This window comes from Maylandia zebra, linkage group LG8 (assembly GCF_041146795.1).
Source record: "Maylandia zebra isolate NMK-2024a linkage group LG8, Mzebra_GT3a, whole genome shotgun sequence".
NCBI lineage: Eukaryota > Metazoa > Chordata > Actinopteri > Cichliformes > Cichlidae > Maylandia > Maylandia zebra.
Window position 1 is genome coordinate 10,747,111 of NC_135174.1, and position 114,775 is coordinate 10,861,885.

At 40.9% G+C, this 114,775-nt stretch overlaps 6 protein-coding genes across 15 annotated transcripts; 3 read left to right on the forward strand and 3 right to left on the reverse strand.

Moving 5' to 3' along the window:
- Positions 1–6,914: 6,914 nt before the first annotated feature.
- Positions 6,915–9,074, forward strand: pgp (phosphoglycolate phosphatase). Its single transcript, XM_023153388.3, has 2 exons — positions 6,915–7,742; positions 8,041–9,074. The coding sequence occupies exons 1-2, from the start codon at positions 7,148–7,150 to the stop codon at positions 8,364–8,366; spliced, it is 921 nt and encodes a 306-aa protein (XP_023009156.1). The 5' UTR covers positions 6,915–7,147; the 3' UTR covers positions 8,367–9,074.
- Positions 9,075–10,164: 1,090 nt separating this feature from the next.
- bricd5 (BRICHOS domain containing 5) lies at positions 10,165–14,766 on the forward strand. Of its 4 annotated transcripts, none has more exons than XM_076887300.1 (6): positions 10,165–10,311; positions 10,436–11,056; positions 11,258–11,395; positions 11,473–11,622; positions 11,715–11,822; positions 14,269–14,766. In XM_076887300.1, the coding sequence occupies exons 2-6, from the start codon at positions 11,003–11,005 to the stop codon at positions 14,617–14,619; spliced, it is 801 nt and encodes a 266-aa protein (XP_076743415.1). In that variant the 5' UTR covers positions 10,165–10,311; positions 10,436–11,002; the 3' UTR covers positions 14,620–14,766. The 4 variants fall into 4 exon arrangements, with proteins under 4 accessions (XP_076743415.1, XP_076743416.1, XP_076743414.1 ...); XM_076887301.1 differs by having other exon boundaries at positions 10,172–10,604; positions 10,955–11,056; XM_004562303.4 differs by adding an exon at positions 12,999–13,149 and having other exon boundaries at positions 10,181–11,056; positions 14,269–14,508.
- Positions 14,752–18,280, reverse strand: mlst8 (MTOR associated protein, LST8 homolog (S. cerevisiae)). Of its 3 annotated transcripts, none has more exons than XM_012922157.4 (9): positions 18,162–18,280; positions 17,836–17,983; positions 16,837–16,888; positions 16,584–16,746; positions 16,429–16,504; positions 16,173–16,325; positions 15,932–16,056; positions 15,684–15,847; positions 14,752–15,354 (listed from the first exon to the last, which is right to left on the reverse strand). In XM_012922157.4, the coding sequence occupies exons 1-9, from the start codon at positions 18,272–18,274 to the stop codon at positions 15,236–15,238; spliced, it is 1,113 nt and encodes a 370-aa protein (XP_012777611.2). In that variant the 5' UTR covers positions 18,275–18,280; the 3' UTR covers positions 14,752–15,235. The 3 variants fall into 3 exon arrangements, with proteins under 3 accessions (XP_012777611.2, XP_004562358.1, XP_004562359.1); XM_004562301.5 differs by having other exon boundaries at positions 18,079–18,273; XM_004562302.3 differs by lacking the exon at positions 18,162–18,280 and having other exon boundaries at positions 17,836–18,072.
- A 1,217-nt stretch (positions 18,281–19,497) lies between these two features.
- Positions 19,498–39,274, forward strand: LOC101473639 (voltage-dependent T-type calcium channel subunit alpha-1I-like). Of its 5 annotated transcripts, none has more exons than XM_076887302.1 (33): positions 19,498–19,597; positions 21,154–21,308; positions 21,501–21,604; positions 22,607–22,743; positions 22,919–23,007; positions 24,502–24,661; positions 25,525–25,810; positions 26,013–26,105; positions 26,304–26,461; positions 26,730–26,772; positions 26,863–26,988; positions 27,221–27,369; positions 27,697–27,882; positions 28,474–28,591; positions 29,026–29,181; positions 29,295–29,369; positions 29,491–29,607; positions 29,717–29,802; positions 30,741–30,864; positions 31,292–31,360; positions 31,511–31,695; positions 31,841–31,967; positions 32,235–32,360; positions 32,838–32,927; positions 33,780–33,945; positions 34,082–34,230; positions 34,341–34,450; positions 34,541–34,674; positions 34,789–34,847; positions 34,989–35,067; positions 35,326–35,447; positions 35,600–35,758; positions 38,822–39,274. In XM_076887302.1, the coding sequence occupies exons 2-33, from the start codon at positions 21,173–21,175 to the stop codon at positions 38,927–38,929; spliced, it is 4,026 nt and encodes a 1,341-aa protein (XP_076743417.1). In that variant the 5' UTR covers positions 19,498–19,597; positions 21,154–21,172; the 3' UTR covers positions 38,930–39,274. The 5 variants fall into 5 exon arrangements, with proteins under 5 accessions (XP_076743417.1, XP_076743418.1, XP_076743419.1 ...); XM_076887303.1 differs by having other exon boundaries at positions 34,413–34,450; XM_076887304.1 differs by lacking the exon at positions 29,026–29,181.
- Positions 39,275–43,190: 3,916 nt separating this feature from the next.
- Positions 43,191–51,007, reverse strand: meiob (meiosis specific with OB-fold). The gene is made up of 14 exons (XM_004562308.3): positions 50,899–51,007; positions 50,504–50,583; positions 50,283–50,340; positions 49,984–50,115; positions 49,749–49,821; positions 49,397–49,592; positions 47,110–47,210; positions 46,824–46,876; positions 46,539–46,634; positions 46,253–46,345; positions 44,497–44,641; positions 44,218–44,404; positions 43,918–44,004; positions 43,191–43,837 (listed from the first exon to the last, which is right to left on the reverse strand). The coding sequence occupies exons 1-14, from the start codon at positions 50,990–50,992 to the stop codon at positions 43,721–43,723; spliced, it is 1,512 nt and encodes a 503-aa protein (XP_004562365.3). The 5' UTR covers positions 50,993–51,007; the 3' UTR covers positions 43,191–43,720.
- Positions 51,008–77,428: 26,421 nt separating this feature from the next.
- Positions 77,429–101,036, reverse strand: si:dkey-121b10.7 (heparan sulfate glucosamine 3-O-sulfotransferase 6). The gene is made up of 2 exons (XM_004562309.5): positions 100,211–101,036; positions 77,429–79,035 (listed from the first exon to the last, which is right to left on the reverse strand). Exons 1-2 carry the CDS (start codon positions 100,681–100,683, stop codon positions 78,393–78,395), a joined length of 1,116 nt encoding a protein of 371 aa, XP_004562366.1. The 5' UTR covers positions 100,684–101,036; the 3' UTR covers positions 77,429–78,392.
- Positions 101,037–114,775: the final 13,739 nt, after the last annotated feature.

Genomic DNA, 114,775 nt, shown 5'->3' on the forward strand with positions numbered 1-114,775 from the left:
TAAGTTATGTTTGGTTAACCTTAGTTTTTATGTTATACCTGCACACATTTTTCTGGTAACATGAACATGACTTTGTTTGTACATTTTCAGCCTACACTGAACATGTGTGTTTGTCTTCTATTCAAAATCAAACATTTTAGTAGCAACTACTGTATTAAAATATGGCAGAGGTTTTACTCTGATTACACAAACTTTATGTAGGAGTAGGTTATTTGTAAATTTGACCTCTGACCTCACAGAGATACAGGATGATAGGATATGTGATATCAGAATCCACATATATTGGTATATAATCTCCTAAATGTTGCCAATGGCAGTAAGGAACATAGCTCTAAATAACATTATCATCTTTTTGACCCTCACTATCCGGTTGTTCAGTCTGACGTCACTAGCCGTGTCTGGACCTAAACTCCGCTGCAGGTCCATATATCAAACGATCACTATGGCATTACTGAGAGTTGAAAAACTGTCTGTAATGGGGACCAGGGGTTCCATTACCTGGTTGGTATTGTTAATAATAAATTGTTGGATTGGGGATTTAAAATGGGGTAATAAAGAAAACACATTAGTTCTTATGGAGTCTTTTATTAGGTTATTTGACATACAATTAAATTGACAGCTTGTAACAGAAAAGAGACAGTGGGACTGGCCATTAGTGATGGGACGTTCTGTATCGAGGCTTCGGAGCGTGTGTCGAGTAATGGAGGGGGCGTTTCCGCGAAGCGCGTATCGAGGCTTGCTTCATTTATGGGAGGAGCTGAAAATGATGACGTCCGAAGCCTCACTGCCCGGCTGTACCACGTGACTGGTTCATGAAGTGGTTCGAACTTTGCCGCGAGATATGACAGCGATATAAACCCCTCAGACTTCATTCAAAAATGTGGGTGTTTGATGGAGAGTTGCGGTTAGTGAGAGTTTGGAGACAGTTTGGAGGTTTATGAGAGAAAGTCAGGAGAGAATGGAGCCAGCTAAGAAGAGGAGGATGTCCTCCCCTGTGTGGGAACATTTTGATCTTATTCCTCCCAACAAGGTATGTGAATTTCTACAGAAGATGTATTTTCATAATACTGATGGTGCAATACAATTTATGTTGAGCTGTCTTGACTTTTGTACAAGGTGAAGTGTTTGCTATGTGCCAGGGAGCTGGGATATAACAACAACATCCATGCTTAGGCACTACAGAGCTTTGCATGAGAATAAGGGGAACACCGATTGAGGAGCAAGACCAGGTGAGCCATCAAATGCAATGATAATATAGCATGCAGTAATGTTACTAAATGATATAACAATATTATACAACTGTTATAAGTTACGTGTGTGATATTTATATTTGTGCTTTATCTTTATTGTCTTTCCTCAGGAGAACAATCTCAAATAGATGAAGACCTGGTCAGCATGGTGATTGAGGACTCCCAGCCATTTAGCATTGTGGAGGACAAAGGATTCAAAAGATTTGTTAAATCATTAAATCCTAGCTATGTTCTCCCCACTAAAAAGGTCATAAAAGCAGTGAAAATGTAGTTTTTATAGAATAAAATGTGAACGGGCAGGACTGAGGCTCAAAGCCTCAGTGTGTAGCTGTCCATACCTCAACGTTACAAAAGCACAACTACTGTCCACACCCCAACCACACCTCACCTCACAGTAAATGATCATTTCCATTTCAAGCATTTCCAAATAATCATTTCCCATACTGCCACTATAAATATACACAGTATACTGCCATCACTACAATATACATGTTTTACACACTCCTTTTGTTGTTGACATTTACAGGCTGTGTGCAAAATGCCACTCTCTTCAAATTCATGCCAGCTATTATTTTTACGTCCAGTAGGTGTCCTACTAGAGCAAATGAAGCTTCATGAAGCTTCGCGTTGGGGTGAACCAATTGGATGAAAAGCTTCAGTGCTTCATGGGGCTTCATCTGCCCATCACTACTGGCCATCCTACCTGTGTCGGAGAAGAGCCAAAGTTTAGTGATGGGACGTTCTGTATCGAGGCTTCGGAGCGTGTGTCGAGTAATGGAGGGGGCGTTTCCGCGAAGCGCGTATCGAGGCTTGCTTCATTTATGGGAGGAGCTGAAAATGATGACGTCCGAAGCCTCGCTACCCGGCTGTACCACGTGACTGGTTCATGAAGCGGTTCGAACTTTGCCGCGAGATATGACAGCGATATAAACCCCTCAGACTTCATTCAAAATGTGGGTGTTTGATGGAGAGTTGCGGTTAGAGAGAGTTTGGAGACAGTTTGGAGGTTTATGAGAGTGAGGAGAGAAAGTCAGGAGAGAATGGAGCCAGCTAAGAAGAGGAGGATGTCCTCCCCTGTGTGGGAACATTTTGATCTTATTCCTCCCAACAAGGTATGTAAATTTCTACAGAAGATGTATTTTCATGATACTGATGGTGCAATACAATTTATGTTAAGCTGTCTTGACTTTTGTACAAGGTGAAGTGTTTGCTATGTGCCAGGGAGCTGGGATATAACAACTACACCTCATCCATGCTTAGGCACTGCAGAGCTTTGCATGAGAATAAGAGGAACACCGATTGTGGAGCAAGACCAGGTGAGCCATCAAATGCAATGATAATATAGCATGCAGTAATGTTACTAAATGATATAACAATATTATACAACTGTTATAAGTTACGTATGTGACATTTATATTTGTGCTTTATTATTGTCTTTCCTCAGGAGAACAATCTCAAATAGATGAAGACCTGGTCAGCATGGTGATTGAGGACTCCCAGCCATTTAGCATTGTGGAGGACAAAGGATTCAAAAGATTTGTTAAATCATTAAATCCCAGCTATGTTCTCCCCACTAAAAAGGTCATAAAATCAGTGAAAATTTAGTTTTTACAGAATAAAATGTGAACAGGCAGGACTGAGGCTCAAAGCCTCAGTGTGTAGCTGTCCATACCTCAACGTTACAAAAGCACAACTACTGTCCACACCCCAACCACACCTCACCTCACAGTAAATGATCATTTCCATTTCAAGCATTTCCAAATAATCATTTTCCATACTGCCACTATAAATATACACAGTATACTGCCATCACTACAATATACATGTTTTACACACTCCTTTTGTTGTTGACATTTACAGGCTGTGTGCAAAATGCCACACTCTTCAAATTCATGCCAGCTATTATTTTTACGTCCAGTAGGTGTCCTGCTAGAGCAAATGAAGCTTCATGAAGCTTCGCGTTGGGGTGAACCAATTGGATGAAAAGCTTCAGTGCTTCATGGGGCTTCATCTGCCCATCACTACCAAAGTTAGAGCTGCTTGCAGTTAATCATTTATCAATAACCTAAACATATGTGAAATGAGAACTTGTAAAGGTACTCACTAGTGATGTGACGTTCTGTATCGAGGCTTCGGAGCGTGTGTCGAGTAATGGAGGGGGCGTTTCCGCGAAGCGCGTATCGAGGCTTGCTTCATTTATGGGAGGAGCTGAAAATGATGACGTCCGAAGCCTCGCTGCCCGGCTGTACCACGTGACTGGTTCATGAAGCGGTTCGAACTTTGCCGCAAATAATCATTTTCCATACTGCCAGCATAAATATACACAGTATACTGCCATCACTACACTATAGGTGTTTTACACACTCCTTTTGTTGTTGACATTTACAGGCTGTGTGCAAAATGCCACACTCTTCAAATTCATGCCAGCTATTATTTTTACGTCCAGTAGGTGTCCTGCTAGAGCAAATGAAGCTTCATGAAGCTTCGCGTTGGGGTGAACCAATTGGATGAAAAGCTTCAGTGCTTCATGGGGCTTCATCTGCCCATCACTAGTACTCACCTGTCCTGGTTGCTTCTTGCAGGATGTGGAGCAAAAGAGTAAAAGCGGCTCAATCACCTGTTTAAGAGCTCTTGGAACAGACCAGTGTGCCGGGTTAGGGAGTGTGGTTAAAGAGGGTTTTAATTTAGATAGAAATGGGTGAAGCTTATGTTATTGGTTTGTTTATAGTATGTGTTGGAAATATGTATATGTTTGTGATGTGCTTTAATGTTATTGTACGTGTGTTTGTGTGGAGGGTTATGTGTTCATTTTGATTAGTTAACCCCCATACTTGGGCTATTCCAGATGCTCACCTGAAAAGGTAGAGTATAAAAGGAAGCCATTTTGTTTAGTTGTAGTCAGTGTTTGTGCTGTTATCATGCGCCTTCTTTAATAAAGTGCCAATCCATCGATGTCTTTTACTCCAGTCTCGCGTCATGTTATTGGACAGAACCTATGACCGCCGGCCAAAACTTACACTGTCTAAAGTCTTTCATCTTTAATAAAATGATCAGCGTTCTGCTCTACCAGGTGTAACAATTGAGTTTGGCATCCAGGCATCCATGAAAACCGAATTTATGACATTTAACGGAGTTAGAAGTTAGCAGGGAGTTAGCTCGCTAGCTTCTATCTAAATACAATATAGCATGTCCTGACTGCGGGGTTTTGGAAACAAATTAAAATGTACAGCTCTGTTATCACTTCCAGCATAAATGAAGACAGAAAACTAAACAGCAGTGACGTTTGTAGGGTTACTGAAGTTGGGCTAGCTGGTATATAATGATGTGTTACGTGACCGCTAGCGACACAGCTATGTTAGCATAATATAAACAAGCTACCTTTTTTTCCACTCGATAAAAGTTAACGTGAGTGTTCTCGGTGGTCATGAACAAATGTAATCGCATGGCAGGATGCTGTAAAAACCAAACTTCAGCCAGGAGAACAACTGAGATAATCCATCCACAATACGGGGTTAGTCATTCATATACTGCTGCATGGGCTGGGCTGTAGTTACATCCTAAGGTTTTAAAAACTGAGCTTAAATAAATGATTAGCGGTAATAAAAGCCGAGGGAGGTCAACAGTGATCACTGACTGTTTTAGGAGCTTTTTGAGATCAAATAGAAGAAAATACATAACATTAAACATGTTAACAACACAAAAGCCATATTAAACGCAGACTACTTTAGACCCGGAAGTAGGATTTGTCGCGTCATCACTGAACAACCGGATAGTCTGTATGACAAGTCAGAACAAAAGGTCGGAGGTCAAATGTGGCATCAAATCCTAATGCGGTACATTCTTATGTTGACAATATACACCACACTTGTAAGAAAGTTATAAGTTAAATTATAAGGCTTTTTATAAGGTCTTTCTCTATGAAAGCAGTTAAGATCATTATGCAAATACATAGCCTCAGTATATTGGGGTCTGGAATAAAACTAGAATGAATTAAAAATGTGTAATTAATTATTTAAAAATAGAAATACAGAGCATTTTAAACTAAGTCAATGTATATTTTAATTACTTATTTATATATCTAGTGAACTATTTCCTGACATATTCAGTTATTTTGCTACTCATCAGCAGCAGTGCTGTGCATCTTGCAAATTTCGTTATCGAGTAAATTAAGAGCAGTATTGCAGATACCGATACTTTTAACCTATAAAGGGAGCTTATGTAGGGGAGAGCAGTGTGTTATTATTTATGAGCTGAATCATCGTACATTTGCCAAGTTTGGAACACATTTTCATGAACACCAACACAACAATGTTGTAAGTTTAACAACCCACAGTAATATACTAGTTAACACAGTTTTCTTGTGTATTGATACTGTGGATTTTTAGAGACCTGAAATGTAAATGTGCTGTCTTTAAAGGAGTTTGGGTCAGCTTCTGTTGTGTAAGTTTGTTATAGGCTATAAAGACTTGGAATGAAAATATTTTTTAATAAAAAACAAGATTCAATTAAATTATCAACAAAAATTGAATGGACTCTTTGGTGGCTGAAACTCACCGCGCGTGATCACTTGTAATGTAAAGACAGACATGTGACCATTCTGTATCTGCAGGTGAATCAGTGAAGCTACATAAACATTTACATTAGCATAGCTTTCCAGCCATCATGGAAAACCCGGTAAGAACACAGTGGGGGGGGGGGGGGGGGGGGTCGCTTGACATTCTAACTTTAAACCGAGGATTTTAAAAGTGTTTGGTGTAGGTTAAAGCAGTGCACCAGTAGGCTACATGTTTGACATCCACCACACAACTTTCACTGAATCACAACAACTGTGGATCGTCATTGATCGTCAGCATCCAGTGTTTTGATTTTTTTTCTTAAACTTTATTAAACCACGATACAAAGTAACATAGCAATTAAAAAAAATCAGAAGGTGGGTTAGAAAACAAATGTGTTTGCTGATTAAGTTATTCACACCATCATAAAGCGCCTGTTCTTCTCATTAAAAAAGAAAAAGAAAAAATATTTTATTACTTTAATTTTATCAAAGCGGAAGTTTGACCGGTGTTGTGCCAAAAAGTGATTGTCTGCCAAAAACTGATTTCCAATGTTTCTGTGTATTTTTTATGTGTAATATCTTTACGTATGTTCGTAAATAGACTTCGGTGAACAGGGTTTACAAAGGGGTTATATAGAGAATTAAAACAATATCTGTTTTTCAAGTATCTTTACAACTCTCTGCTATTGTACTTACATTATAACCAATCCGGTCCTTTATCCCCACTTAAAATATTTTTACAGAAATATTGTAATATTTGCTGCCATTTCTGCTGTCCTCTTGGCCAACTTACTCTTACAAAAGACATTTTTAATGTTAATGAGATTTTTTTTAACTGGATAAATAAAGGTTATATAAAAGTCACTGCCAAAAACTGATTGCGGCTTCTACCTTGTTACACGAATGTTGTTTGTGGCTCAAGATGACTTTATGTCATCCATGAGGGATGCATTTGACATATGTTTCACATATTATAGCCCAACAAGTTACTTATAGCAGTTTAAATACGAGCAATCACTTTTTGGCAAATACTGGAAATCAGTTTTTGGCAGACAATCACTTTTTGGCACAACACCGGACTTCTTAGTGTGTGGCTCCTGTCACTTTAAGCCGGTGCGGAAGTAGTCGTTGCATTGATGCAACACTCGGCGGTCAGAACGTCAGCCTGCTTCTCCGGAGCTCCTCACACAGCACACCAAAACCGGTTGTTTTGACCGGTTATTAACGGTTAACATTTACAACTCGCCTCTTTGACTCCTGACATAGCGCTACTACTTTACTTGAGTAAGTAAGCTTCCCGTTTTTACATTTCTTCACGCTCCGTTCACCGCAGTCTTCCCCGATGTCTGTGTCAAAATGCACCCGGCTGAGTGGAGCTCTGGTGAAGCAGCTACTGGACTCTGTGGACAGCATCCTGTTCGACTGCGACGGCGTCATCTGGCGGGGGGACCAGGCCATTCCCGGAGCGCCTCAAGTCATAAACCTTCTCAAGGAAAAGGGCAAGAGGGTGTTTTTCGTCACTAACAACAGCACCAAGTCCAGGAAAATGTACGCCGATAAAATGACCGCACTCGGCTTCGACGTGACGGAAGATGAAGTGTTCGGGACCGCGTACTGCTGCGCTATGTACCTGAAAACGGTCTGCGAGCTGGAGGGCAAAGTGTACCTGATAGGAAGCAACGCGATGAGGCAGGAGCTGGAGGCGGTGGGGATCCAGCAGACCGGGGTGGGACCCGACCACATCTGCGGAAAGCCGATTGACTGGGCCAACGTGACCTTGGACCCCGAGGTGAAGGCGGTGGTGGTCGGTTTCGATGAGCATTTCAGTTACATGAAATTGAACCGAGCCATGCAGTATCTGACCCAGCAGGGCTGTCTGTTTGTGGGGACCAACAGGGACACCAGGCTGCCCCTGGAAGGAGGCAAGGCCGTCGCAGGTAAACAGTTACTCTGCACTTTGTTCCATTTAACGCATTTTTAAAACCTTTTATTTGCTTTTATTTAGGCCAGATAATCCACAGAACTGTTTTCAGGGTGATGTCAGCACAAGGGATTTATTGTTCAGCCGTGTTTAACCCTAAACAGATGTTAGAACACCTGAATAGAGGCTTTTAAGTGTATTGGCAACAATTTATTTTCAATTTTTGACTTTCCTGTCAATCTGAACAGACCTGTTCTGTTGGATTAAAGAGTAAACTGTCACCTCACCTACTGACTGTCACTCTTAACCCTCAGGTACCGGCTGTCTGCTTCAGGCCGTTGAGACGGCAGCCCAGCGTGAGGCCCGGACTGTTGGGAAGCCCAACCACTTCATGTTCGACTGTGTGGCCTCCCAGTTTGGTGTGAAAGCCGACCGTTGCCTGATGGTCGGCGACCGTCTGGACACTGACATCTTGCTGGGCTCCAACTGCGGCCTGAAGACCCTTCTAACCCTCACGGGGGTCAGCACTGTGGCAGATGCCGAAGCCCATCAGAAAAGTGGCTGCCCAGAGAGGCAGGGGATGGTGCCGGATTACTATGTGGAGAGCATCGCGGACCTCCTTCCAGCTTTGCAGGGATGAGACTGAGAAACCTGCACAACACTCAGGATCCAGTGTTTTTTGTTTTGTTTTTTTCTTTTAAAAAGGGAATTTTTTTGTTTTGTGTTGTTTTCTGCTGCTTCAGTACTGTAACAGCACTTACCTGCTTGGACAGGAGACTAAAGCTATATATATCTATATTTTATTTTATCTGCTAAACCTAATTTTAATATGTTTTAAGTGATTATTAACAGCGTGAGAACAATAATCCTCAGTATTTTTTTCAATGTATTTAAGCGTTAAGTTACGCTGCAAAAATGAGTGTGTTCCTTTTCTTTTTTTAAAAAGAAGATGTCAGTGAACTATAAAGGCCCTCACCAGATATGCAATGTAACCTCTTGAGCAACTACAAGTCAAACTTTGGAAGAGAGGTGAGCACACATGAAGTGTCAACAGTTTAGTAATAAGGTTTACATCATTGTTCCAACGGACAAAAGCAGACTGAAAGGCGCTGAACTTGAGCTTTGTTTGTTCTGTATTCTAAGACCTCAACACAATGTTCCGATATCTGCATTTAGATTCAAGGGATTGTGCAAGAGTAATATTTGGATCCGTCATGTTATTTATTACTTCATAAAACAATCACATTAACATTTTAAAAAAATGTCTGACTTTCCTTAAGGGTAAGTATCATATACAAAAAACACATGTTAAACTCAAAAATAAACTATTTTTACATGATCTACCATACCCTCTGCCTGGTTCATGTTTCTTGTTTTTCAACACATTCACTGATTTCCTGATTATTACTTTTAAAGTTGTTGAAACTTCTTATTTTTGGGTGGTTTTAATTTTCATATAGAAGATACTACAGCAAAATTCATCAGCTTGATAGACTATTGACCAGGACATGTCCTTCAGTGTTCATAGTAAACACGAATTGTTTTCATGCATTTGCACAACATCTCTAAAATGCATGCACAGGGACTAGAAAGAGAGCATATTTCTCCTATCACTGGCTTGAATAATCAGGCCTTATCTTTTGTTGAAGACTTCATAGTACTGTATCACCCCAGTAGAGCACTTCACTCAGACTGGTAGCCTACTTGTGGCTATTTAGAGATAGAATAGGAGGCAGAGCCTCCAACTTCCCGTTTGGGCTCGTGAGATAGACACCCACTCTGCTTTTAAGATTAGACTTAAAACCTTTTTTGATAAAGCTTATAGTTGGGGCTGGATAAGGTGACCCTGAACCCTCCTTTAATTATGCTGCAGTGGTCTAGGCTGCTGGGGGCTCCCATGATGCACTGAGTGTTTCTTTTTCACTCAATGTGTTTATAAATCACTCTTTATTTCACCATTAGTTATTATTAATCTCTGGCTCTCTTTTGCAGTGTGTCAAACTCACAGTGTGTCAACAAAGAACACGTTTTACATGCTGTTTTTAATCTAGGCCTGAACATCAAGTCCATTTATTCTGGCCACTTGTGTGTTCTTTTTTTATTCACTTACGATTTGAATCCTGTTACTGGTTAACATATAAATACAGAAAAATATTTTTTATCATCTTTCTGCACATAGGTTTTCTGTTGTTTTTAACACTGATAATGCCTTTCCCCTTCCCTGGACAGCCATGTAAATTCAATTGTGCATTCTTTTAATGATCACTGTTTTAAATAAGGTAGCTCCTTTTAAAACCAGAAATGCCCCCTCTGCTAAATCCTTACCCTGGATGAGTAACAGTATTAATAATTGATAGCATTCAACAGTGGAACATTTGGACCAGGCAGACGGTGCGGTAGATGCCTTGATTATTATAATTTACTGCCTTGGCTGACAGCTGGTGTCATTAGTCACAATCTCTGTTCAGTGAGGATTGTGCACAGCTGATATAGATAGACTCCTTTACTCCTGAACCTAACTCCTGTGGATGCTGTTCATACCTTTGAAAAGAAACTCAAGAACCACCTGTGATGGCATGCCTTTAGTTAGTTGTATCTGTTTGTAGCATTTTAGTTGTTGTATCTTATTCTGTAAATCACTTTGTGACCTTGCTTCCTGTAAAGCTCTATATAAACAAACCTTACATACTTACTTCCTCGTTGCTTTAGGTTTAGAGCTTCTCTCAAAGTCCTCAGTCACCTTGAGCTGTCATCGGCTGGATGCAGCACCAGCGGCAGCATATCACCCCTCACCTGACGAGAGAGGCTTCCCAGCCCGTGCCTGCCTTACCTCTTTGTCCATTGTTTGGACTGTTGGGGAGAAGCCAGTTCCTCTCGTGTAAGTGTATGTTGGAGCAAGGGGGAAAAGGAGTGGGGGGACAGGGGCAATAAAGAGATGGATCATGTTAAAGAGGCGTATTAAGCCACATTAGAGAAGACATAAAAAAAAAAAATGAAGGTAATTTCTGGAAGGCAAAACTTGGAAATTGAGTTTGGCGAGGTTAGGAAGTTTTGGGTGAAGCGTGACTTTTTTTCCCCGGTTTTTGGGGGGAGGGAATCTGTGAGACCTGAGGAGGGGATGAGGGGAGGGGGAGGTGTGAGGTTTGTGAGGACAAAGAAAAGAGAAGCCGCTCAGGTGTGCCGAGTCTCAGTCCAGTGCTGGTCATGACCACCGCTCCATGCCGGTAGCTACGAGAAGGGAGCAGACCGAGTGAGGAGCCGCCAAGGGACACAGCGATGGTGAGGTGCTGGAAGCGTTCAGAAAACTGCCTGGAGGAAGAAGAGTGCACGGTAAGCGCGTTACAGACAAGATGGAAGATTTGAAATAGCTGGGGTATGTTGGTTACTTACAGACCCCACTTTTGTTGTATTACAAGTTTACAAGTTTATTGCTGGGTGGGTTCCTGTTCTGCCACAGCCTGGGATTTAAATACCCCAAATAACCATCCAATAGGTTTTTTTAAAGCCTGTTGCTGGTTCATGTGTTCTCAGGATGGGGGCCCTGAGGAGTCCCCTTTGTTCCACTTCCCGCACAAGGCATTCTGGGTCAGCCTCTCAGCCTGCCTGCTCCTGGCCATCCTCGCCCTGGGTTTGACGGGGCACTTCGGGAGGTCTCAGCCTCACACTCAGGTATGACACACACCTTCCCTTATCATGCCCTGGTTTACATTTTCCAACTTCTGATTTACAAATCTCTGTTTTTTCAGCCTTTGCAGACTGTGAGGTTCACTGTTTCAGATCAGACTGGCGCGCTTATCAACCAGTCAGCAGTTGTTGACCAGCAGAATGACTTGGTGACCTTCTCTGTGACCTCGTCGCTGAATCAGACGTCCACTGTGCTCTTTGATATAAAACATGTATGTCCAGATGACTTGAATTACTCTGAATAATTAGAAAAAAGGGGGAACATCTGCGAGTTATGATGGGTAAATGTGTTTCTGTGTTTCAGAGTCTGATCTGCTACAAGCCCGTCAGCCAGGAGAGCTGCTTCCTGAGAAAGATGGAGCAGTCAGACTACAAGAATGTGAACTCCGTCCTCCACGAGTCGGCACGCAAGGTAGCGGGCAGGGGATATGTTACATAATATGGTCTTCCCCACTGCATTACTGCATTACGAGAGACATCAAAGTGCACCAGGCATATTAAGAAAAAGTTGCCCTTTTAGCTCTGCCAGGTGTTTCTAAGGTAGCAGCCGCACTAATGTGTGAACTGGCATTTCAGTGCACTGCACCACTGAGCCAGGACTTGGTGGTTTTGCATGACTTTGTTGGGTACGCCGCACAAAGAGAGAGGTGAAGTGTACAGCGCCTTGAAGAGCCTCATAGTCTGTCTCTGTTACTCCGATGGCTGAATTCCTCAGCACATCTGATCCCTTCAGCCCCCTCGGCGTGCCCGAGGATATTCTTACAGGAGGTTACGGCAGCGAGCCCGAGCCCTGGCCTGGGCACAATGGCCGCTCTGTGTGAGGGCTTTTCAACTTTTAAGGCGCTTCTTTTTGGATTAAAATACAGGTTGATGCATTAAAGGGCCAGCGTGTATCTGCTTGTTGACAAATGCCTGGATCTTGAACACTGACATCCAGTCTTTAAAAAGTTTTCATCTGTGTCATTATCTGATTCTTAATTATGAATTGACAATATGATCAGGTGAATGGTGCTGGCCCTGGCTGAATGGAGACCTTGAGATGAGTTGTGGGACCTTGGAGGTAAACTGAGAGGGACTTCTTATCATCTTTTTACACAATACCCAAGTTCCTCGTCTCAGAAGCTGCTTTTCTGTGATCCTGTCTCATGGTGTCACATATCTCATACAGGCTCTGTGTATTCAAACGTAGCTGCTGTAGCCATTTAATCTATGACATTGGGGCTAGCAGACGTGGCTTGTTTGTGCTGAGGCACAATGGTCTTATTGGTTCTTTTTAACAGAAAAGGAAAACTGGTTGCTGTGTGAGCTACTCGAGCACAACAGGACTTTAAGCGGTTTGTTATCAGAGCCAATCAGAGTTGTAAGAGGCGCAATTACGCACAGTGTTTGGGGTGAATGCGAGCACAAATTCAAAGTTGGCCTCATCAGTGCAGATATCAGGCTAATAGGAGCTCAAGTTTCCATCTTTTTTTCTCGCTTTTTCTCCTTTATGAGTTTAATATGATTCCTCACAGTAATTAAAATACTTTCCGCTGAAAATAAGAACTCTTTGTTGTGGATATTGATACTGCGGTGCTGTCCTCGGCAGAGCCAGTTCCAGCTGTCTGGGAATGAGACCCAGAGGCAGATGGAGTTCCTGGGAGTCCTGGCAGCCAGTCAGGTGAATGTGTCCTCGCTGGAGGAGCCTCTCCAGGCCCTGTGTCAGGACAGGTCGGTCCACTGGACCAGGAGGACCGAGGGTGAGGGGGCTGCTTTGGCTCAAACGTCAAATGTTGAGTTAAAAAAGGTTTACAATTATTCTGATAAGGTTTAGAAAACAAAGTTAAACTAGTGAAAAAACAAAGCTGATATATTTTGAATTTTACCTGTTGTCAACAAATCCTCATGTTTTCACTGTGTGACATCTTTTTGCATTATTAGAGGTGGGATATCAATAGTATCAGTATCAATACATCCAAATATCAATAGTATCGATACCAGCTTTAGTATCGGTACTGGATTGATACTTTGTTTCTATCCTATCCTCTATCCTCTCAGTATGTAGCTCACTGAATTGTGGTGAGAAAAGTATTTTTTGGGGATATGAAAGAATATACCTCAAACATGCACCATGAAAAATGTCTGAACCGGTTTGTGTTGACTGTCACACACAGCAACAACAGAAGGTGACCTAAAGTGCTTTAGGAACAGGTACATTTCAAAATACATGACCACGCTCTGGATTTTTGATGAAATGTGTCTTTATTTGGAACAAATAAAAACTGGTTTCACAAGCGCTTCAGATTCGGCTTAAAAAGCAATTTCTGATGCTGTTTGACAAAGCTGCACCAAAGAGCACCGCGGCGTCTTCTACTCTGATGATGATCCCCTTAAATATTCAGAAAACAGTGGAATTTTCTATAACCACCCCAGAACTGTTCCCTACTAGTTTCATAGACTCATTTATGAATCGATTCTTTTTTCCAGACACCTGAGTCACAAATTGGGAGAACAGAACAGAAATTATGCTGAAGTTTTCACACAAGGGCTCATTTGTCAGGGTCACCGGAGCCTGCGCGCAGAGAGGTTTTTCAATTAGCCCTGCGGCCGCTCCTCAACGCTGCAGCGTGTCAGGCTGAAACCTGATTCGTGGCCTAATGTGACCTTTCCACGGGGTGAAAGTCTTTTTATGTACTTTACTGTGTGCTCCCTCAACAGCATGTACGTGAGCCCATTCTGAACACCAAACTAAATCTGGCTGCTTTTAAACCATGAATGATTCATGCAAATGACTGCATTTCTAAATGATTTGTTTTCAAGTGACACTTGAATCTAAATTTGTATTTTTTAATGAGTCACATGACCTCTCATTTTCTCAGGCCCAGGCAAACAGAGGTTGGTCTACTTCTGCATCGACATCTGCTTCCCCAGCAACATCTGCGTGTCCGTGTGCTTCTACTACCTTCCAGAGTGACTCTGCATTCTCTCTCGATCCTCCCGGCAAAAGATCAGGGAAACAAAGTTGTCCTTTTTTTTTTTTTTTGGCTCCCTCTTCAAGAACAAAAGCAAGCTTTGACTGTTTCCTTTGTGCCATACAGCCACCAGTAAACCATTTTCTTCCTTCCGAGAAAGAATTGAGCTGGAGACGGGCTGTCACAGTTATCGCCAAATCCCCATCATCACTCTCTTCATGTATAATACCCTCTCTGGTGGCACGCTTCAGAGATTAAAGAAGAAAGAACCCCCGCTCCCCCTTTTGTGTTGTAAATGCCTCTAACTGTATGTCCTGTAACGGACTGCTGTGTGTAACCGTTCCTGTTACAACGTGACTGTTTTGTTCTGAGAATAAAAGACACAACCTGTTGGGTATAAAGACATTTCTGTACACCATTTATTCAGCAGTCCTCCTCCACATGACGAAGAACAGAACAGCTATTCAAATAAATCATACATAGCACATGTAAGAGATTAAACAAGTCTGCTGCACACACAAAGCACCTGCGATTAATGTGGTCTTTTTTACAATAAATACAGCGCTCTGTAAAAACAGAGTTTTGCAATTTGAATAAAAAAAAAAACAAACTATTATGTCTGCCTCGTCATTGACAGATTTCTTTCTGTACGTCTGTGGAAACAAAATAGGTCCATTAAAACAGATTTTAGCTTTACAGATTTTTATTTTGGCTGTGTCGCTCGGCATATGTGCCAGAGATGGCCACTGTGCCCGCTTCCCCGAGTCGATTGTTGTACTGGCGCTGACATACGCGACATGAGTGGCATCCTCATAAGAGTCTTTAGTTCCTGTCTGTCAACCTATTATCTCTTCCTTCTGCTTCCTCCTCCTTCTCAGCCGAGCACGCTGTCATTAAAGGCCAGACACACCACGGCCTTCTGGTGGCCGCTGTATTCCCTTTTGATCTCACCAGTTTCCACGCACCACAGGCGAGCCAGGTTGTCTGAGGAGGCTGTGGAGTGAGTGAAAAAGTAGAATTAAAACAAAGCAATGTCTAGCCTTACATGAAAGTGTCTAAAAGTTAAAAAAAAAAATCATAATCTGAGAACAAACTTACAGCCATGTTTAAACCATTTTAAACCCCTTTTACATAATTCCAGATGTAATGGCAGGGCAGGGGTTAGTATGACAAATGAGGACAAAATCAGAAATGAGACGTCCTTTTTATCTTAAAAACAGCCACATTTCAAATCTGCAGCCCTCAGATAGACTGCAATGTTTTACTTTAACAACTCTTATTCAGTTTAGAGATCTGGTGTTGCTGTGTGCTGCTGTATGGACCTGTAACAATATACTGCGAGTCTCCGGAGAAGGCGCAGTCCCACATCCAGCCTCTGGATGTTTCTCCCGGATTATTGCTCTTGATGCTGAGCTCCGTCATCAGTGAGAAATTGGACGTCCTCCAGATCTTACACGTCTGGTCTGCCGAGCAGGTGGCCAGCAGCCTGGAAGCGACGACGAATGCAAAATGTCAAGTCGTATTTTCGGTGGGGAAATGAGGGGTAAATGGGAGAAAAAGGTTCACTCACGTGGAATCGGGGCTGAACTTGCAGCGGAGGGAATAGCGTTTGTGTGCAGGGATCTTGGTCTTGGGAATGAGCTGAGTCACTTCATCCCCGATGCCTCCAGCGAGGTTCCACACATAACAGTTTCCCTGTAAAAGACAGCCGGGGGACGGACGGACAAGGTTTTCATTAATATAACATGCTATAAAAGAGTGAATGTATTATCCTGCGCCACATGTTCTGCAGATTCTTTTAGGCAACTGACCGAGCTGTTGACTGCTGCCATGTAACTCGCATCTGGGTCAATGTGAACTGAATTGATTGAGACCTCCGGCTCTGGAATCAGCTGCTCATTATGGTCTGTCTTCAGATCCCAGATATGGATCACTCCACTCTGGTCTCCAACTATCAACTCTGCCTAAAAAAACATAATGAAATCTTCGGCATTAAGTGCAAATGGGCCAGATAGTAACCAAGAGTACAGCCTCACCTGATTCATCTGTGTGTACTGAGTGTCTCACCTGGTTAGGATGCAAGCACACGCAGTTGATTGGAGCGTTTACTTGGAAGATCCTCTGACACTGCAGATTTCTTGACCTACAAGGCAGGGCAGGGATCAGAGTTTAGTTTGCTGATCATTAAATAAACAAAGACCAGTGAGCTTGTCCTTCAGTACCTCAGATCCCATATGCGAGCCATGCAGTCCTCTCCTCCTGTGTACATCCAGCGTCCATCTTCGTGGAAGCCCACAGATGTGATGTTCTTGCTAACTCCATCGTAATTGATGACCGGGTTGGGGTTGTTGGAGTTCAAGTCGTACATGCGGATATGCTGATAACCTTGAAAGCACAATGCAAACATTACTATGAAGCAAAGTAACATTAAGGTGAGAAATGAGAAAAAGGATTGTGGGGAAAATTGTAACCAACCTGCAGCTGCAATCATACTTCTGTCAGGTGTGACCTCGAGGGAATTTACTTGCTGAGAGTAAATGTTAAGGAAGTGGACAATGTAGGTTGCTGCAATAATATTTTACAGCTCATCAAATTTAAAGGTCAGGGTACTACTGTCAGGTGAACAGATGACATCAGAACGGAGTCTCTGTGGACTATGATGTTCACAGACAAGGTTGTGATCTGTAGTTAAATAAGTGGAAGAGTGTCTGGAGAGAGGAAGAATGAAAGTCAGCAGAAGCAAAACAGAATACATGTGTGAATGAGAGAGAGACAGCCATAACAGTGAAGGTAGCTGAGTTTAGATACCTGAAGTCAACCAACTAAAGTAAAAGACAGTCCACAAGAGATGACAAAGAGTGAGCAGGCAGGCTGGAGAATGTGGGAATGAGTGTCAGAAGGTGGCAAGAGTGAAAGTGAAGGTTTATAAGATGGTAGTAAGACCTGCTATGATGTGTGGTTTAGTGATGGTGACACTGACAAAAAGACATGAGACAGAGCTGGATGTGGCAGAAATGAAGATTTCAAGATTCATTCGGAGTAAAGACAGCGGTTTGGAGACAGGTTAGAGGCAAGGCTGAAATGGTTTGGACATATGCAGAAGAGAGATAGTGTAAAGGAGACCTGTGTAGTGTGAATATGGAGCTGCCAGGCAGGAGGAAAACAAGAAGACCACAGAAGAGATTCTTGGACATGCAGAGGGTTGGTGTGACAAAACAGGAGGCCAGGGACAATGTGAGATGAAGGCAATTAACCCACTGTGGCAAACCCTAAAGGGTTTATAGAAGATCTATAAACACAGAACTAAAACAAAAGCACTTTTTGCGTTCACGTGGATTTTTGTGAGAAGCTATAGATAACATCTGATTAACTTTGAACTTAAAACCTGAGATTTATAAATGGTCATAACCTATAATTATTCAAATATGACAGTACACATTCTGCGTAAGCCTCCATATATCAGGGTAAGGATACTGAGTCCTGGTGCTGGACCGTCCTGGTGCAGATCCCGCTGTGGGCCTGCCAGAAGCGGACAGTGTGGTCGTATCCAGCCGTGGCCAGAATGACCGGGTCGCTACCCACCGTCCCCTGATTCACATTCATGACGAACTCCTGGCGGATACTGCAGGGAAATTCAATTTGCAACAATTAAAGTAAAATACAAAACACAGCTAAAGCACAAAAAACGGTTAAACTGTTAACGTATCATAAGCTAACCTTAGCAAAAGAGGCTAGCCAAACTTATAAGCTGTGCAATAAACAATAAACGCTTCTAGTATGAAACCATTAGATCCCTTAACTGTAACAACACAGCAATAAAATTAAAAGGACAAATTTCTTTAGTTCCCTTTGTTGTTGTTAGTGTTGAAGTCAACCAAGAAGTACGTCTCTTTAACTCGTCCCTTAGAAACATAATAGTGTTTCAAGAGTTCCGGTTTAATCACTAGATCAGTATTGCCCTCTGCTGGTGTGTCCACGAGGAATAGACATGCTGCAATTAAATACAATGATTTTCAAAGAAGTGTACACCAATAATTCATAATATTAATTATGACTAAGCGGATCTCATTATGTAATGTTGCAACATCTTTTAATTTCAGCTTTATCAGCATCGTCTGGAAAGTTGCTTGTGTCAATATGGTGACATCTCAGTCCTAATACTCGGTACTAAACTAAAAGAAAGTAAATAATAGAAAGTTGAAAAATGCCATTGAGTCAATAGGATTTAAGATGATCGCTTCTATCACTGTGTTATTCTAAGTACTACTAAACTTTTCGTACATTTCAAATGGCAAGGGTTGAATAGAAACATAGCTGGATGTATAGAAACGTGCCAATATGGATACACGATTGTTGCTTAACTAGTAAGGGTTTTTTTCGGTTTATAAAAAATTACACTCCAACCTCGTGACATCATCCTCTGTATGTCCAACCAGTTTCTAGAACCGCTCAGAAAACCCTCACAAATACTGTACTCTGTACCACAATCAACAATAGCTGTAACAGGTATTAACTACACATCTAGTATCAACTTGACAGTTATGAAAGACTCATTATTAACAATGTAAAAACCAAAATGAAACAAAAACTATTGCAAAATGATATAAAACTAAAGACATTATAAATCAAAAATCGTCATGGTATATTGTCATATGATCTACCGTCTGGAATGCATTGATGTACAAAATATAAAATTATTAAGATTGAATTAAGATTGATCATTATCTAAAAATAAAAAAACAAACAACAACATAAAAACTCAGGTAATTAAAAAAAATAAACATGAGGCACAATCAACATGCTTACTATTTGTTTTTGTCCTAGTTTAGTATTTATTCCTAATTTTTGCGTCAATTTTTGGTGTTTCTTTGGGGCAGATCTGGTTAGAAAAGTGTTGCCAGTTAAGCAACATTTTGTACAAAAAGTTTAGGTGCTGTAAACTTAAGCTTCAGTCTCCACCTTTTCAGCCAGTACTTTAATGATTAAAATATTAGCTTCAACACACCCGCTATCAATAGTTTCTTGGGCACACATTAAAATATTATAAGATACATTCTAAGAATAAAAAAACTTAAAGGGATGAAATTACTGTTTAATAAAACAGTTCTTGCTCTTCATTGTCATCATCCGGTTTCAGAATGGTTGCTGTTGGTTACAGCTTCACGTCAGAGTTTGGCTCATTTACCTTTGATTGGCCGAAGTGAAGGTGAAGAGGAGAATTCACAATCAGAAACCTGTGAGTCTGTTTGGGGGGAAAATGTAACTTAAGTGTTTTTGAAAATGTAAAAATGAACATTTTCAGAGTTAAGTGTAATAAAGTAGTTTTAAATTTGTTTAAAATAAATTGTAGTACCATAATTAGGGTACAGAAATGTCCCCAAAGCATTGTTGGATTTTCTGTTGATTGATTGATTAATTGATTGATTGAGCTAAATTAGGAAAGGGTTTTCCAAGTTTTACTATTGTATGTTTACTGCTGAACCTGAGGGTAACATGTTTGCAAACTGTTAAATGTTTGTCTCCAGTGCCTATAGTTATTATTTAAAAGAGGCTAGTTAGTTAGCTAGCTAATGCCATACGCAACTCTTTTATCCAAAACCAGTTAGCTAATCCAACCAAATTTGGATAAGTAGAAAACAAATTGAGAGTTTATGATTGTGTGTCGCCTATTCATGTCTATGACAGTGTCATACTAACAGCCCCATCATGTAGCCTCCAATGACTGTAGCTTTAGGCTAATGCGAAGTCACTAAAATGTTAGCATGTCGTCTAAATAAGGTACACTTAAGGTTAATGTGTTGAGTCACTGCTCTTCCGGACATACAACTTAAAACAGTCAAAAGTTGTCAATTCATTTCAGTGAGAACTACAATCATTTTTTTTTTTTTTTTACATTTATTTGACAGCTTTCCTAACTCATTGGTTCTGACATGTTGCTAACACTCAGCTATCATTACCCAGGTTGATACTTTACACTTATTTTACATTTCACAGTAACTGGTACAGGTGTCATGCCAAACATTAATCCTATGATTTTATGTGCGCGCGATTATTAGTTTTATTATTATTTGTCTAATATTTTTATTATATTTCCAATTATTAATATAATTAATTAATTCTCCATCTAACACACTGTAAGCACTGTAATAGATTTTTACTGATTAACGTGTTTTGAAAGGATCCTTGCAAATGGCTGTGCGCTATTTCATCTACTCTGTATTCTACATTATAATCAATACAGATCCTTTTGGCCACTGGATTTCTGCTGCATTTTTTTATAACTTTCTTCAAAGAGATTTCAAGACATTTTTAATGTCAATGGAAGTTTTTACCTGGATGATATATAAAAGTCACTTTGACAGAAACTGATTGCAGATATGTCTGAGAGCAACAGTTTCTGAAATACTCAGACCAGCTCCTCTGGGGTCAACAATTAGCCACATTCAAAATCACTTAAATCCCCTTTGTTCTCTATTATGATAATCAGTTTAAATTTCCACTGTTATTCTTGACCATGCTTGCATTAATAAATCCACTGAGTTGCTGCCATGTGATTGTCTGATTAAGTATTTGACTTAAGGAGCAGTTGAACAGGTGTAATGAAATGTATCCAAACATTTAACAGAAATCCATATAAAGCCAACTCTATTAGTGTGGGACTACTTAACCTTTTTATGCAAGAGAACACCTCGCCATGCTCTTCATACTCTGAAAAATTATGCAGGAAGTTGTTTCTCCAAATAGATCTGTATATCATGGTTTTCTTTACCCCTTTTTCCTGACCTCTCTCAGATGCGGTTCTGGTTTCATTATGCATGAAATCCATGAGAGATGTAGAGGCGTCGTTGTAGAGGAGCAGCTTCCCTTCCCAGAGGTGGCGCCTGTGTGCTTCAGACTAAAGCAGACGAGTAGACCCCGCAAATGGTTCCTCAAAATAGTCTCTGGCCCATATCCTTTCTGTACTGAATGAAGTAAGAATGTCATTAACTCAATTTCAAACCTTTTTATTTATTTTTATGGTTTTTTTTCTCTTGTATACCACTCAATATGTCCACGTAAAATACTTTTAGTATGAAAGCTTCATCTGTTGTTGATGAATTTTTTTGAATGTGTTTAGACCTTAACCTCTTCTTCTTCTACATGGTTGGATTATTTGTCCATACTGGTGGTCCTGCTCAGCTGCGTGAATGACGGCATGTACCAGCCTTGTGTAGAGGTGGAAGAGGAGAGCTTCACCCGAGAGGTTGTTATAATGAGCTGAGCGTCAGAAGAAGAGACTAGCAGACTAGAAGTGTTTACTAGAGACCTGCTTATGTTTTAGTCCAATGCTTATCACTGTGCAGAAGAAATTATGCATCTTCATCTTCATCATCTTTGGTTGGCTGTTCTAGTTCTGTAGAAAAAAATGTAAATTTTGGGAATCATGAATATTTTGCTAATATTACTACGGCTGAACTTCAAATCATAGCAATTTAGATGAAGATGGCACAACAGGTCCAACAGAAAGTATACAAATGTACAACACATGAACTGTCCCTTTAAAGACTAATGATAAGCTGTAGTTTATAACACACTTCGTAAACTCTCTCATTTGTTAGTACCATAATGTGCTTGCGTAATCTTGATTCTTGGCTTCATGATGTCCCCGCTGAAAAATCCTGAAGTGCTTTGTCAAGGACAGGTTTTAAGTTTAAAATGTGAGTTTTTGTACCATATATGATACTAACAGTGCTAGTCCTACACTTAATATTTCAATTCTGCAGCTGCTTTTTAAATGTTCTTCTTTAAAAACTGACAGGATTACTGACATCATTTAAAAGATTTGTTGGTTTGTCTTATTTGTGGCCAAAAACAGATTTAACACAGAAAGAGAGAATTTTGAATGACATACATGTATTTCATTTCCACATATTTCTGTTGAATGACTTTAATTAAAATGGTTATCTCTTTTTTCTTAACCTGACATAAGTCAGCATTAACTGCGTCAGAACAGTCACTTAACAATATGTCATCTTAAAGTGGAGGTAACTTATTGTAATAAGTCAAATTAAACAGTAAAATCTTGTAGGAATGGATCAGAGCCCATAGCCTGACCCCAAGACCCCCTTAAAAGCTCAGATGCAGCATCTGGATATAGTATGTTATATCTGTGCTACTGCCGTTGTTACCAGTGATTGTATGTTAACAGTATGCCTTGTATGTTTTGATATTTGATATGACGTTGTTTTTCGTTCTCTGTATACAGATTTTGGGTTCTCTCGTCTTTCTTTACTTCATCATGGAAATGCTCATTAAGACAATAGCCCTGGGATTCATCGGCCATAAAGGAAGCTACCTGAGCAGCCACTGGAACAAGTTTGATCTTTTCATCATCTTTGCAGAGTTAATATCCATGTGTCTATATCTATGTGTCTCTAGAATTTAGTTTCAGTTTAAAAACTTTTGCAGGGCAACTCCAAAAAGATGCAGTTTTACATTATTGGAAGGCACACTTATTTTTATGAATGAAAGAAAGTAAAGCTCTTCTTCTCGTTTGTGTCTGTAACTGCCCCCTCAGGCTAATGGATTATACGTTTAGATTCTTTAATCTCCACGTAGAAGCATCTCATGCCATCAAGCCAGTGAGACTAATCAGCCGAGTACCAAGTAAGTCGATATTTACAGAGTTTGGATAGAACAGAGGCCTGATGATTGTCATTATTTAGATTAGTATGGTTATTTTGAATGTACACTACATTGTTTAGACTGGAGGGCTAAACAAGGAGAGTTTTAAAAGGCAGGCGAGCATGTAGCATGGTCATCCAAGTTTGTGAATTTGATAACTCAAGTACAAAGTGATGTATGAGTTTCAGTACATCACCTATGATATCATAGATGTATTTACTAAAAATCTTGGACTAGTTCAAATCTCAGTGACCTTGACCTCAAGCTCAAGTTCTCTGAAAATCTTGTGATTGCGATAATTCGAGAATAAGGTGACGTAGGATTTTGTAATTGAATCCATAGGTGTGTCTACTGGGAGGTTGAGGGGTAGCAGTGTTTTTTCTTTGTTAAAATCAGATTTAGTTTAAAATGTTGAAGCACTCCAGTTAAACGACAGTAACAAAGATTTTTGCTCCACAGGTTGTTTATTTGTAACTGAATACTGTGAATAAAGGTATTTGCTAATTTATATGTGATTATAAAGGGGAAAATTTAACATTTCATCACTGCATTGTAACCGTTGTAACAAATCTCCCTGAAGTATACAACGTCAATAAAGTATCTTTTAAATATTTAAGATTTCACAGTAAGTAATGTAAGTAATTAAATTCTGAGACGTTTTTCGTGGAATCTTTTCAAAACAATAAGAAAACAATGTAATAAGAAATTAGTGAAATTTCTCACTTTCGGATTTATTTCTTCAGGATGTTTGGTTGATTTTCTGTCCCTCTCCAGTAAAATGAAATAACCATATGTCACGAAGTGGGATGGACTCAAGCGCATACTTCACAAAAAACACAGCACACCAGCAAGCCCGCACACCAAGGGTTCCAGGGAAACGGAATTCCTGTTTACAGACAACAAGTGATAAATCCAAAGGGTCAGTGATACGAAAAGGCAACAAGAGACTAGTACTTCGGAGCTTACTACCGAGGTTACTCAATAGTCCAGCGACGACATGTTTCCAGCCACTGCCTTAAGTAGTGGATGAGTTCAGGCGATGAGCCACAGGTGTGTGATTAACTTCAGGTGCGAGGGCCAGGGGCGGGAGCCCGCAATGAGCTCCGCCCCGGCGAGACACGGCAAGCGTGAGAGAGGTAGATGTAAACAAGAAACATATGTAGCCAACCTGAGTCAGCCGGGCAGACACGGGGACCATGACACCATAAGACCACAGAGAGCAAACTTACAATTTCAGGAGGGGATCAAATAATTATTTCCCCCAGTGTATGGATTCGTTGTTTGGTCATCGTCGAGCATATGGAATGCAGTAATTGAGTTTCTGTTAAGCTTTTTACTATGATCTATATAATTACACAGTACCTGCTGGATCCAAGGAGAAGGGTTTTAGTCCAGAATTACAAAACAAATTAAAGTTTTCAGAGAAAGTCGAACTATTATTCACGTAAGCTACCATTTTCTTGCTCATTTGTGTAGGTATGCGGATATTGGTGACAATACTCCTTGAAACGGCCCCCATGCTTGGTAATGTTCTCATCCTCTACGCGTTTGTCATCCACATCTTCGGAGTCATTGGAGTTCAGATGTGGGCGGGGAAGTTGCGCAACCGCTGCTTCCTGGGCGACGACATCCTGACGTATGTAAACTGCTTCATCTGCTCTTCTAAGACTTTCATGTTTTTTCTTTTCTCTCTGGGCAGCACAAGCTTCTAACAAACTTTAACCAATTATTTAATCCAACTCTCTGCCTATAGCAAATAATGTCTGTAAGTATTAAATTTATCAAATGCCTTCCATCCATTTTCTACTGCCTATTGGGGGCAGGGTCGTGGGTGCAACAACCTAAGCATAAAACCCAAACCTCCCACACCCCAGCTTATCCAGTGGAACACCATCTGACAGATGTAATCTCTCCAGTTTGTCTTGGGTCTATCCTGGGACCTCCTTCCGGTGGGGACTGCTTGGATCACCTCACCCAGGAGGCATTCCAGTCAGATGCCTGAACCATCTCATCTGGCTGCTTTCGATGTGGAGGACTAATGGCTCTACTAGTGAACTCCTCAATCTATCTTTAAGGAAGAAGCCACCCTTTGGAGAAGTCCCATACACTCAAAGTACCCCCACAGGATACTCAAAAGGACGCCGTCAAATGCCTCATTTAAAAACTGTGTTCTTTATTTAATGTGGTCATTTCTGTCTAATAGTAAGTGTAACAAATATGCAAAAAATGAACAAATCGGGAAGGGGCATACATTTTCATGGCATTGCAAAAACCCTACAATATTAGACAGAAAACCTCAACATCTGACATGAGCAAGTACCAGATGACTGTGGGACAGAAAAAAAAACATTCTTACAGAAAGAAACATCTGGCAGAGCCAGGCTCAGGGAGGGGTTGCCATATACAGCAGCTTCTCATACATACAACACTGAAATGATTGACTATATTTAAATGATTGTTTTACATAATATGTGCACATTGTTATCTGTTTCTATCTAGAATTTATAACGTGTCTCTGAGTCCATACTTTGTGCCCATCTTTGGTGGACGGTCCTCGTTCATCTGTTCACCTGACGAAAAGGGTGGAGGACGCTTTTGCCGTGATGTGCCGCCCTACCAGGAGCATGGCAAAATCTGCACACTGGCTGCAGACGAGCCGATCCAAGCCGGCCAATGTGTAAACTGGAACATGTACTACAATGTATGCCGTGCTGGGGACCACAACCCTGACTTGGGAGTTATTAACTTTGATAACATCGGCTATGCCTGGATAACCATTTTCCAGGTAAGAAATTGTTGATATGCACAGAAAAACATCTGGATTATGTCGACCTCTGTATGGCAATTCATTCAAAGATTCAAAATTCATAAAACAAATGCATTTTCTTTGGCATATAGTGCAGTTTATCTGTTCATCTGCCTGCTGTTTTGCCATCTGTAATGTAGAGGGATAGTATTTATGTCTCTCTGTGTCTCCCTGCTCCCAGGTTGTGACACTTGAAGGATGGACCAATATCATGTATTATGTTATGGACTCTTATTCCTTCTGGAGTTTTGTGTTTTTCATACTTGTCACTATTGTAAGTACCCACACCTGTTAAATCATTTTTATTATGTATTCAATAACAAGTATTGACGTGCCCTTCTGGAAACCAAAACTACTAAATCAGAGGATGCTGAACTTTTTGTTTCTTATGTGTAGATTTCAACAACCCTTCATAGTTGGTTGTGCAATTTCCCCAGAAACTCTATAGCTAATTCTTCATCTCCTCAACTAGATTGGCTCCTTTATCATAATGAATGTGTGTGCAGTCATCATTGCAACCCAGTTCTCAGAGAACTTCGCAAGAGTCACAACAGAGCAGCATGCTGGTCCTCTGTCTTTTAAAACTCTCTTCAGGAAGTTTGTTTCCTTCCTGAAGATGATGACCACCAGGTAAGAAAAGTACTGTGGCTTTAAAATCTAGACTTTGTTGTGTTTGAGGTCAGATTTGTAGTTTACAGGGTGCTAAAGTATGTAAGACTGTGTCAGGAATGTAGTTTTAAAAGTATTAGTCATGTCAGCTAGGTAAAAAAACAAAAACAAAGTTGAGCTTTCTTTACAAATGGAAGTAAAAAGAAGAAATATTTAAGAATAAGAATACAGAAAGTACTAGAAGAACATAGGCCACAGCTTAGGTCAGTGTGTGTTTACATCATAACAGGGTGCAGCCCGTCAAGAGCTCAACACATGTCAAACCCACACTGGTAAGACCAGTTTGCAACTGGGTGCAGTAACATCAGTCATAATAGCGTTAGCTGTTTGTGATTCGCCTAACCAACTGTCTCATCTTCCAGCATCAGGTCTGGATCCCTTTCAAGGAAAAGTTTAACATTCTCATCAACACTAAATTCTTTAATCGAATCATCATTATTGCTATTTTCATCACTATTGTTACCATGGCGATGGAGCACTACAACCAGGTGAGACATGTCTGCGATTATTTATCACATAAATTTGATCTCAGTGATATAAGAAGCTTGCGCTGTTAGATTAAGAGTAAGAAGAGATAAGAGGCGTCATTAAAAAAATCCATATTTACTTTTGCATCTAATGATGACTCTTCCCTTACGTTCATGCATTTAAATGATTCTTATTTCTCTTGTCTGTGTGTGATTCTGTTTTCTTATTTATTTCCATTTTCTCCTCCTGCAGCCTCAGGAGTTGACGCGAGTATTAATTGTCAGTAACATAATTATTACCATTATATTTGTGGTGGAGATGATAATAAAGCTGATCGCCCTCTCGTGGATGTACTTTGCGGACCTTGACAACATCTTCGACTTTGTGGTTGTTCTCACCAGGTATAAACCTTTATCCTTTGACTTTGAAACTTTGCTTATTGTTTTATTGTGTCACATTCGCAAACATTTCTTTGTTTCCTTAGGGGTTTCTCAAGTTTAAATAAATGTAACTTTATTCTCGCTCTTCTTACTTTTGTCATTTTTATTTTTCTTATAAATATTTCTGAAGCCACATCCTAGTGTTTGTATCATGTTAGATGTATTTCCAACAGGTCAGACTAATGATATCAGTATAATAAAGCATCATCTCAGCATACGGTTATTAGTCATTGTGGACAAAGTGATCTGACAGAGCTGCACGTTAATGTGTTTGTTTGTGGTTTTCAGTTTATGGGAATTAGGCTCCAAAGCTGATGGCAAGCTGTCAGTTGTGCGAGCATTTTATGTGCTGCGCTTCGTGAGGGTGTTTCACTTCCTCCCGTACCTGAAGAGGCAACTGCTGGTCCTGAAGAGGACGATTAGAGAGGCATCCACTCTGTGCTGGTTAATGCTGTTTGTCATTTTCATTTTTAGGTATGTATCCACACACCAAGAGTCTCGGTGTACACATTTGTGAGCTCTAAGATGTTATATTCATAGACTGTATATAAACGATAGACGTTGTTTACTGGGCTGAAAAGTAAAGCCAATACCAAAGTTCCTTTAAATTACATTCTGCCTAACAGCCACCAGGGGGCGACTCCTCTAGCGTCAAGGTTTTTTGGACGTTTATGGGTCTGTGAGTGAGCCTACTCGCATCAGTAAATAATCTCCTGATATAGACATTATTTAAAATTCTTAATACATTGTGGTGCTAATTTGATAAATTATGAAAAGTAATGATGGAGAAAAATGATTTTAAAGCATTGATACTTTGCGCCTGCCAAGTGATTTACATATGAGCATGCAGTGTCCTTCACTCCACAGTCAGAGCTACTAGTTACAATTTAAAAAAACTTGATGAATAAATAAATATATTTAAGAATTTGCACAAGTTGAGGCTTCAAAATGACTGTTTGCTTCTTTAAATACAGTTCCTGATTTAGTTGTTATATTTTCTGTCACCCTTCAGATGCCATATTTACATACATGTGATTCTCACTGCAGCTTGCTGTTTGTTTGCAGCATTGTGGGCATGCACCTCTTTGGATGCAAATTCCACTTCAGGTCAATATATAATGAAACCGCTGATGATCGAAAAAACTTTGACAGCCTGCTGTGGTCCATGGTCACTGTGTTCCAGGTGAGGTTTTGACTTTGGGATGTGTGTTGTTTCATTGTCATGTGCACTCAATGGGCGCTTTATTAGGAACATGTGTCACCATCAATAGAAACCTCCGGGATGTGGGGGATCATAAAGTGTCCAGTGAGTGTATGGCCGGAGTCTTTATGCATGGAAAATGATGTGCTATGTGTTAATAGATAATCTTTTATTATACTACATATTATCAAAGAACTTCTAAATATTCAAGAACATGGAAAACACAATGAAAATGAGGCTGTAGTGTAGGATGTGGGGGAATGTCATCAATGTCATTGATGTACAGCTGACAAATCTGCAGCCCCTCTGGCCATGTGATGCTCTCATGTCAATTTGGACCAAAATCTCCAAGCTGTGTTTCCAGCACCTTGTTGAATCTGTGCCACAAAGAATGAAAGTTTTGTTAATCTATCTAGATTCTGACTCAGGACGACTGGAACGTGGTGCTTTATAATGCCGTGGCTGCCACCTCCCCGTGGGCAGCTATCTACTTTATTGCCATCATTGTGTTTGGAAAAAATGTTCTTCTTAATGTACTGGTGGGCATAGGGGTTGACAGCTTCCAGGCCAGGGTAAGAACTGTTTCAGTTTTCTTGAGTTTAATGTTAAGTTACGATAACATTAAAGGTGTGTGTGTGCACACACACCGCTGCCGATCTCTGTTTCCTGATGTACCTTCTGACAGCCCAGTGAAAACATTCATCAAGACTCCTCTCGCTGTCCCAGCTTGGCATGTGAGGCCGAAAGCTCCCTTGAGGAGGTACTGAGAAGGCTTTTAATTGACTTTGCTATTTGCTGATTTATAAATCCAGCAACTGGCTGAAGGTGCCTTTGTTCAAACATTCACACTGCCACTCACACCTTTGCTCATGTTATTCCAGGGCCCCAGAACAATCACAGGAGAATATTCTGTTCCTGCCACTGAGCCCAGCAGATCCAGTGGGAGTGCCTCAGCCTCTGAGATTCCCTCCACACAGACAAAAAACAACAGTTTCACTGTAAGTATAAAAATGATTGTTTTTAAGGTCTAGGTTGGCTTTTTTTCAGTATTTTATTTATGCTTTGGATAAAGAGGAGTGACCGATGTGTGACCGTTGACTCCTGCAGAGATTTTTGAATAGGATTCAGAAAGTGCTGCTGTGGTGCCAACAGCATAAAGACTGGTCATTGTACATGCTGTCCCCACAGAGCAGGTAAGTGATTCACACACAACAAGGGACACACACTTCATACTTAGTTTCATGAGATTTTTTTACTCTGTACTTTATTACGTTTGACTGGACAGAGCTCCACTGACTTTTACGTTTTTACTAGCTGAGATTTCCTTAACACTGAAGCTCATTCAGGTCCACTAAACTAGTTAATAGTTACTCAGAACTTAGAAAGACTTTTCCTGTGCGGCTCCACAAATCTGTAATTTACTTGGATACAAATCAACAGTCATTTAAATTGTATTTAATCCGCCTTCGCTCCTGTCCTATCTGTTGCTGGCATTAACGCTCTGGAGTCACCGAACACGGCAGCACTTTCAGATCATTCACACGTTAGCAGCAAGACGCTGAGTCTTTGTTTCAACTGGTGTTTGAACAAGTTTTAATCCTAACAGTGCAGCTATGTGGATGTTAATGGCACTTTGATGCAAATAAGTCCTACACCATGAAAATAGATTGACGCTAATAAGATAACCATGCTTACAGTATGATGAAAGTGGCCTCAGAGGGCTAACAGCAGCATGTTTAGCTGGATAGACAAAGTCCTAATGACGGTACCTGAATAGTGTATTTACTGTCCATGTCCTGTTTGTTATGAACTGCACAGGTTCTCCCTGATTTCCTTGACCTTGTAAGACAAATCAATATTTTATAGAAAGTAAAGGTAAAAGTATAAAATTCTACACTTCTGAGGACCAACTGGATTCAAACATATACATATTTTACCTGTATATTCGATGAAAGGTGAATTTGTGCATACACATACCTAAATTTAAAATTAGTTATCTAAAATATTCAAATGGTTTTACAGAACAGTGAGAGGAATCCTCGGGACATTTCAAGCCTCATGTTTTTCTGACCTTAATTGTGTTTGTTTCGTTCTTAAACGACTGTAATTACAGTGTCGGTGTTTGTTTTAGGTTGCGTAGATTTTGCCAGCGTTTGATGTCTCACAAGGTGTTTGACCATGTGATTCTCTTCTTCATTCTGCTGAACTGTGTCACCATTGCTATGGAGAGGCCCAGTATAAACCCTAAAAGCATGGTGAGACCCACATCTGGAGCAGTTACAGATATACTCAGTCAGAGAAGCACAAATATATAGACACATTTCAGATGTGGCATCTGTGTGGAGTTACATGCTGCCAAGCTGGGTGATGAACACTTCAAGCCTCTGTGCAGTCCTGTAAAAAAAACGTAAAAAGATTTAGCCTGTAGAGTCTGAGGTCTTTGAGTCTCGCACGGTCTGACTTTGGGGCGAACTTGCTCCTGAGAAGATTGTGGCATTGTGTTAACACTCACTCGAACTCCCCAGACCAGCAAACGGACAGTACTTTTGCTTCTATAGAGGTTTTCACACTTGCACGTAATGTGTGAAACTTCTTTAGTATACCTAATGAAGTGTCAAGTGAGCGTATGTTTCTAAAAGAAAACACATGTAGGTTACAAGTGAATGTCGCTCTGCTCTAAAGGAACGCTTGATCCTGAATGCATCCTGTTCTGTTTTTACTGCCGTCTTCCTGATCGAGATGGTTATTAAGGTAAACACCAGATTTGCTTTTATTTATTTTTTCAAAATAATGTTCTTCAGTTTTGATCAAACATTTTCAACCTCAGATTGTGAGTACTTTCAGCTTTGGGAATCAGGGATGTTTTGAATTTATACTGTTGATTTATTGCTTTAACACAAGGTTATAGCTCTTGGCTTGGTGATCGGGAAGGGCAGCTACTGCCGGTCATTCTGGAATCTCATGGACGGCTTTTTGGTGATTCTGTCCTCAACCAACTTTATTATCACTTTGGTCACTTCTGACAAAAAGAACATGCTCAGCATCCTCAAAGTTTTTCGGCTGCTAAGAACACTTCGCACGCTGAGGTACCGTGTGTACACACACGCTGTGTAAATAGATGTTTGTTGTCATATGCAGCACCTCATTTGAGATTTGTCTTACTTTTCTCTGTATATGTCTGTGTGTAGATGTGCTGGCGTTAATACATACATGTATGTTTGTGTGTCCCAGGATGATCAAGCAAACCCCAAAACTGAAGCTGGCTGTCAAAGCTCTTATTGCCTCTGCTAAACCAATTGGGAACATTGTCCTGATTTGCTGTGTCCTCTTCTTTTTCTTTGGGATCCTTGGGGTTCAGGTTAGCCCCCACCCCCTCCCAAACACACCACACACACACACACACACACACACACACACACACACACACACACACACACACACACACACACACACACACACACACAGACTTTTTGAACAAAATTACAGCATGACTGCTTGTTAGCTTTTAGCCAAAAATTCACAGTTAACACCCAAGAGTGTGTACTCCTTTTGGCATCAACAGTGTAATAACCTGACATCACAATAAACCCTCTGCCTCTGTCTTTATTTCACACTCACGCTGCAGCTGTTCAAAGGAAAGTTCTTCTACTGTGAGGGTGAAAACACTTCAAACATCACCAATAAGGCCGAATGTCTCTCTGCTAATTATACGTGGGTTCGGAAGGAGTACAACTTTGACAACTTTCCTCAGGTACGGACTAGTTCCACATTGTTGTTAAGTACAAGTATAGAAACGATCAACAGCTCCATATTTAACACAACTTGTCCATCATGTCCACATTCCCCCCTCTACACATGTCCAAATCATCTCGGCCTTCCATCTCTACCTTTGTCTCTAAATCAAGTTTCATATTTAAGTCAACCTTCCCCTTCCCCCTCTCGTCCTACTTTGTCTTCGGCTAACAGTAGCATGGTTTCCACTGGATCTGTTGCCCAACAGCACTGTAGCCATTGTTAACAGTTAACCCTCCCCTTTTATCTGAGGTTGAGATAGGTACAATAGGTACAGCCTCTCTGTGGCTGAGTTTAAAACATTTCATCTCAGAAGTAGAATTCAAACTCAGACCTCCAGAGACTGTGACTTGTTAATATTAATGTTCTATTAATATTGGCACCCGGAAAATAAATGTATGTCAACTTAACAGCTGTTTCTGTGTTTCTTATTCAGGCTCTGATAGCCTTGTTTGTGATGTACTCTAAGGACGGCTGGATGAACATCATGTATGATGGACTGGATGCTGTGGGAGTAGATCAACAGGTAGTTTTGCTACCAGTACTTTAATGTATGTTTTGCATTGTTGCTAACACACATTATGAAGTAAAAGGATTGTGATTATATGGGATGATGTAACTAAGTTCATGGTTTGAATTTACTTTTTTTGTTTTTCAAGCAAGTTTCATGGGTTTGCTAACTGAGTTCTTAGGATCCAGGAAATAAATGAAGGTCTGAAGGACATAATAAAAAACCCATCAACAAATTCATGTAGAAGAAGTAAGGGTGCCCTTAGTTTTTCACATACTATTTTTACATTTTTGTTTAGTTTTTGTAAATTAATAGTAACACAGACTAATGCTTGATGTGCTGTTGTTCATCTGAGGATATATTTATGCCATTTTAAGACCTGGTGGTGTCATGATCTATGAAAATTTGAAAATTTGACATCCACCAAGGTCTTCAAGGTCACCTCAATAATTTAAAGGTCAAAACACTGTAACTTAGAAACTACAGTTCCTAAGACTGTGGTGTTTGTTGTCAACATATAGAAAGTACCATACAAAAAATTAAAATATCATGTCACATGACCTCTGCAATATTTGTATTGCAATATTTTCACTGCACTCCAAACTTTTTTGCAATACATTTAAAAATAACAAAGAAAACAATGAATATATACAAAATACAACACTATTACTGTTACTATTACAAGTAAATACCTCCCACAGAGTGAGGTGCCCTGACAGAGGTTTGCTCTCTGAGCGCTTCTTTATATGTTTCCAGTCCTTCACACACTCTAATGTCCAGTATAATGTCACTATAGAACGATTATTAAAGTCCGATTATTTAGTTCTTAAATTTCTCACAGACTTTCCTCTTGTGTTTCTTTTTCAGCCTGTGAAGAACTATAACGAATGGATGCTCATTTATTTCATCTCCTTCATGGTAATGAGTTTTTTCCTCCTCGACATGTATATCGGCGTCATGGTGGAGACCTTCCACGTGTGCCGGCAGCAGCAAAAACAATCGCTGCAGAGAGGAGGAAACTCACGGGATAAAAGTAAAGTTGATGAAAATAAAGCATCGTTGGGCAAGATACTGAACTCTGAGACTTCCTCTCGATGCACCTATCAGAGTGTAGATGTTGGTGGATGTTTAAATACCTGTAACCTTACATGTGTGCATGTCTCTTCCAGGTAGAGAGGAGAATTATTTCAGGCACTACTCCCTCGTGCGTCGCCGTATCTATGACCTGAGTACCAGCAGATTCCTCGAGTTATTCATGACAGTAGTCGTCTTCATTAATGTCGTGTTGATGGCTTCGGAACACTATAATCAGCCTTTGGTAATGCAAATCCACACACACACACACACACACACACACACACACACACACACACACAATCCTTTCAAAAAATGCACATGTATCTATGATAGAAATGTGTGTGTGTTCAGTATGTAGATCAGATGATAGAGTACTCCTTCTATGTGTTCACTGTCCTCCTGGTCCTGGAAATCATGCTAAAGGTTGTGGCGTTTGGCGTACTGAGGTTCATAAAAAACAGGTAACACAATTATGCCCAAGAATTTAACTTACGTGGTTTGTTGGGTTTTGTAAAGGCCTGATTGACTGCATGATGTGTGTTTGTCTTTAGTTGGAATATGCTGGACATTGCTATAGTCTTGGTTTCCTTCATCGTTATCATTTTCACCAAGATGAATATGGAACACCGTCTTCCCATTAATCCCAGCATCCTGAGCGTCACTAGAGTGCTCAGACTAGCACAAGGTACACACACACAAACACACACTTGACAATATGAGATCTTTTTTATTACTAAGGCATTTGTGTGTTCTACACATCTACAAACACTTTGAAGACAACACTTGTTTCCCTTTTCAGTGCTGAAGGCCAAGAAGATCAGAGTTCTGCTGAGAACCATTACTAAGACACTGTCACAGGTAAACACCCAGAATAAACTCACTAAGACCAGCTGATTTTACTTTCCATGCTTAGAAGTCTTTAAAACAAACCAAAAGTAGGATATATAAATATATACATTCAAATCTTCAAAGAGGATTTCACAGGCATTTTGGTTCCAGGTTGGAAACCTCTGTCTGCTCTTTATGTTCTTCTTTTTCATCTACGCTGCACTGGGAGTGGAGCTCTTTGGCAACCTCGGTCAGTCAAACTACTATCATAACAGTCACACACACACATAAATGTATTGTGCATGATGCAAAGGAACCTGATAGATGATTTATTTTATTTGCACTGCATCTACGTTGTTAAGTAGAAAAACAAGGAAGGGAGATATTTGCGTAACTTGTACAGCAGTTTGGTCAACTGAGGTTGTTAGAAATGTGCTAAACTGAATTATTGCATTTATCAAGGAGGCAGTGCAGAAAAATCACTGTGTGTGTGTGTGTGTGTTGTCAGAATGCACCCCAGACTATCCATGTGAAGGCATAAATCAGTACGCTAACTTTAAGAACTTCGGGATGGCGCTGCTCACACTGTACAAAGTGTGCACAGGGGACAACTGGAGTGGCATTTTGAAGGTACGCTTGTACTCATTCACCCATGCACACAAACTCTGCACATGTTGTCTTTTAAACAGTGAAGTCCAAAACCTGTAAGTAAGGAATAATCAACACTTGAATCTCCAGTCAGGGTTTTGTGGTTCATTTATACCTGCTCTGTGTGTCTAAAGGACACATTACGCCCATGCCGTCCCAATGATAAAGCCTGTCCCAGCTACCTGTGGTGGGCCTCGCCAATCTGCTTCGCCACCTTTGTGGTCTTGGTTCATTTTGTTCTGGCAAACCTGGTGGTGGCAGCTGTCGTGCAAGCATTGGAGGAAAGCAAAGAGGTAGTGTTGCTACATGTGAACAGACTTAGAGAGCCCACAATCATGCAGGTATTCACCAATAAGAAGATCTGGTTTTGAAACCAGGATCACGCTGATAACCAGTTGTTCTCTTTTAAAGCTCACTCACAGTAACACCAACTCCTCCATATAAGCTGGAACAGTGGGCATAAGCTGCTCAGCAGGTTCTTGATAAGAGGACATCAATTTCCTGTTATATAGATCCTATTCCTGCCCCATCATCCTTTGCTGTGAACCAGTTAATAGACAACCTGGTTGGTGCATTTGGTATCTGTCAGCTTTGATGGCAAATCACCACTCAAACACTAGGTCACTTTATGTGCTAGAGCGGTAACTACATACACAATGCCTCACCAGAGCTTTTGTGATTGTCCCCCCCAGAGGTTTGAAGGAGAAGTGCGAGTTGAAATTTGTTTTTAGGAAAGAACACACCTTCCATCTGTAATCTAACAGTACAGGCTAAACTTTAGCTGTTGTCAAGCTAGTATATATATGGCCAAAGGTTTATGCATATTCATGAATGTAGGCATGAATGTCATAATAATTTGAGGATTTTATTGATTTCTTTGAACAGTTTATTGATATAGAGTACAATTATTCTAATGCCTTGAAAAACAAGACTTTGTTCCTTGGGTTTGCAATTATTGTACACCTAAGTCACGCCTTAAATAGAATAGCCATCAATAAGCTCGTGCTAAAATTATTGCTGGACATTTGCTGAAGGTAATTCTTGGCAGAATTGATAGAATCAATTTAAACTGTTTGGTTTGTTGGCACAGACCCAGATTTCAAGCATAAATCACAAATTTTCAACATGTTGTGGCCGGAGGCTTTGGGAAGGCCATCCTAGAAGCTTAATGGGCCATTTCTAAGCAGTGTCATCCAGAGTCGTCAGTTTAAACAATTATGCAAACATACAATTTAATATAATTATTTGGATATGTCACCATTTTGGCAACTGTCACCCTCAGATGAGGGAAAATTGGTTAGTGGGTAGTCATTACAGGAAGTGGCTTTTGAATGGCAAGCCATCTAGGCCATAAACATTTACAAATCATTTAAGAAACAATGGAAAAATCAACATTTATTAAGTCAGGACACTGTAAAAGTTGGTGAAAACTCCACGCTAGTAAGTGGAGTTTTGAACCTCTTCTTCTGAGTCATTGAATGCCGCTTTGTACATCACACTCAACGTTTATGAGCACTGGAAAAAGTGTGCTTTTTCCAGTGCTCAGTGACAGCAGTGATGGTGCTTTCTTAAATTATGCAGGGCCCTACCCATTGTTTTCTCATCCACTTAAGTTAAACTTTGATCACCTGGAAAAGAAGAAGTGCAGACTACACCAATTCATCATGGAATTTAAATTAACCCTCCTGCCATCCTTTAAAAAACTCACACCCATCACCCTAGGGACCATTCTCAGCCACGCCATAAAAAGACCATATATCCATATTTTATTCCACTTTAAATTAGCCAACCTTGTAAAACTACTTCTCCCTGAAATATTCATGTAAAGTTTTAATTATATTTTCGTTGTTTTAACCCTTCAAATCCCAGTGTTATTACATGAGCGCCCTGTGTTATAAGCCCCAAAAACCAAAAAACGAAACTAAATATTTCCACAAAAAACCAGTTGAAGTAATATGTGATTGTCATTATAAGTAGGCCTTTAGATGGACCAAAGATTGGCACCAACATACATTTTGACCTGCCATTATTTTTTTTGCATTTTTTTTGCAATTTAAAAATTAAAACTTCAAGGCCCTGAGTCTTCATTGACATCCAAGAAAAGAAGAAAAAATAAAATCATATGATGATAATTTGGGGTTGAAAAATAGCGTTTATAATGGAAGTCAATGGGCAGAAAATGGTCCCCAGGGTGATGGGTGTGGGGATTTCTGCTGCTCAGCCATTTTAGGCTGATTTAAGGAATTCACACTGGAATATTAACATTGACAGGTAAAAACTATCCTGTGGCAAGTTTGGGTATATTCCACTGAACACAGTGGAAATGGCAGCCATTTAACACATAGCAGTGGCACAAAAAGGTCCCAAGAAGGCAGGAAGGTTAAGTGGATGAGAAAACCATGGGTAGGGCCCTGCATAATTTAAGAAAACGCTGTCAGAGCTGTCACTGAGCGCTGGAAAAAGCATGCTCAGTGCTCCAAAAATGCCATTTTCCCCACCACTCAGAAGGAGGCGTTCAAAAAGCCACTCGCTGGCATAAAATATGGTGTTCTGGCGGGGTTTTCCCCAACTTACAGCATCCTGACTTATTAAACTTTTTAAATCATTTCTTAACCAGATGGGTTGTAAAAGTGTTGATTTATGGCCTTTTGAAACCTGAAAACACTGACAGCTGTTAAGCATGGTGGTGGTACCATCATGCTCCGGTGCTATATTACTACCAGTGGTTTCGGTACATAAAAAGTAGGTGGAATAATCAAAAAGGGTGACTACCTCAAAAGTCTTCAACTTCACCTCAAGTCAACTGCCAGACAACTGAATTTTGGACACAGGTGTTTAACAGGATGATGATCGTAAACATCAGAAACTATGTTTGAAATAGATAAGGCAGGCTAAGATTAAGCTTCTAGAATGGCCTCAACCCAATAGAACACTTTTGGGATGAATTAGAGCGGAGACTGCGAGCAAGGCCATCACAAATAAAGATTCCCATGAACACACTTCTAAACCTGGTGGAAAGCATTCTCAGAAGAGAAGAAGCTGTTGTAGCTGCAAATGGCAATATAGTGCATGAATGTCTCAGAGCATAGCCTCTATTTTTCAAATATAATAAATCATTACAACACAGGAATCTCTGACGTTAATTATATAGTTCATTTTAAAAAGGTATTTAGTGGCGAACGTGTATAGTATCCTATAATATCGGAAAAATGCTAATAAAATACCTTGAAAACTGTTTTGTTGACCATGGATTATCCAGTATTAATTCTGCCACATAATAATAATCTAAACAAATCTTGGATTTCTCACGCTTAAAATGAAATAAAATCTTACACAACAATATTTAAATATTTCAGAAAAGGCCTAAGACTGAATCCTCAGACATCATGCAGCAACCCCAGGAGTCTCCAGGCGAACCCGTCATATCCAGCTCAGCTGGTACCACCGAAGGAGTCCACTTGTAAATCACTTCATACCTTAGACTTGTTTTTGTTTATACTTCTCTGTTACTGTGACATTTTCTGATATCCTGTAAATGTTAAAATTTTTATGCCTATGTACTTTTATCTTACTGTAAACATTTTTAACGAAATTCACTTAAATGTTAACAGTTCCTTTGTTAATAGTTGTTTATATAAACTATAGGTAAACACTATATATAGATAAATACTACAGACATACACACGTTGTTTACAATTAGTAGTATTATAGTAACTGCATTACAGGTGTGTTTAAACACCAAGATCCATGATCTTATGCACTCTTTTAAATGATCAAACCTTTAAAATGTAAAGGAATAAACTTCTTATAAAAAGTAGCCGAACTGTCTTTATTCCAAAATTATTTCGAAATGAATTAAGATTTTTATAGATTTATCACCACACAAACACACACTCATGGTTTACGGTATAAGTGCTTTCACTGATAATTAAGCAGTGTCTACATCATGGCTCATTCTAATTTAAACGAGGTGTGAAAATGAGTTGAAATTATAAAACACATTGATGACTAATATCACTGAGACAACAAACTGATCCAATCAATAAAAGTCACTTTTGGACGTTGACGGACTAGTTACACAATATGGGATCAACAAGAAAAGATTTTTAGAATATCAACAAATTAAATCCATAGTAAAAAAGAAATTTAAACCGGGTCAAGTTGAACTACAAACACCACCAAGTGTGGTTCAATTTCTTACTCTTAAACCCCCCAAATTACTATCCAAAATATACAGAATGCTTTCTAAAACAGATGAATCAATATCACTTCCTATTGCAAAATGGGAAGCGGATTTATCAGTTAACTTAGACCTAAACTTCTGGTCTCAGATTTGCTTAAAAACCTTTCATCTAATTAGAAATCCCAGTCTTCAATTAATTCAATACAAAATATTACATAGAGTGCACTATACAGGTCATCGGATGTTCAAGATGGGCTTTACGTCTACCAACAACTGCTCACACTGCCAAACCAATTCACCGGACAATTATATCCACGCTCTTTGGTTCTGTCCACCAGTTCAGAAGTTTTGGCGCGAGATATGTGAAGACTTATCGAAGTGTCTGAAATGTAACATTCCAACTTCCCCCTTAGTGTGTTTGTTGGGCAGCTTAGATAATGTCACTTCAGAAAAGAATATCGCCCATATGGTTTTCACTGCCCTATGCATAGCCAAGAAAACTGTCCTCATGAACTGGAAAAATAAAAATAATCTTAATTCTAACCAATATAGAAATTATCTATTAGATTACATTAGTCTTGATACAGCCTCTGCCACCACATCAGATCAATTGCTCTGGGCTCCTTTGATCAGCTCCATCACCTAGTGGGGGTGGGGGGTCATAGTTTGGTCCCGCCTTCACTGTTGTGATTGGTGTGGGGGTAGGGACAGGCTTAGGGCGTCGGGGGGTTCCCCGGAGGCATCTTCCTTGGGGGGCTCAACCCGGGGTAGCGGTCATGTCCGGTTAGGGGCTCTGTTGGCTCTCAGGTGACTGTTTCCTCGCGGCTGCGTGCAGCGGGGCTAGGGGAGGGTCTGTGCTGACGGACGTGGGTTACTGACCTGGTAGCCTGGCTGCCCCTGGGTGGGTCCGGGATGGGCGTGAGGTTCTGGGGGCGCTCCGTCTCTGGGCTGGGACCCGGACCGGGCCTCGGGGGCTTGGGTCCTGGTTGGTGTGTTGCCGGGGTTGTGGGCGGGTGGGTGCATGGGGGCCCAGCCCTGGAGCAGGGTGCCGCCGGTGCGTCGAGCCACCTGGGGGGCTCTTCAACTGGTGGGGGAGATTGTCACATCTTGCAGGAGCTTTCCTCTCCTCAGGAGCTCCCTCTGCAGGAGGGGGAGATACAGGAGAGGTGGAGGAAGATCTCAGCCTGGGTGTTTATTGTCTTATGTAGTCTGGAAGATGAGTGGATGGTGGGGTGGGTGCAGTTTTCTCTGTGGTGGGGTTGGGTGGACTGTCCCGGGCTCTGTGGGGCCGGGCGGCGCTGCTGCACTGGGCCCGGTCTGGATGGGCCTGGGCCCCCTTTCCCTGGCGGGTCGCGGAGTATGGGGGTGCCTACTGGGGTCAGCGGGGGAGCTGGCCCCAGGGAGGGGTCACTTGCCCCTCCCTTCCTTCCCTCCCCATCTCCAGCTGCCTCCCTCTTCCCGCTCCACCACAACCACCCACACATGCAGGGCCTTGGAGTAGGGGTATGTCACCAGGGTGCAGAGGAGGCTACCCCCCCCCTCTGTCCCCTTCTGGCTGCCTCTGCCTCAATTTTATCCCACAACTTAGACATTCACATTACTCACACTCTCATTACACATACATATAGGATCTTGGGGGTGGGCACGATACACGGAGTCCAAAGTACCATCAGGGTGTACACCCCACCCCTGGCATCGTTGCCCACCTCTCAATTTTAAATACACGTAGACATTGAGGGCCAGCAGGCGGGACCATGCGCTTACCTGCTGCTCTCTGGCAGGTAGCTCCATGCCCTCCTGGGTTTTAAATGCACCTTAGAACACACATGCATCAACATTACAATGAGCGGGTGGAGGGAGGTTTGGAGTCTTCTCTCACCCCCATTCTCTGCGACCTGCTGGAGCAGGGGGGCTAGGAGGAGGAGTTGGCCGTCCGACTGCGGTCTGGAGTGTGGAGCCTTCCTGCTGCTGCGGAGTCGGGGCGGTCTGCCTCCCCCCACCGCAGGGAAAAGGGAAACACCACCTGGGTCTGGGTGCAGTTCCCCCCTCCAGGGGCGGGGGCACCTAGACCTGGTTTGTAGAGTACGCTTGGGGAGTGTGATCGTGTGTACAACGTCTCTTTATGTCTGTCTCCACGTTGGTTGAGTGTGGAGTAAGTGTATATGAGAGCATGAGGGTGGGAATGGATGTTTGTATCTGTGTGTGCCTGTATGTCTGTGTCTATATGTCAGGTTGGGTGTCAGGCGCCACCTCTCTGGGCACATCTCAGGCCCTCCAAGGTTTGGAGGCCTATCTCCCCCTACCACCACTTCCCCTGCCAGTGGCGGACCCCCTCAGACATCGGTGCGTTGGTGGTTCTTTGTGTCCGGGGATGGGCGTCCAGGTACACACCGGCTCACTCCTTGGCGGCCGCTTATCGGGGCCTGGAGCCTGGGGCTCGCTCGGGCCACTTCGGAGGTGGGGTGCCCCCGGCCTCTCGGCTTGGGGCTCGGTCACTCAGGCGCAGCTGGCTGCCGGCGGAGCTCACGGGCGCGTCACTGCAACTCCCCCTGGCTTCTGCTCCGCGGCTGCTGAGTGAGCCCTCATCTGGGACTCTCCTCAGCTCTTTCCGGGACAGTGGCGCAGCTGCCCCTCTGTTGGTCTTCCTTGGTCTCTTGTGTTCTGGGGGCCTCTGGATGTCTGGAGTTTTGATCTCCTCCACACCTGCTTCACGCCCTGGAGGACGGGGCTGTGGCCCCCCCACACCCTCTAGCAGATTATTACATGAAGGAACCTTTTAAAAAACAAAAAACAAGCGCGTCCATGCTCACAGGTGTACACACGGGTGATCACACCCACAAACTACACCCTTTTTGGCTCCTACCTCAAAGCACACTGTTCTGTTGATCTTATGTGCTGCACAATAATGTTTAATATTTAGTATTTACTGTCATATTCCCATATATCATTGTGATGTTGTTTATTCTATTACTCTTGTTCTCTTCTGCTTGCTTTCTTTTTTCTTTCTCAGCAGGTGACCCAGGTGATTGATATATGCATTTTTTTTTTCTCTGCCCGTTCTGTTGGTTTTTGTCTTTTGCCCTTCTCCCCCGTCCCTCTTCTCAGCTGTTTCTCTTTCCTTCTTTCTTTCTCCCCTTCTTTCCCCCAGTCAAGTCTGTCCCGTATTCAGTAAGTGAAAATAAAATAAACAATAAAAGGTGAATCAAATGGACCATTACGGCAAGGCTGGGATGGTCAGTTTGGTAAAGTAAATCCGTTGGGCATCTTTCTTTGCCTTTAGACAACAATTCTGATGGCAAAAGAGCCAAACGGGACAGGCCAAAAAAAAAAAAAAAAAAAAAGTCACTTTTGGATCACTGGAGAGTTGGGTACAGATTATTGGTAATAGAACAGTACTGCCCTCTGCTGGTGTGCAGAAGTATGGCAATATTTCTTCTGCATGTTCATGCACCAAGTTTGGGTTTGATTGATTCCTTGTTTTGCAGTTTTTTAGAAAACTTGACAAATGAAGGCTAAAAAAAAGAAAACAAAAGACCAGAAAATCCATTATATTTTTATGACTCTTGGTCTGAAGAACAGAAAAACCTTTTCATCAACTAATGCATAAAATTCAGAGATTAAATGGTGTCAACTTGACTTAATTTTTTAAACAGAGCAGTACCTTATCTTTAAAAATGCCTCAAAAGTATGTATCACACACTTCTAGGGGCTCCAATGACTGAAGAACATGAAGAACACAGCTTATTGTCTAACTTGTGCATATTTGGAGATGTTTTGAACCCAGACTGCTCGTTAGCTTTCATATAATGGAACATAAAAGTTGCAGTGTAAAACATAACACATTAACATGGAGCTGATGAAGTTTAACAGCTTTAAAGTCAAACAACTTAGCAGCATGTTTATAAATAAATACTTTTACATAAATACATTAAATAATCTGGAGTCCTAATAAATAATTGGTAATAATTAAAACTCAAAGTGCACATGCATGAAAGCCTCTTGTTAACATGTGAGTCCAAAGACCAAACAGCAGGTGAGGCAGGAAGCTGAAACTTGTGAGTGAGGGTGCTGATCACAGGCGCTGCTGCAGCAGGGCAGACATGTGCTGCTTCACCTCTCCTGGATCTGCCAGCGAGCAGTCCAGGACCATGCCCCTGATTCCACTCTTCATCTTAGGAGAAGGAATGATCTACAGCACATGAGATTTTTTTCAACACTTTGTTTTTACAGCTAATAGCTTTTGCAGCTTGGTATCAAAAGCTAAGGTACCTTCACATATATTTTGCATCTCTCCAAAAGAAATTTCCACTTCATTGCAGTCCTCTCACCATCAGTCAAACTGATGAACTCCTCTGTCTGAATCAGATCAAACAGAAAAGGTGATGTGGCAAAGCTATCAACCACCGCCATTCATTTACTGGATTGTGGAGGTTCATCTGAGCAATAGCTACAAAATAAAGAATATTTACAGAATTTTGTAACTGACATCTGAGCCATACAGCACAGGTGTAGGAGCACAAGGTTTAGAACTGAGACTGGAGAATCGTCTTTCTATGAACTGATACTTACTGTGCATCCCAGAGCCTTTTCTGCCACTGGGCTCCTGAGGCTGCAGGCGTGCAGAGTGCCGGTGTGGTCTGTGAAGTCCACCAGGAGATCAAAGCCTGTAGTGGCTGAAACAATCTGACCCTTTCCTGGACATAACTGGTTGGTGCAGCTGTTCAAGTCCTCAGTCACCAGGAATTTGCATTTCGAGCTGAAGCAAAGACAAAGCAATAAGCTGCTCTTTGTTCTTGTTCAAGGAAGTGGCTGTCATGGTTATAGTTAGTAAACAATGTGTGAATTTACCACCGTGTCTTGATGACTTTTGAAGCAGACGAGTCGAGGTCGAGCTTGGAGATGAAACTATATGTGATGCCAAATAAAGCCTCGGGATTCTCTCGGGCCTTCTGCATCAGCTGGCTCACTGTGTAAACGTCTGTGATGGACTCTACTGCAGACCAAAACAGCAGCACTTGTACTTAAAGGGCACTTTCTTAGGTACACCTGCTCAAAAGCTCATTAGCACACATCAGCAAATCACATGGCAGCAGCCTAATGCATTTAAGCATGTAGACATGATCAAGACGAAAGAGTGCCAAAGCACTTTAAGCACAAGATTGTTAGTTAATCATTTACAAATGAATATTGTCTGTATGGACTGCAATTTCCTCCCAAAACAGTGCACATGTAAAACTGTGGTGTTAAGCGATGCGGTTGAAAATTTGAGTGCGCCTAGCTTCAGTGCAACCATGGCAAAAAGTTAGTCTAGAGCCCTGCCATGGATGTGATGCCGGAAAATCTGCAGTAACTGTGTGATGTTGTCATTTCGATATGGACCAAAATCTCTGAGCAACGTTTCCAGCAACAATTACGGTGGTTTTGAAGGAAAATGGGGTTCAACCAAATTACTAGCAAGGTATACTTAATAAACTGTCACAGTCTGCAGTCTTTATACAAAGAAAATCCTGATGTGTTTCCACTGCAAAATAAAGGAGGCAGGATACTGATATACTAAATAATAATAATGGATTGGATTTATATAGCGCTTTTCAAGGCACCCAAAGCGCTTTACAATGCCACTATTCATTCACTCTCACATTCACACACTGGTGGAGGCAAGCTACGGTTGTAGCCACAGCTGCCCTGGGGCAGACTGACAGAAGTGAGGCTGCCATATCGTGCCATCGGCCCCTCTGGCCAACACCAGTAGGCAGTAGGGTAAAGTGTCTTGCCCAAGGACACAACGACCAGGACAGAGAGCCCAGGGATCGAACCGGCGACCTTCCGGTTACAGATGCGATTCCCAACCCCCTGAGCCACGGTCGCCCCATTAAAGAAAGAAATTCCTCCTCAGCAATTTAATCGGTGGGAAAACATGTTTTTGGACTGGTAAGTCATATTTTCTATGTTGTTTAACACATCTAGATGTAACTACCAGGGAATTAAAGCTAAAACTTTTGATCTCACACTCGCATGTCTCAGTGAACGGCAAAATCAAAAATGTATTGGCATCATAGTCTAAATACCTCCTCTGGAAACACTCTTAAAGCCTGAAAATCTTTACACCAGAAGGTCTCTATGTGGACTGAGAAAAAAAATAAAATAAATGAACTATTGGTTTTCATTTTCAAGAAGAAAAACAGCAGCTAGAAAAACAGCAGCTAGTGTAACTGTGTGGCTTGGTAATGTGCTTTTAATGAGGAGCTGAACTGACTGTGCTACCACTGGTCAGTGATGGAGGTCTAAGCCACAAGTTAGCCGTACTCGTCTGTCGGATCCTGTTAGTTTTGCTCTTTTTAGGGGATTTACCAAAAGTGGGGAAAATGACTTTATGATTTGATAATAGCATCTTGCATTCACCTTTTAAACTTTCCTATATGCCCTCTGTAACTGAAAATATAATTATTTTATATAATATAATCTTTTGCTTAAAGATCCAAGACAAAAGCAGGGGAAATAACAGCTTCTGATGCCTCAAATTCAAAGAGTCTTTTACATTTAGATGGGCAGACTGACTTATATGAATATGGGGAAGTCATGGCAGGAACTCATTATAACTTACCAGGGACATCCTCTGGCATGTCATCTTGATCCAGAGCTCCAGACTCTGACACTTCTTTAGCATAACTGAACAGCAGGCTGGCCTCTCGGGTGTCTGAAAACAAATTATGATTGACTCTAGCATGTTTCTCTCCCTGCACAGCAGGAAGGAAAGCTCCATTTCTTTCACTGTCTACCATGACTGATTGGTTGTCCAAAACCAGCATTTCAGTCTTGTTTTAATCAGTTACACCATTTAAATCTCTATCAAAGCCTGTGTTTTTTTAAGTGCCGCTGTGATCTCTTACCAGGATTGACAGTGATAATGCTTTTCGAGTTAACAGTTGCCACCATGCCGCTGCGAAAGCTGTCAAAGCTGATCTTCGCGTCGGCTATGAAGAGCACTTGGAATGAAGAAAAACAGTTGAAACAACAGAAAACCATCTTAAACGCAAACACGCGGTTGGATCTCAGGTAACCACCGCTGTGTTTGTCTTCAGCGCAGTATGCTAATGGGACATGACGAGCAGGAATAACAGTTAAATAAAGATTCATTTCTGCGGCGGAGAAAGAGCAGCAGCCCTCAAACCTACCCGTCTCCCTGGGTATCAGAGGTTGCATGAGCTGAATGGCTTCTCTGTCCCAGCTGTGAGTGAGACAGAGGTCAGGGAGTCACACAGGGGAGAGCACAGTCAAAAATCAAACACACATGTAGTTCAGAGGGGCAATCTAAGACGTTGTATCGCTAATGTAAATTTGTGGTCGCTTAAGGAGACACAGCGGTGATACAAAAGGCAGTAAAGATGGAATATGGCACAAAAGCAACAGAAGTAATAAATCTACGTTCATTTTCCAAATTAATAAATGCCTTTGACACACCAGACGAGGGGGAAGGATAAGACGGAGTCATCAAAGAGCCTCACTTCCAGCCTCTGCCCTCTGCGTCCGTCTGAAGTGGTGAACTGCTTTGTGTCTCCGATCTGAAAATGCAAACACGGTCGCTTGAAGTTCCTATCACACTATCTCCCTTTCATGTGACACTGAGATCAGGTCTGGCCCGTGTGTGAACTTTGGGGCCATTATGGTGAGCTGGTATGTTCCAAAACCAACAACCATTCACCATGAAACCACACGCACACAAACACAGACACAGTGTAGGCTAATTGACAATTTATAAGATGTAAATGAAAACTCAACTTATTTGATCGCTCACTCATCACACTCATACACATCAGGGTTCCCACCACAGCGTCTCTCTGACAGGTTATGTGGCTTTTCCGTGACTGACTTTAATAATCCAACATCGAGCCACTTTTTAACAACCCTCCCTCTCTTTTCTTGTTAAAGTTGTTTTTCAGCTCAGGAAACTTTTAACAGACTATTTTCCACCATAGTTCAGTTTATGGTAGAGGAAAAAACAAAACCAAACAAACACCATCTAATCAATGTGGGAGCAAAGTTGGAAAATACATATTTTACTAACTGAAAACCACCTCTTAAAATATGAATACATTTAATATACTCAAGTTTATATGATTGCAATCTGTTACTTGACAAAGAATCTACTAAGCACGTAAACATGCTATAAATGTTTCTACTGAGCGTTTTTTACTTTATTGCATTGTCTTTGGAAATCTAAATTTTTGAGCACACTGGGTCAAACCAGGTCAATAAGAATTTGGTTGATTATCGTTTATTTATTTCTTCTTTAGTGTCAAACTAAGTTTACACAACCTGTGATGCTACAGAACAAATAAACACAGGCTTTCAGTTCAATGTGAAAATCCTAGATGATTTTCAGAGAAGTTAACCATCTGACCTTAATCTGGAGGTTGACGTCACTGAGATTTGAGATCATATGAGATTTTTAGTAGATGCACCTATGGCATGCATTTCAAAATCCTGTGTTACCTGGTTCTCGAGTTATCACATTCACAACTTTGGGTGTCTAACAGGTGGCCTTTTACAGCTGAGGGGCAAAAACTATGTTTAGCAGATGAACAGTATCTGAGAATCTAGGAAACAATCCAGAAAAGACCTGACAGAGTATCTGAGAAACGCTTGATCCATCTACAGTTCACTGAAGCCTCATCAGAAATGGTCTCAGTGCAAGTGTCGCTGTCAAGAAACAATTCTTAAGGAAGGTAAACATGGAGAAAAGGCTGAGGTATGAAAATTACACAAGAACTGGACTAAAAGCCCAACAGGTCTTCTGGAGTGACAAAGACGAATTTGAAATGTCTGGTTCAAATCATCATCAGTAACACTATCAGTCACAGACTGGCCTCTCCAGAGACCCCACCTCAACATTATTAAAGCAGTGTGCGATCATCTTGATGAACAATGGAACAATTGGCAGCCAGTTTTGAAAGTCCTTCCAGAAGCCTGGAGAACTGTTCCTGACTACAGAAAGAAGGAAAGCTGCCTAAGAGAGTTCAGTGTTAAAGACTGACGATGAGCAGTGGCACAAAACTTTTGCACGCTAATATAGAAAGAGAGAACGTTTTCTTTCCCACTTAAAGAGTCTTTAAAATGCCATTATGGAAAACTGGGAATGCTTTTGGAAAGGTCATTGCCTATTTGATTGCTGAGAATTTGAATATAGAATAAAAACTACTGTAATAATTAAACTGTAAATATATAGCTGCCAGGATTTAGCCACAAAACAAAATCCAGAAAAATGAGTTCAATAATCAACATTTTATGCCACATTCTGGCCACATTTTTTTAAAAAATAATCATCTTACAGAGACATTGACAGCAGTTTTTTAATCTTTAAATAGTGCAAGCTAAGCTACTGAGAGTAAATTTTCATTTGACATCAGAGTGAAGTTAATCTTGATACATGTCATTTTTCAAGAACTCAAATATTTATTTCCCTAGTTAGTGTAATGTTCATTGCCTTTACTGCACATTGCAGCAGTGTTCTCAGATTTGTCCATGCATGTATAGAAAAGCATTCTGGGAAAAACAGGAAAAAACACACTAACCTCAGTAAAAGCAGGTGAGGTGGGGTCATGAAAATTTCAGCACAATAAATATGTAAATAAAAAGTCTTTGTGATTAACAGCTTTCAGCACTCTACACAAAACCTTAAGTGTATAAAAGGGAACTTTTCTCAAACTCCTGTGTAACACTGAGCGACTGAAGCCTTAAAGTGTCCTACCGATTTTACAGCAGCAAGTATATTTATCACCGAACCATCCAGCTTTTGCCCGTTGGCCACTATGTCTCCCAGAGAGTAGAAATCTCTGGAGTCCTTAACAGGCAGGTGAATCAATGGCAGCAGTCTGTCAATGGTGTCCATATCAGCACACAGACACACCTGGGAATGAGCCTCCGTCACCAGCAGCCTGTAGTGGCTGAGACAGCAGATGCTATCATTACACATTACTCCCTGTTACACCGTGCTTTGCACAGTGTTACATTATGTTTGCCTCACTTGCCATCAGCTACCTAAAAGCACAGTAAGGAGAACATGCTTCTTAGATACCATCTGTCTTAAAATGCTAAATTACCTCGGTGTTGCAGGACAAAATCGATCTCCTTTCTCCAGGTCTTTGGTGGCAACTAAAGGGTTTTCAATTGTGACTGGAAAGGAAGAAAAAGAAGCAGTTCTGTTTCCAAGCATCATTATGTAATTTCTATAGGCAAGAAATACATTAAAAATATTTCAGTTTATTAAAAAATTACTTTAATCGGGAAAGAGGACAGTAAAAGAAATCTACACAACTTTGAGAGAGACTTTCTCACCACAGTCCCCAATGTTGAAGCTGCTGGCCAGCCCGTTGACATAGGCATCATTTCCCCAAGTGCTCACGTTGATGAAGAAGTCCGGAGAGTCTTTAACAGTGAAGCCAAAGGTGAATCTGTCCATACCAATATCTGTATTTCAGAAATGGAGGGTTAGTGTAGTGATGCAGTTCAACGGAGAAAAAAAGAAACCTAAAAATCACCACCAGGAGAGGGCGCTGGTGTACAAGACACTGAAGTGCAGAGGAGGAACGTTGAAAATAATGATGCACTGATAGAGATACAGCCAGGATACGAACTTTTTCTGTCAGGGAAGCTTTTGACGTCAGTTTTTCCAATGATGATGCCTGCCACTTTCTGGAAAACATTACAAGGACAACGGGAGTGCATTATACTATTTAATTAAACTCGCTAAAACAAGCCTGAAAATGCACTGGGCTACATTAGGGTATAAGCCCTAGGAGAAAAAAAAAAGAAAATAAAGGACATGAAGTTAAAAAAAAAAATCAGTTGAACTCACTGAATGAGAGATGTTGGGATGCAGCTCACAGATAGCGATATAGGTGTGAGCAGCCATTTTGTTTATAACCTCTGCACAGTCTATAAATAAAAAAAATAAAAATAAACAGAAGTCAGGAACTGGGCTTCAGCTCAACCTCTGCAAGACGGTTTCTACATCAGCTCTGAATACACTAAAACACAGTGAGTAATGTGTAAGAGCTACATACATACATACATTTACTAGCTAAATTTGACTTAATGCAGTAATTATATAAGTAGCAAGCTAACGCTGGATTATTTTTAGTCATTTTAACGCTAAATTTGATTCAAACAGACTAATATTACAGTTCTACTCTAGCCTTAATACTAATTAATTTAAAGCTCAGCATGTTTTTTGCTGTCTGCGGTTTTTACCTGTCTCCAGCAGTTCTCTTGTCACGTGACATAAGATTTTCGCGGTGAAGCTGTTGCACGCGACGGTATAACGGAGCTTTGATGCTGCCTTCATTGTTGCTGGAAATTTCTGCATTAATACAGCTGCGTCTTCAGGCTACAATACACACACAAACGAAAAAAAAAAGACTTAAAAATTACCTTTCATAGTGGCATACATTAGTAAAACGTAGAGAACAACCGTTAGTGTGAAGTAGGAGTTTTCTTTATTATTTCGTAATAAAGGCTTTATGCCGGTTAAAATCACATAAGACTTTACTGTCATTGTACCACTATCACATGGTCACCGCTATTAGGTTGTGCTAAAAAAAAACAACCCAATAAATAATCAAATACAAATAATACTACTACTAATAAATATAAAAGTCTTAAATACTGTCATATAAATAATCAAATGCAAACATAAAATATTTATATATAATAATAATATAATAACACACACAAATATATACATGCAATATTATTCAAGTCTTTTAGCAGCTTCACTTCACTGGTCCCCTACGATGTTGGTGGCCCGGTTTGGGCAGTGGGGCTTGAAGATGTCACTATTGGAGTTGCTGGATCCCAATGATTTTCTGGGTCTCCTTGGCAATCCTCTGTAGTGCCTTCTGAGCCGGTTCTGAGGTAACCCAACCTTCCTCAGGTTCCTCATGAGATCTCGGCGTTGCTGAGCCTTGACAGTGACAGCAGAGGCTCAGGATCCTCTGAGAAGGGGACACTGAGGAATTTAAATCCAGAGATACTATCAACAACATGGATGTTGACATTTAGTAACTAACTAACTTCTTTTCAACTAAGCATAGCCCAACAAGCAACAAAATATGTACGTGCTACTGAACTCCTCATTAGTTCAACTTCTTTATTCAGAAAATACAAAATGAATTAAATTTATTTCCCCAATTTAATCATCATTTTTCATGCTGATAAAAAACACTGACTGTTACTATAATTTAAGCAAATCATTACTGTTTCACCTTTCTGCACTTTAAACCTACTCTTTCTCAATTTCACTAACTGATCAGTTGCATTAATCTTGATTTCGTAATAACGAACACAAACCAGGCTCTATTCACCTAATGTTTTGTTAGTCACTGTTTAATGTTGCGCAAGATGAAATCTACAGTTTCAACACGCATTCAGTGTGGTAAACACCGATACAGCTGCGCAAACATGCATTGAAACAGGAGTAACAATGAAATTGCAAAGGCCACAATGACTGAAAGCTGTCAGTTATGCACACTGAAACACGCACACGTTTTATTTGAGTCATCTGTTTGTGTCTTTGTACCTTAGACTTTAATATTAGCTTGATGATCCTACCCAGCTATCATTCACAACATGGGATTTGTGCTCAGACAGCCATGCTGAGATTAATTTGACAGCTTCCTGGTTTGTTTTGATAGCACAAAGCCGTGTTTGACATATGATACTGTCTCATGCACCTAAGCAGGAATCAAAAGGTGTAACAGTAAACCCTCATTCAGCTTCACAGAGCCCTTGCTCATTTCCTGTGTTGACTAATCCTCACAGTCGGATCAGATAACTGATCCCTGTGACTAATGTTGATTTTTCAGACAGTAATGTCTCTGGTGATGTGATTTTATGGCTGCTGCTAAAAAAAAGAAGAAAAAAAAGAGAAGGCGGGGTACAGTAGCAGTTATGTGCGTAATAACAGAGTAAGAAAACAGCTAACACAGGTAGATTATACCTGAGCAGATAGCCTGATGTGTAACTATCAATCAGTGTATTCGTGAGCTTTGTATAATCTTGTGTAATGTTAAACTGAAGTGGTTAAATGCATTGAACTTTTATCTACACAAAAAGGAATCGATTTGCTTTTTGCAGCAGCGGCAGGCTATTCAAATGAAAGAAAAATTTCAAATTCTAATTTCATTAGGGTTTTTCTGACTAAACTTGGTGAGTCCATTAATCAAAGCACTGTAAAGTGTCATCAGATAAATCAAGTGAAACTTACTGTTGGTTTGATGAATTATTCATAACGAATTCACCTGTCATCAATCACACGCCGATCAAACGTTCAACTGGTTCTTTTGACGTAATTTGAATAAACTATGTAAATGTCTATACCAAAAGCAGTCAGCTAAGGTCTTGCTTGTCACCTTCCAAAAACCTGACTTTATGCAGAGCCGAGCAGGATGTCGCATGCACGCAGTCGCCGCAGGAATGTGCTGTGATCGCGTGGCCTCTCTGCCTCAGGTCGGCTCCCCAGAGGGCCTGCAGCCGTGTGGCCACTAATCAACTATTAATCCATCATCTCATGTGAGCTCCTTTCTGTAGATGCGCCATGCATCTCAGTGCATACAGCACATCTATGTTTACTGTCATCAAAAGGACAGTTCAAAGTTCATAAAGAATGTCTGTAGAAAACAAGAACGATAACTGCAATAATCAGAGGTGATGCTGCTTAGAAACAGATATTCAAATGGACAATAACGTTCATGCAGGAAATTTCATATCTTGCAGCTGCTGCATCAGTTACTGTCCTGATGAACTGTCATGATTAATTCAAGAAAATTGCTTTTCTAGATTCATATTAATCTGTAAACTTACAAAAAAAAACCAAACTGTTCAAACAGCACATTTAAAAGCTAATTTCATAAAGAATAATGTCCATGACTGTAAATACTCCACCAGCTTAGCTTTTGCTTACATCTCGCATGCTTCAGTGTTTATCTATTGAGCATCTTAACAGACTGAAAAGGCTCGTGCTTCACATGATTCAGAATCAAATGCATTAGAGCTCAGGCAAATAAATACATTTAAAAAAACAAATGTAACTACATGGTAGTGCAACTATAATAAGTTTCTCATTTTAGATTTGCTTAAATTTTCCAAAATCAGGAGTCAAAGTCATTTACAGGTAAAAATTATTTTTCACCTCTACAATTTACCTCTTTTGAAAAGGTCAAAGAAGGTTATGAAAATACATAAAGTAACATGAATAAAAATATATTTGCATTGAAAAGGTATAATTAGGAAGACGTACATTATGACTCAAAAAGATATTGGGGTTTTTTACATTAAAAAAATTATCTGAGCACGTAAAATGTGATACAATAATATATCTATAGAGCTGTTTTACTCAGTGGTGAAAAGTTGTGTAAGCTTCAACCTCTAAATACTGCTCAAAATTTAATGTTAAAAAAACGGTGCCCAGTATAATCAAAATAAATTAAATAAGGCTGACAAGAACCTGCAGATTGTTTTTTCTCTTACAGTACTTGGATTTTTGTATTTAAGTATTTTTACATTGTGGTATTGCTATTTAGAGCAGCTCTAAAGCTCTTCCACTTCTTTCACAGCAGTCTCCTGGACCTTATGTAAAGGCACCAGACAGGAGATTTATAGTTAAACTGCAAACCATGTATAAAACATGAGAACACTGGAGGGAGTAAAACCACCACAGACCTGCTTGGAGACCAGGCGACACAAAGACAACACAAAACCAAGTTGAAATCCTTTAAAATTGCAGAGATTCAGAAGTGCAGATCTGTGGCACCTTCATATATCCTGCATGCATCAAACAGCAGAGGTTCACAGACTGATGGTTTGATTGAAATGACCTTTTGCAATCAGGAAGTGAAAGAGCCGGTGTTTACACTATATCCATATGTTTGGTAATGTACCAAAAAATCCTGTACAGGGTTTTACATTGCTGCAAAATGCTTTACAGGAAGTGGGTAGACAGGTTGTAGTATTTAGATGGTTTGCACTCACGTGTGAGAAGGTACCCATGATTGTACACATGCGAGACAAGGGAGCCATTGTTTAAAAAAAAGGAAAAAATGGGACCAATCCTCATTATTTTATTGTATCCGACCATTAAAACATATTGTTCTGCGCATGGTGAGCAATATCTTGGCATAACTCAGACTTCAACATCCAACTATAGCTTTTGCAGTCGCTGGCAGGAGCCTGAGCAGTCTTTATTGGTTTCCACAAGTGGAAGACGTCCAAGCTACAAGTATGCGTACACTGTAATTTCCCTGCCACCTGTGTGACTGACTATGGTGGAGCTGCTGCTGCTGAGCCACTGGGCCTGCTCAAAGCCATCGGATCTGCCCAGCTCTGGTAGAACAATGTGCTCCGTCTCCTCGTCCTCGTGCCCAGTGAGATGGGGATGTGGAGGAAACTTTAAATGATGTTAATAACATGCTGTTGAAAAGCAACACGAAGACTGAAATCGGTGGCATGCACGCATGATGTCAGCTCTCATCATTATGCCACCATGAGGTAATGGGAGGAACACTGCGGCGTTTGTCATGCGATTGCTTCGGCTGGCTTTTTTGATGTGCTGTTAGCAGATTTAAAGTCTTGTTTTTCAGATTAAACTTTGCAGGAGTTAGTTAGAGAGGAAGCATTTCAGTACAGCGAAGACTGAAATACTGATGAGGAGGAAATAGAAATATGAAGGAAAGGAAATTTGTTGAATATTACAGCACAACAGGAGCTTTCATGAAACTGTTTTCACAAAACCGGTTACACCACTTACACACCCAGATCACGGGTGTTTTCTGTTTGTGAGGCTTGCTCACTTATGGCCTTTATCCCATTTGTGGTGTGCTGACTCACAGGTTTGACTGGACAGGTGAAGAGTATAAGCAAAACTTCATCAACCATTTTTCATTATTGAAGTTAAACCAAAATGTGACTATAGAAAGGCTGTTTTCTGCAAAAGAAGTTTCTGTTTTCGAGGCTGTGCGCCTTTAATTTTTTCTGTGAACGCAATCAATTGTAAGATTTTATTTAGTTAGGTCCAAAAATATTGGTTCCGTTTAATCAGGGTTTGGGTTATAATAGAGTATACAGTGTGGTTACAGTGATTAACATGTGGTTCGGGTTATGGAAAGGTTGTGACTAAAAATAATTTTGAAATATGAAACGACGAGGCTGTATAGAAGAAGGATGTAGCTGCAGTGATGTCACTGGTTTGTAGACTAATTAAAAAAAATAAAATCCTGCTCCGTTAATGCATCAGTAGCAAAAACTGCACCTAACATAATGGAAATTAATTTTTTAAAAAGGAGCTTTTCCAGGAGCCTGCAGACTTTAACTTCATTTTTCTGACTTTAAGACTCACATATTTCTATTTGAGTGTTTTTAAAGTCCCGAATACTTCTTCCACTTCTCTGTAAAGGCACCAGACAGAAGATTTATAGTAAAACCATGCAAACCATGCATAAAACATGAGAACAGTGGAGGAAGAACAGACACCAAAGATCCCCTAAAAGACATGACGGCACGAGAACAACACAAAGTCCAAGTTCTTTAAAGCTGCAGTGAGTCAGAGACTGTGACATCTATTCCCTGCATACATCTAATAGCAGATTTTCACAGACTGATGATTTGGTTGAAATTACATTTTGTAAACAGCGAGTCCATGTAGTGGGTAATGCATAAATGCAAGAAAAGAACTTGAACAATACCTCAAGTTTACAGCTTTCACTATTTTTCGTAGTCCGATGATTAGAACGAAGAGGCTGGTGGGAATGCCATTATTTCTGATGGCAGCTGGTTAGAAGTCGCCAACGTAGCAGACTGACTTGATGATTGTGTAGTAAAAACGGCTACTAGTTTTTCTTAAGGGGAAATTTATTGTCTGCATCATGTTGTTTTGCATTTTTTTGAGTCAGAACAGACCAAAATTTGGACGGGAGAAGTGCAAAATTTTCAGTTACCTCTAGCATCTATAAATGCTATGAGATATACACAGATACGTGTTAATTGGTGCAAAAAGTAATAATGTAACATCAGAATTTGAGTTGCTAAGACTGGGGCTCAGTTTGTTGAATGGTCTGAAACACACAACAAGCGTATTTGAAAGATAATTCCATAAAAAAATACTCTAAAAGCCTCTAATGGCACAGAGATGTGCTCTAGCAGCGTGCATCGACACCTATCAACAGAATCCATGGTTGTAAACATGCTCTGTTCAGCTGTAAAGCTGCGCTTTTTAACATGGGAGTTTCCCTCGCTTCTGGAGCTAGCCTCAAGTGGCCAGTCCAAGAACTGCAGTTTTTGGACCTTTAATGCTGGCTTGATTTTCAGTTCTGGATGCAATACCATGAATAGAATGGAGATTTTCTCAGGGTAATGGATTTTAATAGTAAATTTTATGGTAATTGAGCCAATATCTGTTGAAACAGCCCAGAAAAACAGACAAACCAGAAATACTATGTCTGGAGTCCATGCAGTACTAAATCTTTTTCCTCATATGTAATACGCAAATGTCTGGTATGAAGTTGTGTGACTTGGAGCGAGTGTGTCTTTTCAGGTTATATGAATGAATATTTGCGTGTGTGTGTGTGTGTGTGTGTTTTGGGGTTTTAATATCAAGTCAAAGGGCATCACTCAGTTCAAACTTTTTATCCTCTAGGACAAAACTCCGGCCTGATATACAGCCACTGTCAATTTAATGTTACCCAGAGAGATTTTTCATCCATTCATCATTTTAACTGTGGAAAGACCTGGAGCTGTACTTCAGCTACATCAAAGCCAGTGCTGCTGTCCCAGTCCATCACAAACGTCCTCACAATATCCACTGCTTAGGTAGTTCCCCTCAGACAAACCCTGACAGAAATATTGCGCCCTAGATTTGACCCCAACGCTTTCAAATTAAGAAAGAGCCCCTTTTATTTTTTTATTTTTTTTTTTGTTCCTCAAATATGTGAGAAACACATTTCTTCAATTATTGCCGAGTGATATATGAAACAGAAGCTTTCTTTTCTGTGCTGCATGTGTTCCACTGAACAATGAAATCATTATATTGTGGAGTAAAATGGCACTGAGCAGGACACAGTTTCATGCGTTATGACAATAATGCTATTTATTATTGTTTAATGATTTCAGTGTTGCTTTGATTAGGTGCTGATTTTTTAGCATGTGGAACCAATGTCCTATATAAAGAATCATCTGTACTGAGTTGAAATGCAGATAAACTCTTTCTGTATTATTTACAATGGAAAACAACTTTTCACTGATTTCCTTGGAATAAAAATCAAAAAGACTGGGTATCTGGAACGTTTTGGGGATGAGTCATTTGTATATATATATTTTTTTTTGCTCAAAAGCAGAATGATCAAACTGAAATTCACATCCTCTAATTTACTGGTGCCGTGGTTAGAAATCTTCAGCCTAGAATCTTATTGTAACAATTCAAAACAAAACATGAATCCCACATAAGTTTTTCGATGCCTATCTACTGTTTATGTTCATTGCGTGGTGCGTTCAAGCGTTGCACTTTCATTCTTCTCCGTTTTGTCATCGTTACGATCTGTTTTAAGGATTTAATATGAGGAAAAACAGAAACATTCATGTTCTGAGTTTTCAGGGGCCTCGTTGTTCTGCCCCTTAACAAGAGATACATTTTGTCTGCGCTGTGCTTATTTCTAGAGTCCAAGCGTGTCTCTGCAAAGGACGTTGAGTAGAGTCATTAGGTTTCCTCTGTTTGTGCTTATGAGTCACATCCATTAAAAATCAATTCTATCCACTGAGAAGCAGCTTCATCCATCAGAAACCAATTAATTCATCAGAAACATTACACTTTTGGATCTACATTGTTTTAAGTTATCTGCCCAGTTTCCAGTGACTGACTGAAAAGTTGTCAAGCATTGGATGTGTTTGCATAAAAGGGTCTAAAACACAAAAGTGCTTGTTGGCACTTTTGGAAATATGCTCACATAGTTCAGGTTTTGCCATGTGACCCTTGAACTCATCTGCCATTTTGAATATATGATGCTGTGGGGTCAAGTAAGGCCACAGGAAAACAGGTTGGTCAGTGATCCCTCTGGCAACCACCTGTTGCTCGGGCAACTTGCCTAGTTGATGAAAGGTTATTGGAGGTTTATGGCAATTGCAATGAGAAACTGGTTGCAGAGAGGTGTACGGTGTTGCACTGAAAACCTTGCCTTTGCTTTGGCTGTTAGCACTTTGCCAAGGTCGCTTGCATGGAAATGCCGACATGTCTGTAAACATCCAATATGCTGGTCAAGTCTTGAGCAATATCCAGGTGACATCCCGTGAGAACTCTAAAAAACTGACTTTTCTTTATGCAGACTTTAAGTCGTGTTTTGCTATATTACTTTATCTGCCTGCAAGACCAAGACGTGCCACTCTAATCCCAAATCCTATTGGATGTCATTTAGGGCTTTTTTAAACCAAACTCTACCATTAGAGGGAAAAAGGCTCCGCCTCATCTGTCTCTTCTAGTCCTGTCTCTCCTTTGGATGCTAGTAACATCACATATGGAAGACATCACGCTGTTACAGAGCAGCTCTCCTCACCAAACACTAATAACAGTGTGGCTATGGGTTTAATAAAAAGGAATGGAACGAATTATGGCCCCATCCTAGTCAGAGCCATCATGTACTGCAGCGCATTAGTGTGGCCTCAGCAGCCAGACCAGACCAGCAGAGACGGGGAGGGGAGATGGGTGGGCGTGGGTGGGCGTGGGGGGGGCTGACTAGGAACAACCAGACTTTCCCAGCAATAACTAGTCAGACTCTTGGGGTTCAGTGCTGTGGTATTGAGAGGGGGAACACACAGAGAGATATAGGGAGAAGTCTGTGGGCAGCTAAAACACAGCCTCTGCCAGAGGTAATGGGACATCAAGAGGAGTTTGACAAAGGTTAAACTGAGTCTTCCAAATGAAATTATGAAAAAAAAAATCACGCCCATCTAGAAAAGTGAAAACATAGGAATGCCATGGGAATGGGAGCTAAGAACTTGCTATGTTCTTAGCTAAGAACTTAAGAATGAGAGGAAAAACAAGCAATCCAGAGCTAAGGGAATGTGAAAGTGAAGAGAACTCATGCTGCAGACAGGTGATAGACCCCGTCAGTGACCCCCATAACAATTTGGTTTGCAAGAAAAAAATATCAAAATGGAACATCTTCTGCTTCTTAGCCATTATTACTCTGCAAGGTTTGCTTAGTTTCCTCTTAAACACACACACACAGGTCTGGCACATCCCACAGGTGCCTCAATCTAACTCGAGTGAATTGACATGTGGGGAATTTTTGTTTTCTGGCAGGGTACATTATCCTGCTGAAAGAGACCACAGCCATCAGGGAGTACCGTTTCCATGAAAGAATGCTTAAGTCGGTGGCATGTGTCAAAGTAACATCCTCATGGACCCAAGGTTGCCCAGCAGAACATTGCTGAATGAGCACACTGCCTCTACTGGCATACCTGCTTTGCATAGTGCATCTTGGTGCCACACAGGTGCGTAATTTCCAGGGGGGTTATAACCCCCCCCCAATAGTCAGACCCAACCAATATAACCCCGCCAATAAATTTATGTATTATCTTGCATAAATAGGTTGTTGATTTTCTTTACTCATTTCAGGTATTACCAGCAAAATACAGTGGAACCCTGACTTACGAAATTAATTCGTTCCAGAGGGTCTTTTGTAAGTCAAAATTTTCGTAAGTCGAATCACCTTTTTCCATCGCCTTTTGAGTGAGGCGATGCTGGCCTAGACGAAGTTCATGGTGGAGGAAGAGGTGGCGGAGGTGGTGGAGGCTGAAGAAAGCATACGAGCATCACTCGAATCAATTGCAGAAAGTTTTTTCGGCCCCATTATGAATGAACGATAGGCTAATTGCTAACTGCAACAACAATACATCTTTCACGTGGAACAGCGAAACACAAGTACGAAAGCCAAGGGGTTATCACATGATTCGGAAGGCATTGTGGGCATTGTGGGCTCAGCCAATCAGAGCCAGCGGATTTCGTTACGTGGGCATTTTTCCGTACCACGGGCAAAAATATTGCCGTTAAGTGTCTTCGTAACTTGAATCTTTCGTTAAATAGGGTCTTGCGCATCAGTGAGCCTTGGCCACCCATGACGCTGGTTTGCCACTGTTCCTTCCTTGAGCAATGTTTGATAGATACTGACCAGTGCAGATGGGGAACATCCTCACAAGAGCTGCAGTTTTGGAGATGCTCTCCCCCATCTAGGCATCACAGTTCGACTCTTGTCAAATCTCAAATCCCTACGTTTGCACATTTTTCCTGCTTCTCACATCAACTTTGAGAAGAAAATGTTGCTCCCTGATATATCCCACCCACTAACCGGTGCCATGATGATGAGATGATCAGTGATATTCACGTCACCTGTCAGTTGTCAGAATGTCTGATCGGTGTACACATCCATGTTTACCTTTTAGAATTCTCCTTTATTGAATTTGTTGGCTTGCTTGTTGAATTGATTGGTGCAATAATGTTACCAAATGTTGAACAGAAAAGCTACTTAAACAGCACGCTGCCCTGATGTGTCGAGTGCTCAGCATGCTGTGTGCTGAATACAAATAAAATAAAGGCTTGCTTGCAGAACTTTGATTTCTTTTTCCGTGCTCCACAGAGTATCGGTAATATAATCTGTACTGAATTTAACCAAGATCCACTGAATGTGTGTCAATGAGGTACTTTCAAAATTCTTCTTACGACTTTTGATTTGATTCAATTCATAATAATAATAACTTTTATTTGTATAGCCTCTTTGAAAACACGGTTACAAAGTGCTTAACAGTTTGAATTAACCCACACATCAAATGTAAGTGTAGATGTGTAAACATACAAGCACGCAGTCAAACATACGCTCTTAGATTAAATCCTGCATACGCCCTTCCATACACACATCAGGAGAACAAGAGCCAAAAATAATGGGCAGAAAGCTTAAGGAAAAGCTAACCAATAAAAACGAATTTTCAGCAGTCGCTTAAAACAAACCACAGATTCAGCCGACCTGATAGACTGAGGAAGGCTGTTACAAAGCAACAGATTTAAAATAAAGAGCGTGGGAACAGTTAAAACACCCTGCTCTGGAATGAGCAGCGGGTCTGCTTTTTGAGCAGGAGCCTGGTCATGTAGGGATTTATATGTAATTAATAGAAAAAACGGCAGTACTCCATCCAGGTGCATCCACAGAAAGAGACAGAAACACACATATATCCACGTTTTAGAAGAAGTAATACAAGTACACACACCTCTGACACAGTTTTCGTTTTATTAAATCGTTAGCCTGCTGCCCCCACAGATGATCTGACCTCTTCCTTGCTCCTTGTGTGTCCCCGTCTCATCTGCGAGTGGATTATGGAAGATGCATGGAGAGCATTTTTGAGTGCTTGCACCACTTGTTTGGGAAAGAAAATATTACTCTTTGACATGTGAATATAAATTCTATATATGGCACTGTGGAGCAGATATAATGAGGAAAACACACAATAGTCACAGAATTTATGTATTTGTTTATTTATTGCTGGTGAAGCTTTCCACATGCGGATTCTTATTTGTCAAGATCATGGAGACATTCTGGCTCCCAGCTTACATCTTTATTTTGCAGATTTTCACAGAAATCCCAGCAATGACCCTTTGGCTTTAGCATATTTCTTTATGTAGTGGTCTCTGATTAAAGAGCTATTAAAAGTGATATATTGCACTAGTCAACATAACATAACAGATATTAACGTATAGTAGCTTTGCCGTGATTAATGTTGCCCTTAAATAGAGCAGATGAAGACGAGCAGAGCAGCTGGGAGCGAGAGTGGCTGCTTTTACTTCATGGGTGGGCAGATCTGGTCCTAACCCTTGTCTCTGTATGCAGTGACATGTCTGTCTTTAGCTCGGCTGCCACTGGAGGAGGTGACAGGTTAGTTTAGACCTACAGCACAGAGGGAATCCTAATGGCTCCATCATGATGTGAAGGCAGCAAACTTATGTTTAGTCAGTGGCAGTCAGGGCTTCTTCTCACTCAAGACTTAAATTCAGCAATTTTGCCACCATCTCCTTCTCTGTTTAACTGGGTTTTGCCACTCGATACTGCCTTCTATACCAGCTCACAGTCATGTCTGTCTTTAAAACCGGCCTGCTTTATTGAACCTACATACAAGTCTGTTATATTTGGATCAGGAGACACCGGCTCGCCTGATTTGCTCTCCCCACCTAAGTCGTTTTCCTCTTCACTGTCAGTGACGTTATACTTTGGACCACCAGAGTTGGACTTCTGGTATTCCACTCTGGCCTTGGGTTACCTACATTATATGTAAGAATAATTTGATGTAGAAGGATTTTCCCTGAAAGAACTCACTGCTAATCAATCCTGTCAGCTCAACTGGTTAACCCAAATGCTACTGCATACTGTACGATTTAAAAGAATAGCAGGAATGGTCACGGACTGTTCAGTAAATACAAATTTACTCACATTATTGACCTGAAAGCTTGTGCATCTAACAAATTCTCTGCTAAAATTCTCTGCTACTAACAACACAGTGTCTGTGTAATTGATTTCCTTTAGGCCTTATGACTACTCCAGTGACTCTGACTATTAAACCCCAGAGAGCTACAGTCTGAAGGGTGGATGCTGCAAATGCAAAGGCATGTCAGGCTGACCAAAGATACATCTGCGTTGTAAAAAGATATATTAACTCAGCCGCGCATGTGTGCACAGGAACACTGCATGCACACGCATACACACGGAAAAAATCACATTCATCTTCTCACCGTCCTTGTAATTGTGGCTACGTCAATAGCATATTACACCTTTTCCTTTAGCTGCTTATTGAGCAAGCCTGCAGCAAATGTTCATGTGTTGGTTATAATGTGATCTATTACCTGTGCCCTAGTGTCAGGCTCTAAGATCAGGGCGGTAGGACTGGGATGTGTCGCTATGGGCTGGGGGTTGGGAGGATTATGGTTTGCCTATAGATCTCTGGGAATGTGAAGAGCCACTGGCTCAGATGGACACTTTATAGCATATGAGGCATGTTGTTGTGGCTTGGATAGGATGTATGGGTTAGTTTTTAATCAGTATAGATTTCTAAAGGCTGATAATAAAAATGAGGGTTTTCTATTTAACATTATATTTTAAACTGGCCATTAGGATGTTGCTGCATGAACAAATAGCCCTTTGTTCGTGCAGCACTGGACTATACTCATTTGTATATCCAGCAAAGGAAATTGTTTGAAATGCACCACAGTTTGCCATTCTAAGAGTAATTAAGCTGCACTATAGGGCCAGATTTAGCCAGAACGGAGGTTGGGAGCCAAAGGTGTTAACACCTGAAGTGCTAAAACACAAAATATTGCAGAGGGCCAAAATCAGCAGACAAACCAATCTCAAATCTCTATCCAGCCCTTAAAAGAAAACAAAATAACCCAACTGATAATGTCCCATTCACACAAGAACTTTTCTGTGTCTAAATACTTTCTGGGTAAGATTCACGCAGTGAACCGAGCGCATCGGGACCTCCTGAGCTACACCAACCAACTAACCAGCTAGTGCCTCCATACTGTAGTGGTTAACATATTTCCCTAACAAGGGGAAAAAATTGGGTTCATCACCCGAGGAGACACAAATCCTTTGGGGCTGCATTACAAAGGGTACCTGGGAAGGCTAAAAGTAGCTTACTATTAAAATAAATATATATATATAAAAAAAGGTTTTACTACAATTAGCTGGATTGTTTTTAACAATAGTCCTTCTCTCTGTAAGTTCTTTGTTTCACATCCCCAAGATGCTTTAATGGACTTAGATCTGGTCAATATGGAGGACATTTGACTGTCATTTTCAAGAAAGCAGCTTTGTGATGTGACAAATGTGATGTGCTGAAATCATCATCATCAGAAGATGGATGAACTGTGGTCATAAAAGGATCGACATGGTCAGCTCAGGTAGGTTGTGGTGTACTAGGTGAATCTAAGCATGCCAGAAAATACCCTCAGATACCAATGCATGCAAGACAGGCTGAATCCAGGGCTTCATACTGTTTACACCAACTTTTCACCGTGCCAATGAAATGTCTCAGCAGAAATGAAGACTCAGAGGAGGCAACATTTTTCCAATCTTCTGATCGTCTTCTGAGAATGTGCAAACAGTAGCATCGGTTCCCTTTTCTTAGCTAGCAGAGTGGCACCCTGTTTCAGTGTATGTGACGTGTTGCACATTTAGACTCATCTCTAGGGTGTAGGTCACCAATTTTTCAAATACTAACCTTTCTTCTGATGCTCAGTCTGAACTTCAGCAGGTTGTCGAGATGCACGAGCTACTGCCATACGACTGGCTGATTACATGTTTGTGCAACCAAAGCAGCAGATGAGTGTTTGATTCAGATTCATGACATTTTACTGGAACTGGCTGGAATTCACCTAGAGAGAGCTCACGTGACAGCCCCTTGTGAACGATGAGTCGATGAAGCTAAATGACTGAAATAATAATTTATTTTTTAATTATTTAATTTTGCAAATATTAGTATTGGTTCAGTGCAGAGTCTTTAAAAAGCTGATTTTGGCCATGAAATGTGGGCATTCAGCGTGATTGCTGAGTGCTGATTGCTGATGTATGACAGGACATTCTCCGTTGATTACAATTATTTCCCTAAGGGATTACTACAACACACATTAGGAGTGTGAAGTCAAAACGGGTGAATGCTGTAAAATGTCATTAATACTTGCGGAACAATATTTTATATTTGTATAAAAATATTTTGCCACCAGAAAAACCCAATACTGTACTTCTTACTAAACCTTTCTTCACAGTGCTCTGAGCTGTTTGATGTCAAACATCAGAAAAGTAATTTCCTACATATATATATAAAGAATTATGATTCCACTGTAATGTTTGTCTTTCCTTTCTCATGCACTGCTTGCAGTCATTACTACCAAAAATAATGGACGTGTAATTTTTCTTTCTGTTAATTTCTGGTTTGTGTTATCCGCCCCTAACCATCGTGATGTCAGTCTGATGTCTGAGTTTCTGCCTCAAAGTGACAGCAATGGCTGAGCAGCAGCGTATGGCCGCTTTGGTCGGAAAACAACATGATGTTTCAAAGCGGATGAATGAGTAATTACGACTATATTGTCAGTGCACTGATATCATATAATTTTTTGCGATGATTTAAATTGCGAACGATAACCACATCTGTTTGCAGTTAATGATGGCGAGGTTCTATCTCAGCTTCTATGTTGGAGAAAGAAAATAGAAACATGGAAAATGTGCGCGGCCAAAGATTTCTACTTTTTATGGCATCGCTCGTCTCATTTCTCTCGCTGGAGCTGAACGGTTCGCTCCCACTTTCTCCACCTCTGGTCACCCTCATCTCATCTTTTTGCTACCTCCTTTTCTCCACCACCAATTACTCCTCTGTGCTGTCTGAATGTGCAACAATCAGTGTTGGGACTAACGCGTTATTAAGTAACGCGTTACAGTAACTACGTTATTATTGTGGTAACGAGCACAGTAACTAGTTATTATGCCAAAACCGGGAACGCGTTACTCGTTACTGGGATTTAGATAGGCTCGTTATTCGTTACTTCGTGTGGTGGCTATCGCGGAGCTTCCACAGATTCAATAACATTAGCAAGTGGTGGAAGCCAGCAGGTGGACGAAGGAAAAGGGAGGCAAGAGGAGAGACCCAAAGCGGCCGCTGGTCCGTGAGTGTCAGGTGAACTGAACTTCAGGTAAGAAGTTATAACCTGCAGTCCATCTGGGTCAGATATGAACCAAGTTTAGGTGGAGTTTATTTTCGTTGCACGGTTAAGCTTGATCAGCTGTTGTTAGAATTTATTTAATATTAATTTCTAGTATAGCTGATGTTTGCTGGAGCCACAGCTGTAAAGCTGCTGGTCATGATATCGGTTTGGTTATGTGATGAGATGGAAACATGAAGATGAAACCAGGAGATGTCCTTACTGGATCATCAAAGCTGAACAGGTGATGGAGAAACAGGTTTACCTTTTAGTTAACATAAATGAGTTGAAGAGAAGTTATGAACTGTTTCTGAGAGACTAATAACACCAGGATCCTTTTTTTACTTAGCTGACAGCTGGTAACTGTGCAGGGGCGGGTCTAGCAAAGTGTTGCCAGGGGTCCATGTAGGGCATTAAAAGGGAAAGGGGGGCACAAGGAAAGACTTTCTTATTCTCATTTAAAATGTCTCACTTTTAAAAAAATAATTATCTGAGTCTTACAACAAACGATTGATAGATTGATACATATATACCATCAGAACAGTGTACATCACTGTCACAACAGTGTTTATTTTCATTCAAAGACTTTATGATTTTTCCTATAATGGCGGCCGGTCTCTAGTCAAAATACCCGGGACGATTTTTTTGTCCCAGTCCAGCCCTGTATGCAGCTCATCTGCAGTCTGGTGTTACCTACATCTTCCTATTCAGAAGGCAGAATTTCTGAGTACAATTGAAAGCACCACGACTGCAGTTTTTGTGTTGGATGTAAAAAGCGAGGATAGAATGGCTAGGATAGAATCAGGCGTGGGATTTCTCTCGTGGAAATGTGCACATTATTTTTTCCTTTCTATTGGTAGGTGGCACAGTGCACTTGTGGCAAGTAAGCAAGCTAGAAGACTGGCAATCTTGCTGGGTATCCAGTTACGGAAGCAACACATTAACAAGAGAATTCTGAGTTAAACCAAAGTTACTTTCCCTTGTAACTAGTTACTCTGAAAGTAACGAGTAACTTGAAGTAACTGAGTTACTTTTGATAGAAGTAACTAGTAATGTAACTAAGTTACTAATTTAAAGTAACTTACCCAACACTGGCAACAATCTCTCTCTTTATCGCTGTATATCTTCACCCCCTCTGCAAACTAATGTCCCTAAATCCCAAGCTGGTCAGCCTCTGTGTTCATCTTTTTTTGAGTGTGTGACATGCTCCTTATTGAACAGTGACCCATAAATCTCTGACCTCCTTGCAGCCTCTGAGTAAAGCACTCTGATATTAAATAATGAGACTCAGGGAGGTGATGTGGTCCTCTGTCAGGCCCCCCAGGGATGAGATGTGATATTGTTCCCATATCTGCCTCCAAAGTGGGAATTAACTATAGTCTGGATCCCAGCAGCACACAAGAAGAACACTGTCTCCAATTTGTTTGAGTAACCACTGTAGATAATAAAGCACGATGATCTTTTCTCATGCTGAGTCGTAATATTTGCTTAGACTGAACTACTCTGTGAGAAAACAGTGAGTCAGCATATTCTTAATCTATAGCGATAAGTTGGTTTTTTTCTTAATCTGTTGTGTAGATGGCAGCAGTAGATGCTGCCATGTTTTTGGTGAAAAGCTAAGTTAAAAGACACAAATAAAATAAATATTGTTAGTAAATATATTAATAATCAGTTTTTATTAGACCATGTGTTTCTATTTTTCCACTCTGCATTGTTCCCCAAGCTGCTGAAAGCTGATCACATCCCTAAAGACTTGCTCCATCTTCTCTGTTAGGGTGATAGGAAACTCCATCTGACCTAAGAGAGCTTAAGAGACACTGAGACAGTGTACAAGAGGTGACTTGACTCCCAAGACATCTGTTACTTTGAATGGCATCTAATTTACCTTTTGGTGCAGAGGGAAATATAAAGAAAGGGAGGTTTGTGGGAGGGAAGCATAGAAGTAAGCCTGGAAATGGGAGGTCTGTATGCATGTCTCTGTGTTAGAGTCCTATTCTGCTGCATACGTACCAAAACCCTGTGACCTTTTTCATTTGTATAAATGTAGATTATACCACTCTCTGTCTCTGACTAAAAAGTGTCCAATAAGAAATAATTAAATTTACTGCTGCATAGAAAGGTATAAATAAAAAAGAGGTTATCTCAGTGTGCCTCTGCAGTTTTCCCAACACTTAGTGGAAACACAGGAAATTGAGATTTAGGCATCAGAGGCTTGGATGACTTTTTCACGGTGCAGCAGTGTGTAGATCAACATGATCAGCGCTCGCTGAGATGTAAACTCAAGTGAGACTGTCTGAGCGCAGACTGAGCAAAGGATCTAGAAACAGCTGTTTAACAGCAGGTCGCTCAGGCAGGGTTACACACCATCATAGCAGGCTAAAGACTGACAGAGTAACTCTTTACACTGTACTTAGTTCCTATAGGAAAGAAGAAAAGCAAGCACAGGATGTGAATGGGTGGAGATGTTTTTTAGTGTAATTAAAATGATAAAAGTCTTTTATTTAGCCGTAATGGTCATTTTCATTTTCCTTTGTTATCAATTCGTTTTTTGTTGTTGTTGTTTTTTTTTTTTTTGGTAAATTTCACTGTGCATTTTTCATTTAATGGGAAAGAATTAACTTACTAATGTTATTTTTTTTATTTTCATATAAGTTAATAATACCACCCGAGGGATTAATAAAGTTTCATCTAATCTAATCTAATATTAAAAAATAATATATAATAATAATAATATAACCACAGTTCATGTTAAAACTAAATAATTGTTTATCCCCAGTATGACAACTAGCCTGTCTCTAAGAATTTGCCTGTTTCAGGATCTTGACATACCCTTTCAGGGTCAAAGGTGGCCCATAGATACCCTCTGTGGGATCAATTTCATTAGGTGTCAATGATCCTCTATATCTTGTAACAAGGTTGACAGTTGTTGGCTCTTCTTTCCACTTTTATTTCTAAACTTAGCTTCTTTAATGCATTAAAGCACCACATGTATAGCTTTTGTTATCTATCTTTTCTTTGATTAGTTTCTTTCCAAAATGAGTGAATTACAAAAAACATATCAGATGTGAAAAAAAATGAACATATGATGAAATCAATGTGAGAGTCCATTCATTAAACAAACTGTCACCAAGAGGCCATTCCTAAGAAATTTGCCAATGAGAGCATGTAACACAGGGACTTGGTTTTATTCCCAGTGATTAAAAAAACAGCGTATGTGTAAATGTATGTAGTCCATGTTTTTTGTCCGTCCCTTGATCTGCTAATTAGAGAGGAAGCATGGGTGCAGATTTTCTCTGCTTTGCTGCAGGAATGCAGCTTTTGCAGCCACAACTCAAACGTTTGCTCCTAATTTGAAGCTTGCTCGTCAAAGTAGGGAAGATCTCATATTGAACCAATCATGGTCTGTGTAATTTGGCATACATTTAGACAGTTATGATAAACAGATAACAGCAGGAGATGAGGTTTGAATGACACATTTTGATGTTTCTGGCTTTAATTTCAATTTGCTTATGAGATGACCAAGATCTTGTTAGCATGAATGTGAGCGAGTCTCAGTTTCTTAAACTTCCAGTGGAGTACCTCAGAGGTGTATTTTAAATTTTTGGATTAGTTTAAAAACACAATAAGAATTAGGTTTAAAGCCCTGGGTCTTCCTTAGCAAAATGAAAAAGTACATTACTATATCGAGTGTTAACGCTTGGTTTATTTGGCTTGTCCATGTGTAGTGTAGCGATCATCCATAATAAAGGCGTGTAAAAGGGTTCTCCCTGAGCTGTAATGACTAATTTAGTTCAATCATTCACAGTAAATTACTCCATTATTAGAATTGGTTAATAGATTAGTCACTTTCTACTCATCAGTCTCAGAATAACCTTCAGAGCACGGGCTTTAGTTGACCTTAAGTGACCCTGGCGGTGGAATGCATTTTGAACTTTGATCTCAAGGCGGGCCACAGTGCTGATCCTGACCTCCACAGCGAAGAGCACAGTGCAGAGGGGGACCAGAGACCAGTTGCTCAAGTGACTTCAAGAGTGAGAGGAGACGTTGTTTTGGTCATTAAAAGGGAATGTGGACAGTAGACGGTGGATATGGCTGTTCTGTGTTGTGGGAACAGAACAAGCTTGTTTTGAGTTCGGTTATTGAAAACAAGCTTAGACATTTTAGCGCTTAATTGCGGAATGCAACGGTGGCACGCTTTGGTCAGCCTACTGAGGATCATGTTTAACCTGCACTGAGAGGTTTTCATAGGAAAAATACTGTCACTCGAGTTCAGCAGGGCTTAGTTGGGCTGTTTGTTGAGAGCAAACAGGAAGTCCAGAAAGACTGCTTGTGGGGTAGTAGAAGGCTTCCCACCAAAACATACAAGTCCTGTCTAGGATTGCAGATTACAGACATTATGTTATTCTTCTTTCTGACTTTTCCTTTTTTATTTTTTATGTTTAGTTAGACTTAGGATTGAATTCTTCTTTGGATATTAAAAAAATGCTGTTAAAAGGGTACCCACTCTGGCTGAACATCAGAATAACTATTTGGAAAGATAAACAATTTGTCACAGCACAATAGGTTTCAAAGAAATGGTATCAGTTCCTTCATCACCCAGAAACTGCCAGCATGCACTTGCTACATGAGGCTGGGGATTGTGGATCAGAACCCAGGACTTGACAATCCAAACATCTCATCCCGATACCTAATAGTAGAGAAAGTCCCGGTGGCTGGCTTGTGAAGGTCCCTACATGAGTATCTCTCCTCAGACCATCACTGACCCACCACCAAACCAGTCAAATTAAACAATGTTACATAATACTGTCCTCAGCTGCTCTAGACCATGTCACGTCTGTCACATGTGCTTAGGGTGAATCTGCTCTCATCTGTAAAAACCACATGGACGCCAGGGTGGGAATGCCAATTCTGGTATTCTTTGGCAAATTCCAGTCAGACTCCACGGTGCCAGGCAGAGCTCTCTAAAAGATGTTGGGCCCTCAGGCCACCCTCATGAAGTCTGTTACTGAATGTTTGGTCAGAGATGTTCACACCACTATCATGGTCATTCTGTAGGGCTCTGGCATTGCTCATCCTCCTCCTCCTTACACCAGTCCTGCTGATGGGCTAAGGCCTTCTACGGGTCTGTCCAGCTCTCCTAGAGTAACTAGAGAGCTGGAATCACCTCCATGCTCTTGAGAGTGTGTTGGGAGACACAGAAAACCTTCTGGTAATGATGCCTATTGATGTGCCAGCCTGGTGGAGTGGGACTACCTGTGCAGCCTCTGTAGAGTCCAGGTATCGCCTCATGCTACAGTAACACTGAGCCCAGCGGCAAAAATGTCAGTGGCTCCACCTGAAAAACCATTCCTGTTTTGGGGGCTGCTCCTCTAGTGCACCTGCTGTTAATTTCATTAACACCAAAGCAGCTGAAACTGATTAACATCCCCCTCTGCTACTTTACTAACCAGATCAATATCCTAAAAGCTTGACTGACTAGATGATATACTCTAAATGAAAAGTATTCCTTTACTTTTTTGTTTGGCATATCAAAATGTGTGGTACAATTTGTCCAGTTGAACTACAAATTAATTCTGAACCAGTCTGTGCGTCTACCCTGCGAGAGTCGGGGTTTCAATTAGCCTCTCTCATCCTTCGGCTGTTGCACGCTTCACCGAACCCATGTGGTGCCCAGTAAGCAGGCTGGCAGAGTGGCAGGCAGTCCTCAAGCAGCCTCCAATCCACCTGAATAAAAACACTTGACCTCCTCAATAAGGGTCACCAGTCACTTTTATTAAGGGTGCAAAGATCTGAAGGGGTGACATTTGCCCATCCATCCCGATATCCGGGTTTTGCCTAATCCATGTGTTTTTGGATCCTATGCACAGTCAGTGGAGCCAGACGCTCAAATGGCCCATTGACGGGAGGGGCCATTGTGTCAGCGACAGTGAAATGTATAAGGAAAGAGCAGGGGGTTTTGTTTTTTTTATTTTGGATAAAGGTCTGTTCTGCAGACCTGAAGCTGAACCATCTAGTTTGCATATCAATACCTTCAGGCCTGAATAACTTCAGTCAGCTGATGAATGAGAGATTTGCTGCTATCTCAGGTCTCAGGGCTCTCTGCAGAGAGAGACATAAAGGAAACTTTTCAGCAGCGGAGAGCTCAACGACATAGCCCGGTGGTTCCCTTTACGCACTCCTCACCAGTGAATGGGATTGTGTGACTTGAAGATATTCTATAACTAGAGAGTATACACTGGGGAAAGTGAACACCACCCGCCTGTCAAACGTTAGCACGTTTTGGTTTAAAAAAATCTGCTGAGGTAACTGATCGCCTCATAACTCCTCTGAAAATGTTGCTGGCAGTGAAAGTGGCTGCAGAATTCTGAATGAAAAACCATGTGGTCTTGACCTGAAACTGCAACTTGCTCCACTTTCATCCCTGTTTTTTACTTCTTTTTAATCTGTTATAAAATCTAGCCGTTAAGCTGATAAAATCCAAACGCATGCAGTGAGTTCAAAAGAGAGCTTTGCTTAAAAAACAAGGTACTTAAAGCAACAGAAGCTGTAAAAATGGTAAAAATGTATCAAACCTGAAAGTTGCTCATGAAACTGTGCAGGGATCAGCGAGTGCACAGCGGTAGTTGACAATTCATTATGTGTACGCCAGCTTCAATTTCTGCTGCTAACACAAGTGTCATCCAAGCTTTTTCTATGTTAATGGTAATTGAATTGAACTGATACAACTGCTGATTCAAATCTAATGAAATAAGAATTTAAAATAATGCATAAATTCAAAAATAGATACATTTCTCAGGCTGCGCAGCTCTTGAAGGATTAAAGTCGTAATCAGGTCCAGCATCCCCCCTCCCCCACCCGTGTATTTGTGTTTAGGTGCTTCATCGATTAAAGATGCAGGAAAGATCTATCATTTGATAAATAATATTATACAAATACGATAAGTATGATAGTGACCCATACCTGACCCCAAAGCTAAATCACAACGACGCTGGAACATGGCACCTATAAGCTCATATCTCCACCACCTATAAACTAAAGAGGCAGCTATTGATTGGTAGCATCTCCCCTCAGTGGAGGTCCCAGAGGCTGAGAATGTAATATTAATGGATCAGGAGGGTGTTGCTGTGTGTGTTTATAAGTGTGTGAGTGTGTGCATGCTTCTGCGCTCGTAGTTCAACCTGGGTGACTCCATTAACCAGCATGGCAATAGCGGTCAGCAGTTTATGGTGACCAGGATCACAGGTCAAGGGGGAGAGAAGAGGTCAAAGATTGCCATCCCTAAAAGGTCTCCAATCACCCTGGTGAATTGATTGCTTACACATCAGAAGAGCCACTGTCCTGTGTTAACTTCAAATTTAACCGCAGACGCCTGCAGCTACACGACCCCTACAAAAAAAAAAAAAGCCACCCCAACTACAGGGAGTGCAGAATTATTAGGCAAATGAGTATTTTGTCCACATCATCCTCTTCATGCATGTTGTCCTACTCCAAGCTGTATAGGCTCGAAAGCCTACTACCAATTAAGCATATTAGGTGATGTGCATCTCTGTAATGAGAAGGGGTGTGGTCTAATGACATCAACACCCTATATCAGGTGTGCATAATTATTAGGCAACTTCCTTTCCTTTGGCAAAATGGGTCAAAAGAAGGACTTGACAGGCTCAGAAAAGTCAAAAATAGTGAGATATCTTGCAGAGGGATGCAGCAGTCTCAAAATTGCAAAGCTTCTGAAGCGTGATCATCGAACAATCAAGCGTTTCATTCAAAATAGTCAACAGGGTCGCAAGAAGCGTGTGGAAAAACCAAGGCGCAAAATAACTGCCCATGAACTGAGAAAAGTCAAGCGTGCAGCTGCCAAGATGCCACTTGCCACCAGTTTGGCCATATTTCAGAGCTGCAACATCACTGGAGTGCCCAAAAGCACAAGGTGTGCAATACTCATAGACATGGCCAAGGTAAGAAAGGCTGAAAGACGACCACCACTGAACAAGACACACAAGCTGAAACGTCAAGACCGGGCCGAGAAATATCTCAAGACTGATTTTTCTAAGGTTTTATGGACTGATGGAATGAGAGTGAGTCTTGATGGGCCAGATGGATGGGCCCGTGGCTGGATTGGTAAAGGGCAGAGAGCTCCAGTCCGACTCAGACGCCAGCAAGGTGGAGGTGGAGTACTGGTTTGGGCTGGTATCATCAAAGATGAGCTTGTGGGGCCTTTTCGGGTTGAGGATGGAGTCAAGCTCAACTCCCAGTCCTACTGCCAGTTTCTGGAAGACACCTTCTTCAAGCAGTGGTACAGGAAGAAGTCTGCATCCTTCAAGAAAAACATGATTTTCATGCAGGACAATGCTCCATCACACGCATCCAAGTACTCCACAGCGTGGCTGGCAAGAAAGGGTATAAAAGAAGAAAAACTAATGACATGGCCTCCTTGTTCACCTGATCTGAACCCCATTGAGAACCTGTGGTCCATCATCAAATGTGAGATTTACAAGGAGGGAAAACAGTACACCTCTCTGAACAGTGTCTGGGAGGCTGTGGTTGTTGCTGCACGCAATGTTGATGGTGAACAGATCAAAACACTGACAGAATCCATGGATGGCAGGCTTTTGAGTGTCCTTGCAAAGAAAGGTGGCTATATTGGTTGCTGATTTGTTTTTGTTTTGTTTTTGAATGTCAGAAATGTATATTTGTGAATGTGGAGATGTTATATTGGTTTCACTGGTAAAAATAAATAATTGAAATGGGTATATATTTGTTTTTTGTTAAGTTGCCAAATAATTATGCACAGTAATAGTCACCTGCACACACAGATATCCCCCTAAAATAGCTAAAACTAAAAACTACTTCCAAAAACATTCAGCTTTGATATTAATGAGTTTTTTGGGTTGATTGAGAACATGGTTGTTGCTCAATAATAAAATTATTCCTCAAAAATACAACTTGCCTAATAATTCTGCACTCCCTGTATATCCAGCTCCAGCCACCAACTTTAGTCAGTTTTTGGCACACACTTAAAACAAGTGTGTGCCAAAAACTGACTGAACATGTGTCTACGTTCAAATGACTACAGCGCATTTAAAACTGCTGAGAGGCTTTCTGCAGTTTTACGCTGTTAGAGCCAGAGTCACTTTGAAGAAAGCATTTTCCATCATGGACAAACGTATAGTTTGACATCCTGGTGAATTATCTTAATGCTGAAAGTTAGATGGGAATATTGATGCCTCTCTCACATCTGTTCACTAAATATGACGCTAAAGTCAGCAGATGGGTAACATAGTTTAAACTCCAGGAACTGACTGACTAACACTCTGGGGGATACAGTCAATTTTTCGGGTCTTTTGTGGCCAGGATGTCCTGATAGTAGATAACAGATATTCAGTTCCAGACTTCCTGTTCCATGTGCCATTTATTCCTTTTGAACAAGGATAAATTCCCCAAAAGCTTATACAGAGCTTAGTCATCAGGTGATGGCTGGTTGTTGATGATTTGTGAGAGAAGGAGAGCCGAACGATTGAAAAAGAAGGTTTACAAGGTGGTGGTGAGACCTGCTATGAAGCACAGGGGGATTGGCTGAGCTGAAGGTGGCCGAGCTGAAAAGTTAATAAGATTTTAATTGGAAATGATCATTGGACAGGATTAGAATTCAATTTATCTAGGAGAGATAATTCAGGCTGAGCAGTAAGATGGTTTGAACATGTGCAGAGGAGGAAAACTGGCTATACTGGACAAAGGATGTTGAATATGGAGCTGCCGGGTAGGAGGAAAAGAAGAGGAGAACTACAGTAATGCAGAGGGTTGATGTGACAGAGTAGGATGGTAGAGATAGGGTTTGATGGAGGCAGATGATTTGCTGTGGCGACCCTTGAAGGGAGCAGTCGAAAGAAGGCGACGGTGATGACTCTGTGATTATCATATTTCATCATATGTGATCTCTTTTCTGATCTCCAAAACGATTGCTTATTTCTATCAAACCAAACCTTTTTCAAATGTGATTTGAGAAGCTTTTGCATAGTTGCACGCATATATCTGTTACTAAAGATGAGCACAGTTTAGACTGAAAACTGGCTTGATTAGTAGGCTTTTTCTAAATTTAACAAATTTAGCCTACCAGCACATTTAAACCGCACTAATTAGACATGACATTACCTTTTCACTCTAACCCTAACATTTTTATTATTAAGTAATGATAATGACGATAATGATCTAAAAAAAACTGCCAGTGCAGTAAAAGCATGCCTGGAAAGAAAAACACTATCGTAGATTGGCCTCACCAGAGCTTGAACTTCAGCAATGTGGGATCATCTAGGTGGAGAACAAAACAAAAGGCCGCCGACATCTAAAGAAAAGCTTTAAATGTCCTTCAAGAAGCCCGGAGAACGATTCCTAAACACTACTTTAAGAAACGACAAAAAAATATTGCCTAAGAGAGATCAAACTGTGTTGAAGAATAAAGATGATCATACTGTTTTTGCCTTGTATAATCTATTTTGTTTGAATAGGCACAACAAAATGGATAGATGTCTGCCTGGATACTATATTCCCATTTATGTATTCATATATTTCAATAAACAGCTGCACCTATTTCCGTGGTGCAGCTCAAGACTTTTTGCATAGTACTTTACAGTAGCTGTGATGGATGTGGAACAGAGGCTAGCTGTGGTGTGAGATCATGACTGCTGAAGTGCCAATCTCATTTTAAAGCTGCTTTTTCTTTCAGGATGAAATATTAAACAAATAGTCTGTACAATTTCATATGATGTAAAGGAATGGGGTCATTCCTACATCATCTCTTGCAATAACACAACACCGATTAATTACGCGTTCTTTTCTAGTCATCACGAGTCTCGTACATCTTGTCCAGGAACCAGCAAATCATCTGCCCCGCAGATGTATGTTGTAGTCTTGGCAGCAGCAAACTCGGCATGTCTGGAATGAATACAAAGAGTTTGATCCGAATACTTCTCAGAAATAAATTGCAAAAAATGACCCAAATGCTTGTTTCAGAACAAAATATTTAGTCAGAATTTCCAGCAGAATTTCAAATACAAAAGTTTCAGAGAAAACATCTCAACAACACTGTGCCACCTTATAAATTAGACTTTTAGAAATACACAGTTACATGTAAGTACTGTACCATGTGACAGGGTAAGTGTTAATCAAACAAAGTGGAAAAACAGTCACTGGTTTACTGGCTGTAAATGTTCCTCTCCAGTCTTTAACAATGCATTCATTGCATTAATGACATAAATAACTGCAAATTTACAGCTTGTAGTTGACCATGGCTGGTTTCCCTCTCTAACCTTTTTTCATCAGAACCAGCTATATATCATCTTTGCTACATCTTGTATTTAAAAAAATGAAATGATAGTCCATAAAACAAACTTTAGACTTTTTGTAAGTGTATATAACCAGAGTTGAACTGTTATTTATGTTGATTTAGTGTAACTATTTCTGAATGATCAACTTGTGTCTCAAACCATTTGCATTTATTGTGATTGCACCATTGCGTATCAGTTACTGTCGTTTGGTTTCTCATGGCTTTGTTCACCCATCGAATCTCTTTTTCTTTTTGGTTTAACTTTGTGAACATCTCCCATTGTCAGTGTTTTGGATAGCAATGGCAGCTTAACTTGGGGTGTCAAGTGCTTGAAATCCTGATTTAAGTAAATAGGCATTATGCTTTAGTTTGCCTTCTGCTTGTCTGTATGAGCACAAAACAAGCCATTTGCACAAGACTTTGTCGAAAATGCTTGCTCAAGTGCTTCAAAGAATTGAAGTTTTCTAAACTTTGTTAGCATGGTTGTTATAAAGCCAGGTGAAGGCTCCTTTGTGCATTGGCATTCAGGTATCATACTTTAATAAATGAAAAACAAAAGGCAAGTTATACAGAGTAGAACCTTTGGCGACAAAGAACACACAGTATCCCTGCCTGTGTTTAACTGTTGGTGAATAGTGGTGGCAGTTTTTAAGAGCTTTGGTGAGTTGCCATTTGGTCCCAGCCAAAGTCGTGGCCAGTCATTTGGTAAAATTTAAGATTAAAAGGTCTGTAGAAGTCTCTGAGCCTGAGCAGGACTTCAGAGGGTATCTGTGGATGGGGCCTCCCCTTTGACTTCCCCAGGCAGCGAGGCCTGCTGCTCCCCTCAGGCTTCTTTAGGCAGGGGAAACCTTTGGTCTGGTTGAAGTAGAAGTGCTTATCTGTGACCACGCGCTTGAGCCCTAGGAAGTCCTGGACCCGACCCATTTCACCCGCCGGGTCTGTTACAAGGCGTTCGCCGCTGACAAACAGGAAGCGCGACATTGGAAAGTAGCGCAGCCAGTTCTCTAGGTGCTTGGCGTAGATGCCGATGCGTACAGCGCTCCAAGACGTGTCGATGAGGCCTGTGGTGGCGTTACGAAAAGCCAGGTTCTGAAAGGATGGAAGCCCGGGAGATTTGGACAGAGTCTGCGTGTAATCGGAAACAGCGCGCGTCACAGGGTCCCGAACCACCACGATAAGCCTGGTGTGGCGGCTCATGGAGAAGACGCGCCGAGGAGCTTCTTTGGTGATGAAGTAGCTCGGCGTTTTCTCCATGGTTATCTGGCCTTCCAGAGTACGAGGCATCAGGTTCCTGGATGAAAGAGAGAAAGAGAGAAAAAGCCATTTAACACAGTCGAAAAGCCCCCCCAAAAAACCCCACTACACTGTAGTTACTGAGAGCTCACATATTAAGAGTACATATTAGAGAAATGATACATTCCCTTAATATTTCCAGCACATTCCTTTGACGATGCCTCACTTGCCTTCGAGGCTTTTTGATTTCGGTTTGTAATTAGAGGGATAAATCGGTGATTAGAGAGAGATAAACATGGCATTAGCTGCTGGCACTGATGGAGTGACCATGTGAGTTTAGTCTGGGAGGGAGCTACTGAACGGCTACTGTAGGAAAACCGCGAGGCTATGCTAACCTCAGAAAAGTAATTTCCTCATCTCATCCGCGGCCTCCTTCTAAACAAGCTCATAACCGCTGCTCTTGCTCCTGTGTTCCTCGATGATGGGAGAATGTCCGGCTGGCCTGAAGTAATAGCCACACTGCTGTAATACCACTAGCATTTCTTACAGCACTGCTCTCACTGACACCTGGAAATCAAAAGTATAGCAGCTAACTGTTACCTAGCTAACTTTCATTATCTCGTACTGCTTGCTTTGAATTGCAAACACACTGCCAGCTGTCGGTCTACCGGCTGCTGTCGACTAAAACAGCTGCATGCTAACTACAAAAGCTTCCAGCAATCACGAGGCAGTTCCTCCAGAAATTTAGTTTAGATTACTACTTGAGTAAAATGTTATATTTGCAGTTTGGCCATCTTTGCTAATCAAAAACACTGCATTCACTCGCCAAGCGGGCATTTTTCAACAGCAGACACTTTGACCTGTCACATTAGGAAACCACAGGTGTTACTAATTACTGACGGTGCTCTGTTGTGGCTTTTCTCAGCAAGCCGAGACAGGACAGCAGAAAGAGTATCGCGCCGGTACCAGGGCCCCGAAACTGAAGCTGCTAAATGGAATTCAACTGTCATTAATCTTTTATTATTTACATGTGTGCCTTTTCTGCAATGGCTAAATGTTTTTTTCCAGAAAATGGTCTATTGCTCACATTCGGGAATGTGGGAAGACTCTTAGAAAGAACATGGTCAGATAGTCAAGTTATTTGGACAAACACACACTTTAAGGGTTTAGATAATCTAGAAAAGCTCCAATATGACTCTGCTGTTGGTTTCATGCATATTTAGGCTTTATAGTCAAAGCCAGTCAAAATATGTAATATGAAATATTATTTGAAAGTAATTTGCACCGCTGTGAAATTTAAAACGTCGGCTCACAGTTTAACCCGAGGGTAGAAATGGCATGCGTTTGTTTTTCTCTGACTTGGAATGAAATGCAATGTGATGAAGAAGTTACTGTCAAGAGGCAACAAAATGAAAGTCACAGTAACTCTGCACCGTGCCCACTCTTTGACATTGAAGTACATTATGAAGTATGCTTCAGTTTGTCTCTTTTGCTCCCCATATTTCAGTCCACTCCTCTTTGCTCTCTATTTCCATTATCCCCGCCCGAGTGGACTGACCTCCTGCTCGCCATTGCTGCCACATCTTTATGACGTGACAGTTTATTTTAAAGAAGGATGCTTCAGCAGAACAAAAACTTATGATTAGACTTACTTTGTGACTTATTTCGGCAGCGTCTAGGCACGGCAACACACTGTCCTCATGCGCAGTGTCACGCTGATTTTTAGTTGTAATTTAGGCCCAATCAGCAATCACACAACATGTGTATGCCAATACAGCTGAACCATGCCAGAGCCCACCTCACCTCCAAGCAGGCAGTGGCACAGAAAACTCAACCACGCCTGAACGCAGTCAAAGAAAGTTGACTTTGCAAATGTAGATTGTGTAGAATGAGGTACGAATGAAAAAGTAACTTTAACCCCAGGCCAGTCAACTGATGAGGCTTGGGGCATTGGTGAAATAACCTTTACTATATCCTCTAACTTTAATGTCTAATATTTGTCTTTGCAGGAAGCTTAAAGTAACATTTTAACCCTCCATCACCAAGTATCTCATATTTGATGCATGAATTTCTGACTTTAAAAAAATCTAAATCAATTGCATAAGATGTTGCAAATATGATACAAATTAAAACTAATATATAGAAATTAATATTTGATTAATTTTTGCTTTAAGTTTTTTTAGAATGTTCAAAAAACACAAAAAAATTTTAAAATGTAAAATTTATGGCTAAATTTAATGTTTCAGGATTTACAGGGTTAAAACTGACATGATATGACCACCTTGTGGCCTAAAATAAAATAATTTGTGTTGGTGCAAATGGCTTTTTGGTTCATTACCTTTGCACCAATATGCCTAACAGACGCAAGTCTTTCACAAATTACTGGGAGCTGGATTTGGACAGATTCCTTTTATTTTATCGATCAATCCATGCTATCAAACTCAAGCAAAGTAATAACTAACAAAAATAAGATCCAAACGATAAACTGGGATTGTTATTTAATTTATGGACTATTTGGGCTGTGGTGGTGTAACTGCATTTCTACATTTCAATTATACTACTGCAGCAGTTATACTTGCGGACTGCATACAGCCCAAAGGTATCCTATAATAGGGCTCACCATGTCTTCTGGTCCAATCCTGTTATTGCCTTTGGCTCCCTGCTTGTTATTATCAGTACTTGAGGTATTCTGGGCACACTTTGGCTTTAAAAAAAAAAAAAAGGGCTGCCCTCTTCCTCTTGATCTTTACCCCTACTTAGATGACTCAGACTGAGAGGACATACCTCAAAAAGTTCAACAAACCCTGACCGAAGCCTGTGTTTGACTGAGAGTCTCCATAACCTGCCAGAACAGATTGTATATAAATCGGGGGGAAATGGGAGGGAAAGGAAAACCTATTTGTCTCGTATCGTTTACTTCATTCAAATGCTACCGTAACACCAAAATGGAATCTAATAACCTCCGTTGTGAAAAATATTCTGCCAATTTTCCCTCTCCTAAAAAAAACAACAAAACGCACTGGTTTGCAAAGGAGATTCAAATCGCAGGCAGCAGTTTGTGTTATAGAAATCCAAGTGGAGAAGAATGCCAGTGTTGCAACTGTGAAAGATCCCTCAGCTAATTTCCATGCTTCCCCCCTTCCCTCCTCAGCAGGCATGTGGTGGCGGTTGGGTCGGAGTCTTCGTGGTTGGTCTGCAAGTGAGGGGCTTACTGGGGCTCTGGTGTGTGGTGATGGAGACTCCATTTCTCTCTCTCTCCCTCTTTCTCTGATCCAACACACACACTCGGCTCCAACTCCGGCATGTCCCCTGGCATGAAACTCTGAGGGTAACACCAAATACACAACTTATGGCATTCATAAGAAATGTCTGACTCGGATTATGGGGGCTGAGGCAAAACAAAATTGTGAAATGTACAACAAATACCTAAAGGAAAAAAAAACGATGCTGTTCCCATGAGTCCTCTCTCCATTAGGGCGTAGTGTAAGCTACAACCTATAGCTCAGACGTTTCTAAGCATGTCGGTCGCGAGTTTATTTCTGGTGACCACATGATATAAGTGGCAATATAGTTTTTATGGATCTGAGTCCCAGAAAAAAAGAAGCTGAGGACCTCGTTTGTATCCCAGGAAAGTTTAAGAGCTCTGCCTTTCAGAGGAAACTGCACTCTCACATACAGTATGGGCAAAAGTTGTTGAAGCTAGGTTAAGAAGATGCTGAGAGAGCACTACAGATGTGATGTTTGCTTTGAGAGTGTTGATGGGGAAGTATTGAGAAGCTCAGAGTGTTTTTGTAGAATACATGTATGTGAATGAGAGAGAGACAGGTGTAACAGTGACGATCCAATGAGTACAAGTAATGACGGAGGATAATTAAATAATTAAAAATAAAAATAAAAAAAATAATTAAATACTTGGACTCATCCACACAAAGCAATGGACAGAGCAAAAAGTAGGTGATTTGTGACAGAAGGATAGCAGCAGGAGCAACAGGGAAGGTTTACAACATGGTAGTGAGATAGTTTGGAGAAAGGAGCACTGAGAGAAAGACAGAAGTTGAAGAAGACCAGGATGGGACAGATTAGAAATAATTACTTCTGAGGAAATGACTGGAGGAGGAGGGATGGTGGATATACTGGGCAAAGGATGCTGAATGTGGAGCTGAAGAGCAGGAGGAAAAGAAGAAGAACTCTGTAGTGAAAGAGGAGAGGATGTTAGGGATAGAGTGAGATGGACGCAGATGACCCATAAAGGGAGCAGCCGAAAGAAGTGGAAGAAGACGATGCTGTTTTGGTAAATTTACTTCTCCTTATCCATCCTTGCCTACCTGTGTCACCCACTTTTTCCAATATGATTCCTGAAATCCCATCGGAAAAACATGTGCGATCGATTCAGCGAGTATTTCCAGCTGAGAAAAAAGAATAGTCGCATCCTTTAATTATCATATTTTCTGGCCCATTAATATTACTGTCACAGGAATCAGCCTGACACTGGAAAAACTGATATTAACACCATCGATACCCCCTCCCCCTCTTTTTTTAATTGTATTTTTCTGAGTTTCCAGCATGTTTGAACTATTTCGTGAGTGTGCTGCAGCACTAAATGGATGTTTCATTTCAGTCAGGCTAATGAACGCCACAGTAACCTGTTTGAGGCACAGAGGGGCTTCTATTGACGTCGTGTTTACATTTTTAGGCCACACAGTGATGGAACACAGGGTGGGGGGAGGAAAGGGACTGCCGGTAAGCGTGGATTACAGCTGAGAGAAGAAGAAGAGGAAGAAGAAGAAGAAGATCAGCGATTGTGAGTCTAAAAAAACAAAAGGCGAGAGCCACAGATGGAGAGAAGAAAAGCAGCAGCGAGAAAGCACAAAACAGGGGCATCTCATCTAATCTCCCATTATCTCATGAAGATGAGAAGAAAATCAAAATGTTTGTTCTTTTTATCTGATCACAACTGGTGTGTGTGTATGAAATGGTGCCAGAGAGAGTTTAGGGCGACCTAGCAACCTGATGTTTGTTTTCATCACACCTCTCCCATCAGCATCTGGAGCAGGAATGCGGTTTGGTCCGATAGTATGCTGATGTGCGTTTATCTGTGCATACAAATGCATCCAGGCACACACACTGTCTCTTTCGCACACACACACTCTCTCTTTCGCACACACGTTTAGCTTGTGGTCTGTGTGGGTGGGCTGAGGTTTATTAGAGACTGTTTAAATGGCTGCAAACTTGTGGGCTTTTATTTATCAACAGAAAATGAGCACACATCAGTTTAGTAGTTTGTGCTGCCCTCAAAGGCAAGAGAAAAGCAGGGGCTACTTGACAAACAGATTATCTGAAAAAGTATTTTTCAGCCACCCCGATTAATCAGAACAAAATGAATAATTTTGGATTTTGATGAATGGAGGATAAAGTTTTTCTACAGTTTGATCATTACGGAATATAAGGCGGGACTTCTCGTAGCTAACACTACAGAGTTTGATCTTCTTTTTTTTTCTTTTCTTTTCTTTTTTTTTTCTTTTTTTTTTTTGCCTGTCCCGTTTGGCTCTTTTGCCATCAGAATTGTTGTCTAAAGGCAAAGAAAGATGCCCAACGGATTTACTTTACCAAACTGACCATCCCAGCCTTGCCGTAATGGTCCATTTGATTCACTTCTTATTGTTTATTTTATTTTCACTTACTGAATACGGGACAGACTTGACTGGGGGAAAGAAGGGGAGAAAGAAAGAGGGAAAGAGAAACAGCTGAGAAGAGGGACGGGGGAGAAGGGCAAAAGACAAAAACCAACAGAACGGGCAGAGAAAAAAAAATGCATATATCAATCACCTGGATCACCTGCTGAGAAAGAAAAAAGAAAGCAAGCAGAAGAGAACAAGAGTAATAGAATAAACAACATCACAATGATATATGGGAATATGACAGTAAATACTAAATGTTAAACATTATTGTGCAGCACATAAGATCAACAGAACACAGTGTGCTTTGAGGTAGGAGCCAAAAAGGGTGTAGTTTGTGGGTGTGATCACCCGTGTGTACACCTGTGAGCATGGACGCGCTTGTTTTTTGTTTTTTAAAAGGTTCCTTCATGTAATAATCTGCTAGAGGGTGTGGGGGGGCCACAGCCCCGTCCTCCAGGGCGTGAAGCAGGTGTGGAGGAGATCAAAACTCCAGACATCCAGAGGCCCCCAGAACACAAGAGACCAAGGAAGACCAACAGAGGGGCAGCTGCGCCACTGTCCCGGAAAGAGCTGAGGAGAGTCCCAGATGAGGGCTCACTCAGCAGCCGCGGAGCAGAAGCCAGGGGGAGTTGCAGTGACGCGCCCGTGAGCTCCGCCGGCAGCCAGCTGCGCCTGAGTGACCGAGCCCCAGGCCGAGAGGCCGGGGGCACCCCACCTCCGAAGTGGCCCGAGCGAGCCCCAGGCTCCAGGCCCCGATAAGCGGCCGCCAAGGAGTGAGCCGGTGTGTACCTGGACGCCCATCCCCGGACACAAAGAACCACCAACGCACTGATGTCTGAGGGAGTCCGCCACTGGCAGGGGAAGTGGTGGTAGGGGGAGATAGGCCTCCAAACCTTGGAGGGCCTGAGATGTCCCCAGAGAGGTGGTGCCTGACACCCAACCTGACATATAGACACAGACATACAGGCACACACAGACACAAATATCCATTCCCACCCTCATGCTCTCATATGCACTTACTCCACACTCAACCAACGTGGAGACAGACATAAAGAGACGCTGTACACACGATCACACTCCCCAAGCGTACTCTACAAACCGGGTCTAGGTGCCCCCGCCCCTGGAGGGGGGAACTGCACCCAGACCCAGGTGGTGTTTCCCTTTTCCCTGCGGTGGGGGGAGGCAGACCGCCCCGACTCCGCAGCAGCAGGAAGGCTCCACACTCCAGACCGCAGTCGGACGGCCAACTCCTCCTCCTAGTCCTAGCCCCCCTGCTCCAGCAGGTCGCAGAGAATGGGGGTGAGAAGACTCCAAACCTCCCTCCACCCGCTCATTGTAATGCTGATGCATGTGTGTTCTAAGGTGCATTTAAAACCCAGGAGGGCATGGAGCTACCTGCCAGAGAGCAGCAGGTAAGCGCATGGTCCCTCCTGCTAGCCCTCAATGTCTACGTGTATTTAACATTGAGAGGTGGGCAACGATGCCAGGGGTGGGGTGTACACCCTGATGGTACTTTGGACTCCGTGTATCGTGCCCACCCCCAAGATCCTATAAGAAAAGCAGCAGCGAGAAAGCACAAAACAGGGGCATCTCATCTAATCTCCCATTATCTCATGAAGATGAGAAGAAAATCAAAATGTTTGTTCTTTTTATCTGATCACAACTGGTGTGTGTGTATGAAATGGTGCCAGAGAGAGTTTAGGGCGACCTAGCAACCTGATGTTTGTTTTCATCACACCTCTCCCATCAGCATCTGGAGCAGGAATGCGGTTTGGTCCGATAGTATGCTGATGTGCGTTTATCTGTGCATACAAATGCATCCAGGCACACACACTGTCTCTTTCGCACACACACACTCTCTCTTTCGCACACACGTTTAGCTTGTGGTCTGTGTGGGTGGGCTGAGGTTTATTAGAGACTGTTTAAATGGCTGCAAACTTGTGGGCTTTTATTTATCAACAGAAAATGAGCACACATCAGTTTAGTAGTTTGTGCTGCCCTCAAAGGCAAGAGAAAAGCAGGGGCTACTTGACAAACAGATTATCTGAAAAAGTATTTTTCAGCCACCCCGATTAATCAGAACAAAATGAATAATTTTGGATTTTGATGAATGGAGGATAAAGTTTTTCTACAGTTTGATCATTACGGAATATAAGGCGGGACTTCTCGTAGCTAACACTACAGAGTTTGATCTTCTTTTATAAAAGCAAAAGGAAAATATCCCATGTACTAAATTGTAGATTAAATTGATATATCTATTTTCTTTCTAATACCCAGCAAAGATTATGCACATTCATACCACTTTTTGCAACCTCAACGCCTTATTTGTTTTTAAAAAAGCGGTTTGGTAAGGTAAGGTACTGTGAATGCTTATTATCACTTTTCCAGTGGTAAGCACATTCCCCGGCCATTTCCATTTCTGTTTGTGCACAACCCATCTTGCTCTGTCTGCCTTCTCCTTACACACACATATATAAACACAGCGCACACATGTGCACACTGTAACCATCTGAACATGCCCTCCACAGGATGGACCCACATCTGGGAGCAATGAAGTTCTTAGTTTGTGTGCGCGTGTTGGATGTGTGTGCGCATGGCGGAGATGAGGGAAGTGTTTCTGGTTTAGGAAGTTTCCCTCTGGTCCCAGGGTTCGGAGCTCTGAAAGCTGTGATCCATACAGGCTCTGCCGGGCCTGAGGCCAGATCCCCGGACCCTCTTAATCCCCACCAGCCTGCGCTGCACGGAAATGGACTCTTCCACCCCGAAGGTCAGGGGCAGATGGTTGCGTTTCACGGAGCGAGACCACCGGGGATCACGGAGATCATGTAATGCAACATGTCATCACGAGCAGACTCTCTCGTATGTGTTGCGTTTCCTTCCTCTATCTCCGACATTTTTTCTCGCCTCACCGCCTTTCTTCCACTCCTGATCCCCCTTTTTTTTTTAACAACTTCAAAGCTTCCCCTCGGCCTCTACTGTATCCTTCAAAGTGAGAATGTTATGAATGCATTTGACATGTGTGAAGGGATTTTAAAACACACTGACATCCTCAAACCACTACAGAGGGACGTCTGAAGACGGATACAGTTAGCCTGCGTGTGTTCAAAGATCTGTAAAAGCTGCTGCGTGGAGGGAGAGGGTTGTCATTACTGTCGGCAAATACAGGGCTGAGAAGTTTCTGTGGGCTGATTAGAAGTCAGCAGGGACTGTAAGCAACTCAATAAAAGGCGAGCTAAAGTAATGCTTCACTTTGTGTCTGTTGGAGTCGGGCCATTGCGTTAGTTGGATGATGTTTTTGGCTGCTTATCTTTATTTAAATGTACCCAGTGCCTTGTATAAATACAAGAAATCTTGCACATCTTCTTCTTTACTTCTTTGGCTGCCAAAAATAGATTTGATCAATAATAATAATAACAAAAGGAAACTGAATGTGGGATTCTTGTGTGTCTAAATGCAATTCAAGAGGCTTTTTTTAATTCAAAGACGACACCCTACAGGGTTTACGCAGCGTTCATTAAAAATGTAAGACCATTAAAATATTCCAGGCAGTGATATTTAATTTTATATTACATTTTGTTAATACTTCCCAGCAGTATGTAAGAATTCCTAGCATTAAAAATTAATTGACGGGCTGACCGTAATCAGACAATGAGCTTCTAAGTTAAAATAGCTTTAGTATGAAGTATTGGTAAGAAGTGGTCAAAAAGCACTTACAATGCAAAAGTTACTGTCTCTGTTAGGACCTATAAGAATTTACGCCTGCTTACTGGACGCGTATTCAGTGTTTTTAATGCTTCTTGGACATCTGTGCTATGTTATAGGTTGGCACAAGAGTCTTACACAATATCTGTGTGACATAAATCCATCACAGATCATGTTACGCTCCCTTCAGTTGTGTACGTGTGTGTTTTTGCGTGTGTGTGGCAGACTATTACACGCTCTGAAGGTTGCTGTCTGGCTGACGCACCAGGGTGGCGATGAGTATTTTTACCGAGGAGGTTTGCATCACTGGGGTAGGTCGGTAGGAAAGAGCTGAAGAATGCGTCTAGCTGAGGGGAAAAATAGAGGCGTAACAGTTAATAGACACATCTCAAGGCCTGAGAGCGGTGAGTGAGCGAGCGAGCGAGGAGCAGTCAGAGTTTCCCCTGAAAAAAGATCTGAGCAGATAATGAAAGAGGAAGCTCGGCATGGTTTTGTTGTCAAACCTATGTGTGAATTTCAATAAAACCACTAAGCTGTAGCATTCGGTGGAAACCGACTGCACTGAATGAATGTGTTTTATATTGAACTTCTGCCTTTTTATAACACATTATATTTTTGGGGGAGTAGCTTAACATTTTGGAAAATACTACACTCGTAAATCTCTTAAAGAAGACAGAATGAAGATCAGGAAGAAAGGATGTGGTGATAAGATCTTACTGATAACAGAACAGCCCGTAATGACAGAAAGCACTAAATACGGAAACCCTCATGAATGTCTGGGCGTGTGAGTCTACTTTTTTGTGCCCGTACAAGTGAGTTTAAATAACTGTGTGTGTGTTTGCACGTGCATGGCACTTCCCCTGATTGCTCCCACCCTGCTTGACTTATCAAGTGGGAAAATCTATTGTTGTGCTCCTGCCGGGGCCCACAGCGGCCCGCTTGTGGGGCTTTATCTCCGAGCAGCTAGCCAGGGGGCCTTTAAGGGGCCCCGCCCTGCCTTTCCCCATCTCCCGAATGCAGGATGAATACGGCCAGATAGAGTGGGTGGAGAAAGCGAGGGACTCTTCCATTTCCTCCCTTCTCAAATGTAACCCCGGTGATGTCACAATGTCACGATCTCACCGACATCACAGGACGCTGCAGTTGTATAATTAGGCTGGCAGTAAGATGTCAACACTTGGGAATGCATGTGAGCATGAGAGAAGTTTCTTTGGATTAAGCAAATACTCAATGAACTGCCCTAACACCACTTACTCATATGAGAATGTTTGGTACTTTATCAAAGAATATCCAGAGGAAGAGGACACAAACACACGACTCAAGAGCAAGAGCGAACCAAATTGTGTAGAAACATGAGAAAAAAACAAAAGAAGAACGCTACAAGAGGGGAAAAAAAGAAACTGCTGGAAAATTTGAGTGTAATGAGAACCAGATGAGCGAGCAAGTGGGAGGCGGGAACAGGTGTGGTACATTAAACACAGGTGATACTAATGCAACTGAAGGTGGGACAAAAAAATCACAATATAGGGAAGTCAAAGACAGGAAGTAGAAATCACTAATGTACAAAAAAGACCACAAATTACAAAATAAAACAACAACCAAAAAAAAGCAGTTATAATTATGTTATTACTATGTTATCTATACTACGTATATATATTTATATTATTATTTGCTCTTGACTGATGTGCACTGTTTGGCCTATTGACTGAATGACAATAATTCAATCAAACAGTGCACGTCTACAGTTCATGTATAAGCCTGTTTTGGACATAATAATGAATATGAGCATTTCTAGTCACTATGTTCACTATAAAAATAATGAAAAAATTTGATATAAATATATTAAAACCATACGGCAAAATGTATATCATTTTTACAGCTTGACAAATCTATAATAACAGTAATTATAATTTTATACCACAAATATGACCCATTATAGCAAACAGATAAATTGCTGTTTATTGCCTTTTGACTTGCTGTTAGTTTGCCCTCGGCCCAGTTAGTCCAGTTAAATATTAAACATGTGCAAAGAGGTACATGCTGTAATGTTTACCCTTCCCTTTGACCGTGCACTAGAAACAGGGAACACACGCTTCCACTAATTAAACAGCTCCTCTAAATGAGTACATACACATGTGGGACAAACACACCTCAGCAACGCTATAATTGACTCAATATGGACTTTTGCTTGCCTGGCAACTCCCCAGGTCCCGACCAATAAGAACACTCGATACTGTACGATCGTGGAAACCCACTTCCGAGCAGTTGCAGCCTTCATCCCTGTGGTTTCTCAGCTCATTGTTAGCACTGTCTTAAGCTGAAAAACGGAAATCACTGCTGGCAGAGACTGGGCTTTTACAACTGGAAACCATCCTTGCAGCGGTCTGCCATTAGTAGCATCTATCAGGCTCTTTGCAAGCTTTGGCTACATTTGTCCAGACATCAAACATTCAGGACACAGAAGGCTTTTGGATGAACATGAAGCAGGAGCTGGTGTTGGTTTCCAGATTTCCACCCATCACCGTGTCTTGTTTGATGTTTTGCTTGTCCTCAAATTCAGCTGTAGCTCTCTCTGCCAGAGTTTCAGGCATAATTAACCTAATTTCCTCTCAAAACCCACACAGACATCACTAACAATCAACCAGTTATTCTAAGTTGGTTAGTTCCAGTTTAGGGGAGTTTTCTAGGAAGGTTTTGTAGCAGACAAAGAAAAGTGTGTTTTTCTGTGGCTGCAGGTTCTCACGACCCACCCACCCCCAAGCCCGTCAGGCAGTCAGACATTAAACAGAGATGGACACCAATGAGAGGTCAGCAGCCACACACAAATACACAAACCGTCAATAATTACCTGCCTTTGTGGCAAATTTGGTGTGGATTTGTGGATTAATATTAACTATGAATGAAAAGCAGGAAACATCGTAGAGGAAGCAGAATTAAAAGGAGACTTAAATGTCTGAGCTTTTATAGATTGTGGAGCTGACTAAAAATCCCCAGAAGATGGCGAATGTATAAAAGAATATAAAGACATTTTAAATATTTTTCTGTTGTTTTTTACAACAAGCATTTTGAACATTTTGGAATTCAAACTGTTTTACTAACTATTACTATACATTAGGGTTGTTAAACGTAAACGTATAAAATAAAAAAATTATTTAAAAAAATTTATTAAAATAATGAAAATAAATTAAAATAAATACAAAAAAATATATAATTGAAAATATATAAAATTAAAAATATAATAACAAATATGAATATATAAACATTAAATTAAGTTGAAGACATAATTCACCAGTTTGTGGTTAGAAAAAGTACCGAATTTTTAACATAATGTTAAATTGAAAAAAAAAAAGATTTATTAATCACGGTTAAATGAATATCAGTGTTGCATCATTAACATGGACGATGTACTGGAGTTAAAAATATTCATTTTAAAGGGATATAAAACAGTACTTATATCCCAGAACTGTACACAGCTTCAAATTTGCTTACCATAGTTCCTCAAATATGAGTAAATATGGCCAAGAGCTACAGATCAAAATGAGCCTATGACTAACTCTGGTATATTTAAAGTAATGTCCACCAATGTAAACTGGGGTTGTTAAAAAACAGTAGACAACATAATGGCCAGAGGTGTGGTCGACATGATCAAATAAAGGTCTCAAATAAGCAATAATAAGCTGTTTGTGTCATGGTCCCTGTGCCCCGCTGGTCAATCCTCTATTGGGCAATATGTTTGTGGTTTGTTTGCTCTCTCGCCCTCTCTCTCTCACTCTCTCTCTCTCTCTCGCCACGGCGATGCTCACTGCGGGCTCCCGCTGCTGGCCCACACACCTGCTCATCACCACACCGGCCGCTGATCCCAGCTGATTACTGCACTACTTAGATGGCGAGTCTGCACTAGTCTTCGCTGGATCGTTGAGCTATCAGTGTCAGTTAGACTTGTGTTTCGGCTAACCTTCACCTTGAGAATTTCTTATTATTATCCTGCTAACCCGACGTTTTTTGTGTAGATCGTTTTTGGAACCCGATGCAGAGAGGAGTGATTGAAGGGGGAACTTTTTGTACAGAAAGTGTGGAACATCCTTCTCCCAACCCTGTTTCCCACGGACCCTGGCGACCCGGACCCGTTTCCCCTGCACGTTGTATATAGCCACTTGGTGTATGTGTTCACTGTAAATAAACGCACTGTCCTTCGCTTAAAGGAAAACCCTGGCCTGCGCCTGAGTCTCTTTCGGAACCCCTAACAGTTTGTCTTGTATGTTTACCCTCCTTTTGTTCGTGCAGCGGTCATCAACGTTCACGTTAGATTAGCAAAGCTGTAACACCATGAGTGCAGTGGGTAGCTGCTGGCCTATGAGTGAGTGGAGCATATAAGTATAATAGGTGCTTATTTAAGTGAAATAAATAAAAATGTGTGCTGTATTGTTACTGTAACATGTATATTTTTTAAAAAATGTAATGTAAAAACCTTTTAAAAGTAAAAGCCTACATCTAATTTATAAGTATATATATATATATGTGTGTGTGTGTGTGTGTGTGTGTGTATTCATATGCACAATATGAAGAGTGTTACCATTATTATATAGTTATTGACTCGTTAGTTTTGTTTCTCTCCTCACACCTCTTTCATTTCCTCTTTTTCATTTATGAGTAAGCTACGTCTGCAGATCTTGCACTATTTTTAAACCCCCCCCCCCCCCAATCTTCCTCATGCACGCTCATTTAATATAAAAAGACTAATAACAGTGTAAAGGGGGGAAAAATAAAGCAAGAGGTTTGGTGGAAATGAAGGCAAATGATGTGATGAAAAGAAGGTGAAGGAGGTAGAAATAGGATTATTATTTTGTCGTCTGTGGCAGCTCATCAGTCATCCTGATCTCGCAGGTCTCCTGCTGCCTCGTCTGCTCTGTCTGTTTAATGAGGAGAGGCTGATTTCAATGAGTCTGCGACTGAAGAACAAGAGCGACGCCCCCTCTTCTTTGAGTCTTACTAAAAATGCCCATACTCAGCACAGCAGTTTGGAATTAAAACCCCAAACAGAAGAATTAAAAACCAGTCTGAGCGATGAACAACACAAACTTTCTCTTTCTGTAACTGTGATTGAAATGTGGTAAGTTTCATACTTTCCCCAGTGATCCTTTCATTGTTCATCTCTCACCAGTCATCTGTTTCTATTAAATTTGACTGGATGAAAATGGCGTGCTGGCGGGGGGAAAGGTCGAACAGTGACGAGCTGTCAAAAAACTGATGACAGGGCTACATCAGGCCTTTTTTTGACCAAGTAAAAATCCATACCTCCTCCAGAACAAGTCTAGTTTGATTGAGTCACATTTAATTACAGCGCTTAAGCTTTTCCAGCTGAATTTTGTACTCGTTCTGATAATAACATCTCTCTATATATAGGTAAATAATCTCATGTGTGTCAGTTCTGACAGACATGTTGGATGATGCTACTAATGTTAATGGTTTGAACCCACTTGTTTATTCTTGTAGTGATACAGCTTCAAACATCCAAAGCACTGAACCCTGTCTTCCAAGGAAAGCTGCCTTTCTTTCTTTGCATTTCCTATTTTTCTGAATTCTTTATTGAAAGTGTCTCTTTCCCTCCCAGTCCTTGTTTACTCTAAAAAAACACTCCGTAACACGCAGCTTCCAAGAATGTGAGTACTGAGAAATTCAACCAGAGAATCCCATGTGATTGGTAGAGTGCCCTAACAGGAAATACAACCTGGACATTACTGTCTAGGTGGCGCATCTAACCCTCAGCTGAATTATACAACACGCTCCCTTAGTTTTACGACAAGAAAACGAAATGAGTCGATAAGGAAAGAGAAAGAAAAGTAGTGACTGTGAGGAGGCATAAAGAGAACGAGGCTCTAAAAGGAGTGAGAGCGTGTCCAGTGGCTTTACATTACACAGTTTGAGTGACCTGAACAAGCCAATAAATCCACTCCATCAACACTCAGACTGTGGGGCATAAATGTCAGCCGCGGATGGGAGTACGAGCTTCTTGTCAACAAGATGGAATATTCAGAAGTTAATTCATTTCTGCTGCAACAGCGTGATAAAGGCAGAGAGGAGGAAATCGATAGGAAGAACGTATTTTAGGTGATCAATATGGGGAAATGACATTTATATCTGCGAGATATTTATAGCATCAAGAAATGGTGGGGAGAAGAAGAAGAAGAAGAAGAAAGTGGATGGAGATCAGGTATACAGCTGAAGCAGTGTGAATGGATCCAAGCTCACACACATGCTCACACTCACTCATTGCACACCATGGCTGTCTGAACCCCCATTCCCCACCACAAAGCCACAGAATCGTTTCCAGTAGATGGTACAGCCAAGGCTTTTCCACATATAAGCATTTTTTCTGAAACAATTTGCCAAATGCTTCCTTTAAGGATGTCCATGTGTTTTACTTGGTTACCAGCTGAAGACAGGGCCGTGGCTCTCTGAGCTCAAAGACACTTTGAAATGAAGAGCTCTGTCAGAGAATACTAAGTGATACTTTCCAGCACAATTTCAGATGATTTTGTTGGCTTCATATGCTACGGTTCTGTTTCAAATCTATATATTTGAATCACTAGGTACTTAGGCTGTAATTACACTTAATTAGTCATATTTTTTTATTACAAAAATAGATTAGATTTGGAATTATGGAAAAGGCAGAAAAGCAGGAAAATCAAAGGAAGGAGGGAAAAGAAAATATTAGAAGAGTGCGACAAATTTGGCATTTTTGAGACAGATAAATTGCAGATATTTGGCAATTTAAGTATTTGATATTCTGATATATCTGTTAATATTTCCTTTGAAACGTCAAATATAAAAAGATTTCCCAAAGTTTGGTATATGTAAATATTTATTTACTACTGCTATGCTCTGTCCAGCTCTGCTAAGAGCAGCTAGTTGTTGTTTAGGGCGTTCTAAACACAATAGCCATCAAGGAATTTGAAAAGTGCCCTCTGGTGGACAAAGTGTACAACGTCAATGCTCAAAACATGGCTGAAGGGTGTTTCTCTAGTCGTTTCCTTGCTTATTAAAATGTAATTTAACAGCTGTTATAAAACCAGTTGGCAAATTAGCAAATAGCTAATAATGGCTAATAAGATAAGCTCCAGATACTACAGTAAATGTACTTTTTATACAGACTATAATGTAGCATACAGGGAAAATGTGCTGATGTCAATAAATGGTTACATTATTAAAGTACCTATGCTGTAGATCAGGGGTGTCAAACTGAAATACACAGTGGGCCAAAATTCAAAACTGGAACAAAGTCGCAGGCTAACGTTAATATTTATTGTAATATATTTATTCCTCCAGATATAAGAATGAATCTTTTCTTATGGACTCAAACACGTTTTGCTGAAAAACTGAATATGGAACAAGCAAAACTTAATACTAAACAATATATACATTAGCTGTATAATACCAGTAGGCCAGCTCTAATAGTAATTTGGTATGGCTTCGCGGGCCAAATGTAATTAGTCTGCGGGCCAAGTTTGGCCCGCGGGCCAGAGTTTGACACCTATGCTGTAGATAATATTTTCAGAAGGCTATTATGTCTACGATAAAGTTGTGTGTAGTTGCACAAAAAAACTAAAGAAGCTAAGTGATCTCAGTACTTCTGCATAACATAGTTTTTAATAGTTTTTACATTTGGGAAGATATATCCTTAAAATATAAAATAAAATCATTTGACAATACTTTTTTGCACTACTACCACCTGGACTGGCAGAAGGTTTAGCTTAGCTATTTATTTTGTTAGTTTGACTTAGGCTCACTTTTTCAACCATTAGCAAAAACCTTTAGATGCGTTAGTCATTCCAACTGTTTATCCAAAAACTTTAGATATTGTTTATTTACTTATTTCAGTTATTTACTTATTTCTAGTACCAATAAACTTGTATCAGATGTTATGTATTTTTTTTTCTTGTATTTTATCATTTTAACGATTTATTTATTTTTTTACCTGGATATAATAGTTACAATAATTTATCCATTAGTTATCTAGCCTTTTTGCTACTTAGCTAACCTGTATCCAACTTTGCGTGATGTTGTGTAAATAAATTAAAAATAATTTTTCAACCTAATATTAATTTTACTAATATTACTTTTAGCTACTTAGCTTAGCATTACCAATCATCCTTTATTCAGAGGCATTAATCCCACAAAGTTCTGATGCATTATGTAGCATTTATTATATGTGATTCTACTTATTTATTATTTCTACAATGTGTTTAAACCACAATCTTTTTCACCCACCCTCCCCCCCAATACTTGAGTAACTCTATGGTATAACATGTACTCCCTCCAGTTTTAAGTAATGTATGATCTAAGCCTTGTTTGGAGTCACTGGACCACTTCCACTTCCTTTGATCATCTATCTGTCTCACATAAAATAAAAAAGTAGATACATAAGTCAGTGATTGTCTGTAAGCCAGAGGACTACATAGCCCTTGGGCACAATAAGTGTCCCCTGTTGCACTCAGGTGTAGGATGACTGCAGTTCTCATCAAGGATGAGTGCTACGTGGCGAGGCGGTGGCTGGATGGGAGGGGTGTTGACTAATGCTCGATAAGGCCTTGTTTAACTGCAGCTAGGAGCCTAATTCATCTCAGCCCCTTCATATGTCCCTGAGCTGTCCACGTTAATGCCTGACCTGTCATTACACCGGTCCAATTCGCGCAGTGTTGACAAGAGCTGTCAGCGGATTAGGATGGAGCAAAAACACACATTTCATTATATCTTCAAAGGAGAAAAGAAAAGAGAGACAAAAAACACAGAGATGTTTTACATCACATCTGTGTTAAAAAGAACAGGGGTAAGGTCACTTTCCTATCAACAGAAAGTATAAAGAACATGTAAAGGTCACTGATCTCTCCACATTTAATCCTGTTAGGTCTTGCTTTGTCATCACTGACACCGGCAAATGGCTTACAAATCGTGACATTTACATTTTCTTTTCTTTCTTTCTTTTTTTTTTACATCTCTTACGCAGCAATGTGCATTTAAAAATAGGTTCTTAGCAAACAGACTGCAGCCAGTAACACTAAAGAAAGAAGATTTTTTAGAAGATAGTCAGCAAACACAGCATAGCTGTAACGGCAGCACTAATCCACCTGATTAGTCTAGTTTTGCACCTCACTTATCTCATGGCTTTGGTAACATGTGAGAGGGAAAAGATATTAAAAAACAAACAAAAAAGGTTTCACCTTCACCTTTAAATCAAAATGCAAGCTTGAGGTTTTCATCAAGGTTACTGTGTATCTTTATCACTTTAGCAATTAATTAATTGATTTAAAATAAATAGAAAAAACTGAACTGAAATCTGCATTTAATTATAATTTAGAGATTACGGAGGACGGGTGAATAAAACAATTAATTTCAAGCCCAACTTTTGGATTCCAGGAAAAATAAGATGATTAAATAATTGATTACTAAGTAAATATACATATTAACTGAAAATAACATAAACAGTGTTCCACTGTTAATGAGCTAAAAATTCCAGTTTGTTTCTTTAACAGTTAATTTAGCATTTTTTGTATTACCCATCTATTGCTGACTCTATTCACAGTGATCCCCTGTCTGTGTTTGTGATTCTCAGACATACTTATTACTCTGTCAGCTCTGTCTTTATCTGTTCTCTGTTCGTAATCTAGATTTGTAAGATAGGATCACAGCTGGTATTTAAATTTACAGATACCACCTTTTGCCACCTAACCATTTAACGTGCTTTTTTAATTTATTTTTGGGTGTATGTGAATCTGCTGGACAAGCACCTGACAATTCAAAGACACACCTGTTGGCATGGAGAGCAAATCTGTTTAGATAAAACTGCAATAAAAGCGCAGCTCACTCACTTCTAGATTTTTATTGCACTCTGCCGATAAAAGTGTCCCTTACTCTGGTGTGCGCTGGAATTTTTATTGTCCAATTAAAGGTTTTATGGGATTGAACTAGTCCACTTCTGTGCTGTGCTTTAATCGTCCCAAAGTTCAGCATCACTGATGATAAACCTATCTTCACATCTTAAACTGAAACTGCCCCGAGAAGCATTTCCCACATACAAAACTTCCCCCATCGTTCATCTTTCTCTTTGTTATCATGCATGCACCGTGCATTTAGCAGGAAACCCCCAGCCTCTTCCGCATTCAGTACCACTGTTAAGTGGTAAAAACGCCAGCCTACACTTGTGCATGCATACTTTGATCTCTGATGTCACTCAGCAGTTATTGCACCCTTCCAGCAAACAGCTGATTACCTGTCGTGTATTGACAACACCTGCCACCCCTCCACATTCACCTCTACCCTTTCCACATCTCTTCATCAAACTGTCATTTACTCTGCCGATCCTCTGTAATGGCTCTCATCTTTCCTCCTCCGCACACTAACTCTTGATTTTTTCTTTCTTCTGCAAATTTGAGGTGATCTGTAACGTCCATCTATGTTGTTAAAAGACAGTAAAAAAGATAAATGTTAACATTTTTCTCTGGAGCGTGCTATCATTAAAAAAAACTGCTTCATTGATTCAGTAGAAAGAGCAACTTGTACCGAAAGAAATATGTCCTTTGAAATCTGGGCCACCATCAGATCAACGACACCACCAGCATCCACAATAACCCACCCTCTCTCTGTGTGATCAGGGGCTGATAGTGACGAAGGCTCTCAGGGGACCAGCATGGACACTTAGCCAGGCGGTGTGTCAGCTCAATAAACAGCAATTTATTGGCAGGGGACTGAATACGCTGCCATCCTTGCAAGCTATCAGCAGAGCATCTTATTGGTGCTGAGAGATATTAATGAAGAGAGAAAAGGTGAGGAAATAGGTTAGAAGAGCTCAGCTCTCCTCAGCTCTCCTCTTTCACTACAGCCTGGACTAAAAGAGACTTTATTTGCACTAATAAGGAGGGAGTGTGTTGAATTTGTTGTGTTATTGTTACATCACGTGCCAGGCAGTCCTATTTCAATATTTAGTGCAACAAGGAAGAGACACAAGAGACACAAACACATATTTTCAGTATGTGAGTCCCCCTTGGGATATATCACCTTTATTTCAAATGTGGCCTCAGCCTGAACACACACACACACACACACACACACACACACACACACACACACACACACACACACACACACACACATATATATATATATATATATATATATATATATAAAATTTAAAATCCTCCCACTGAACCAGTTATTGATGTTTATTTCTTTGCTGATTGAAGGCAAAACAGATTCCAAAGGAACAATTTTTCCCCCCTTCTTCTTCTTTTGATTTAACATCTGCCTAATCAGGCGTCTGCCACATCAAACTGCTCTGACAAGCTACATTAAAACCGCAGCTACTGAAGATAAAAGCCATATCTGGTTCAAGTTTCCATGACAGAGCAATCCAATATAATCCGGAGGGGAGCACTGATAGTACAGGCCCGTACAGAGGGGCTCGATTTTTAATTCCCGCACATGACCTGTTATGAATACACCACTGTCGTATTTAAATGTCTTTTATGAAGCTGAATATTTCATAAAATACATGTTTGCGTTTTTAAAATGCGAATTCGTGGGGGAAATGTGTCCGTGAACCAACATTATCAACGAAGGATAAATGGGGTATTCACATTTACGTAAAGAAAGAGAAAGCGTGTTTTTAAACTTATATTCCGGAAGTTTGAAGTCACCACAAACAGAAAGACTTCTTGAGTCTTTTAAGGTCAGTATCCGTTTGCCCATTTTGCTGTTTGAGGACTGCTGGAACGAAACTCGTGATTTTTATGAAAGATTTCATAAGTCCTTCAATAAAAAAAAAAAAAAAAAAGGAAAACAAAATAAACACGCCTTTACCTGTACCATTCCAGTCCCTTCTCGTAGAAGCGATCGAAGAAGTGCGGCTCAGCGCCCACGGCTCGCACGTCTGGATGGATGCGCAAAAACTCCAGGAGAGCCCGAGTGCCACCTTTCTTCACCCCGATGATGATGGCCTGAGGGAATTTTTTGTTGCCAAAATTATTGGCTATAGAAATATTGTTGGACGGGGGATCACTGTTCGTCAAGTCCGACAGCTGTTCGCGGACAAGCGAGACCGGAGACGCATTATACGCGCCGAGCTGCTCCGTTTCTTGTCCATCTTTAAAGATAATTTTGGTTTGGAGATTACTTCGCTGGTCATACACGGGTCTGGGCAGGGATTCGCAGTAACCGTTGAGGCAGTAAAAGAGGTAAATGAAGAGAATAATCATGGTAAAGAAGACAGGCAGCTTGGAGTGCACCTTCAGGTGTCCAAAGTTGAACGCAGCTCTCCATTTACTACATCCCATGGGTCGCAATCCTGAGCACGCGGACACGACGCAGGAAACATGCCATATCAGGGGGGTTGGATACTAAAGTCAAAGTGACAGCAGCTTAAAAAGCGCCTGTTTTGTGCCACATGTCCAAGTGGCGCAAAACCTGTCCACCGCGCATCCAAAAGCTCCACATGTTCCTTATTATCCCTCTCGCCCCCCGTGACTGTCCCTGAATCCTGCCGTCATCAAAACAAAACAAACAAACAAAACAAAGTTTCTTTAACAACTGGAGCAAAAATCCACAAAATAAAAACGCAGATTCAGCAGGTTGAATCTGCCGCACAGCTCTCCGTGTCTTCTGTGCGCCCCTGCGGCTCCCTGGCAGCGGCTGTGTAGGAAACCCTCAGCGATCCTTTCCGTGTGACTGCCAAATCCACGCCCTGTTTATCAAGCGTACGCCCCCTTCCAATCCTCAGCTCGTGCCACGCTGAAAATACAGCGAAAAATAATTACGCGGGCACGGCGCGTCCCCTCTTCTCTCCGAAGTGACAGAGAGGAGAAAACGCTCATATCGCGTTATTTTGAAAGCAATTTTAGAGAAATATGGTAGTTAGTTTAATTGTATTTAATGCACCGGGAGAGGAGAAAACGTCTGGGAAATGATGAAGAGGGGATATTAGTTTTTTGAAAGCAATTTCCCTTCATTTCCCCTTTAAGTCACCACATCCACTGCTGAACTCTCCGCATACAGGAAAACCACGCACTGAGCTCCAGGTAACCGGTCGCTTTGAGCAGCTCTGTATGGCCAACTAGCGGCCACCTGCTGCCTGCTATAGTTGGGCTGCCGGACCACACACACCAGTCGTGCCAGCCATGACACACACACACACACATTTAACCTTGTCACCCCTGGCTAACTGTAACAAACAGGTGTCATCAATTTCTCTGTTTCTTTTCTCCTTGTGAGTGGGTGTGTGTGTGTATATGTGAGACCATACCGGTAAACATGAGATAATTGAGACCACCACCAGTCTGTCCCTTTATTTACTTTCTCCTACAGACAAATGCTAGAAAAAACAAACAAACTTGGAAATATAAAAAAGTCACGTATAGCAGCTCTTCTTTTTATTTCTTTTTGTTGTTGTACATGTTGGTGCAGGTTTAGGATTAGGCATTCATCTCCCCGAGACGTCTACTCATTTGTTCTTGAATCTTGCCAAGAAAGCCCCAGGATGCAGATGATATTTTCAGGAGTGACACAGACAGATAAAAAGTCCACATCGCTTCTTCCCTTCCTCCCAGTGATATTCATGAGGTGTACCGCTACACTGAAAAAACACCCAAGAGTCCCGGCTTGACCTCTGTAACCTGAGGATGCTGGCTGACACTCATCACGGCTACAGCTGAAGTGGCTTCAAAACCTGCTAAACACACTAAAGGATATACTATGGTTACTATGTTTGTGTGTGTGTGTTTGTTTGTATGATCCCAAAGGTATTCCAGCATTAAGCAGTTAGAACGCTGATAACTTTATTGGCACACTTATGATGTCTGTGCCTTTTAAAGCAATGCATTGTACTGCTGGATATAACTAACAAGTTCTCATATGTTATTACAGCTGTTTCAAACAAATCATTCTCTGGGTTTGAACACTGAGCGCCGACGGATTGTCATTTATGCCAACTAATATAAACTGAAAAAAGGAGCAGGTTCGGAGAGGAATAATCCACATCTGCAGTTCTCTTATCGGCCTCTGTGGACCTTTGCTGACTCTGGGTCTGAGTCTGGCTGCCTCGAAGTCATCCTTATATGGACCAGATGTCAGGTATGTTGTGACGTTTGGGGCACATCTGGCCCCTAAAACATATGTCAGTGATCTAACGGAGCTCTAAGTGCCAAAAGTAGCTCAGATTAGGCTGAAAAGTGTCCACTATCTGGGGTAGATGTTACAATCTGCCTGCTTCAGAGCACGTAAGGGCAATTCCAAGCACTTCTATGGCCTTTTTTCTACAAGTCAGTATGAAATCTATGAATAACTGCCCAACATGACATTACGTTAAATTAAAGGCTTGTAATCTGGAGAGTAATGAGAAACACGAGCGACACACCAGTGTTAAAATGAGATTTTTTAGTGTCCGGTGTACTCCAAAATCAAGGAATCGAGGATTGAAAGTGTTTATTTATGCACCGCAAACTGATGAGTATGCAGGAAGGATTTCACAGGGAAAGATTCATCACATAAGACTCAAACAGAGAGACTAAAACAACAACAAAAAAACAAGACACTCAACAGCAACACAGCTCCAGTTTTAAAAGTTTCATCTGCTGATTTGGCCTGAATTCTCTAAATCTCCAAATGCCAACCATCCAGTGTCAGAGAGAGTGCTCTGACACGGGATACTAAATCCCTTTACCTAAAATGGTGCAATCTAAATGGAAGAATATCGGCACCTTCGCCTTATATGTCGAAATATAAGTGAGGGTACATGGCAGCACGCTCTTGTGGATGATAAATCTGAAGGGGATGACAATATCTATCGACACAGGCATCCTCCAGTCCAGCAGTATGTCAATTTCTCAGTCTCTAAACAGAGAAGACATCATTTACTCTTCTCCGCTGCTGGAGCACTCCTCCGTATTGATCTGCCGTGATGTTGAAAAACAATCGGAGATGTGCCTTTCTCTCTCGTCAAAGTGATCGATACCGCTGGTTAGCCTTGTGTTGTTTAATGTTTAAGACCGAGTTTAGCTCTTTTCTCTTTTCTTAAACTGGTTGGCGACAGCTTGGCAAAGTGCGCGCACATTCAAAGGAAGTTAAAGTGAAAATCTTGAAATTACTAATGCTCTTTCAGCTTTCTTGTCCATTACGACAAGTTTGTTACTATATGTGAGTGTGCGTTTTATCTCTGTGTGTGTCCGTTTATCACATTAGGAGAGTGGAGAGGATGACACATAGCTAAATGTCCATCTTGGAATTAAATCAGTCTACTGTAAGGACTCCCGTCTGAAAATCAATATGTTGGCATATTCATATTAAAGTATTTAGTGCACTTAAATTCACTCACCGGCCGTTTTATTAGGCGGTGGGTTGGACCCGTCCCACCTTTTGTCTTCAGAACTGCACTAATTCTTCATGGCACAGATTCAACAATGTGCTGGGAACAGAGATTTCTGAGAGATCGTGGCCTGCTGTAGCCGTTCTGCTTTAAGGGCTGACATGCTGTGCGTTCAGAGATGCTCTTCTGCAGGTGTTATTTCAGTTATTGTTGCCTTCCTATCAGATTTTAAGGAGTCTTTTCATTTCCCTCTCCTCTCCAGCATAAACAAGGCTTTTTCACCCAGAGAACTTCCACTCACTGGATACTCAGATATTTCAGAGATTGATTGCAAACCATCTACAATATTTGGGCTCCAGTTCTCAATTTTGTTAAACACGAAACTTTCTTTCTTTCGCTCTATAATCTGCAAATACAAATGGGAACACGGTATATAAGAGACTATACGATTCTAATGAGCTTCGGAGTCAATATTTACCTTTATTCTTCAACACAGTCTGAACTCTGAGGCAGCTTGTTGTAGCTTATTTCTGTAGTTTTTAGGAATAGTTCTTCAGTCTTCCTGAAGGACATTCAAAGCTCTTCTTTGGACGTTGGCTGTCAACAGGATCCCACACTGCTTCACTAATGTTGTGGTCTGGCTAATAGCTGCTAATTTTGGCTAATAGCTCTTTGTGAATCACATTTTTGTGCACAAACACTATTTCATGCCTGTCAAACTGTGTTATCTTTGGCATTTTTCATAGATTCAATTAAAGGAATGGGAACAACCTAGGTGCGGGTGTAACAGGCTGCTGGCAACAAAGTTCCTAAAGACACCATTTAAAACTGGTTCTTTGCCATTTTTCTGTTATGTGTAAACGCGAGACTGGGTCCTCCTTTGAGTTATGAGCCTTTTTTTATTCTCCGGTGATTCATAGGTCAGAGCTATGTCGCCAAACAAGCAAGCAAACTAACAAACATTCCTCTGAAAACAGTCAGGTACAACTAGTAGACTAAAGATGAGAGAAAGAATTTCATTTAAACAAAGTCTCCTCGGAAGCCAAATATAAAGAAATGAGGGGAGGCTTTAGACTATTGCTTCTTGAGAAAAACATGTAATTACTGCACAGATAAAATGTGGAAATAAAAATGTCATGTTGTTATTGTATTGCATTGTATTTGAAGGCCATCAGCACAATTACAGTACATGATATGCAGTATAAATAGGCCACTACGGGGCCTGTGTACTATAGCTGTGTAATCATGAATGACAGTGTACTGTATGGGAACTTTGCTCAGTTTACAGGGACACACCTGAACTAAGGTATTAACACTCTTTCACATAGGCCCTTGTCTGAGTGGCATCCTGTGGGTTGAATTCCTACACACCTCTGTACAGTCTGAGGCAGTGGGAACACAGACAGCTGTACAAAGTCCCTCAAATGACCTGTGGCGGCTGCTTCAAAGACAGGATCTGTTTCACATCCCCCTGCTCCTGAGACTTAGGCGATCTTTCTTTATTATCAAATGAAACCAAATGACGTCTTGCCAAATATAAAACATCGTTTTTAGACAAACAATATGACCTGAAATGCATCTTAGATCTGAAATCACTGACGTCATATCAGCGATTTCACTGAGACATACACCAGACTTACCCCGATGTCGTGCTTTGTGATTCTTTTTAATGCTTCCAGTTTTGTGTTTCTCACAATAGAAAATCTGTTACTGTTTCCTCTCAGAGTAAATACACCATCATGACTTCTCAAGCTGTCCAGAAGGGCGTTGTAGTCATTGTCCCCCGGGAGAATACCGAGCATTGTACCTGTATTGTGCTGCCTCTCTGAAGAGACAATGGATGCGACCGGCAACTGAAGAGCTGTTAAGTCACCTGGATGGAATGTGTCTCGCTCTGAGCCTGGGACAAACACACACACAAAGAAATGTATCACCAAACCACACCAGACACCATCATTAAAGAGGACTGTGGATTAAAGGATGAGTTTCATGCAGAGCTTCTTGGGGTTTTCTTTTTTAAGCTAGTCTGACTGATTCAACCCAGAGTTCAGGGAACACTTTTGGAGTTTTTGTTTGACCTTAAAGGAATACTTCAGGAGTTTAGGGACCTTTAACACACACCTTCCTGATATTCCTCTGATTTTATATTTGGTTTGGCAGAATGTCAAAAAAAGCCTCATACATAGCATCTAAGAATATTTTTATTTTTTATAATATGCTGCACACTGTTGTCCATTTGACCTCAAGATGGCACTGGTGTGTCACTGTTACTTTTAATAAATGTAGACCAAATGATACAAATTCTCATTTTTAAACTTTTTTATTTATTACTTTTTATTGTTTTATTGATAATACGCAGCTCTACAAACTAGTAGGATACAGTGAGGGTGCCAGTGGCATCCTCCACCAACATCTGCCACCAAAGCTCATGCCAAAACCCCGGCCTATCTTGAATTTTTAAAGAATTTCCTCCCTTGTCAATGCTCTGTGTCACAATCAGGTTCCATTAAACCCGTTAAATTTGCTTAATTTTGCTGATGACCAATGATTGGTGCAATGATTTTTTTAAGGTGTTCCTGTTGCAGGAAGACACTGGGAAAGCTCTATTCAAATAGACTTATTGGTCAATCCCAGATATGAAAACCAGATAAGATTTTTAAATCCATAATTAATTCTGTTTTGAGCAGGAATAACAAGTTAATGTTTCAACTCATTGTAGGATGGTTTCCTCTCTCTTGTGGTCACGTTTATAGAATTATTACCAACATAGGACAGTTTTTCCAGGGGTGCAATGGAGGAAACCACCAGCAATTTTTTTTTTTTTTTTTGGGGGGGGGGGGGGGGGGGTGTCCAGTACCCCGTGGCCCCCCCTTGGTGGCGCCCCTGGCTTTAGCCAGTGAGCTCCTACAAAGACAGAGGTGAATTTTTATGTATTTATTTATTATCTATGACTACTCAACAAAGAATCCAAAGTGCCTGAATTGAGGGCAAGTCAGACACCAATAGAGATAGATTGATACATAGATATTCACAGGTGAAAATGCTTTACTAGATTTTACTAGAAAACAAGTGGTTAATAATAATTAAGATTCATTCTCTATAAAATATGCACAGTTTCAATAGTTTCACAGTAATTTATAGAGAGAGTGCATTTTGAGCACCAGAGACTTTTTGTTCCACTCACACAATCGGCCCTGCTGATTTTTTGGGTGTTTAGTTGTCCTAATATACGTCACTGTATCCCCTATTGTTACTCTTCAATGTTTTGAGAGATAGAAAAATAGACCAATCTGGACACACTCTTTACCCAGTCAACAAAACATTTAAGGGGGGAAAAAGCTACACCAGGCAAAAACTTTGAATGACAGCGTCTCCCATTCAGCAAAGAAAACACTGCAGGAATTTGTACTCTATACAATAGCTGTCACCAGGAAAACTTCAGACACAAACAAAGCACAGGCATCAGCCAATGGGAGAGTCCATAGAGTCTTCACATCTACGCACACAGAGAGCCAGTGGCAAGGCCATATTCTCAGCCATAACTGCAGGGCAGAGCTCTGCGGCGAGCTGAGTAAGTATAGGGCACAGCAGCACTGTACATTATCACATGGGTGTGGCTATGAGCTTGCTACTTGAAAAATGTTTTCAATAGAGAAGGCACGTCAAGTGCCAGGCATGCCTGCACACGATTGTTGCCTCACTATGCGACCTGGGGAAATCAGAGGGCAGTTATGAAAACTGTTTACCAGTTTAAAGCTTTGCAGAGAGAAAAGCGAGAGCAGGAATTACACTCACCAAATGACCGGCTGTCTTCTCATATTTAGACTTTTACAACACTACATTGCAAGCAACCGATCATTATCTAAAATAAAAAACAAAAGAAAGCTGTTTTGAGGGGGGGGGGGAAGCGCTCTTTTGTTTATTTCTCGTCTAATTGCTTCTCGATTTTTTTCTGATTTCATAAAGCAGAAAAAAGAAAAGGCCTCCAAATTTGAGAGAAAAACCGGAGGGGAACAAATGAATTTCAGATGTTTCCCTCTCAGTGGAAACATTCTTCTTTAACACTAAGGCAAATATTTTGATTCTCGTTCAGTCATTATGAATGCACTCCCTGTGTAATAGGATTGGGGAAATGCCATAATGATGTGTTGAGCTGTGCTGACAGCATGTTGACCAGTGACACACCGCCAGCATTTTGGACCTCCCCCTCCAGCCAGTGGAGTAACAACACAGGATGAGATAAAGCTTCAGGTGCTCCACGCAGGGCTGAGATTCAGACACAACAATGCAGACAGGATCGGCTCATCTACTGCTGACGTCTTCTAACATTTTTGTTGCTTAAAGAATGAGAGGGGAACGAGCCCCCCCCCCCCCCCCCCCCCCCCCCTCAAAAAAGGCACATTAACCATATATATAGCTATTTGAAATGATTTTTCTGTTATAAAAGAAAATCAGTAGCTAGTCTCCTAATTCGTTTAATGATGTATATTTGAATCGTCAAGTTCCTTAACAATGACCACAAAAAAGTCTGTTTTTTATATTGTGAAAGTAATTTCAAATTATTTAGTATTTAAATGACTTTCATGTTTGACTATAATTTAAAAAAGGCACAGGTCATCTTTACACATAAGTAATTTTGCATAATGAAACCTTCCCACATACCAATGCATTACAAAAACCTACATAAAAAAATTAAGATTTATGGTACAATGAACTGTTATTAAAAATAAGGAATTTTTTTTTTTATCCATATTTTTTAACCATTTACTTTTTACCATTTGCCATTTACAAATACAAAATTTAGAAAATTAACAGGATGTTTCCTGTTTTTTCACAGTTTTCTTTTACAGTGTATACTTTACAGAGTGGCATCCATTTTTTTCCCCATTTCTCTACAGCTGTGATTGCCACACATTTCAACAGCAGAATTAAACTGTAATTATCTCGTGACCTTGAGAGACTTTCCAGATGTTTTAAGTCATTAAGGGTCACTTTAAAAAAAAAACTGCCATATACAGACGAGTTCTCACGCTGCACATCTACATGGCAGTCATGCCTGTATAAGCAAATGATAAAAGAGAGTGGCCCAAAGAAAAGCTTTTGAGTCCCCGTGATTCTGATCTCAGCTACACACCTGGAAGGTTTCGTGACACTATCTTGTGCCCTTGTTACACCATCATGTTGAAATCGGTCCATAGATTAACAGACATATAAACACCTGCCAAAACATTCAACACCACTTTCATGATAGTTTCCTGATAGTTCGTGCTACACCGGGTTTCTTTAAACCTGAGAAGTGAAAATATTAGTCTCTTGCACATTAACGTGATTGTTTAACTAGAGATGGTCATATTATAGGATCACGCGAACTGTGAAGCCGATCAACATGTTGGTGTTTTGCCTCATGAATAACCCCCACCACATAATCAGTAGTCACTGGCTGGACAGCATCCATCTTTGAACGTGCACTTCATTTGGATCTCAGCTACAATCCTGTAAAATTTCATGACTGCATTTGGCACAGTTTTGTTGTTATAGCACTGACAGACCTGTCCTCAGTTAGTCATATAAACACCTAACAAAGTATCGTGTTTGTCTCCCTTCCCACTGCAGCACGTTTTGCTGTAATGATAAATTTTGCGATAATGACACAGACACCAAAGCAAATAGCCTGAAAGGCTGAAAGCGAAACCAGTCGCCGCTAAAATGTATATATTTTAACTTACTTTGAATTATCAACACAATACAACATCAAACATAAATAAAGTGCAAGATTTGCATATGTCTTCACATACATACACTCCTAAATCAGTCCTGAATTCCATGTCTTGGTTACAAACAGCATCAAACTGCCATTTTAAAAAATATACATATAAATTATTATTGCATTCTATTTATATATTCAAGAACTATTTTATTATTAATAACCGCACGTAAAAAAACCCCAAAATAACAAAATAAATAACCGGCGCTGTGCAGCCCCGCGCTGTGCAGCCCCACGCTGCGCGAGCTAACTTGCTAACCGTGCTAACTCGCTAATGGAGATTCACTGCGTTAATGTGGTTATGGCATTAACATCATTTTAATGAGATTAACGCTAGCAGCACTACAAAAAACTAAACAAGTAAATAAAGCCATTAAAAAAGTTTTTCCTAGTGGCAGCTTATAACGTGTCAAATTTCTATCAGCGCTGCTTGCTAGCAGTGATAGCTACGCTAACGCTGTCTGCGGCCTGTAGCCTCTTATTTATCAACAAGACATGAAAGTGGACTCAAATCCGTCATCTCCATTAGACAAGAGTGCAAACATGTAATTTTATATGTGTACTTTTATGTGCACGAGCTTACTTTTCAGCTAAAGTTCACCAGGTTAGCCAACTTCTGGCTGTTTACTTTCATATGAATTAGAAAAGCAGTATTGATCTTTACCTCTACAGCACTTTTGAGCAAGAAAAAAACACGTTGGACAAACAAACAAACAAAAAAAAGCCCAACTTCATGAAACAGCCCACAATCAAACCCTGGAATGAAGTTACAGGAGACCTCGGGGACTTGATGGCAACAGAGCAATCGCCCTATCTGGGCTACAGTTCACAGCAGCAATTGTCTTCTCCGATACGTTATCTGACAGATGTAACTCAAAGTAATAAGACCACCCCATGATACGAGCAGATTAAAGCTTCACAGCGGCATCTGTGCTCGCAGGTTATGCGAGTGCATTTCATATGTGTGTGTGTTGGTGAGTCCTTGCGCGAGGGCCTCCTTCTGCCCACCTTCTTCTTTCCTCCGCATCAAACATTTAGCCCAAAATGTCAGACTGCACGCTACAGCTACCGTGCAATTTACTGCGCTGTGTGAACTCCAAAACCATACCATTCCTTGATCTACAATCATGATGTCATTCACAGAATTTGGGGGAAAAAAAGTGGTTTATAATCATTCTGGTCACTTCTTCTCTCTGCTGTGAAATTCCACAGAGATTTATCAGAAGCTGGAAACGAATATAAATTCAGACACGTGCCATGCTGTTAGATCATTTGGGGCTATTACAGTTACATGGTGTTTGCGTGAATGCCTGTGTTTTGAATACAGGAGCTTTATAGAGTGGCATTGATTTCACTATGTGGTTGTTTAAGCAGGAGAAATCGATGGAGCAAAGGAAAACTCAGAAAACTTGTAAGATCTTGAGCAGTTTCACCACAGAATTATACCTCTATAAACCTAGGCCGTACCCACAGAGGGAAAGACAGAGCCTAAACAAACATGACCCCCTCAACCACTAACACCGCGCACACAAACAACAGAGTGTATGGCAGCACCAGTTCTGCAGCGATGGCCAGGAGAAAAGCCCCTGATTACATTTCTTTGGAGCGTGTGCCGCTGCGGTTCAGGAAGCTCGGCTGCTTTGAAGCCAGTCACTCGGTTTTTCTCTTATCTGCTCTTGGACTTAAGATAATGCAGTTAGACAGCAGTAAAAGACGATGTTTACAAACAGCGAGCGGTGCTGACAGGAGGAATCCACGGCGACGCAGAAGTGAGGCTCAGAAAGCAAACCAGATGGTGATTACTGGGCAGATGGTGCTTGAAACCTGGATGCACTTCTACCTGCTGCGGCCAGACATCCCATGAAGCACTTCTGCTTAAACTTTGTATCACATCATATTCAGTTCTTTCCTTCCCCCTGCTATATTTCTGGTAAAGGGTCAGTTCACTAAATTATACTAAATTAAGTGACATTTTCGTACTGAGGTTAGAAGTATATTCCTACTCACATAAAGCAGATTTGGATTTATTTACACTGGTTTTGAGTTATGTTTCTGGGATTTGTAAAGTCTAAGACAGATTTTTGGCCTGATGATGACACAGAGGGATGGATAGTTTTTCCTTTTTCCAATATGGATACTTTCCATTTTTCCTCTTTACTGTATGTTTGACCTTTAACCAATACACAGGGGGAGAATGAAACTTAACGTCTGATGCTTAAAATGTTGGAAAATGGTATATTAAAAGCAGAAATGATGAGATAAAACACAGAAAGATGCGTAATTAAAAAAATACTTTTAATAATTTGACTCTTTAAAAGTGATGGTACTATTTTAAACACAAAGAGTTGTGGTCAGAGGTTTGAATACTTAGGTCATGGGCATAAATCTCATGGTAATTTGGGGCTTTTAATGATTATTTAACCTTAATCCTTTAACCATTTGCTTAATGACTTAAAAAAAACAAGAATTTGGTGCACAAGTTTGAACTTATCTATCTTTTCTAACACACACAAGGTCAATATATATGTACACACCCACTAATAGTTAGTTAAATGTTCCTTAGCACCTTGACCAAATGCATTTTGTGTGCCCTGTTGGAACACCCAACTGTGTCCAAATTTCAATGGTTTAGCTGTTGCATCAAGGTGAAAATGAAGAATTTGGAAGTAGACGTCCCTCTTAAGTTTTCTATCCACCGCTGGCAGCAAAACAGCCCCAGAGCACGATGCTACCACCACCATGCTTGACTGCGGGTGCAGTGTGTTATGGTTTTAAAGCCTGGCCTTTACTCCTCCAAACACACTTCTTGGCCAAATACCTAAATCTTTGTCTCGTCTGACCGTACAATCTTTCTCCAGAAGGCATTTGGCTTGCCCATGTGGGCAGCTGTAACAATGGTGGAAAGTTAAAATACAGAAAGCCACATGAAGAAGTAAACTTCAAAATAAAGCAAGGTCAAGGAAAACACACAAAGCAAACAAGAACTAAAGATTACAAAAACACACTGGGATCATCAGAAAGGCCACAACAATGAAGGCTTTAACTGTCAGTGTGCTTTAACTGCTCCTGAGATTCTCATTAAGAGCTCAAAATTCAGTTGCAACAATCGGGCAGGTAATAAGGACTGGGCTTCTTTTTCACTTGTTTTTTGTCTTCATACTTTCTGCCACTTGTGGGTTCAAGTAAGTGCAGCACCATGAAAATGGCACACCTTCATCCCAGTTTGAACGATTGCTGCCCTCTCTGTGATGGCAGGGTTTTCGTGCTGTCCCCGAGTGTGACCATTAAGGCGTAATTATGCCTTTAGATGTGGCTGAGTGACACTTTGCACAAAAGTGGTTTGAATGAACCGTGCATATAAACCGGCCTCAGCTTTAGTTCGCTGTACCGAGTAACCATTTGATAAAAAATACATTTGGTACACATCTGAAACAGTGTCTCCTTTTTAATAGAAATAATGAAGAATGTTGTAGTACATATTTATGAGCCCCATACCAGGACATTAACTTTATACAGATGCATAGCAGACCTTTTACAGAATCAAAGCCACTGTTAAACATCTGGCAAGAAAAGCACGCCAGTATAGCCCCTTGTTGCATTTTTAACTCAAATCCCATCTGGAGCTGAAAGTTGTCGATACCTCGCTGTCTGTGCTGACTTATTGAGCAGCAGCTCAATGCTCTGATCTCGCAGCATGATGTATGGGTGTGTACGTGTGGGGTCCGCTGGGACCCGAGAGATGCCGCTGACACTGGGGACACACAGCAGGCCGAGGGAGCTGGGCGCTAAAGTCGACAGGCGTCAGGGCATCAAGATGGATGGTGGAGATTTGTCCAGAGGATGGAACGTAATTCAGCCCAGATGCTGAGTGACTTTTGTTCCACTGCCTGGCTGGGTAGCTGCCTGTGGGTCGATCCTGTTTGCAGCATGATTTAACTTCTGACTGCACGATCTTCACCCAGCAGGAACGGGTCATAGAGCGTGCTTTGTCTCTTTTTACTCAGATGGTTTTACATCTTCAGACAAATTTATAGCCTAGGCCTGCTTTTCCGAACTTCAATGCTGCCCATGCCAGAACACTGTAAATAAACAGCAAGTGGTTAGTGATCTGACAAGTTGGAGCTGCTTTCTATCTCCAGTATGTTTTACCTTGATTTACATCATTAAATGGCTATCAGGGGAGCCACGGAGAACACCATCAGGTTGTGCGTTTGAAGTGAAATGTTGCATAAATGCACCAGAGCCAATTAGAGGCTCTACCAATTTTACACAAGTAGGTTGGTTTACTCATCATTATGAGTACTATTCAGACTGCGAAAACACTTTGTAAAGTCAAATGACCATCGGGATGAGGTTATAACAGATTTGGCATGACGCTTTGAAATGTCTTTGATGATGCTCCAAACTTTAGGTGTGGCGCCTGAAGCACAAGGGTATTTACTTTCAGACATAGCATGTCCATGAAGGTAGTGAGTTGCACTAACAAAAACACAAAAAAACACAAAAAAAAGAAGGAAGAAAAGAAAAAAGTGTGCATCTCAGTCTCAAAGTCTTTGTGACTCAGATGGCAATATAGAAGTGACACTGCATTGTTGGAGTAACCCTTCAAGGCATCTATTTTTGTAGAAAAAAGCAAAATATTTTTTCTTCAAACTTTCTTTAGTACACAAGAAGGGGGTAAAAAATAGCTTATAACTATACAAACAAGTGCAGAAAGGCGAAAGAGACACGAAGAAGACCTGTAAAAAAACCTAAACACAGCCTTTCTGCTTCCTTAGGAATTAAGAGGATAAGGAGCAGCCAAGTGCTGCTAATGAAATGCATTTGATTGAGTGATCATTAGCAAATGAGAGCACCTCTATAAAAGCAGACATTTTGGCAGTTTGCTGGTCTCGAGCTTCCAGCTGCGTGTTAACACAACGTCAGGGAGGAATAACAGTGAGTGAGCAACCGTTATAAGACCACCGCCAAAAGAATCTGAAAGTCTGCCATTCTTCAGTGAGAAAGAAATAGGCATTCAAGACAGCTGTGAATCTTCCCAGGAGCAAACATCCCAGCTAATTCATTTGAAAAAGAAAAGAATCAAAGTGCTGCAATGGTCCAGCGAAACTCCAGACCTCAACCTGACTGAATTATTGTGGTGGGACCTTCAGAGAGCTGTGCACAAATGAATGCCAGCAAGCCTCAATTAAGTGATGTGATGTTTGTTTTTTGTTCCATTTTTTAGCATGTAAACAGTGCACAGTATGGCAAAATTCTGTATATATGCAGGATAAAAATGAGCATAAAAAGAAAAGTCTAAAGA

Coding starts and splice junctions, on each gene's coding strand:
- si:dkey-121b10.7 (XM_004562309.5), bottom strand. CDS start 100,683: ATGGGATGTAGTAAATGGAGAGCTGCGTTCAACTTTGGACACCTGAAG. Junction 79,036..100,210: donor AAGGGACTGGAATGGTACAG/GTAAAGGCGTGT, acceptor TCTTTCATCCAG/GAACCTGATGCCTCGTACTC.
- meiob (XM_004562308.3), bottom strand. CDS start 50,992: ATGAAGGCAGCATCAAAGCTCCGTTATACCGTCGCGTGCAACAGCTTC. Junction 49,593..49,748: donor TTTTGTCCTGCAACACCGAG/GTAATTTAGCAT, acceptor CTGCTGTCTCAG/CCACTACAGGCTGCTGGTGA. Junction 46,635..46,823: donor TCTGATACCCAGGGAGACGG/GTAGGTTTGAGG, acceptor CTTCATTCCAAG/TGCTCTTCATAGCCGACGCG.
- bricd5 (XM_076887300.1), top strand. CDS start 11,003: ATGGTGAGGTGCTGGAAGCGTTCAGAAAACTGCCTGGAGGAAGAAGAG. Junction 11,057..11,257: donor TGGAGGAAGAAGAGTGCACG/GTAAGCGCGTTA, acceptor ATGTGTTCTCAG/GATGGGGGCCCTGAGGAGTC. Junction 11,396..11,472: donor GGTCTCAGCCTCACACTCAG/GTATGACACACA, acceptor CTGTTTTTTCAG/CCTTTGCAGACTGTGAGGTT.
- LOC101473639 (XM_076887302.1), top strand. CDS start 21,173: ATGCATGAAATCCATGAGAGATGTAGAGGCGTCGTTGTAGAGGAGCAG. Junction 35,068..35,325: donor GGAGCTCTTTGGCAACCTCG/GTCAGTCAAACT, acceptor GTGTGTTGTCAG/AATGCACCCCAGACTATCCA. Junction 35,759..38,821: donor CATTGGAGGAAAGCAAAGAG/GTAGTGTTGCTA, acceptor TAAATATTTCAG/AAAAGGCCTAAGACTGAATC.
- mlst8 (XM_012922157.4), bottom strand. CDS start 18,274: ATGTTTCTAAGGGACGAGTTAAAGAGACGTACTTCTTGGTTGACTTCA. Junction 16,889..17,835: donor CGGTCCAGCACCAGGACTCA/GTATCCTTACCC, acceptor ATTTACTCTCAG/CAAGTAAATTCCCTCGAGGT. Junction 15,355..15,683: donor CTCGCAGTATATTGTTACAG/GTCCATACAGCA, acceptor CTCACTCCACAG/CCTCCTCAGACAACCTGGCT.
- pgp (XM_023153388.3), top strand. CDS start 7,148: ATGTCTGTGTCAAAATGCACCCGGCTGAGTGGAGCTCTGGTGAAGCAG. Junction 7,743..8,040: donor AGGAGGCAAGGCCGTCGCAG/GTAAACAGTTAC, acceptor CTTAACCCTCAG/GTACCGGCTGTCTGCTTCAG.